Raw genomic sequence first — 144,179 nt, forward strand, 5'->3', positions numbered from 1 at the left:
GAACTGGTTGAGTTCCTGCCCTGACTTCCCTTTGATGATGGATTGCAATGTGTAACCATAAACTAAAACAAACCCTGTCCTCGCCAAGTTGCTTTTGGTCACGGTGTTTTATCACAGCGATAGAGACCTTAACTAAGGCAGTCGCCGCTCAGAAGGTCCCTACCCACCTGTCTGTGTCAGCGTACACCAAATGTCACTGGAGATACATAGACAAGAACTGTTTCTGGGTGGTTTAAAGTGGGGGACAGGAAATGGAGTGGTGTGTCAGTTCAGTAATTGGAAGTGCCAAATACTAAGGGTATAAAGATGACAGGATTATGTCTTCAAAAGGCAGGAATAAAGGAGCTTGGTGTTAGACTGCATCTCCTGGCTGGAAGGCTGCCTGTGAATAGGCAAGAAAGAATGCGCTCCAATCTTATTTTGTCAACATCTGTATGGACTTATTTTTTTTTAAGAATCAAATATCCCTGAAGGGCTACAAAATTTATAGATGGCTTAAATCTCATCTTTGTAAATATCATTACACGAATATAGTGATAACCTGAATGCAGTTTCTCCGGTAAGTAAAGATCCCAAAGAGTGGGCACATGTGTATATCAAAAGGGGGTTTTGAGGGGGGCAAAAAGGCATCTCTTCCCAGCTGCCACTTGGGTATCCATCTTTCTATCAATTGTACACTGCAGCTCCTTTGTCATGGCTTCTGGCCCATGGATACTCATCTTGCTGGAGAAGAGCCGCAAGTTAAAACAGAGCCAAGTACTCTAGCAAGGGAAAGGTTGCCAGAACAATGCAGGGAATTAAAAACTCAGGACAAACCTGAGCAAGAGAGGCTTCCAGAGAGTCAAGCATGCAGCTATATAGCTATTGCCCATGCATTAAAGAATCGGCATCTGGTCTATGGAGGAGTGCCATGGAGCCAGGTGAAATCAATCTTAGGCTTCCTCGGTCATTATGTAAATGAGATAGGTAATCAAGCATGACTAGCTAAAGCCGGCTCACAGTAGACAAGATGTTACGTCACTTTATTTTAACTGTATGATTTATCAGAACAATTATTCACATACAAAGTACCATTGAGCTCAACTGCAGGTATAGGCAGTGACAAGTATCGAATTCTTAGAAGAATGATTGACTCGCACAGTCGGTCCAGACACATTACCCGAGGAAAGTTCATAAATAGAAAAGGTGACTTTCACGTTGCTGCTTCTCGCGCAGGTATGTACAGGTATGGGTGTCTTCTGCAGCTCTTTCTGTTCTCGGTGGATTCGGTTTCTCGCCCTCATAGAGACAGTTCCTTCTTTTTACAGAGCAGATGGTTATTTTCTGCCGTCCACCTGACAGCGCTCTGTAAATTAGAACTATTCTTCATACTCACGAAGCAGTAATATCGGCACTGAAATAAATCTGCGCTACAGCTCCTTATGTATTCTGGTATGTTCCACCACCATCAAAGACCTTTTGATGGCCATCATTTTTCCTGCAACAACAGCCAAGCCCAACGATTGGGTTTCAGCAGAGCACACCCATGTCACAGTTTGCTCTATTAACCCTTGGCTTCAAGTCCTGATGATGTAATGAGGGCGGGGTGTGCTGGCAATCAGAACACTTCCTTATCACAATTTACAGCCCTGTAGGAAAAAAAAATCATGCCGCTGGCGATCCAACTCTCACATACCTCTTCCTAAATGTTCACAGTGCAGTATTTTTGTGGCCTAACGACAATTTTCTTACATCATTAAAAATAAACATTTCTATAAAAATATAATACTTTCAATGTTTACACGGATAAAACCACCAAGAGTAACCTAAGCCACATGCACCAGACAGTAGTAAAGCACAAAATTCCACAGAGCACGTGTCAACAGTCCTGTCCAGAGGAGCTAGTCATGCAAGGTTTTCAAGTGGCTTTTTGTCTGTTTTGAAAATATGCTTTTGCTTAACCTACAATGCGCCCTAGCGCAAAATGAGACTCCTCAAAAGTGTTGCCGCCAATTGGTTTAGGTGAGAAGCCTCCACCTGAGAAAGAGTAAATATTTCCAGCCCACTGATCCTTTCTTTGCTCTGGAAATAGTGAACTGGAAATATGTGAACTTTTCAGTTTTCTTGTCCTTTTAAAAACACACCGAGGGGCCTTTCCAAAGGTTTATCACCACAAGTTGCTTATTTTTCAGAGCTGTCATTTAAAAAACAGATTAAAAAAACAACTATGTGTCCACATTCATGAGATCAGAACAAAATCTCTCTCAGTCGAACTTTTGTTTGCTGAGACAGGGTTTTACAACTCTCACCCATGCTGGCCTGTCAATCCACATGTGGCCAAGGCTGGTTTTGAACTTGTGGTACTCTGTCTGCCTCAGTTTCCCCAATGCTGGGATTACAGGTGTGAGCCACTACTCCTAGCTAAACATATGAGATTTAAATGACAATATTTTACTGTAACAAAGTTTTGTTTTTGAAAAATCTCCCCATGGCCATCTATGTACAATCCATAAAATCCCTGATACTTTATGAACACATCTCATTTCATGCTATCTCGACAATAAGTATATTATTGTCTGTGGATGTTCCTGCAACCAAAGGAATGTGCATATGAAAGTTTAAAAGGGAATGTTCACTTGATGGGTGGACAACATCAAAAATGGAAAATCTCCATGACCACAACACAACAAAATATGTTTAAAAACATTGAGATCCCAACAAGCAGCCTGCTGGAGCCACCACATCTGTCATGCACGAGGCTCCCTCTTCTGGGTTTTCTATGAGAAGTCTTCAAAGTCCACTGTATCACTTCCTTACCAAAAATAAGACTTTATGAAACCTCAACCCAGAACTGAGGTTTTGAACTCCGGTGAGACAGGAGTGTTGTGGTAGCTGTAGTTGCCTTTGGTCCTCAGCCAGCGGGGACCATGCTTCCTTTTCTGATGCACTGTCAGATGAGAAATTCCTCAGAATCCAGGAACTTCAATAGTAAATCAATATTTCATAGTGGTGCAGTTTTGGCAAAAGCAAAACAGAAACAAAACAGTAACAACAAAACCATCGGGTGGCCTTTCGAAGGCCAGGCAGTGAGAACTGGTGGGGAAGGTCTAGAGCACTGTTTGTTGGATGGGGGTTGGTGGACTCCTGTCCATCATGTGTCCACCTCACCATCAGTGTTGTCTTGGGACGACAACAGAGAAGGATACGGAGCAACACATTTTACATTCACATAAGTAGTGTTCACATGGACGTAGTGCTCCCCGATGAACGTGGAGAAGATTGAGGATATCCTGGAGACCAGTTCAGAAAAAGATGGGCGCATTTCGGCTTTGGGGTGCCAGCATTTTAGCATCACCTCATACCTGTTTCAGAAAGAAATGCCGTGAGAGACACAATTTCAAGTACATCCGTAAAAGTCACGAATTTCAGACACAATGGAGGACCCCGCCGAGATTCTTACTTACAAGGCATCTGGGCAGTATTCCGGCTGCAAGAGTCTTCTGCCTTGTAACAAGTAGATGGTGATATCAAATGTGTTCACATCTGGATAGGGAGGAGCTCCTCGCGTCATGAGCTCCCAGAGAAGCACACCAAAGGACCACTAATAAAACAAGACCAAGAGAAGCTGGGTGAGAGGAGTGTAACCACACAGCTATGGAGGGAAAAGCAGTAGGGCTCCATAAACAATCCTGGCTTGACATATTTAACGCCATTGCTATTTACCGCAAAAATTTCCCTAAAGACAACTAGTAAGTGCTGTGCATTTCATGGCCTCTTTAAACCAGAATGAGATGAGATAAACATTACAAGTAATGAAGAGTCTCCAGAAAAAAAAAATATGTGAAGTCTACACAATGATTAAGATTTAATCTGTGAGCCGGGCGGTGGTGGTGCACGCCTTTAATCCCAGCACTTGGGAGACAGAGGCAGGCGGATCTCTGTGAGTTCGAGAAAGCAAAAAAAAAAAAAAAAAAAAAAGATTTAATCTGTGGGTAGTGGAGTATATTTTTGAGTTCTTTCTTGTAGGGTTAAAGTATCAACATGTTCCTACCTTCTCCTTCAATAGTTTTCTCAGAACTTTGGATTTTTATAAATAAAGGTGGCCTTCTAGAAATTAAAAAAATGGATAAATATTTTGTTTATGTATGCTTGCACGCCTGTGTGAGCTAATGTGTACCATATGGATGCAGATGCCCATAGAGGCCAGAGGGTATCAGATCCCCTGGAACTATTATAGGTGGTTGTGAGCTGCCTGATGTGGGTGTTTGGAACAGAGCCTAAGTCCTCTGCAAGAGGAGTCAGTGCTCCTAACTGCTGCTGAGCCATCCCCAGTTTTAGTGATCCAAGCCTCTTCTGGCCTCTGTGGACACCAGGCATGCATATGGTATACAGGCACACACGTAGGCAAAACACCAAACTCAAAGACAATTAAAGAGACAGGAACTGTAACTGAATCTAAGGACAGCGTTCTTATCTTTAGTACCACAAAATGATGGGCAGGCATGGAAGTCTCTCTGCAATCCCAAAGCCTGGGAGGTGGAGACAGGGGATCCCTGGGACAAACTAGCTAGTTAGACTAGCTAAACAGAGTGCTCAAGGCTCTGCAAGAGGCTCTGCTTCAGTAAATCCAAGGGAGAAAGACTGAAGAAAACAAGTGTCAACATCAGGCCTCCATAAGCAGCTCTCTTGTGCACATGCATGTACATACACACACACGAACACACAAACACACACACATATGTGAGAATACATGTTCAAATAGGCACACACATCAAACACATACACACACACACCCCAAAGGGAAAATGTAACCATATCTAAATGTTAATGTTAAAAGAAAAGGTCTAAATTAGTGTAAGCAAAAATCCGTATTAGAAGCATAACTAATCAAATTGCTAGGCAACAAAGTTCGCTACTGAAAACTAATTTCAATGAACCTGAAAATGCTAAAGTGCCAGATAATGCAAAACAGTTACATCAGTGTTTTATGGGGAGACCAGAGATACAAGGCGGGGTTAAGGGAATTCTAAAAATTTTCTAACATATCTGAATTCACACCAGCATAAACATTTAAAGAGTTCTCAACTCTCGCGTCTTGCTGTGTCTATTGAACTTCACAGGCATGCAGAAAGCACAGGTCATGCATGTCACCCCCCTCCTCCAGACATGGACTGAATGTGTTAAGGAGAAAAGTCAGTGTGTGCAAGTCACCTTGTGAAGAGGACTCGGAATACCAGTTCTTGGTAGGCAATGCTTTCAGGCCACTCCTATACGAAAGAGTCAATGGGCAGGGCATGAGCCTGGTGTGTGTGTGTGTGCATGTGTGTGTATGTGTGTGTGTTAGAGAAAGAGAATCATACCAGAAAGAAGGAGTTTAGAACTGAAAATAGCTCCGAATACTTAGCAAAGAGAATAATGCATGGCTTTGAATCCAGAGACAGAAGGAAAGTGGCCACCTCCAAGGGCAGTTCTCCAATGTTGGAGCTGCCAATGCAGTCACATTAATGGCTCTTTACCTTTGCCCAAGTACAAGAGCCACCCATCCTGCTTTCAAGTGGTGTATTTATTTTTATTTGTGTGTGTTGATGACTCTTGTATATGCTTTGCATGTTTATGCTCCTTTGGAGGTTAGAAGACAGTGTTGGATTCTCTGGAGCTGGATTACAGGCAGTTGTGAGCTACCCAGTGTGGATACTGGGAACTGAACTTGGGTCTTCTGGAAGGGTGGTAGGTGTTCTTTATAACTGAGTCATCTCTCTAGTCGCTACTCCTTTTTTTCTTAAACTAAAAGTGTGTGTGTTTTGTGTGCGTGTGTGTACAAGTGCATACATGCCATAGCAAGCATATGGCAGTCAGAGAATAACTCTCAGGAATCAGGTCTCAACTACAACCTTGTGAGATCAGGATGGGGAGCAGACTGAGGTCATCAGGCCTGTGTGCAAGCACCTCTACCTACCAAACTACTTTGCCAGCCCTTAAGGGCTCCCCTGTCCCTCTTTCGTAGGAATGGGGATACTGTCTCACATTGTAGCCCAATTTGGTTTTGAATTGGCAGTAGTCTTCCCACCTCTGCTTCCTGATAGCTGGGTTATAAATATGAGCCATCCTATCTGATTCAAGAATCATTAAGGTCATTGGATGCTTTGATCAAAGCAGAGAATACAACCCACCCCCAGGAGGGAGCTAGGTAATTTCACTGTCAACTCAATCTCTCGAGATCAAAGTTTTCGTGCAAATCTTATTCTTGCAAGTTATGATGTCAATGCTTAAGCTCTAGACTTTGAGTTAAAATTTAAGTTCACGGAAGAGGAACCTGTTGACCTTTGATCTTGTACAAGGAGGTGACTGTCCAAGCTACTAGATAGGTTCCGGACTGACAAACAGTGTTCACAGTATTGCGCAATCAGAACATGACTGTAATATAGACTGATGATAGAAAAGTCAAAGGGCACCCACATATATATGGGAAGAGTGAAAGAAAACGGGTCCCATGGAACTGGCAAAATTTGTCTCCGGGGTTCATGACATCAGACTTCTGGATGGGGTGATGCAGCAGCAAGAGTATATGCATGAAGCTGGGCATGGTGGCAGACACCTACGATCCAGGATGCGGGAAGCTGGGGCAGAAGAATAATGGGTTCAAGGCCAGTGTTAACTGCTAGAGACCCTGTTTCAAGCTCCTATCTCCCTCCAACCCCCCTCCCCCCAGATATTTGTTTTATTAAATTTCTATACTGGAAGTCACAGTTCTAGATCTGTGGAGAAGGAGATGTGAGTGATGGTTAAAATAGGATAGGAAGGTTTTCAATGATGAAAATGGGCTAAACTGAAACTGAGGTGACAAGACTGATCTGTGTGCCTGGAGACTGTGGCCACAAAAATGCTTAAGGCTAAAGGAGAATCTAGGCGTTGGTGCCGTAGCTCAGTTGGCAGAGCCCTTTCCTAGCATGCATGAAGCCCCGGGTTCCACTCCCAGCATATATGAAACCAGGCATGGTGGAGTAGGCCTATAATTCTAGCACCCAGGGGTGGAAGCAAGAGAATCAGAAGTTCAAGGTCTTCTTCAGCTCTATGTGAGTTTGGGACCAGCCTGGGATACATGAATGAGATCCTGTCCAAGGGTGGGATTGGGGCTGGAGAAGCTGGCTCAAAAATCCTCAAATAGAGGATTCTGAATAAGAACAGGGAAGGGTACTTTAGGATAAGAGTCATGGAAGCCTGCGGAGCTTGACTCCAAAGTCGATGGCGCATAGTGTCATATAGTGTAGCATGTGTTAGCATCACTTCCTCCCCAAATTATTACTTTATTTAATTCTTAGAATGGGTTAACAATGGCAATAACCTCGAAGTGTAAATAACTCTATAGTTGTTGTAAGGACAAGGAAATCAGAGTTGTAAGAGGCCATGAGACCCAGGACCCATAATGGAGAGGGAGTAGAATGGAGAAGAGAGACCCTTGAGCAAAATATACCTTAGGCAAGGGCATCACAAGGGAGTTGGAGGATGCAAGGGACAGGAGTTAGAGGGTCAGACCTTACATAAAAGCACTGTACTAGACTACAAAAACAAAACAAAACAAAACAAAACAAAACTTGTCTGATGGCACACTTGTACCCGGAACACACACATGACTCAAACTACTCAAAATAAAAGGGGTAAGGCTTGATTAGACATGTCACCAAAAAAGATATAAGGATGACGCCAAGTACACAAACACGCTCAATACTGATATTCATCAGGGAAATTCAGATAAAAAGGAAACACAACCTTACTAGATTGACTTAACCTCCCCAAATCTGACAATTGCCAAGTGCAGGAAGGTGAGGATGCTGAATGGCTGGAACCCACTGGGATCACCAGTGGGAAAATGAAATCAAGCAGCCGCTCTCTAAAACATTTGGCATTTGGCACTTTCTTACAAATTTGAATATGTAAGAGTGCTAAATATCTAAAACAAACAAATATACTCACACAAAACTTTTAAGCAAATGCATTGACAATTATAATTATGTGCCAGCAACGGCCTAAACATAGAATCCTTCAGATGGTGAGTGAACAGATTAAACTTAGTATATCTATACCATAATCCACTACTCAGAAGGACAAACTACTTTCTATAGAATATAGTATGAAAAAAAGAGAAATATAATAGAATCACTAGATGGTAAGAAATCCCCACTTCTGGGTATATTTCTAACACAACTTAAAAGATAAAACAATTGGTTTATTGCAGTTTGTTGCAGCATGACTCACAGTAGTCAAGAGGGGTAAGAAACCTAAGTGTCTACTAATAGACGATTCTATTATATGCACCATAGAATTTCACTCAGTTTGAGAAAAGAAAAGAAGCCTTTGTCATATGCTATAGCGTGGCTAAACCTTGAGAACATCACATTAAGTGTAACAAGCCATCAATAAAAGGCCAAATGTTTTATAACTTTGATTCTATGAGGTATTTTGTTTTAAAGACAAAGGTAGAAGGGTAACCAGGAGCTGGAAGAAAATGAAAAGGAAAATTTTTGTTCAATTAACATCCTTTCAGTTTTGATGGGAGAACAAAGTTCTTGGGATCTGTCATATCAAAGATGTCACAGTTAACACTACTGCAGTAGATGCTTAAATGTGGATAAAATGGTAAATTTCATGTGTTATCAATCCAGTAAAAAATAAACTTGAATGTTGATCTGACCCATCAAAACTACCAATAGAATAATATGTATGTTCTCAATGCCTTGTTCTGAGTGAAGTTGGCATTTTCAGAAGGCTACTGCTTATGATTCTGTATACATAACACTCCAGGAAAAATACTGTAGAGACAAGTTAGTGATTCCCAGGTCCTGGGAGAGGCCAACTATAAAATGGCACAAGAACATTTGTAGGTGACAGACTGTTCTCTACCCAGATTGTGTTGGCAGTGGTGACACAATTATCTCCATTTCTCAAACCTGAAGACCTAAGAAGGGCCACAGAAAAGAATGTATGGCAGGTACTTACAAAATGGTAATATCGTTGATAGAAACTGAGTTGAGGATTTGCTAGAGGAGGATGAGGAAATAATTTAATCTTGAGTATAAGAAAGTCCTGATGCTGATGATGACCTCCAGGCAGGGTCGAAGGTGACTACTGATAGAAAATCTCAACTCTGAGGGCATTTGATTCCCGAGACGATCCTGAGGGAAAGCTACATACAGGAGGAGCGTGAAGGAAGACAGGAAGTAAGAATAAAGACAGTAAGAAATAAAGATGCTACAACCAAGAAGCGAGAAGAAAACCAGGAGGTGCAGTGTCTAGAAACCAAGGGAAGTGGATACTCCGAGGAAGGGCTGGGTGACCCTGGGTAATGCCTTCTGAGAAACCATCAGAATGAGAGCTGAGAAAGGCCTGCGGCCTGATCAAGTGAGAACACGGACTTTAGTGACGTGTTTGCGCAAAATGAGAGTCATTGGATGGTGCAGGCTGGGCTTGAGTAATCTCATGGGAACTCACTTCGAGCTCACTCGAATGCTCATTAGATTTGGTGAGGCCAAATTCTACCTGGGCATCGGCTAAAAACAGAGCCTGTCGATTCACAGGCAAGCATTTGCTTCTCGGACTCCACATACGTTCAACTTACTTCATGCTTTTGGAAACGTCCACGTCAACATTCCAAAGTATCTGTTGCCTTTGAGGTGAAACCCTACTCAGATTATTCTATGCAATCAGCATTGGTTTGTCAAAGCCGCATTGCATGTGGCCTGCATGTCACAGTATCATGGTGTCTTTCAGGAAGAGGAGGAGAAACCGTGTTAATACGGTGGCCTGCATGTTATAGTATCATGGTGTCTTCCAGGAAGAGGAGGAGAAACCGTGTTAATACGGTGGCCTACATGTCACAATATTATAGTGTCTTTCAGGGAGACGGGGAGAAACTGCGCTGCTACCTCCACAGTTTCTTTTAAAGTTTTAGTTTTTTGTGGTCTTTGGGAAAGGCCTTTTCTTGATGATGTCTACTTTATAGATTTTAGAATTCACTGATTATCAGGATTTAGTCAATGATACTGGGAAAATTCAGCTAGGTTATAGATACCATTGCCATTCAGTTTTAGCTCAATTAACCCCAGAAAGTTCCCTCATGCTCATTTGTAATCAGCCTCCATTCCCATTTTCAGCCACAGGCAACCAATGATTCCTCTGTTTATATTTCTACTGCTTTCTAGAAATGTCCCACAAATGAAATCACTGAACATTTTATCTGTCGAGTCTGCGTTCTTTCACTAGACATAATTTTGGGAGTTTGATCTGCACGGCAGCATGTCAGTCATTCCTGTATACTGCCAAATGGCGTTGCATTATATAGGCATATCACTCTGTGTGTGTGTGTCGGGGGGGTTCATATGTGGGTATGTGTGTACGTATGTGAGCCCATGTGCATATGTGTGGAGCATGGAGGCCAAGGGCTATGTTGGGTATTTTCCTTCACTGTTCTACACCTTATTTTTATTTTACATGTATGGGTATTTTGCCCGCATTTATGCATATCAAGTCTGTATTCCTGGTGCCCACAGAGGCCAGAAGAAGGTGGTGGACCACCTGAAACTAGATTGACAGAAGGTTGTTAGCTGTTACATGGATAAACTGGCTAAGCCACCTATCTGAGCCCCATCACCTTCAGATTTTTGAGACAGGGATTTTCACTGAACCTGGAGCACACCAACCTGAGTAGACTAGACTGACGGCAAGTCCCCGGGATCTTCTCCATCTCTGGCTCCTCAGGGCTAGAACTGCACGTGTGTACTGCCTTGCCCAGCTTTTATGTGGGTGTTAGGAACTACACAGGTTCTCAAGCTCGCACAGCAAGGGCTTTACTGTCTGGGGCATCTCCCCAGCACAAAATCCATCGCATTTCACTTAGCCATCCTTCAGGTGGTGAATATTAGGAATGTTTCTAATTTGAAGCTATTATGAATAATACTACTGTAGCCATTCATACATAAATCTCTGTGTGGGCATGTTCTCTCTTCACGTGCTTATTTGCTAGTTAGTCACACATGTGTATTTGGTGTAATGCCCATTCAGATACTGTGTCTATTTTTAAAACTGTGTTCTTTCATCTTGTCTCCTTGCTATTGACTTGTTAACACTGGCTCTCTCTTCTGTAGGCTTACTGGCAGTCAAGTCTGAATGAATGACATGTTCTCTAAGGATAGCTAAGCTCTCTCTTCAGGCATTCACCCTCCACCTTTGTTCCAGCCTCTTTAGCATTTATTTCTTTACAGTCTTTCAGTGTCAAAATCTCAGGCGTTAACCTCTACCATGCGCTACCACATTTTCCTCCTCTACAGATATTGTGTTGCCAGAATTCTCTTTACACTGCCATGACTTGGGACATACTTATTGATAACGAACTGTAAGTCACCTCATGTTACTGTCAATGCTTCCTCTGTCTTATAGGATCAGAAACTAGATGACCACTGAGTCCACCCCCTCCTCTAGCTGACAATGCAGTGAGCTATTTCTCACTAGTACCTCAGTCCCTGTCTCCTGTCATCTGTCAGCAGCTACCAACCTTCTCTTTTGAAGGTCACATCCTGTGGGAACATTTCCCGGATGTCTTGTGTATTGGCAGCACAGATTTATCGTTGTATCCTTAAGGGTAAGACTTCAGATGTTTTTCTGCCTAAACATGACACTCGTCCTGACTTGCTGCGTGTAAGTAGAACAGCAAGCACACTCTGGGTTTCACGCAGCACTCACGCTCTGTACGTGCCCTAGACGTTCAAGCCACTCAGGTCCAAAGAGGCCAAGGCCAAGGCCCTTTTGCTCCAGAGAGAAGCAGTGAACTCGCTCCCCAGCCCCACATCCCTTTTGATGTTTTCTCTTCCTCTGGCTTCCGTGTTAGTCTCTCCTTTGGGGTCTTCAGCTTCTCTGCCTCCTCCTCACTTTTGTGTGTAGATTCTTTCAAATAATTTCTTTTGGACTCTCATAAAAATATTACTAGTCTAGATTTCTGTGTGTGATGATGTTTGGAGATGGGACCTCTGAGAGGTTATTAGGGTCTATGCACATAGCTCAATGTGGTGCAACACTCTACAAATATTTTCGAATAAACAAGATAATTTATGAATAAGTTTGGTACTTACTGGACGGTCAACTCCAGTTCTACAAATGAAGATACCCTGCAAGTAGTGGTGTTGAATTTTTATTGTTGTTGTTTTTTTGTTCTTGTTTATTTTTTGAGACAGGGTTTCTCTGTGTAACAGGTGTGGCTATCCTGGAACTCACTTTGTGGACCAGGCTGACCTTGAATTCATAGAGATCTACCTGTCTCTGCTTCCTGAGTGATGGAATTAAAGGTGTATGCCAACACTGCCTGGAGAATTTGTAAAAAATTATGTTACCACAGAACTATGGGAATGAAAGTCAAGGAAGAGAAATTTAGGGATGGCGAATACATTACCACGTCTGATTTGGTGGTAAACTTCTGCGTTTGCAGGCTCTCTAAGGCCATCCACTTCACTGGCAGCTTGGCCCCTGTCTTATTGTGGACGCTGTAGTACTCTTTGTCATACACGTCTCTGGCAAGACCGAAGTCGGCAACCTTGACGGTGAACTTTTCATCCAACCTACAGGAGAAAAATCAATTACGAACTGAAGTAGAATAATTTACAACAGTGCTGAATGTCTATAGATTCAAGGTGGCTTTGGTATTAGAGATCCACAATTTCCTCTGGCCTACTGACTAACACTAAATTACGGTGGATTTCCTCAACAAGAATGCTTGATTGACATTTACCATACAGATTCCACCGGCCAGAGAGACATCATGAATGACATGGCATTTTGCTCTAATGTAGGTCTGGAGAAGAGGGAAAACTGCCTTCCACCTAGCTTTTCATGGTTGCAAAATAACTTGGGCATCAGGCTACCCAATGCAGTCCCCTGCATCACTAGTCTTCCCTGGTCATCTTGCCGACAATACGTTCCTTGGAATGAACAGGCCGTGGTACTGCTGCTTGGCCCTCTTTTGTTCTCAAACATGCTAGCGAGCACATACAACTCCTATGTGCCATCAGTGAGGCAATGCGACGGAAGGCTAAGCACCTAAGAAAGCTGTCATGTTAAAAAACAAAAAACGTCTTCTGCTCTGTGCAGCCCTTGTTTAATGCAGTTCTATGACATTACCCTGACCAAAATCTAGGTAGAAAATTAATAGCATAGCTTTCTCATTCACACATACCAGGAGCCATGAATCAGCGCTCTGCAAGGCAAAGCAGAGATCCAATTATAAACTGTTGACTGTTGTTGTTACACAGCCAGGCAGCCAGACACAAATAAAAGTTCTTTGTGTATTCGTTTCCAAATACCATCTTTGGTAAGGCGTCTGCAGGCTGGCTGCAAGTCTGCTGCTGGGAGCTGCACTGCCTTGGTATTCCTGTTACCAGTTTTCCCTTTTCGCTGTCTAAGGCTGGAGATCAAATTCCCTCTCCCCATCGCTAACACAGTGTGAAACCACAACAGTGGAGACTGCGGTGGGAAGAGCCCAGGAAGGCTGAAGGAAGGAGCAGCTGCTGGAGAGCCCCCGTGGAGCAACCTTTTAAATGCTTTGTCTGATAAAACTAAAAACCCCTCCCACATCCCCAGCAGGGGCTTACACATCTACTCAAAATCGGCAAGGATATTCAGACTTTGCTTCAGAGAGAAAAGGAACTTCCTTACTAGTACTGAGTAGTGAGAAACAAACACTTCTTTTGTACTTTGTGCATGGTGATATTTTTCATACTTACATGCAGTTTCTTGCAGCTAAGTCTCTGTGGACAAACTTTTTGCTGGCAAGATATTTCATGCCTTTGGCTACTTGGAGACCAAATCCTATAAGATCTTTGACAGTTGGGTTCTGCAATCAAAGAGAGTTGGGAAAGCATAAACTAAGCACTCGATGTCCTAACAGTGTTCTGAGAATACTGTAATGTTTATATGACTTATCTTGTCTCAAATAATAACTCATGCTCCATGGAGGGCCATAACTATTTGTTAACTTGTACTGTATACAAAGCGTGAGACTAGATTTTTTTAAATAAAAATATTTTGTTATGTCATACACACTGCTGTTTGGGAGGTGTTACAGGTTCTGCTTTCCAGGTGGGAAAATGCAGATGTTTCAAAATGTAGGTTTTATTATTCAGCTCGTGTGATGAGACAAATTGGTCAGGAGGCAGCTCCTGTTGAAATGATAGTTTGCTTCTCAGCTTCCAAAAGGCCGTCTCTGCTTCAGCAGCCAGCATGGAGCTTGTGAACATAAGATTCCAACAGGAACCCAGACTGAAGGGCTGCAGTCCCTGTTATACATACAGCCCGAAGTCAGGCCACATCTTGTGGCTTAGACATCTCCATAAGACATATGTGTGAGGTACCAGTAACCACTCTCTGGGTTTTGAGAGGCCAGCTCCTATTCTGGAATGCACAGTAGGGCATGTCTCCCACACCCTGGAAGAACAGTGCTGCCGAGATGGTAGCTCGTCTAAACTGTCAGCCTCATCAGAGAGAGGAGAGTTCAAGTGAGACCTTTGCAATGTCCGTTTCACTACCTGCAAAGAATTGGCAGTCTGGGATGTTCTATTCTTTTGGATGAACAGAAAGTATTTCTTTATAGTCCCAGGGCTTATTTAGCTTAATGTTTATAAAGACATTTTTGATGAAGAGCAAAGCTACTTGGTTGACTCCCACAGGGACCTGGGCAGCAAGGCCAAGCCTGAGGCTATGATGTCAGCTCAGTTCTAGGAGCTCTTTAGTCCATGCTCCTCATCCCGGACCCCAAAGCTTGCGCATCGTTACAGCTCAGTTAAAGGGTCATAAAGAAAATTCACAGCCACATGAGCCTTGGTCCTCTTTTGCAACTTTGAGCTCATTTATTCAAGTAACATTTATTAAGAGCCTATGTGCTGAGCCCTGGAGCCACAGGAGTGAGCAAAATACACAAAACTCCTACCCCGTGAACTAGTGTATATGTAAACATACATATTTATGCTGATGATTTGTTTATTGTCTAGTTCAACACTATTCAATATAATATAAGTATGATACAACTATACTTTAAATAAAAATAGATGAAACATACCACAATATATTTTAACCCAAATTTTCTAAAATATTATTTCAATATGTGATCAATATAAGGATTATTAATGACATACTCCTCCTTCTAAGGCAGCATGGAGCTATGTAGCCTAGGCTGCATTGGCAAGCAACTTTTTATGAGACTCAAACGCTTGTGTTGGGGCTGAGATGAGGGTTCAGTGGGTAAAGTGCTTGCTTCATTAGCAGGAGAACCTGAGTTCAGATCCCAGCACCTATGTGAAAGCCAGGGATACAAAAGCCAGGTATCATGGTGCACCTGTAACCCAGAGCAGGGAGCAGAGACAGGCAGGTCCTAGGGGCTCACTGGCATGCTGATTTAGACAAAATGGTGAACTCTAGGTTTGTTGAGAGACCCTTGACTTAAAACCTAAGGTAGAGAAAGAATTGAGGGAGACACGCAATGCCAGTCTTTGGCCTGTTTATGTGTCTCCATAGCTGCATGTGCACACACCCAAACACACCAAATAAACAAAGAAACATGTGGACGAACAAACAAATGGGCTGGAAAGAGGGCTCAGTGGTGAGCATTTGCCGCTCTTGCAGAGGACCTGGATTTGTTTCTCAGCAGGCACATGGTGGCTCATAACTGTCTGTAATGATAGTTCCAGGAGATATGATGTCCTCTTAGGGTACTAGATATCAGGGATACATATTGTGCACATACATATAGGTAAACACATGCATAAAATAAAAATAAAATCTTAAAAAAGGAAGGCAAGCCAAGTGTGGTGTCATGTGACCTGCAATGTAGGCACTCAAGAGGCTGAGGGAGGTGGACTGCAGAGAATTTGAGACTAGCCTGGGCTACAGAGTAAGTACCATGTTAGCCAGAAGTATAGCAAATCCTATCTCATCTGCCAAAATTGAAACAAACATGTTTAAGGAGTGGCTGGCTGACAGCTGATTTGTGGATTTATAAGCTTAGCAGAGTACTTACGTGAGTCTCGTTCCGAATGAAATTTCGAAGATCTCCGTGTTTCATATATGGTAGAACCACCAGGGGGGACCCTTCACTCCGGAGGCAGATCCCCAAGAGCGAGAGAACATTGGGGTGACTGAAATCTTTCATGATGATTCCCTCAGTCAGAAACTGGGAGACTTCACCTATATCTGTGATTCCTGTGGAATGCAGTGTTGAGACATTAGCTTCCCTACAGGACAACAAATCCCTTTTCAACTTTAGATAGCAAGCACAAGGAAATGTGAGGACAAGCTGGTAACACCTTGTCCAGATGCTTCAACCTTAGGGTGCTCTTTCTACAACATGTCTGAGTGAACGGGGTCCTGGGCAGAAAGCTTTTTTTTCCTTTTTCTTTTCTACTTTCCTTACCCATTATGAAGGTTGCATCTGAGAATTCTACAACTATGAACTGATTAATAACAGAACGGCATAATGTCATCTTTGAAACATTTTATTTTATTATTATGTGTGTGTATGTGTGTGTGTATGTGTGAGAGAGAGACAGAGACAGAGAGACAGAGACAGAGAGACAGAGACAGAGGGAACAGTGCCCTCAGAGGCCAGAAACAGGTATTGGATCCCTTGTCCCTTGGGAGTTAGAGTTAGAGATGACTGTGAATCACCCATGGTGAATTGGTGAATGCAAGGAACAAAGCCTGAGTCCTCTAGAAGAACAGGAAATTCTCTTAACTGCTAAGCTATTTCTCTAGCCCTTCACAACACTTTTAAAATGAGCTTTATAGGCATTGGAGCCTTCAGAAATGGAGATCTGAGTGTCAAGGGGCATCATTCCTTTTATTCTTGGATTTGATGAAAATTGGGAGTTGTGAAAAACATGAGTGGACTGAAAGTCCATGACATAATGGATGATAAGGGAAGTTAGCCAAGCTTATCTGCAAGGTTATTCCTCTCTGTTACCTGTCCCTTCTGCCTGGGTGTAAGGAGGACCCCTGCTAGAATGAGGGTCTTATGAATGGTGATCAGGCAATATAGGTCAGGGAAAAATTTGTGACCACTCAGCTCAAAAACAGGAAGGAAGGGAAGGCTCCAAATACTATTTCAAGGTATTATGCCTGGGTTTTGAGAAGAGGGATTTTAGTTTCTATGCTGTCTTAGTGGAAAGAAGTTCTAACTTTTAAGGCTCGCTTTGAGGAAAAAGGAGACCTGGGGTCAAGAGGCCAGAGAAGGTTAGGGAGAGGTCTGTCAAATGCTCCTTAGCTCAAGAACTCAGAGAACCAAAGCCCTATATCGTAGGATATCGTTTCCTGAGCCTACACAGCATCACACTGCACAGTGTTAGCAAGGTACTGCTGGCAGCCTCTTTTGTAAAACAGAGTCCAGGGAACAACTGGTCTCATGCAGGAGCGTAGAATGTCTTATACAGACACAAAACAAAGATGCCACGACTCCATCTGGATGGCATCTGGGGCATAGGCTGTCGAGTTCTTTGTCTCTGGTTCCATAATCTTTGGCTTCATGGGCCATGTGGTGTCTGCTTCAAACACTTAACTCTACTGTTGAACCATGAAAGTAGTTATAGACAGCAAACGCCTGGGTCTCAGTAAACTTTACCCATGAAAGCAGCTTCGTGGCCATAGTTCAATGATTACTGATCTATTGAGGATCAATCACCACAAGGCATATGTAAGTAGCTGCCCCCCTTTATGTACTGAGGATTGAACTGAGCCCTGCATATGTAGGTACCCCACCACTGAGCTATGTATTTTCTAACTAAGTGGTCTGTGTGTGTTTGTGTGCCTACAGGGTATTCATGTGTGTGTGTGTGTACCCAAGAATGACATCCATTGTCCTGCTGCACTGCTCTTGGCACCATTCTTAAGACAGATTCCCCAGGGTCCCTCACTGAATCTGGATGGCCATCAAGCCCTAGTGATCCATTCCTGTCTCTGCTCCCCGTCGTACTGGGGTTACAAGCATATACGGCCAATCTCCACTTTTTATGTGATCTGAACAGTGGCCCTTATGCTTAAGAAACAGTTGTTACTCACTGAGCTCTCTTCCCAGTCACTGTTACCCACTGAGCTCTCTCCCCAGTCACTGTTACCTACTGAGCTCTCTTCCCAGCCTCTAGTCAGTTTTTAGCACAGTACTTTCTAATCAGTTCTAGAAAGACCTACCAAGGGAATGAGAGCTCACAAATGAAGAGTTAACAGCATTAACATAAATCTCAAGAGTCTCTCTTTGGTGTTCATGACAATGTTGGCAGCCTTTTAGAAACATAATGCATTCTGAGACCCGGAAAAGATGATGGAAGTCTATGTGGACTGACAAAAGCAGTCATCGCATAGCGATGACAGAAAGACTTCCTGGGGTTAGGACTGTTCTCAGTGAAAATGGCAGCACTTCTTTCCTCTGAGATCAGTTTATTGGTCAGTATACGTCATCTACCACAGTCTGCGACTAGATTCCACGCAGACTGTCCCTTTAGTTACCTTGGGATCAGATAGCCAACAAAATGAACTGTACAGAATGATGCTCACCATGGAGATTAGGTTCACAATGAAAAGGGCAGCAGTGATTCTGGTATGAGAGTACCTCGCAGGGAACCTATCATTTATACATTTCAAGATTATTAGTTCTAACACAAACCTGTAATACAGTTGGCTAACAGTTTTCAGGTTGCTTATAATTCTAAAACAGAAAATCACAGAGGAGAAAAGCAAGCATGTGAGGTTTGTCGACAAGAATGGAGCCAGGAGTCCCCTCATAGGTTGTACAACCTAGCAAGTTTGGGCTGCAATGATGTCTCTGCATCAGTAAAGACCAAGTTGATGTTTAAAAGCATGCCCGGGCGGTGGTGGCGCATGCCTTTAATCCCAGCACTTGGGAGGCAGAGGCAGGCGGATCTCTGTGAGTTTGAGACCAGCCTGGTCTACAGAGCTAGTTCCAGGACAGGCTCCAAAGCCACAGAGAAACCCTGTCTTGAAAAACCAAAAAAAAAAAAAAAAAAAAAAAAGAAAGTGTGCACTCCACCTTAAGAGTTTTCTCAGTAACAGGCAAAATTTTTAAGAAATACTGCATCCTGAACAGAGGGCATGCTGCATTTCCCTAGGAAATTTATTTCTGTGGAACACCTCATTCCCAAACACGTGGATAAATGAGGAATTACCATACTTATGATTTTTCGATTTCTACTATTTCAGCTTTTAACCTTTTTTTTTTTTTTAATGGAAGTTGTTGTTAAAAAGTAATTATGGCAGTGTCTCTGGGCAAAATGAGTCATTACTATGGTATGTGCCAACGTGCTTCCAATAGTTTCCACAAATGTCATTTGCAAAACAAATATAAGTCTAACATGGCTAAGTGGTACTCAGTCCATCCGAGAGACCCACTGCTCCTCCTCCCTTACTTGTAGTTGTCCGTGGGGTATTTTCAGAGGGACTATCTCAGTAAGTGTTTAGACTAAACAAATTTCCAGGATTAATTCCACAATTTCAGCAGTAGATGATTTTTTTTTCCACAAGGGAAAGTGTAAATCAACACTTGATTATACGCTGTCAGTTTGTAAACCACAAATGCGCCCGTCACTATTAACTGGAACTTACTATTCAAGGATTTCACAGCACAGTGAATTTTCTTGCCATCATTGTCCAACAGCGTCCCATGATAAACACAGCCGAAATGCCCTATTAAAAAAGAGAACGTGGTTAGATACTGGCGTATATGATAATTATTTATTAGGACCTTAATCTCCTTCCTCTGTAAGACAAAAGAAGTAACATTTCTGATGACACTTTTATTAACAATATCACTCTGTGCAGTACATGTGTTTGGATATAAATATAGATGCAATACATTTCTTTCCATGGGATAAGCAATATGATTATTTAATATGTGGCAATATGTTTTTTTAAAGGGTAATCTATTAAAACATTGAATCATTGAGGTATCACCGAACACAATAATAGCTTCTGCATGAAAAAAACTTATTATTTTTAAAGACCAAATACTATTTAAGAAAACATGTAAATAATTTTATCCATTTGAATATACATAAATAAGGCCTTTACATTCTAGTAAATGATTATAAATTAGGTATTATAGAGCAAGGATTTCCCCTGTTAGTCACTGGTTAATAAGTAAGTCGGGCTGGCAGGAATCAAGAGGCAGCTGCCTAGGTGAAGTAGATCCCCTCTGAGTCACCGCATGCCCTTCCCTCTGACTTTACCAACTCACTTCCCCGATAGTAGCCTTTCAACAGCGGCAGTAATTTTTCCCAGAGGTGTCAAATGCCTGATAGCTGTGTAAGCCGTTCAGTTAATTCATGGAGTCATGCAAGCTGTCCTGAGTGCTCAGTATGTGAGTATCAGGCATGGGGTTACCCGCTTATGACACTAAGATGAATATGATCAGCCCATGCTCACGAGTGTTCACAATTTTTCTTGAAAAACATATAATAAATAAGCAGTAGTTAATATTGATGGCTTCTTAATGGCTACGACTTCAGAGAAATAATGACCATGTTAACACTGTCCTTGATAAGGAATGTTCTGATTTTACAATGCCTGGAGCGAGAAGACAATTAGTGAAGCTGTATACTCCAGCACAGGCACACTTACTGGATTTACAGGCTAGCAATAAAACGCAGATGCACACTTGTGCACAGAGGCCACTTTTCAGGGCGAAGCAACTCACTCACAGCTCAGCTCTGGAGTATGAGAGGATGCTGTGGAGGACCAGCGTTCACACATGGCCAGTAGCCCTGTCAGTCCAAAGCATTTAGAATAAAAGGGACCAGGAGTCAGTACTCGCTGCTGGTTGGTTTCTTGTTCTTGACCAATATTTCCTCCAATATTGTTTGTGCTTGCAGTTATTGATGCTCTGGCTAGCTTATTGCAAATAGTCATTTTCTGTGTGAAGAAAATTGGAGTGTACTGTGGAGATAATATATGTTGCCTCGGATCAGGTCAGGGCTATAAATTCCCTGCCATCTGACGCTGTCCAGCAGTGCACAGGCTACTCTACACTAGGACTTCGTAGACATTGCTACTGCTCTCACAGAAAAGGCGGGAGGGACAAAGGAGTGAAGAAATTGGCCTGATTTTTATGAGTAGGTGAATGGCACTTTCCAAGCAACTGTAGTTAGTGTGAGAAAGATGAGGGAGAAATGGGGTTATTTACTCCCATGTTGGGGATGTTATCCAGTAGTTTCCGTGCACAGGAAAGTCTCCAAGGACGAGCTGTAAGTCTGCATTTCTGCAGGACAAAACTTGAACACCTCATTATCAGTGCTCTGTCAGAAGCCCTTGGCATTGCCTAAGTTCCTAATCTGCAAACCAGGAGATAAAAGACTTAGTGGAAAATTGTATTTAACAGAGAGCTGAGTGGAAACACTTACCCCTTCCTATGACTTCATTGAAATGCACAATCAGGCTACTGGGCCCAATCACTACATGCTGAACTGCCTGGACCAGCTCTGGATTTAGAGCGCTGAGGTCAATGTGGACAGTATTTTGTAGTAATGGGCTGGATATATCAGAATCTCCGCTCGTGAGGATGGGGGACAGATCCGCCAGAGGATACTGTACTTGTCTGCACGCTCCATTCTGAGAGGAGTTGGGAAGCTGGTCTGTAAGATAAAGCACATAGACACAGCTGTGAAACCTCACCCCCTGCAGCAGGCATCAGGGGTGGCAAAGGGGATCACTAAAGTAGTGAAATGTGGATTTTAACATTGAAGAAATCACTGAGTTCAGTGAGGCCAGGAGCACCCTTTACAAAAGAAGGTCTTGAGAAAAAATGGTAATGAATTAGGAAAAGGTTATATATGCATAGATATTTGTATAGAAACACAGTTTATAAAGTGCTTAGAAATGCTCTTTTTGTAAAGCTTGTTGGTCCTGTTGGTTTCCTTGGATATTTCTTGTTTGATTAATAACAAAAAGTCATGCTTGAAGTTCATTTCTAAATGTAGTCCACTTTTAAAAATTAGAAGCAGTGTGGAGAAGTGATGGCTTCTAGGGAAAAGAGTAAGTTTTCCTTAAGGGTGAAGGCCCCAGTGAATACCATGCTTGACTATACGGCCCCACCCCCAGGAGTATATTGGCAGCACGTATTGGACTATATTAGTTATTAAAAAAAAGAGGAAATAAAATATGTGTGGGGGTAGGGAAGCAGGGGGAGGAGTGAGGGTGAAAGTAATCAAAACATATTGTATGAAATTCTCAAAGAATTAATAAAAATATTATATTAAAAAGAGAAAGAACCAGAAGTAGCAAAAGTGGTTAAGCAATTGCCCACTGATAAAGAAAACGAAAAAAAAAATGCTCTCTGAGATGACCACTTATATGGAAATTATTAATATTATAGAGACCTATATGAATTCCTAGACAAGGAAATATGTGTAGCAAAATACATACAATCAGTACAAGCTGAATGCCCATTTCAAAAATACTTGGAATCAGAAATTGTTCAGAAATTGAATTTTCTTAGATTTTGCATGGACTTTATTGGTTGGTCATCCCTGATCAATCTGAAATTTGTAATGGAAAATATAAAACTTTTAAACCTGATACTTCTTCAAAGCATCCTAAGTACTAAGGACTGGGGAGATGGTTCAGTAGGTAGGAACACTTGCTTTACACGCAGGAGGATGTCAGTTCAAATATCCCCAGTTCCCACATAAGCAAAATAGCATTGGGGAGCCAAGGCAGATGGATCCTAAGAGCTTCCAGTCAGGCTCGCAAATAAGGTGAATCAGGAACAGTGACAGACCTTGTCCTAAAGGAATAAGGCCAAGAGCTATAGAGAAGGCACATGCCATCTTACTCTGGCCTCCACATGTAGACACATGGACTTGCACCCACAGACTCATGTGTCAGCAACACACACACACAGCTCTTATAGAGTTTTAAAGTGACTTTTGATTTAAAAATTTTGGGTTATGCCATTTCAACATGTATCTATAATTGTATATTGCTGGAAATACAGAAAGCTACATTCTCAGAACCAAGAGCCTTGCACAGTAGTGGTAAGTTCTCAGCTGTGGTAGTGGTCACAGAGTGTTACGGCTACTAAGAGCAGACAGTTCGGACTGTGTTAGTGTGCTATATCACTGTTCATTTGAGGAGATTTGAGCATGGCTGTTTCCCATTAGCCCATCTTTACAACCAAAGCACTGTGAGAACTTTAAGTAAGGTTTCTTTTGCTAAGGAATGGCGCTTTCATGCCAAAGTCAAGGGGCTGTGGCACTGAGTGCTCTTAATCCCAAATGAGACAGAAGCCACTTGCTGCTTTGCCCTTCCCATCACCCACATCAGTGGTAGGACACTAGGATCACAGCATCTGGCCGGCAGGGTGGGTATGCTTGGGCTTGTGTGTGCATGCATGCGTGCATGTGTGTTTGCGTGTGCGAGATGAAGGGAAGGTTAGGTGAGCGGTTCTCCATCACACGATATTGTTTGCTTGCAAACAAACAAGAGAATCAGAACACGGCAAAGCTGATGATGTCCTGTCTAACCTCACTTACGCATGTTTAGTGTTTTCCTTAGTATATCTTTCTGTTAATAATACTTACTTAGCCAGGCAGTAAGTCTCAAAACTGCCTCCAGAAATGTTTCAGAGGGGCCTTTAGAGTCATAATAATCAGTATTACAAATCAAAAAAAGAATGCAACCTCAGTGGAAGGCTCTAGACCATTTAAGAGGCTCCTCCAAAGCTGGTTGGGTAAATAAAAAAAGGAAGACTCCATTTCTTGGCTGCTCCTTCAATGGCAAGGAATCAGGTTCTCCAACCTTCCCTAGCCATCACACATGCAAATGGGGCTTCTCTAACCCAGCTCCTTCCTTCTCACTTTCCAGACCTTTGCACCCAGAGAGCAGAGCTGTAAGTTCCCAAGGGCCTAGGGAACAAAGGTCCTCCTGAAGGGAAGTTCTACAGATGGAGCGGAGCCTTTGTTAAATTCAAGTACACAGAGACGCCAATATAGAGCATCCATGTAGACTCAGACTTCTGGGTCTCCATGGCAAAAACTGTTCTCACCAGCTACAGAAAGAAAGGTCTGCACTTGCTATGGGACAGGTTTGGATCTCCAGGCCCTCCTGATCTTCCATTTGGGTATCCCTCTTTTCCCATTTAACTATTCCTGTCTCCAAGAAGCAGATTCAAAGCAAACAGGAGTTTGTTTTCTTAGCCATGTGACAAACGTTTGGCAAGTGAGGAATGTAGACGATTAAGAAATCTTACATATATTACACATACAGGCATGAACACATGCACGCACACACACATGCACACAGAATAATAACAACAACAATAATAATTTTAAAAGTGAGAAAGCAAGCTGGTTGAGGAAATAAATGTAATTGCTTATAAGCCTAGTGAGCTAAATTTGATACCTGGAAACCACGTAAAGGTGGCGGGAGAGAACCATCGTCACAGAACTTTCCTCTGGCCATACACATACAGATGTGTGTATAAACACACACACCACACAATTTAAAGATGAAGAAAACCATATGTGTGTGCTTGTGTGTGTATACACACTGTGCATGTGTGTGGAGGTCAGAGGTCAGTATTGGGTGTCTTCCTCAATCACTTCCACCTTATTTCCCTAACTGAATTTGCAGCTGCTCAGCCAAGGGACTCTTAGGATTGGCGCCCGACAGGTCCAGGCCATGTGACTTTTACGTGAGCTCTGTAGATACAAACTCAGGAGCTCAGGTCCTCTTTCTGGGGATGTAAACTTTCCATAGGCAGTCCTCTCCCCCACTGAGAATAGCTTTTTAAGAAGCAATTAGTTGCAAACCTCAAAATCCCAGGTTAGAGCTATAAAACATGGATATGAAAAACTAATTATATCTAAATTTTAAAAGCATGCACTAAGCTTGATTTCTTTCCAACAGTGACTAGAGTCACTTGGGGCATTCAAAAATCTCCAGAGAACCAACGTAAGTCTCAGGAAGGGCAGCAAGCGGTGAGAACCTTCGAATACTGCCTGTCTCACTGCTGGTGCCTTTGCCTGATGAGCAGCTTCTGACTCCTCGGTATCCACAACTGTCTGTGACTCACTTTATTTACCCCGTGGTAAATATTCAACAGGGAAATGCTTGCACTTGACTCATGTCCTGGAACTTCTAAAGATAATGGCCCTGATACAATATGGACATTTGGCTTTGTGCAAGACGAGTTTAAATAAAACAATGTGAAATGCCCTGGCCAACCTGCCCATTCTTTGGACTGCTGTTTTGCAAAGCAGATGATGTTGATGAATAGCACCACTGGAGGTTTTTCTTGGATACGACTCAAAATATATTTGGGTCATAGATGGCTGTGGGTAAAAGCCATGCTCACTGAAAAAGCTTCAAAAGGCTACTAATGGTATAATTCAAAAGTTTTTTTTCTCCCAAATATAGCATTTTAAATTTATATTTAAATAGAAGTATTTTATAACTATACTCTTCCTGAATGGTTAAAGAGAGCGTCTAGATTCTTTAAGCATTGCCCTGAGATAAGTGACTTTGCTCAAATGATTCTAATGTGAATCCAGCTGTGTGTGATCAGAAAGCTTGCAGATGCTAAAATTCCAATATGATACCTGCATGAGTTTGATTTTAAAGTGGAGGCCACGCAATTCTGCATCAAGTTAAGTTTTTTTTTTTTTTTGGCAAAGATCAACCTTTTTTTTTCCCTACTTGTATAAAATTATGAGCAAAAAGCAAAAAGCAAGAACAATGGCATAGTTCAAAGAGGTCTATGTATAGGTATTTCTCAGGATAGTAAATCGAATTATACCTTCTGGAAAAGTAGCTCTGTAGTCCACAGACTCATTTGAAACCATCTCTGTAGTTGGACTTACACTTCGGGCACTTACAAGCCTATCCAAATGAGGAGTGTGTACTCTTGCGTCATAGCGAACTAATTCACTGCCCAGATCTTAAAACAGAGAGAAAGAGAAAACTTGTTAAAGACTTGGTTATCACAGGTCTCCGTGCCCAGAAGTCACAGGCTACATGAATGTTTATTATACAACCCATATGTCCTCATGGCAATATTGAATATAATCACTGTACTTCTACAGCAGTTTCTTAGACAATACCAAAATATGCACCTTTAATATGCTTTCTCTTTCTCAGCCACAGAAAGAGCCCGAGTAATAATAGAAGGATTAGTGATATTGAGACCACACCGACAATCAATCCTGAGAAATTCTGATCTGGTTGAACGATCACTTTTCCAAGGACAGTTGAAGAGATTGCTTGCTTCCACTAGAAAAAATAAGAAGGGAAAGTAAGAATTTGGCCAAGACTGATACAAAATATACTATCTATGTGGAACCAAAGTTCCTCTGTGTTCCCATTAGCACCTCGTGGTCATCATTCTAGAAGTTGCATTATGACATTCAGAACAAGATATTCCTCAAATTTGCTCCAGTGTTCAGGTAATTAGGAAATACTGATTAACTGAAGCACAGCTATGATACTTAGATAAATAATAATAGTCTTTGATCTTGAGGAACTAAAAAATATACGAAGGGAAATGGATAGGTAGTTATTCTAACGATACCATAGAAGTATGAACCAATAAAAAGTAATTATGTCCCATTTGTGGAGGGTGGAGTGCATAGCAGAAAAGATTTCTCATAGGAAGGAAAATCATATTCTAATAGGATAATAAAGCCTCGTGTTATCTTTATTTCACTTTGATAATAATCTCGTCGTCATTTCTTCCAGCCCCAGGGCTTTGTGATTTTTTTAAGATTAAAGGTCATTTTGAAATTTCTCCTCTAATTTCTACATTCAGTCTCAGATTTTGTAATTCTTTTGTACATTTCCATTTCCTAACATCTTGAGAAGACTTCAGGAGCCCCTGAAAACTACTTTTTCTTGGGCAAGCAATATCTGATATACATAAGACATCAATCAGACATAAAATGGAATGAACTACAAAACACTTGCCAAGTAAAATGAGCCAGATGCCAAAATACAAATATGGTACGATTTGACTTGAATGAAATACCTAGATCAGCAAATTCATAGAGAACAAAAGATTAGAGGTGACATGGGCTGTTGGAGATTAGGGTATGGCATTCTTGTTCACTGGATACGCAGCATCTGCTTGGGAAGGTTTTTGAGTTATACAACACTGATCGTTACTCCTATGACAAATACAATTCATGTCTCTGAATTGTACATTTAAAATTAATAAAAAGGGAAATTTTATGATATATGCGTGTTACCACTATTTAAAGAAATCAACAATCACGCCATATCTAGTCTATTGAATTGTATACTTCAAGTGGCGAATTGTATGGTATGTAAGCTATATCAAAATAGAATATTAAAAATAATGAAGGCATATTCTTTTTTTTTTTTTTTTTTTTTTTGGTTTTTCGAGACAGGGTTTCTCTGTGGTTTTGGAGCCTGTCCTGGAACTAGCTCTTGTAGACCAGGCTGGACTTGAACTCACAGAGATTCGCCTGCCTCTGCCTCCCAAGTGCTGGGATTAAAGGCGTGCGCCTACCAATGCCCGGCTTTTTTTTTTGGTTTTTTGAGACAGGGTTTCTCTGTGGTATTGGAGCCTGTCCTGGAACTAGCTCTTGTAGACCAGGCTGGTCTCGAACTCACAGAGATCCGCCTGCTTCTGCCTCCCAAGTGCTGGGATTAAAGGCGTGCGTCACCACTGCCCGGCCTGAAGGCATATTCTTGTTCTGTGTTGTCTGATTTAGCCATGTACGTGGAAGAAGATAGTATTCAACAATTGAGTTTCCACCTTCCTCTGCCAAGCAGACATAGCTCTATCTCCTTTTATGTACAGAGTTCCATGTGTTGGTACCACTGACACGGGAAGGCCTCTTGACTGGGTGAAGACAGGAAAAAGGGGCTCTCTTGCGTTTGTCCTTGTGCCTTCTGAGAATGACAGCACATGTTGGCAAGAGTATGCGATGGCGGAGAAGTAGTGTTGGTAAGATGGCTTCTGAGACTACACTTCTAATCCAGGGGAAAGAGACAGTGTAACAAAAAAAAAAAAAAAAAAAAAAAAACCTCAACATTTCTCAAATCACAGCTAGGAACTGAGGCTGAGCTGATGAGCCAAAGTCAACACACAAATGAGCCTTAATGATTTATTTTAAGCCTCCTGGTGACATAATTACACCGGCATCCTTATTTACATCATGAAAGGCATGCAGGAACCCCACCTCTATATTTAGCTCGCTGTTCAGTTTCAGCAGGTCATTGGGGACTGTACATAAAACAGCTTCGGAGTGCCAGTGTATGCTCTCACAGCTCCGATTTCCAACTCTCAGCACTTCACCTTTGACTGCTTCAGGGTCAATATCATTTCCCTGAAAGGGAAAGAGAAAACAAAACGAAAAGGTCATTAACACTCCACAGGTCAGCAGGAACGCTGGTAAGTTTAGAAGGCACACAAGAACACAGCGAACGTAGCGGATGTTTTCCAAGACGTCTGATTTTTACGGTACTCATTTTAAGGGGGCGTTGAGCCGGCTGAAAGGGAGTGTGAGCATTTCAGGACACAAACAAGGCAGGGATGAGAAGATGCGCTATCCCAACAGACTGAATTTAGAGAACAGGAAAGGGGATCTTATGTCCTTATTTTGAAAACTGTCTTCAGGCCCAGTATGGGTGTTTGAAGAAAAGAAAGCCATTTTGAGTTTAGTGGCTAAGCCTGTTGAATTGCTTAACACTGCCTTTTGTAATGATTCACTTTTAGAATCACATGGAATGCTTTGAAAAATACCAATGCCAAGGTCTCATCTCCAGAGAGCTAATATAATGCCCCATCGATACATTCCTTTAGCTGTTTGGCTGGGAAATTCCTTTTCATTCTTCTTGCCTGGTTGAACGCTGTACATAAGTAAATTTATTTCAAAGAAATTCCCTGAAGATGCAATCATTACGACTTGAGAGCACAATTACATTATTTTGAACAATTATATAGTTACTCGAGGACTTTTAAACATTACCCAATTTGACATAGTTAACTTGAGTTAGCATCAGGAATGTTTAAAACATCAACATTTTGTTCAAGAGACCAATCATTAGCCTCAGGAAAGAAGTGCAAACATAAATACAATTTTTCATACCAAGACTTAATGAATAGTTATTTATTAAACAGGTTGTTACTTGGAGGAGAGAGCTATCAAAACCTATTACTATTTTTCTTATGGACAAAGAACAGCTCCTAATAGAGACAGCTCAGCCCTGCAACTTTGTTTTACATACTGAGTGTGTCCACCAACTGCTTCCCTTACAGTACCTCATGGATTTTAAGGTGGGAAGGTCAGATATCTTTCTAGAAAGAGGAATACCTGAAAGAAGGTGCTTCTTTATATTCCAAGAACCCGTGGAAGAAATGAATGCAGACAAACCTTATCCTTATCATATTTCCAGAGGCGCTAGGAGCAATCTATTGATCTAGGTCAGCCACACAGGGTAATTCAACAGAGAAGCACATAAATCTCACGGGTCACTTTGGGGCTTGAAATGACAACTTGTTGGTTAGGTCTAGGAAGGGCGCAGGCCTTACTCACAGATTGGAGGGAATTCAGAGAATGACAGAGAGAAGAGATTAAAGAGCTGGAGGGCTTGATTTATGGGAGAAGCACTCACATGTGCCTTGTGGGCTTAGGTAATAGCTAAGGGTGGGGGAAGGGAGGCCTGCAACGCATGCCCCCTCCAGAACTCATTTTTTCAGGCTTAGGATCTCCTAGGATCTTACAACAGAAGAATAAAGAGCCGAAAGACTGAATCCTTCTTGATTCATAACCATCAAGGAGCTCGCGATGAGTACTGACTTAGAGAATGTGTTACCACCAGCGTTGTATATGAAAGCTGCTTCTAAAGTTGAAAACATAGATACAGTAAGAGCCGTCCCAGCAGCCGTGACAATAAAAGAGGAACTGATATCAAAGCAGGAAGAATAAAAATAGATGCAGCTTAATTTTTGTATTTAAAGTAAGTGTAGCTTTATTAAGCCAGGGAAGAGAGGTTTAAAACTTTCATTATTGATATCGACTAGTTATTAAGTAGAAGAATACACGCGAAAAATCAGCTCAGTTCGGCAGGCATTCAAGCGAGAGTGAATGAGTGAGAATGGCATGAGTGAGAACTTCAATTCCGTAGACACAAAGAGCAGCTCAAATGCCAACGATCTCATTCTAGCCTGTAAAGACTCCGGGTATTTTGTCATTGCTGATTTATATGAGGGAAGCTAAGCTTTAAGAAGGGTCTGAGCCACAAAGCTAAGCAAATTCTATCTGACACAAAATCTACTTACCACCCAATGAGTGTTAGCGCCAGGTCCAGTTACTGCAAATCGATAGGAGCTTCTGCCTGCCACTGAGATGCTAAAACAAAAGCCAGTGACTGCCCATTTGTCCCCAGTGGTGACATCTTGTTTGTGCTATAACAAATAAAGCTTGTCTGTGGATCAGAGTGTGAGGTGCCACTAGTTAGCCATAGAGGCCAGGCGGTGGCAGCACACACACCTTTAATCGCAGTATTTGGGAGTCACACACCTTTATTCCTAGGACTGGGGAGGTGGCGACAGGGAGGGATATGGCTGGGTGGAGAGAGGAATATAAGGCAGGAGGAGACAGGAGATTAGGGCATTCAGAGGACTTAAAGAGACTGGATACTCTCTTTGGTCTGATCTTTCCATAGAGGTAAGAACTAGTGACTGACGGCTCTGCTTCTCCAAAGACCAGCTAGAAATCGCGCTACAATCCCCTTACCCCCATTCAGGTTTTGGGATGCCACTCATTCATGACGGTGACAGAACAGAATAGAAAGAAGTAAAGGTGGGTAGTATTTATTAAAGCACCACTCTAGTTGACAAGATCTGGCAAGTGTTTGTAGTCAGGCAGCCACAGGAGAGTTCACCAATGACAGCGTGAGGTACAGGCTGCTAGCTAGACAGAAGCCGTGCAGTGAGGGTGTTAGCAACAGACAACCAGAGACCTGGTGGCTGCTGTGGTGGCATTACACTTCACTTAGAGAATCTGAGCCCTTCTCTATAGAATTCAGGCCAAAATTCTGTCTCAGAAAGCGTCAAACCAACCCCACAGGATATCTGCAGGGAACCGGGGGAATAGCGTCTAGGAAATGCTAGAAAATCTGGATGGACCAAAATTCAACTAATTTCATCACTAAAGGGAGTCTTTATTTAGAGACCCTTCCTGAGATAGTGTGTTAACACAAGCACCTCCTATGTGCCTGAGGTACCTTTCCCCCCATAGAAAGCCTATCAATGTGTGCATCTCGGGGAAATACTGCTTGAGAATAAAGTATGAACACCATAAACATGAGTACCTCTGGATGCTGGGCCAAATGACGAGAAGAAAGGAGGGAAATCTGACCTCATGCTAGCACAATGGGATTGGCCTGCAGTATGCTACCGAGAGAAGGGAATAGGCCAACCTTTAGCTGGCTGGGGCACCAGGCTGATTGGATTGGTCCCGAGTGGTACTCCTTTCTATATGTCCTTAGTGCCCAGACAGTGATGTCTGGTTCCTTACCTGTGACCCCCATACTTGTTCTCATGTTCACGGTATCAGTTCAAGTCTCTAAATCTTGCTGTGGCTCATCTTGAACTACTTTTTTTTTTTTTTTTTTTTTTAATGAGGTTCTTGCTCTCCTCTCTCTTTGAACTGAGTTTTCAGAAATGACTTTTGAAGCATGCCTATCGCTACATGCACCTAGAGCACAGCTCTAGGGTAACACAAACCCCCAGGACAGCCAGAAGTAGTCCTGTTCCAGCATTGAATAGGGCACTTCTTTCTATAGAATCTATTCATTGCAAAAACTTATATAAAAAAACCAGGGGAAAACATAATGATTCTTTATTCAAATTTTAGATATTTGAAGAAAGTTTAGAGCAGGGCTAGAGAGATGGCTCAGTGGGTAAGAGCACTTATTCTTCTTCCAGAGAACCTGAGCCCAGTTTTCAACACCTACATGACTTATAACATGGCCTATAATTCTAGCTCCTGGGATCTGCTGTCTTCTTGACTCCACAGGTACTCACACTCATTCTGTAAACACACACACACACCACACAAACACACAGTTAAAATAAAACTTAAAAATGTTTAGAGTGAAATAGACAAGATCCCCTGATAAAATCGGGATTATGGGGGTGGGGAAAGAAGGGAGGGCAGAAGGAGAAGAGGAGGAGAGAAGGGGAGCTGGGAAGAGATGTTGAGGGAATGGGATAATTGAGATGGAGGAAGAACAGAGATGAGAGAGTAAGGAAAGAGATATTTTGACTGAGGGAGCCATTATGGACTAGCACGAAACCTGGCTCTAGAAAATTCCCAGGAATCCACAAGGATGACCCCAGCTAAGATCTTAAGCAGTAGAGGAGAGGGTGACCGAACTGGCCTTGCCCTGTAGGCAGATTGATGAATGTATAAATGCCACCATAGAACTTTCATCCAGCAAATGATGGAAACAGAGACAGAGAGCCACATCAGAGCACTGTGCTGAGCTCCCAAAGTCCAGTTGAAGAGTGGGAGGAGTGAGAATATGAGCAAAGAAGACAAGATCATGATGAGGACACCCACTGAAACAGTCTACCTGAGCTAATGTGAGCTCACCAACTCCAGCCGGACAGGGAAGGAACCAACATAGGACCAAAGTAGACCCTCTGAATGTGAGTGACAGATGTATGGCTGGGGCAGACTGCAGGGTCACTGTCGGCAACACCAGGATTTATCCTTCGGCTTGTACTGGCTTTTTGGGAACCCATTCTCTTTGGAGGAATACCTTGCTCAGCCTAGATATAGTATGGAGGGCCTTGGACGTTCCCCAAAGCAATGTGCCTTACCCTCTCTAAGGAGGGGATGGGGGTGAGTTGGGGTGGGGAAGAAGGTGAAGGGGAGGGAGTGGGAACTGGGATTGCTATGTAAAATGAAAAAAGAAAGTTTGTTTTCTCTCTTAAAAAATAAATTTTTTAATAAAAATGTTTAGAGCTATTTCACTCAAATAAGGGTGTAGAATCTATTGTCACATGATAGAAAATTTCACTATTTTGAAAAATATTTTTATATTCATTAAATGAAAGAGAAACACTAACTCAGTGATTTGCATGGAATATGGACTCAGGAGAGTTGAGTTTGAGTTTCAGTCTTGCTGTTAGCTCTCTGGGGGACACCAAGACAATTAAGTCAATATTCCTGAACCTGCTGGCTGATTTATTTATTAATGGGGACAATACTCACTGACCTCCTAACCTCCAAGGGCCACATAAGATTTAAATGAAATAACATACACAAAAATCCTTCTGTTGACTGTAAAGTCCTTCTTAAACACGAGCACTATGGTTGGCAGTACCCCAATGTGCACTCACAAAGAGACTGTTTGTGACACTCACAGACGTCCTGGTGGACTTGAACTACCTCAAACATCTATAGGTTCCTGATCTATTACTAGGAGAGACCAATAATTCGTCTTATTGGGTTCTTTTGCACTGAATGTGCTTATCCCCTTTGTATAGTTACCAGGCCAAATAAGTCACTGAGGCAGAGCTCCCCTCTGGGATTGAAAACTATCACGACCCGTTCAAAACCAAGGATTCTTATCGGTATATCTGGTTGAGGAATGTGAGCTCCTCTTGGCAGTAAACAACAAATTTCATTGTATAATTCCCCATAGATCTTGCTTTCCCTTTTTTCCCCTGGCCTAGAACCCTTATCTTCCTATCTCAGTTACCCACAATGGGGTTTCAGTCATACAGTCAGGTGCCACTGCCCCTAACTATCAATCACTTCTCCTCCTCCCCCTCCTCATGCCCCCCTCCTTCTTCTCTTTCTCTTCCTCCTTCTCTTCTTTCTTCATCCTCCTTCTCCACCCCTCCCTGCCTCCCCTCTCCTCCTCTTCTTCCTTTTTCTTCTTGGTTTTGTGCATGTGTGTGTTTTTTAGCGTGGGTATTTTGAGTGCAGGTACTGGCATTGTCCAGAGAGTGAACAGGATCCTCTGGAACTAGAGTTGCAGGTAATTGTGAGGCCTCTGGCGTGGGTGCTGGGAACCAATCCTGAACTCAGGTCTTCTTTAAGAGGAGTAGATAGTCCTAACCACTGAACCACTTTTCCAGCTTCCACTTTTTTCTTTTACTAGTGTTGATAATTGAGTCAGCTGAGCACCCTACAGCCAAACCACATTTTAGCACCACATCACTTTCATTAACGGGAGACAAATGCACTGTGCACTCATGTCTTCAATGGCAGTAAAACAAGTACAAGAAAGCGTTTTAACAAAGACACTCCACTTGGGGTCCAAGAGAGGCAGAGAGTTCAAAGTGATCTATTTTAGAAACCGATAAAGGATTAAACTGCTGCCACAGCAAATAGGTTCACACACCTTAGATTTCCTCCTGTACGCACAGAAAATGAAGTATGGGAAAAGAGCAGATCGTGTCACTAAAACAATCGCCCCAAGCTGCGCTGTCACCACGGGAACACAGCGCTGGGACATGGCAAGTGCTATAGACTTGTTAGAGAAAATGAGTGAACTTTACATAGTCAAGAAAAGGGACTGCTTTGTGCAGGTCTCCGGGGACGTTGGGCCATGTTGGAAACACCGTTGACAGACTTAGGATGACGTCAAGCCATGCTTTTCTTGGTCCAACAACTTCATGGGGCATTGAATCACTGCTGTTTAATTTATAGAAAAAGAAGTTTTCTCTTCCACCAAACACTGGATTTGAAAGGGTAGATAAAGAACCCCTTGTATCTAATCTGTCCATCATAGACACTGGAATAGGAATATGGGGGGGGGGCTTAAGACTATTTACACACAAACCTTTGTTTTCATCAAGAAAAGCCAAATGGAATCTTTCAAACAGCAAACACAGTAATTGTTGAAAGCGAAACGTCACACTAGATTAGTTTTATTGAGGAAAAAAAAAGAGGAAGTGATAAAAAGCTCTTTCTCTTTTTTCTAAAACTAATTAAAGCAGCAGATGAAAGAACTTCGGTGTGGCAAACACACTGTTCAGTGAAGCAGGTTTTTCCATTTAATTTCATGCTGGGTTTCCTTAATTATTGTACAAAATGCAACAGAGAGGTTAGCGATTGTGTGAGTGTGCACTTGCGCGTGAGTTAGTTCAGAGATAAAAATCTCCCCGAGAGAGCAGAACTATTTCAGCGGAAATGTCACTCGCTTGGAGATGACCCGTGCTGCCACATCACACCTGAGTAAGGGCTACTCTGCCGCTTGCGTTGCTCATATTCACACTCAAATGCTCTCTGAAGACAAACATTTCCAGTGTCTCAGACAACGGGCTGCGAAGGATGAATATTTTGCTAATTAGGTGGACTATGGAAAATTCAAATCTTGATCATTTTGCTAGTTTTCTTTTTATCCGATGTAAAATTAACTGAAACGAGGCCAGAGAGCTGATTCGAGTCCTCCTTCTGTAATCTGCTTATTCCATTACTTCTCAAACCCTAGCCTGCCTTTAGTGATATTTGTCTACAGCAGGCTGTCTGGACAAGGTGCTCTGTTATTATGTTTTCAGGAGCTAATGTATTCCCAAGGTGGTAGGAATCCAGATCCATTTATAAAACAGCTTATGTTTGACCACATCTATGAAATGGTCCTGTGGGTAAAGGTAAGTTAACTCTCCAAAGTCAATGTAGAAAGCTGGAGGCTGTGCCATGCATCTGTTATCACGGTTCTCCTAAGTGCTAGGAGGCAGAGACAAGAGATTGCTCAGAAAGTACAGGTTGCCGGGCAGTGGTGGCACACACCTTTGGTTCCAGCACTTCGGAGGCAGAAGCAGGTGGATCTCTATGAGTGTGAGGCCAGCCTGGTCTACAGAGTGAGTACCAGGACAGCCAGGACTGTTTCACAGAGAAACCCTGACTCAAAAACTTAAAAAAAAAAAAATCTTAAAAAATGGGGCTAAAACCCATAAGGGGGAGAACTCATTATTGTGCTAAACAGGTTGTAGCCCTCAGACTTTATTAGGTGACTGTCTTTGTATGTTGGATAACGATTCACAGAGAAACTCAGAACCGGTCTCAAATGGAACATGTATATCACCCTCTCCTCTCTAAGCTTCATGGACTACATCTCAGAAAAAGGGGTAGAAAGAACGCCATAGTCAGAGTTGGGGAGGAGTGACTTCTGACATGGGAGGACTCTTCATTCATGGGCTCACAGTTGCTTGAACAAAACCTGCCCATGAGCCTGCACCCCTAACTAGGAGCCATTGACAGCTGTTGGCATTTTGGAGATAGATAATTTAAGAGTGTGGTCCTGGTAGGTCAACCACAAGTACATTTCAGTGGATGTCCCCACGTCTGTGAATATATGAGATTGGATTTGCTAGGCTCTTAAAAAAAAGAGGATATGAAATTAAGAGGGGGAGGGCAGGTATCTGGGGGGAGTTAAAAGGAAGAGCTGGGGGAGTGAATATGGTAAACATACACCATATGTTTACAAAATTACCAGAGAGTTACTAAAATATCATACCCACACATATAAGGAGAGAGAGAATGCCATAGAAACAAGGTACGAGGAGAAAAGGGGAAAAAAACTCTGAAAAGTTGGCCTCTGATCTTCAAATATTTGCTATGGCATGTATGCCTACACATACACACACAGAGAGAGAGAGAGAGGGAGGGAGGGAGGGAGGGAGAGAGAGAGAGAGAGAGAGAGAGAGAGAGAGAGAGAGAGAGAGAGAACTTCACAAACTACATACTATAAGGAAATACAAAGCTGCAACTAATGCATTTCCATCAAGGCCCTCACTGTTTATCTTCCGGTAAGCACATTTAGGTGAACCACACAAGGGAACGTAAAACATCATCAGGATAGCATCATGGGGAGCCTGTTTGACAGATTTATGCTCAGCATTTGTTACTTTTCAATATATACACAAGGAAGGGGTCTTAAATGCTTCATTAAAAAGCAATGCATAATTACACTCATCTTTTAGTCTTATGCCAAAAAGATTTGTTTTCAGTGCTTTGATATTTGTTGGTATAGAATAAGATATAATGCCCCAATACAATGGCTCTATTGACACGGCTATGAAGTCAACAATGTGATTCAAGTTCATTTAAGAAGGTATTTTAAACAATTCTTACCTTAATTTCTAGTACATTTTCATTGCCCATTGAGATCACCACTGGCCTTTCAAAAGGCTTAAACACAGGATTATGCACAAAAGCGAGATCAAAGTGCTTGGAAAGGACCCCGTCCAACAGGAAAAAGGCTTTGGTCTTCAGGGGGAGTTGCAGGTCCAGCTGCTGCAGGGAAGGAGTGGTGCAGCAGATGATCTCCGAGTTAGAGCGATGCTGGCATGCCTACAGGAAGACAGTTTCCCACCATCAGAGGACACAGGCAGCATCGACACGATCCTGCTATCGCGTAACTTCGGAATCCACCCAAACCACATTGATTGTCAAAAACGTTCTCCATTTAACTTCCTAACATCGAAGGACACATTTCAGGAAACATGATAGGTGTAAAATGCTCCAAACAACTGTTTTTTGTTTTTTTTGGAACCCAGAGCGTGCCAGGCAGAAGCTATGGTGATGTAGCTGCAGCTGGCCTTCCCTCTATCACGTAACTGCTTAGGACAAGGCGGACTGCTGGGGGAACTGCCTCCGCATTTTGTAAAGCAGCTATGGCGAACAAGGGCTGGACTTTGAGAACTTAGAAGTGTTTGGTTCCGAGCTCACTTCTAGGTTATGAGAAGAGGGGTGAAGGCATCACTCAGAAACTGTTTCCCCATTTAGGAACTATGACCAAAGTTTTCTTCACAGTGTGGGAAGCTTCACGGTAAAGGGCTTTGTACACTGCCTAGTTCCACGTGGTTAACATCACAGCTGACCATGTTCATGGACCCTCATTAGTGTGTTAACCGGTAAAACACTCCACAAAGTCAGTCTCCTGCGATGTTCCTGCTATTCCTACAGGGAGATGGCATGCTGTGCCATTTTTAGGTAAAGACACTGAGCTCAGGAAAACATACTTCAGTCCGGTCACACATCTGAGGGGTGGAGTGCCAGCAACCAAGGCCATTGGCATCAGCGGTCACTATCATCACCACCGAGCCTTGCGTCTTTGTCACTCTGGAGCCTCTCTAAATAATTCTGTCCATGTTACAATGGCTCTGCTGCTATGATTTTATACCCTTTCATCTCTCATGTCCAATCTTCCTCTTTGAAATTCTGATTTATGGAATTTTGGAAAATGCAGTTTCCTCCTGATTGTACTTAGACGAAAGCCAGTCACACAAAGTGGCGTATTTAAAGCCAAAGGGTTGTGTTTCTCCCCCAAGGAAAAGACAAACAGGCAACAACATCCCTTAGATTTCCTTTTCTTTGACAAGTAGAGTTGGAGATAAAACAATTGCTTATGCCCACAATAGCAAAAGACCTCAGGATATACATAAAAAGCACAGAATTTGCTGTGTGATGTTTTCTCCTTAATAATTTAAAACTTACTCAGTATTTAAAACTCTATGTTGGAATCAGATAAGACGGAGAGATAAAAATAAATAAAATAGATTGCACTATCTAATTTTATATAAAATAAAATGCCATAGTTTTAAGAGCTATTTATTCATATCATCTTATAAAATGGAAATGAAATATTTCACTGCTACCATATTAATTCTCTGTATAATAACAAGAACCTAAAAAAATTAATCTGCAGTATTCTAATACACAGCATGCATTAACAAATTAATCTACGTTTTTGTTACATTAATTATTTCTATATTTTAATGCTGTGAGTTTTCTGGAGTTAAAAATTATTCTGGCTAGATATAGATCTACATCAGACATCACCATTAAGTTTTTATTTGCTAAATAATAAATGAGTTCAATTCATCATAGTCAACTTTCTACTCTATAAGCCACAGGGAACTGAGAAGGAGCATACACCTCTCCATAAGGCACTGTTTAGAAATGACCATAAAGGAAGGGATCATGAAAGAGCAAACAGTAGAACATCCCTTAGATAGTTCACTACAATCCAGTACTAACATGCAGAGCTATTGTACGCTGTGTTTCTGACTTAAACAATAGTAGTTTGTATTATTTCCACATATAAGACATATAAGACTTGTATGTCTGAGTCTTCCTTGGTGGTATGCCTATCGTAGCAGACACCTGGAGGGTTTCAAGCAAACATTTAATTATAAATAAATAGCCGAAGCTCAGAATTGTTCTGTGGATCATCTTTGGGTAAGGAGATGAAAGCAATCTCCCCCATTATTTTAATAATGGAGGCTTGCTCTTCAGTAAATGAATCATTGATCAGAGCCAACTTTTAAAAGTCACATGCCAACACCAAAGGGGGTAACTGTTATTTTTATTTGGTTAAAGTAAAATTGTATCTTGGCTGTGGAGAATGGATGTCTCCTAAATTAATATCAGTGGTATTCTAATGTTGTTTGTGGCCATGTGTGGGGATCGGCTTCCAGGTCCTTCACTTCATGCTGTGACTCCCTGGAGTACCATCTCTAGGAAATATGATAAGAATCTAATAACACACGTTAGAGGTGAGGCAGTGTGGAGTGATTGAGAGGGTCAAGGGAAATCTCCTTTGGGATGATCTTATTGTTTGGTGACTTAGCTTGCTATTTTTAGTCCCAAATTGCTTTTCGTAATTAAGGAACAGAGTAGCTTTAGTTTTTAAGAAATATTGGATGGAGAAATTTCAAAGAAAGGGCTATAATTCAATCTATCACTTGCCTAATTGATGGAGCCTTTTCTCCAAGTAGAGTGCATATGTCCAGCGAGAGTGTGACATTTCATCGCAGAAAAACTGCAACAAAATATCGACCTTTCTGAGGTCTATATTAAAGCTACGGCTGTTTCTTTTTGTTTGCTTGTTTTTCTTTTTGAAACAGGTTTTATTTAGCCCTAGTCTGGTCTTGAACTTGCTATACGGCTGAGGCCAACCTTAGGCTTCCGGTCCTCCTGGATCTATCTTCAGGATGCTGTGATTATAGACACATACCACCATGGCAGGCCTTATGTGACCTACTGAAATGGATCCATCACCTTTAATTAAATTATGGTTGGCTTTACAAATAAAAGGAGATGTAGAGAAGTGAAAAACACCACCAACACCTAGGATTAATATATTTTAATGCTTTCTTGTTACTTGATAAAAGTACTTTATTAGCACGCTGTGGGTGCCATAGAGACAAAGGCAGTGGAACAGAGATGCAAGGAAATAGGTTAGCCTGAAACGCAGAGTGGTGGGGCAGATGTTGTGATTTTATTTATCTATTTTTTTATCAAGAGGTGTATAATAATTTAAAATTTCCTAACTTCAGTAGTCTAAATCATGTCTTTGATTATATATGTTACAAGAAATACATAGATCTGTAATATATGTGTACATGTAATGCTTTTCTATGTATAATTCTGTGTATGATATAAACTTATTTTGCTTATTGGCATCATGTAGTATGTATTTAACGAAAATAACATATTAGAATGACTAAAGCAGAGTATTTGCACTTCTCACTCTTAAAAATGTCTAATGTCACATCTTTCACTTGAAAAACGTATCAAAAGCTGTGTTAGGTTTCCATTGTGGGGAGCCTTTCACAGCTCCATGAACCAAAACCAACTTGAGGAGAGGCTTGTTTCCTCTTACAACCCTCGGATCACATTCCATCTGAGGGTAGTCAGGACAGGAACTCAAGGAGGGGGTATGGAAGCAGGAACTGAAGGAAAGACGGTGGAAGAATTCTGCATACGGACTTATTCTCCCTCTGTAGGTGGTCCTATCTTTCCTAGGACCATCTATAGAGGGCGGGCACCACTCATACTGGGCTGGCCCCTCCAGCATCAATGAGTAATCAAGACAACGCCCCCCCACCCCACCCCCCCGACTTGCCTGCAGGCCAAGCTGATGGAGGAGGTCTCTCAACTGTGGTTCCTGCTTCACAGATAAACCCGGTTTGTGACAAGCTTGTGTTTGTACCAACAATTTCAAAAGCTACTGCCTCAAACTGAAGTTCTTCATTGCTATATAAATGAGTTTGTGCGCATGCACAGTGCGCTCGTGTGTGTGTGTGTGTGTGTGTGTTCATGTGCAAATGTGAATGTATGAATGTGATTGCAATGTCAGCTCAAGATTCTATTGTTGAATAAAAAGTGCCATTTGACCACGGCTGCAAAGATTCCTAGCGAAGCCTGTGCACTGGAAGCCTGGTGGTGGAGGCACGGCTCCGAGCAGCCACTCCAAGGACTTACCACGGTGTAGTTCATTCCCACTTCACGCACATTTATGACCAGCTTTGGGATGCTGACTGAGTTCAGGTTTTTTCCAATCCCTGTTATTGTGCTTCCACCACTGGCAAAATAGAAGAAAAAACAGGAATATTCAGAGGTTCTCCACAAAGTCCTTAGAGGTTTATACTCAATGATAATGAGTAATAAGGTTTTATGCTCAACGATAATGTTAGAGGGCTAGCCAGAGTTGAACGGGAGCTCAGGGTAACACTTCCTTAGAAGTGTGAGAACATTTTAGAGAAAATTTTGTAAGCTGTAGAAATGTCTGCATTTTTCCTGACTAAATGTGGAAAAGAAATGGGTTTTACACTCTGAAAGGTACAAAGGAAAACGTCCGCGATCATTGTTGTGCGACAGTAGAATGAGCAGAAACGAGAATGGCTGAACTCAGTCCAACAAGATACACAGAGTGTGGTGCAGGGGGAAAGTGTGTGTAAAGGAATCCCAACGTGTGAGGAGAGGCAAGGGAGAGGTGGCTCTGCTGTCAGGAACTGCACTCAGCCGAGAGTAGACACAGACGCACACACGCACTATATGACACAGGTGTGTATACACTACGGCACTGGCTTGAACCATTCTTGTATAACTGGATTGGAAGACTGTTTCTGGGCATGAGGTGCCATCGATAAAGTCAAGCTGTCCCCGAATCCCAAACTTAATTTCCCACTGAATCGGAAAGGTGCCTTCAAAAGAAACACCACTGCATTTAAGTGAGGGATAAAAGCATGAGGCTGCTTGGTTGTTTCCGCAGCCAAATCACCCGTCTGTTCTCGCTCTTCTTCTCCCCATTGGCAGCTTTCACTTACCTAATGAAAGATTTGGTCGGGTAGATTTCAGAGACCATGGGGTCCTCCCGGTAACTGAAGCTGCTTGTCTCTCGGTTAGCTAAATCAATTTTCAATTTCACGGGAAACTCGGCGGAGATGGTTTGGGCTGGGGTGTAGCATTCAAGAATACTATCTGATACACTGAACAGAATCAAACAAACAAAAGAACAGAAAGGAGGGAAGAAAAACAGACATTAGTTATTAGTGATGTACATAATCCAAAATTATATCTGAGGTGGTCTAGGAGGAAAGCTCTTCCTTGTGTAGGTTGTTTACGTTCAACTGGATCCCTTGTTGAAAGGCCATCCGTGACTTCAAACAATTGGCGGTTCAGGCAACCTTCAAAGTACATTTGGTACTGGAACAAACTTAGCTGCTTCAACTCTAAGACGAGAAACATAACCACCTTCCAAATCTAACCTCACCCATTTCTTCCCCCCACACATCTTCTTTAGCCTTGAATCTTGATAGAAATGCTTATTTTGATGTAATGCCAATAACCAGAGCCTCAAGTTCACTCTGTAGCTGGGATAAGACTCAGTGCAGCGAAAGAGTGGCTAGCAAGACAAAACCCAGAAGGGGGATAAAGCAATAAAAAGGAAGGGTAGAAAAACCAGCAAAGGGGACGAATGGCTGTGGGAAGCAGGGAACCGTCAGCAGGAGAGGAAGTCATAAATAAACATCTTTACTATGCTTTGTTTGCACAGACACAAGAAAGCTTGATGTGATGCGTCAGGTACAGACATTAATACGACAAAAAAGCTCCAATACCTTTTCAAAGTACATGTTTTCCCACCAATCGAAATGTGTCTAGAATTCCCGCTGTTTAGATACTTTCCAGTTAACGTGAGCAAAGTCCCTCCAGCCTTAGGACCAAAACTTGGAGAGATGCTTGTTATTACAGGATCCTGAGTAGGGAGCAAAACAAAAATGTAGCTGGTAAATTCCATCATTTAAGTAGATGAAATAAAGATCAAACGTCCTCGGTCATGAACAAAGTAATGCCTGGACTTACTACATAGGAAAACGTGCTGTATTGTGTTGCCCCTCGACTGTTGGAGATGATTACAGACACATTGAAGTGCTCACTCATCGCAGGACCAACTGTGCACTTCAACCTAAGGAAAAAAAAAGCAAGACTTAATATGTTTCAAATGCACATGCATTTTCTGATTTTCTGGTTTGGCTGCTGGTTGTGATTGTGAGCTCATGACCGCAAACGGCCAGCTCGGTTTCATGGAATCATTAGGTCAAAAATCACATAATTCTATTTTTTGAGTGATCACGCCAAACTTTATATAAACCGTAATAGGAAACTTCAGACCTCACCATGGCAGACTTCACCAGCTAAGAAGTGCACGATAATCTAAGATTGTAAAACTACATGGTTGGCACATGTGAGCTAATGATTGCCATCTCAACAGCATATGAAGCACTGTGCCATCGATGAACAAGCCAACTCTCTCCATCAACTTATGCCAGCAGCTATATTTCTGTGACTGTAGTTGTGTGTGACAAGTCTATTTAAATCACAGAGAGGAACAAAACTATGGCAGTTTTTCCATAGAATTATTAATATTACTGTGCCATGTTGGAAGCATAAGTATTCATGTGGAAGTCAGAGGTTAACCTTGAGTGTTATATCTTAGAGGCCACCTACCTGGTTTTGAGATGGGCTCTCTCACAGGGACTGGGCCATCCCCAATTAAGCTAGACTGGCTGGCCAGCAAGCCCCAGAGATCTTCCTGTCACTGCCTCTGGATTACCAGTGAGCACCATCATGCCCAGTCTTTTATTGGGTACTGTGTTTTGAATCTGGGTCCTTGTACTTGCCTGGCAAGCACTTTGACAACTGCAACATCTCTTTAGAAGCCAACAGAGCCAATTCTTCATCAGTAATCTTATATAGTTTAATATATAATACATATAATATAAAGCTGAATATAATTTGTTTCACTAAGCAACTCCTAAAAAAGAATGCATTGTGTTTCTTCTTTATAGATCTTAATTCATCTTGCAATAATGAGTTTTTGAGAAAAAAGGATGTTTCTAGGGTGAATTTGCTTTTGTCTTCGGGCTAGCAAGCTTGACATTAATTGGTTTTAGTTTCATTAAAATGTATATGTTAAGGTCTTTTATGACACTGGAATGAAATCTATTAGATACATTCACTCTCCTGAACAGGTTCAACCAGAAAGATTCAACTGTTAATACTTCAGTTGTTGCTACTACAATGTAACAAGTAATTCCCGCATTACCCACTCACTGTAGAATTTAGAGACTGGAGGAGGGATACTTAGAATAGACAGAGCAGAACAAACATAGGCCTTGATCAGAGTGCTGACCTTGCCAGTCTATCGGCTCTGATCCCTTAGTTTGGCTAGGCTGTATCCCAGCTTTCTGTGCTTTAGGTAAGAATGGAACTGACACCTCTCAGTGTTTAGGGAGATGCCCGGATGACAGAGTGCCAATGACTATTACCTGAATATAAATTTAAGTTCACCAAGAAAGAGTCTCAAAAGTATGATGGATGGCGTCACCCTAGCTGCGAGGAACAGCTGGCAGCTCGTGATAAGAGAACAGATGCCACTCTTTACTGATGTCCACAGGAGGCTTTGGAGTCTGAAGAGGCAGGTCACTATTTCAAGTGATGCAGATAGTTTCTGCAGAGCTTTCATTTTAGTAGTTTCAAAGCTCCTGGAATCCCGGCTAGTAGGGCATTTCAGTAGATAAGGTCAGCCTCGTGGCCTGACCTTACCATACAACCTTAGCCCTGGGAACTACAATAGAAGGAGGTGACCAAATTCCTCGAGCCGTCTCCTGACTTCCACACGCGATGCTCCGTGGGCGACAGTAGGCATAGACTTTCGTCACCACACAAAACCAGTGAAAATACAAGTTTTAAACTCCAACTGTGCATAAAATTAAATCAAGCAAACAAGCCAAACAACAACCAGTGGCTACTGAATCCATCTTTTCTTTACCGAGGCCACGTCACCCTTTTCTTTCCCCGAGTCTCTCCAATGCAGAGACCGGTCAAGACCCTTATTAATTCATGATGATCACGTCGAGCATTTTTTCTTTTTTAGAAACTGTAATTAGAAGCCCACGCCTGTCTTCCAAGCCCGGCCCAGCAAAGCCCCTGCGTTCCTTACGTATTTGCTGTGCTCTCAGTTAGGGCCAAGGTACAGCTCTCATTGCCAAGCAGAACTTTGGTTTTCTTTAAATCAAATTTATTATTCTTCTTGAATCCAAAGTCCCAGCCACATATGGTCAGCATTGTTCCTCCTTCAAGGGGTGCGCTAGTGGGGAAGACCTACAAGGATAAAGTAGAACTTAAAAGGAAAATACAGCATAATGTGATTTTTTTATATTGTGGAAACGAACAAAACTATGTATTATATTTTAATAATTATTTTATTTTGAGAAATTTATGTGCATATGTTTCTGTGTGTGAGTTTGTGCCTGTGAGCACATTGACTATGAAGGTCAGAAGAGGACATTTGATCGCCTAGTCCAGGAATTACAGCTGGTTGGGAGTCACCAAACATGGGTGCTGGGAAGTAAGCTCAGGTCCTCTGGTAGGCATCTCTCCAGCTCCCTGGATCTGCTTTATACGTACCCATTTGTATTTCTTACATAAGATTTTCGGTAGCTTTTAAATGTGTATTTGATACATAACATACATAAAATTATGTAATATTTAATACAAACAACACATTTCCATTGGGGATAAAATCAAAACTAAGAGATCCACAAATCAGAATTGTAGCAATCTTTCTAATTCTCTTTGACATTATTTTACCTCATTTTAAAGATATTTTTCCTCATATGCGATGTTCAGTGAATAGGAGGCTCACCTTTGGTGTGTTAAAAGTGCATTCTGGAGGCACTGAAAATACGGTGGCAGCCATGATAAACCACAACATGAGGCTTCTATGCCGTCTGGAAGACAACAGTTCCTAGACTAAAACTATTTAGGCAAAACACACTTCCAAGTTAAAAATAAGCTTCTCGTGGGGAGCTGTGTGACAATTGAGAAAGGAAATGCTCTTTTGGGGGGACACATTGTAAATTGTGCTGTGAAGTACAATGGTGGGAAAATGGAGGGTGAAGAGGAGAGACTCCGACCCCGCCTAGGCCTGCACCAAAGCCTGTCCGGCACCAGCTTACAGTTAGGAAGAACACACAGAAGAACTCAAATTTGCAAACATTCGCATCCCCCCTCAGTAAATAATTACAAACCAATGTCTTAACTCACCCTTGTTACAAAACCCTCCTAAAGTCTTAGCTTAATGCTTTTTTTTTTTTTTTTTTTTTTTTGGTTTTTCGAGACAGGGTTTCTCTGTAGGTTTGGAACCTGTCCTGGAACTAGCTCTGTAGACCAGGCTGGCCTCGAACTCACAGAGATCCGCCTGCCTCTGCCTCCCGAGTGCGAGGAATAAAGCTGTGCGCCACCATCGCCCGGCTTTAGCTTAATGCTTTTATGTTCGCCATTTTTTTTTGCCATAAAAATCCATTACATAGCTGTGTCTTTCTTGAAAATTCACCTCATCTCTGTCTAACCCAATGAGAACTGCTGGGGGGAAAATCTGTTTATTATGATATTAGAAATCCAGCAGACGAGAAGCATTGGCACCCAGGACCCTTTTCAGGTCAAGACTGCCACACGGCCGCTGCTCCTTCTAACGAGGTTTTCCCCATCCAACACAGTAGCTCAAGCTCCTTCTGCCTTCAGCCCTTGCCCTGCTCCACGTCCAAACTGAAGCGTGTCACTCAGCACACACCATCGCTCCCTACGAAGAGGCAGAGACTTGGCCCTCATTGAGAAAAAGCAAAGAGTTGTTCAGCAGCAGCACTGTACAGAGACAACAGTGACAAGAAGTCCCGTCCGAGAGGACGGCTCTGTGTTAGCATTCCCTGAGCCGAACACGGTCCCAGCGGCTTATGGAGGAACTGCCGCTCTTCCAGCGGAAAAGGAAGGAAGTTGTCGTAGACCACACACCCTTGCACAGCCCCAACAATGGGCTGGCAAACTCTGAGTTATCCTGAAGTGCAGAGAAACTCTCCGGGCAGGAAAGGAGTGTCTTGCAGAGAGCCCCAGAAGCCAGAACTCCCACCTGCCTGGTTTTCACAGGTGAAAGATCCCATCACTGCTGAGAGCTTTCCAACAAGACTTTCGGATTGTTAGTGCACTCCACTAAGATAAAATATGAGAAAGCATTCAAAAAATGGAGATTAAGTTTTACTACTGAAAACACTTTCTGGTTTAGCAGGAAAAACAAAGCCACAGATATGCCGATGGCAACACACTGCTGCCTGGTCTGCTGTTGCTCCGTATCTGTGACTCTGATCATTGATATAGTTCTGTTGTGTCTCAGAGATCATCTTCAGTCCCATAAGGCATGACAACCCCCTTCCCCACCCAATACCCTCAGGATGTATTGGGAAAATGCCCCTCATTTTCTGAACATTCCTCTTTGCTCTCAAAGATCAGATGGCACATTTGAAACAATGGATTGGGGTTATAATCCTGAGATCACTCATATCTAAGAGTACAAAGACTCTCAGCCATTGAACACTGTGTACCTTTAGAAGCAGGTTGATGTATATGTATCAGAATGTGAAATTCTATACATCAGCTGGATTTGTGCATATAGAGTTGAGGGCAGCAAAGCAAAGGGACAATCTGTCTTGTTTTTTGCAGCAAGAACATCAAATGTCACGGTCTAGTACAGCATGAAATCTTTCTAACGGCGATGGGTGGGGGCAGGGTGGGCTGGGCTGGGGGGATTTATAGACTCAGCTGTGCTGCTTTCCTCTTACTGTACGGCCCAGGCCTCATCAGCGTGTGCACGATACTCTGCAAGCTTCTACATTTACTTTGCTTTTACTTCTAAGTTTTGTTTTGGGGGTTGGGTTGCAAGGGCAGAGGGCAGAAACAAGGGGACAGGGAGAGGACTGGGATCAGGGTGAATAATGTAAAATCCACAAAGAATCGATAAAAAGTTCCAAAAAAATCAACTGTAGAGCACTGGACTTCCAAAATAAGAGGGAGGAGGAAGGTTTGTATGAGAGACTACATGGTTCTAGAAAGCTCTAAGCTATTTACTCTGTTTTCGGCTTTTTTTTTTTTAAAAAAAACAAGCCTTTCATGGTTAGTAACGAGAAGCACAATGGTCAAGAAAGAATGTTTTTCCTGGTCAGGTTATCAGTCTGCCTTCTTAAATACTAATGCAGATAGTTTTGAAAAGCTGTTGGGACTTGACTGACACACACACACGTGCACACACACACACGTGCACACACACATCACACATACCACACACACATACCACAGATATATCACACATATACACACACAGACACACACATACACACACATCACACACACGTGCACGCATGCTCAAAACATCACACATACCACAGACATATCACACATATACACACATATGACACACACAGACACACACAGACACACAGACACACACACACACATTCAAGTTGTCATAGACTGTGAAGAAACTCCCAAGCCTGTTTGGAAAAGTATACAGTTTCATGTGAGTGTTTAAAGAAGACTGAAGGACACAGCAAGGATTCAGAGTTGCTATTCCCTGCTTTCAGTGCATCCTCTGGCTGGTCAAGAATTGATAATTGTATCGCACCTAGCATAAAACGGTTTTATTGAAAAGCCAGCTAACCACTGCAAATCTCACTCCAAACCGTAGCTAAATGGAAACAGCCATGCACTCCGGCAGGGTTTCCACTCCGCTACTTTGTTTACTTGGAGCAAACCAGGTGACCCAGCGCTTTAACTTGAATCTTTCACAAGAGGCTTTTACTAAAGTCCAACTGGTCTACATGCAGACAGAAAAAGCCAATACTGGGTCTTTGCTGAGAAAATATTTTCAAGCAAAATATACATAGGCCAAGAGGCAAAAAAAAACAAAACAAAAAAAAAAAAAAACTAGCTCTGATTTTCAAACCAATCCTTATGGAAATAAAACAACACTTAGCTATGCAGTGCCAATGCTGCAAGGCACTGTACTGCAACAGCTGCAGCACCAAGCCTGCTGTCCTTGCCAGGAACTAAGATCTCCAAGAGCAGGGTGCACTTGTCTCCTTTTGAACTATATGTCCCAGCACACGATCAGGAAGTATTTTCAAAGTGAATTAAAAGAATGAGATGGCTTATAGAAGTGCGGATGTCAGTACCGCTATTCCTAGAGTCATCATTTCTCGTTCAAGTACATTGAGACAAGATTTAAGCCACCCACAGGTGGAAAGGGAACTGACCTCTGTGTGTAAGGATCGTCAGTCTGCGTGGCTCAACTCAGGGGCCCCCACGTATGCCACGGACCTAAGACCTCTCTCTGGGGAGTTGGAGGCTTCTGCTTGGGCACCTGGCCTAGAGCAGGCAATGAAGAATGAGTGTGGGTGATTCAGGAGGGAACAGATCTGAACTGGGGAGCAGTGCTGCTCACTCTCACCCCGCTGTGCATCACACATGGACCTAAGGGAGAGCAGCCACCCTAGAGAGGACCTCGGGAGCACTTCAGATGCAGAGTGAGGGGGTGTCCCAACTCCACCTTAGGGACAAAGCTAAGATAGAGAGGGCTGGTGACCCCTCACTTTAACGAATACATTGATTTTTGCATTCTTTTTTGTTTTTTGGAATTTGTGTTTACCAATTCTCATGAAAATCTTCATGAGAGCTGACAGATGTTCCTACCTTATAAACTGCAGGCAGACAGACCTCTTGAGTCCAGGTGCCGCTGGGGCATTCATCAGAACGCACACATTGATCGTGGCACCAGCCACACTGAACAAAGGAAGGGGCGGAGAGACACTGACTGCAAGACTGGAAATGTCCACAGCCCAGGCCATTCAGGGGGATCTTGGAGATCTGCAAAGAAAAGGAACAGAAGGAGTTTCTAGAAGGGTTTCAGTTTGCTCAAGTAAGAGCTGCGTGTGTAAAAGTTTCATATAAATATCACCTGAGGGCTGGAGAGATGGTTCAGTGGTTAAGAGCTCTGGTTGCTCTTCCAGAGGACCCTGGTTCAATTCCCAGCACCCACATGGCAGCACACAGCTGTCTAACTCCAGTTCCAGGGAAGGACACCCTCACGCAGAAAAGAAAAAAAAAAGCCGGGCGGTGGTGGGGCACACCTTTAATCGCAGTACTCAGGAGGCAGAGGTAGGCAGATCTCTGTGAGTTCAAGGCCAGCCTGTTCTACAGAGCAAGATACAAGACAGGCTCCAAAGTTACAAAGAAACCCTATTTCGAAAAACCAAAACAAACAAACAAACAAAAAACACACAAAAAAGGAGAAAGGCAAAAATATCACCTGATAGCATCTAATTAGGATAGCATCTATGTGAAAACCCCACAACAATGGTTTTAAGTGATCTAAAAATTCAAACTCCTCCTTTTACTATTGGCACATACTTGATAAAAGGTTAAGGCTGTTTGCTGGATATGCTGTGCACCTGAGATACTTGTTGCTTGGAAGGCCGAGACAGGGCTATGAGTTCCAGGATCTTGACAGCGTAGCCTGAACTAACTCACTAACAACCCAAACACAACTTCAAGAAACATCATTACTGTCTAGTCCATGAGCACTGTTCTATAACGCTAAACATTCTACAGCGTTTAGAGACGAGGCTCTGTTTGAGATGATTTTAAAATAACGAGAGACCAATTGAAGCTGCAGGGGAAGCATTTGAAACCCTGGAAAGTTCTAAGCACGGTCACACACCATTCTGGTATCAAGGCACACATCTCTCTCTTAGAGAACAGGGATTTCTGGCTGGAGTTAAATTCCTGTGTGTCGCCAGAATTTATCTGCCTGCTCTTGGGTTAGGACTATAATTTGCATTCTGTGAGTTGTGTTTTTTTTTTTTTTTGTCACTGATAAATAGGACTGAAGAAGAGCACACTCTAAAGAAGATGCCCTCAGGCCTCACCTCCCTTGGAGAATAGATAACTCTACTTCAGGCAGTCTCTGGAAGGCTCAAGAAAGAACTAGACTGAGGAGATATGAATCTAAGACTGAGAGAGAGGTTATTAAAACAACAGCACACAGTATCTATTTAAAAAGAACCAAACCCATGGAAATTCCAATGGAAACAGACCTTACCTTCTTCCCTGTGACAACCAGTGTGTAGCCATTTTGGTCTGATGGCTGTACAACAATAACTTCTGGAGACACAGGCTGGGAATCCAGGAGGAAGTTCACGTGAGGGGTGGCAGGTACGGTCCGAGAAAGCACAACCTGAGAAAAGAAAGCACACTCATTCCAAGGAACTAACTTTAAACATAGAACAGCTAAGTGCATTAGTGTTCCAACTAAAGACCCGCGGTTCCCCGTTAGAAATCAATACCACGTCTTTTCACCAATTCTTCTTGAAGCCAATTCTTCTGATTTCTCATGTTTTGCCCATGCTCTCAGCAGTTTCTAGGGAAAGATCTTGCAAACAATCAGCCAGGACTTTCAAATCAATCCCCACAAGTGTGCGGGCAGCTGAAAGAAACGAAACTCTCCCCAGAAGGAAGCCACCACATAGGCTACATCACCAATGGATTGTTCTCTAATCTGTCCTTTCAACCTTCCCCATGGGGCAGTTTCCCTTGACATCATGCTAAGAACAGAAGGCACGGAGTCCGGAAACCCGGGGCCGATTCCAGTTTCGTTGCTCTTAAGCTGTATTTATTGATCTTATGAGGTCAGAATAGACCCTGGCTGTTGGAATTGAATTTTTTTTTTTAAATAAAACTGTCTCGTGATATGAGATTACTTTTGTTACAAATAAACTTCTACATTTTGTCCTGTCTGTAAAAATAAGGCCTGGTGGCTTTAACAATGTCTGAATGATGTGTACAGAAAAACGGTGCTAGTCTCGCTTTTAGGTATTTATCATTAGGAATATTCCCCAGCGATACGATTTCCCTCCTTCCTGTTTCCAGACCCCAGTGATAATGGAAGTTCAGAGACAGATCGGCAGGGGATATAGTATCAGGACGGCTCTTCGCTGAGCGCAGCTCTTAGGATGGCTTGCGCATGCTCAGAGAGACTCTTGTCGCCAATGTGCGCGCAGGGGGGTGTGGGAGAGGAGGCTGGTGTGAACTGGGCTCTATCTCACTTTAACACTACCCTACATTTCCAAGAAACTTTTACAAGCTGCATTTTCAAAGTGTACTGGTTTGTCATATGAAATCCTAGGACAGCTATGGGCACCCCGAAGTTAGAATGAAAAGCCAACCAACCAACCAAACAACAAAAATACTCCCTCAACCATAATTTTTAATTCACAAAACAGAAGTGCAGATTAGAGTAGTGATTACGGGCTTGGCACTCAAAAACATACAAAATACACTTATTTTGAAGAAAAATGGCCATTTTTTTCTTCTTTAACACAATGAAAAGGCCAAGTAGCCTGAAACAATGTGGGATGATTTCCAAGTGTTTAATTTGTTCTCATGGGGTGAACTGTTAATAGCAAAACTAACTAAATGCACATTGAGCCATAAAAATTTAACATCGTGACATTTTTGTCCTACTCCAAACACTCAACACATTGAAAACACCTCCATTAAACTGTGCAGTTATATTTGCCCAGAAATTTAATGATGACTCAAGGGTCATGTGATCATGACCTCAAAGGTCATGAGGTCAGGATGGAAATTACTGTTATTTCCTACATTTAGAACTCAATAGACATTTGTGACCTCTGTGGGCAAAGCAAAGGGGAGTTTAACTTACAGTCCTTTACCTGCACCCCTGGGCTGCTCACCTGTCAGATGCTGAGGATCTCAACCCACTAGACCACGTCACCCGAATTTCAGCTCTTCAATTTTGCAATTTTAAACCCCTTGGGTGCTTAGCTCCTCCCATTCTCTATAGTTCTTCAACCCATTATTTCCTCTTTGAATACAAAGGTTTTTATTTTTTTTTATCTGCTCTTAACATGCACAAGTCCAAAACCAACACAAACATCAGCTCCTTAACACTCGGTCTTCTGTGATTTTCACTTCTTTGATGACTATGGATCAACTCTTGGCTATTTGCATTTTTCACCTCTCTTCCCAGTTTCCTCTGTGCACCTCAGACTTTACTATACAACCACAACGATCATCTCCCGGGACCCTTTCTAAAAGATGTCTTGCATTTTCTTCATAGTGCTGTCACGTGGTATGTCAGAACTGAAGTTGCAGAGCCGTATGGTAATTCTATATATAACCTTGCTCTGTTTAGAAATTCCTGTGTCTATAATAAGCAATCCCTTCTTAATTCCTAGATGGTTATCTCGACTTTATCACATATCTGATTATATGCATCTTCCCTTTCTTTTCATAGAGATGCTCTGCTCTCTGCATTCCTGGGCTTGGGTTGATGGATTTGTTGTTGCCTTCTCTCTCTGATTTTTCAGCTGGAGACATTGTACACACGGCGCTGTCATTGTATGTAACCACGTCAGACACGATGCTAAATGCTTCTTAAGAGATCAGAGTGGCCTTTCACAAGTATTCTGGATGATAAGGTACTGTTTTTGTGCTTTCAATAAAATTCAAGGGAGAATTTAGCTAGACTGTGTAAGAGTCAGGTTTCCCAGAGGCTTTACCTAATGCCAGAATCCGTGTGCTTGACCCCTCCTTAAAAACCCAACTGTTTGGTTCTAGGAGTCCAGGAGTAAGTACCAATCTGAAGCTTTGAGTCAGAACTCCCAAAGAGCACTGGGGAGTTGAACCTAGAACAGTCTTCACAGAGCGAGCTTGCCTGTTGTTCCTTGTTTCAGGAACCTTGGCTGCCTGAGCCAAGTGTGCCTAAGAAGGTTTCTCTGTTTTGAGTAGCACTGATAGCTCACATGACACTGAACTAGCCTAGCCAGCAAAGTTCAGGGACTAGACCGGGTGCTGTCTGCAGCAGGAGAAGGCGGGAAGGCCACGAGAAGAAGGGGTGAATCTTTGCCTTTGCAGTGATGAGCAGAGACCTTATCACACATGCAAATACCTTTCCCGTTCATCATTAGTCTTTTCTCTGCAGGAACACCCACTGTATGGAAATGCCAAGAATGCTTTTTCTATCATTAATCCCTCCCTCTCTCTCATTGCCAGAATCCTAAATAATTGAGTAACCACTAAAATCCTCAAAACACCCCTGAAGCAATGCTTGCAAGAATTAGGAGTTGCTTTTTGTTGTCATGGAGATATTTCTAGGGACAGATCAGAATTTGGCATGTAAGTTTAATTCTTATGATAAGTCACTTGGCAATCTGAGAACAATTAGTATGAAATAGAAGACTGGCAATTATCTTTTGAATTTCTACTGTGTCTATGATTAATGCTTAGCATTTAGACCACAAAACCTTTTTCTTTAATGATCCTGAAAATATAGCCCTAATGCATTGTTGGGGGGGGGGGTTAAGGGAAGAATTCGAATTTACTTGCTCATTGCAGTTATTAGACCACATAAACTTTCTCAATAAAATATCTGAGAGAGGACGTGAGAAAATACTACACGAGCAAATAAATAACACAGTATGGTTTCTCCCGGAAAATTTGTAAATGTGAACAAAATAATTTTATGTGAGATACTATAATTCATAAAAACCGAATTTCCTTACCATACACATAGACTTATTTTCAATTAGACAACTTTACAATTTAATTTTGTTCAAAAACAGATGAACACAATTTAACATAAAATCCATCTATGTGGCTATTTACTTCCTCAAATGTTTCTGCTGCTCTTTTTTAAAGTAGACAATTCAAAAGTTTCATGTGAGAAGGGGAAGAGGAGGAGGAGGAAAAAGAGGAGGAAGAAGAGGGAGTGTGGTGGTCGTAGGATCAGTAGGAATTTCAGTGGTCACTCAAGTTTCTCCAAGAATACGAAAGGGTAGGACATGCCCTCAATGCCCAGCATCCCTGATTAAATGCCTTCTTTGGCTGTCCTCTGAAGACACACAGGGGCCTTCCAGGTCCTTCAAGGAACCCACCCTCACCCGGGCTGTTCTGATCTAACCACGCCACCTCCTCTGTCTGACACTTTTCCTCATGTGATCCTCCACAGATGTCTGGGGAGCGCACTGCATCCCACCTTTCTCCAGGGAGAATTCATCCCTCTTCCTTCCATCTCTGAAACTTCCAGCCTGCCTTAGAAAGGCATAGCTTTTAGAGTCTATGCAAATATTTGTAATCATTACTGCAGTCAACTTTGAAATACTTTCAGTAGATACTTTCAGTAGCTCAAAAAGCACCAATATACCTTAACAATCATTGTCCAACCTCCCCAGCCTCTGATAACTACTATTCTACTCGTTCTCTCTAATTTTTCCTTTTCTAGACAAAACATATAAAAGGAATCTGACATTATCTGGCCTTTGTGTTGGCATTTTCCACTTAGTATATGTTTTTAAGGATCATCAATGCTCCTTCTGTTGTCAAACAGTATTCTGCTCTTTATTTAGATCACATTCTATGTATCACACCACGGGCATTTGGGTGGCTCATACACTTTGCCTCTGAATAATGCTATCAGGGATAGATGTGAGTTTCCTGTGTGAACATATACTTTCATTTCTCCTGTGTGCTGAGTCTAGGATAAGGATTTGTAAAACCTTCTGGTAGCCCCATTTTTAACTTTTCAGAAGAAATGCTAAGCTTCTTCCCGTAGTGTCTGTACTACTCCACGTTCCCACAAGTTAGTGCTACCACGTGCATTTCCTTTTCTCTTTTCTTCTACACTTTTATGAGACAGGGTCTTTCTACATAGCCATGACTGTCCTGGCCCTCATTATGTAGATCAGGCTGGTCTTGAATTCACAGAGGCCTCTGCCTCCCAAATGCTGGTGTTCTGGGTTAAAGGTGTGTGCCACCATATCTGGCCCTATTTTCCGTTTTCTTAATTATGGCCATTTTAGTGGGTGTGTAGTGGTACTTTATTGTAGTTTGAGTTTATGTTTCTATGTTTATTACCAAGTGCTTTTTTTTTTTTGTCCAGTGGAAAGTTTTTGCCATCCCTGCTCAGCACCCATAGTCATGGCTGTGAAGAAGGTTTCTTCACAGTCAGAGTGAGCGTCTATGGTGCAGGGTAGATGTTCCCTGGAGAAGCAGAGTGGAAGAGGCAGCTGGGGAAGGGTGTGGGGCAGCGGAGGTGGAGGGGCAGTGGGGTTAGATCGATATGGGTGAGGGTGGGTTCCATGAAGAACAGGGAGCCACTTTTGCTGTCATGCCTGCCTCGCTGTGATGGACTGCGTCCTCAGGAGCAAAGAAACCCCTCCCCTTCACATTGGTTCTGTCAGCATTTTGTTACAGTGACGAGACAAGTCACTAAAGCAACTTTCGGGTTAGTATTGCAGACACATTGCATTGATTTTAAGAGACTGTGCATGAACCCAGCTTAATTTTTAGCTATGGTCATGACCTTGAAATTCTTATTTACCGTAAGTTCCTGCTTATCACAAAGAGACTTCTGAACTCACTATATATAATTTCTTCAGAATCAACCGACTACCGCTAATAATATTCTTTCAGGCTATATCTAGGTGAAGGCTGTGCGTTTCATTTTAAATGATGTTTTTAGTGATGCCTCTGTCTGAAAATGTTGTAAGAGATGAGTAAACTAACAATCCCTACAGAGAAATGATGTGTGAGTTTAATTTTCATTCAGAAGCATCTCCATCTAATGCTCACATTGCTGAACCTGTATGTGTCTGTATATTAGAAAATACTAGTAATTCTAAACACAACACATGTCCTTGCCTTCCAATGGGAAGCACTGATGTGGCACAGTAGAGTGGTGGCGTAGAAGCCACAAGCAATCTGACGACAGAAGGTCGGTAGATGAACTGATCTTACGGAAAGGGAGCAATTTTTCTTAACTTCGCTGATTACCGACATAATCTTTTAAGTAATGGTCATAAAGAATGATCATGACCGAAAGACATCTTTCCTCTTTAAGTTTCTTGCTAGACCCAACTAGTCCAGATACGACCAGAAGAGAAAAAAGGTGGTGGGTGTTACTAACACTGGAAGTAACAGAACAGGAAAAGGGAGGGTGCTGAAGAAAGACCAGGGTGCTACCAAGGAACTTAACGGTAGCTGTGATTGTACCCAGGCAGCGGGCACTGTTAGCAGACACAGTGCGGTTGCCCAGGAAATGCTTGTGGAGCTGAATTTGAAACAAGTCTTAGGAAGGCCTCCAGCCCCTCCCCCATCTCTGATTCACTCACTCTCCCCAGCCTGACAGTCACGCACAAATATTTTAATAGCAATGCTTTGCATTTAGAGATTAAAGGCCTTATACAAGTGCTGTTAAAAAAAAAATCAAGCAGGCATTGTTTAGATGTAGATTCGATGAGGAGCTCAGAAGGGGAGACGTGGGCAATCCCTGTGATTAGTCCTGTGATCTTCATGGGAATGCATCCTTCTCCCACATGGTCCTGCACACTGGGCTAGGTTTCCCTGCAAGGGTGCACATCCTCACTGTTTACTTCTGCTGTCTCCAATGCTACTTGGTGTTTTACTTCAAAGCATCCCAAGAGAGTGATCATACAAATCAGAACCGTTTTTGAATTCTATTATTACCATACTTCCACTGAACTCGACCCAGATCCATGTACAAGACAGTAGATTTAGGTTTAGTCGCACCTGCACGAGATAAGTTACACTCGTTTAAAAGTTAGCAACACATCAGAAATGTCCTCTCTGCCACGCACAGACTATTGTTAGCTAAACAATATAATTCTTCCTAATCAAGTAGCCACTGTGAAATACCTGATTCACTTTGCACCCAACAGCTGGGGCCGTGGCGTGGGTTCCCAGCCTGAGCCCAACACCAACACAATAGGAAGGGCAGAAACAGCTGCAAACTCTTGGGATAAAAAAATTTGCTCAGCGGCTCTGCCATTAGGCTCGAGGGTAGGAAGGAAGTAAAATCATTTCTCTGTGTTTTTCATGTGTGGCAGCTGCCTTGGGTGGGAAAAAAAATATGTTGATTCTGTTTTGTAACAGAAACGCTATAGTATTTACTAAAACGGTGAGTTGCAGAAACTTAGCCTGGCCATGGATTTTGAGTTTTAGTTCAGTCAAAACATTTCACAGAATCTGGTAGGGAGTCACTCTGGCAATGCCAGCTGAAGGTCTCCTAAAAATCTTCCCTGCTCCCCCCTTCCCTCTTCCCTCCACTGTACCTGATGTAAACAAACTGGACCTCAGTGTGGTTGGCTGCCTGATTCAGTTAACTGTCAAATGTTTTAGGTTTATTTATATAAAAGTCGATGGAACATAAGTCTCACTGAAATACATTCCCCCGTGGTTCTAGAGGCCCCTTATCTGTATGCACTATTGCTGCCAGGCAAGCTTTTAATCTCCTCAATTAAAATTGTCTTTCCTCAAAAGCAGGTTTCAGCTTTCCTTTGCTTCATGCATTTGTCCAGTAGAGAAGAATTAGTCGGTTCTTAATACATGTTTGTTACTTTACCTTTTTTATCTTTGTGCCATTAATTACAGAAGATAGCTTTTTACTCCCATATACAGTAAGGGACAAGAATAAAGTATCACCTACAGCATTTTAGTTATAATGAGTATATGATTTTATATATACATGATATATTCCTTGTATGGTATGAACTTTTTAAATTAAACTTACTGAAAAGTGGGGTTTCATTATAATTTTGACATGTGAGAATAGACTATGACCCTTTTGATGTTTAAGAAACTACTCCTTGGCCGGGCGGTGGTGGCACACGCCTTTAATCCTCTCACTCGGAGGCAGAGGCAGGCGGATCTCTGTGAGTTCGAGGCCAGCCTGGTCTACAAGAGCTAGTTCCGGGACAGGAACCAAAGCTACAGAGAAACCCTGTCTCGAATAACCAAAAAAAGAAAAAAGACAAAGAAACTACTCCTTTATGGACAAAACAGATTATATTTAGGAATATATATATATATATATATATATATATATATATACACACACACAAACACATATATGTATCTATGTAAATAAGTATGTATATACAATGTAATTGCATGAAATAACTGACAAAATAGGGTTCATGAATTTGAAGTAGAGCAAGAGGGTGTATAGGAGGGTTTGGAGGGAAGGAAGGAAGGGAGAAATGTAATTACAAAAATGAAAAATCTCTCAAATCTAAAGTGACTGTAAAAAGTGTATTAGTGATATGTGGACTGGTAAGATAGTGGTCAACTTAGAAAAAAAGACAAGCAGAAATGAAGACAAGGGGGAAGCAAGCCATCGCCTCGAGCACATCCGGAATCCCATCAGTTTCCAATTCTCCTCCAGATCCTTTGGAATATCATAGCAATTATCAGTATGAATGAAGCATGCATTCAAACACAAGCAATGTGATCCCATTTCAAACATAGCAGGTGAGAGCCATATAGGAACGTTACAGTGCGTAAGTACGTGGAAGGAACATGTGTCCCACCTTCACAGCGAAGAACAGAATGAAGTGACCCAGACTGGGGATCAGGTAGATTGCACACTAGATAGGGGGAGGGGGAGGGGAGGCCGGGTCAGCAGTGAGGGAGTAGCAGCAGGGGACACAATGTACAAACACTCACATCACAGGATCTTTGTCAACACGGTGACACTGCAACTTTAAAAAAGTCCCGTTACGCTCTAGAGCATCCGAGAAATGATTTGCACCTCTTAAATTGTAGCCATGACCAACATCCCGATTACTCTAAAGACACGGAGAACTTTCAAAACTTTGCTTTGTAAAATAATATGGATCCACGATGCGTAGATGGGTACGTCCGAGGAAAATCTCATCACCCTCAGTGTTTTACTAGAAACCATCCTCTGATCAGGATATTAACTACATCAGGCAACTAAAATATAAGCATCTTGCCTTATAAGACATTCTTAATATTCACAGAAATTCCACAGATGTCAATGTCCTTCTGCATTAATTGAGAATCTGCTCACGAACTCATGGTGAAAGCACCAATAACTATTAAAGCGATAAAATACGTCTAACATGAGGGGTTGTTAATTTCTGCAAAGTGCTGTGATTCTTGTAGCTAGGAAACACTAATTCCATCAAGTCTAAAATGTGAACCTTTATCGTATGGAAAGAGTGCTGCTGGCCATTAGAAGCGTTTCTTAATAAAGACTGCGCTTAAACAAATTAAGTATCTGATCTTCTCTGTGTGGGGCTCCACCATTATGCAGAACGAGGAGAGATTTTGATGATAACACCCCTTCCTGAGTCTTGCCAGTGTCTCTCGGGGTGTGAATGTCTCTCCTCAGGGACACACACGGCTCACACAATAGCGCTCCTTTGATCCACAGTTTCCCCTGAGAGAGAAAAACACTGCCTGGAAAAGCTTCATTGTTTCATTTTTACTTTCCAATCATGTGACAGAAGTTATGAATGGAAAAAAAAAAAAGGCCGTTCCAGACAAGCAAACTAAAGCAGCCACATTCAAGTTGAAAGGTTCAGAAACTTGACCAAAACAATCTACCTGCTTCATTAAAAGGAGGCCACGCTTCAGCGTCGGCCTTTTAGGTTCGTCTCTACTGCGACTGTGGTTTTCACTGTCTAGCCTGTTTGTCAATACCTGACAGTAAAAACAGAAACAAACGAATTACACGAAACCAGCTACTCCAAGAAAGCACCCACCTGCATGAAGCGACCTTCCGATGTCCCGAGATTGGCAATGGTGAGGTCGCCTTTGATGAAGGTGGATATAGACGTCAAGAGCACCTGCTTGAACTGGCCCATGAATAAATCGACGCGCTGCAAAGCTGTGGTGAACTCCGTCCGATACTCGTCACTGCGCACCTCACAGCCTGATGAATTCCTCAGCAGGGTCTGGAAGAAAATACGGCCATAAAGTTAAGGTGAATCTAGGGAACACAAACTGGCGAGAAACCTTATTAAAGAGCTTGCTCAGAATATCAAGGATAGCTGTGCAAACAGACAAACAGACCTAACTATGCACGAATGCTGTAGTGACCGAAACGGCTTTAGTTTTACTAGGTACTGTTGTGTGTACAGACTCTGAAAAATGGGAAGCAAAGAGTGATATCTCAATTTTACACTGTAGTTCAAATGGGCACTCATGAAGGCAGAACCTAGGTGCTGTTGAAAGAAAAGCAAAACTTCAGATATTTCATTTCTGGACTTCCTGGCAGCAAGTCCGGTGAAATGAATTTCAGGAATATTAATACTATTAATAATGATATATTAACTGTTAACGGTAATACTATGAAATATCTTAAAACTCATGTATATGTTTTTGTTTTGGGGCCAGAGAAGTGGAGGAAAGTAGTGGTGATAGAGTTCATGGGGAGGCAACTGCACCTAAGACAACCACAGCCATCAAGGTCCTGAATGCAAGCATTCTATACAATTTCTACAATCTTCCCATATTCAGAAATTGAGGTAATCTCCGTTTTACTCTATCTGTAAAATAGAGATTGCTACAGAGAATTGTCCCCGTCACATAGAATTGTCGTGAAAATTAACTAGCTCACTGAGTCTCGGAGAAGAGAACCAGTCAGCCGAACTCCTGCCACCTTTGGGAGAAAGGCTGAAAAAGAGCGGCCGTCAAGTACCTCAGTGAGCAGTTTCCTGAGAGACAAGTACCAATTTGGTGATGTTCCAATTCAACTGGAAGGGTTCGAAAAATTCCGTTCATTGATGCAGGGCAATGCCAAGCAATGCCATGATCCCTGACACTACATACGCATTCAGACCTTTGGTTTTTCTTTTGCCTGTCAAATGTAAGCATTTGAGTTTCCTGTGCAGGACCATTCACGCCGGGACATCCATGGCACACTACCCAAGACTGTATTCTAAGCTCATGCCTGGACCACATACTTATCATACCGGAACTGTGTGTCTCCTGTGGTATCTGTTTTATTGATTCAACATTTGTATCTCCACTCACATGTCTGAGAGATATTTCCCACTTCCTGACCTTATGCTATTACATACCTCCCAGAATGACTCTTCTGTCCCTTCAGATGTTCAATTCAGACACCTAAATGTCTTCGAGATTCCTCCTTTTCTTTCATCCTGCCCACGTAAACCACCTTCAATCCCCACCAATTTCACTTTCCAGCTGCCCTACCCAGGTAATCTACCTTCCGTTACCAGCTCTTTCATTTTCTACCTGTCCCAGCTGCTTTCTGTCGCTCTGATAAGACGCTGACCAGAGGTGACTCCGGGTGGAACGGGTTGTTTGGTTTACATGTCCAAACCGCTGTCCATCGTTGAGGGCAGGAACTCAAGCAGAGGCAGGAACCACAGAGAAAAGCTGCTTACTGGCTTGCTTCCAGGGTCACATTCGGTAGCTTGCTTGTTCCTCCCAGGACTAACTGCACAGATGACTCTACCATTGTGGACTGGGCCTTCCCACATCAATCAACAGTCAAGAAAATGCCACACAGAACTGCCTGCAGGCCAATTCTGATGGGGGCATTTCCTCACTTCAGGTTTCCCTGATCCCGAGTGACTCTAGTTTGTGCTGGTCTTTTGTAAACAGACTATCCCAAGACCTAGCCCTGGTCTTTCTGCCTCCAGCACGACGCTCTTTGTCCTAGACACTGTCAGGTTAGCTGGTAATACTGCTGTAGACCTTTTTTCTTGTCTTGTCTCTTAATGATTCAACACCTCTTCCCTTTTCCTTTCTATGTGGAACACTTAATGCATATCTTTGCTCGTAGGAACGTCATTTTTTAACATGGCCTGCTAATTCATAACATGCGGTTTCTACCCAGCTTCTGCAGGTCTGTGTTCTCTGTGTCTCAGTGTGCATATCTACTTTCATCTGCCCACGGGTTCCAGACATCGTCCCGTTAATGACCCTGACTTCTACGGTGTCCTTTTTTCAGGGCGCTGGTTCTCGGCTCCTTCAATACTACATTGCGAGTGGTAGACCATGGAAAGCAGAGAGCTAATAAATAATAACAGAATGACTGAAGAAACAAAGGAGAAGGGCGTGAGTGTGGGGCACTGAGCTAGTATTTTTTTAAGCTATCTTTTGCAGGAATAGGGCAGTGAGGATTTCATGAGGAGCAAGGAATACTTAAGTCCTCATTGTCCTGATGACAACTGGGAACTGATAAATCTGGGCAAGATGCAGGGGGTGTGAGGATATACTAAGAAAAATGAAGTAATCCGTAGATGAAAAGAAATGGAAGTTCATTCTTAGACATCTTTATACTCAGCTACAGGTCTAAGAAAAGGATTTGAAAGCCATAAATCCTCTATTATTATAATTTATTACAATCATTTTATTACAATTTATTATAATAATCATAAGCTTCTCATTTTTTGTGGTTCTTGTGACTGACCCAGGGCTTTGCACATACCGGGAAAGCGGTTATTGCCCAGTCACAGTCCCTGCCCTCCAACTCACTGTTTAAGAACTACAAAAATTCAGTTTTATTTCTGTATAATGATTCCATTCTGTAACAGTGACCACCCATCACATGGCAATGTAAAGTTCCTATATTTTCTTGCATCTGTGGTTAAAAGCCATCTAGCATATTCTATTCTGTGCGCCGACAATTTCTTCATTTTAAATGGCAATCAATTAGCAAAACCGAGAGAGTCTCAGAGAGACTAAATCTATTGTATCTTATAATTAAGCAAATGCTTCCGATCCGGACACTTATTTTGATGTATTAATGAGCAGTTGCTCACTATTTAATTAGATGCTCTTCTTCGCTAGAGTACTATAGATTATTCTGAGACGTAGCAGGTAACTGGGATGTACCGGCCACTCAATAGAGATCGATTCATTGATAATTGAGTTTCTACCGATGATCACATTTGTAGAGACAGCCATAGCCAAGGGAGGCTGCTTAAAGCGGCAGTGAATGGTTTAAACTCTTAGGCCGTCTATTAGAAGAGGGACTGTTTCAGGGCCAGGTTTCTGGGGCTGTCTTATTCTTTCTCTTAGGCTCTACTTTCTCTTCTACATCTTGGAACTTGAAAATCTCAAACTTGACATAGGGAAGAGTTACTTAACGTGTTTTTTGGGATATAAACACAATGCATAGTGTGTAGAGTCATCGTGGATCATAAACTATTGTCAGCTTTCTGTCATCAAGAGCCAGGAGCTCTCATTATCCGTTGTCCCCAGTGCCCTCCGGCCTGCCTAGGCGATAAGCCTTGGTATCTGTATCTGCAAAACCACCAGAGATAAGGCCCTTCTCTGAAGCAGCTGGCTTTAAGGTACACCTTGCTGGGTGGGGTGAACAGGGCACAGGGACAGGTGATCTCTGGGAGTTCCCTGGAACGTTTGCAGGCTTAAAAGAGCCTGCTGACTTTTTCTTCAGTGGAACGAGGGTGCTGCAACTCGGACTTCAGTCCCTATATGCCTGTTTCCACAGATGTAAAGGTTAAATGTAAATCTGCATCAACATTGCAGTAGGATCCATGTTGTGAACTTCGAGGCCCTTCCTTCGGGAAACCAGTCTCTGAATCTCCTGCCTTTAAGGATTAGCAACATGGAGTTATGTCTCTATCTCTCCCCAGTAAAAGTGCTCTGTGGAGACGTTGCACAATGTTAGGACAGGATCTACAGGACGCCTTGATCTCAAAAGATTGTGCAATTTGGAGCTAAGAAACAAACAGGGGAAGAACATTCTACTTTCAGAATGCATGGATCCATGTTTACTTCCTTTTCATCTCTTCCCATAGCAGAAAGCTAAAGGTAATAAGAACACTGGTTTCCAGAAAGAAGTATTGTTCCAACATTCACTGCAAGAGACAGGTCTTTTTTCTTATCTCTCTTCCTGCTGAGAGCTTTGGGCAACCCAGAGATTGGGGCAGGCCTGCAGAAGTGCATGCTGTCTAAGCCTTTGCAATGGAAGTTTAATAATGAGCCTTGGTTTAAGCTCTGCATATTGCAAAACAACATACAAAGAGAGTTAACTCTCAGTCTGACCTCAGCATATACACTCATAGGATTGTGCATCACACACACACACACACACACATGCATGCATGTGAGCACATGCACACACATACAAACTTGTTGTAAACTCCCTTCCTAGCCCCTGTCTTACATCTCATCCTAGAGATTACAGCAATTACTCTGTACTCTACCTTAATTAATTCAGTGTTTTGTTTTATTTGTGTGTGTGTTTATTATCATGAGTACTTGCTAGGTTTTTTTTTTTTTTTTACCTGACTCAGACATACTTTTTTTTTCTTTTTTATAAAAAGAAAATTGAAGTTCTAGAAACCTCAATAGGTTTGATTCAAAATGTTTCCCCCAATTAACACTGTGATATATGCAGCGAGTATGCAATTATCTTTAATTCGGTGTAATTAAGGATGTGATATATTTAAAATAGTGATTCTTTTAATTGATCGATAGGACAGATTTAGCTCCTCTATAGATAATTTAAATCAGTCATGTAGATATTTATTTTTAAATGTAGCCTTGTAAAATCATTCCAGCTTACTCATACCAGTGTGTATATCCCTGACCATAGCAAGCTAGTTAACAGAAGACTTTAATATAAAGGTTATGCATAGTCATATTTTGCATAAGTTCTAGTAATAGCTTTGTGGGAGACTCAACTTTCAAAATGCAAAGTGTCCTTTCTTAGATTTTTCCTCCAGTTGGCTAAACACTCAACTGTGCTAGCGTCAGGAGCTCTGCTCAGTTTTCTACCCTGAATGCCACTCCTGTGGGGATGCAGTAGGGCTGCTGCCGGCAGATGCTCTGGGGGGTGATTTCAGTGTCTGGCTATGCTTCTTGCAGATGAAGTTTAACTCCCCGGTCACTTGAACTTCTCAGTGATCAACACTGAAGCCAGGGCTTCCCGTACAGTGCAGAAGAATGGCTCCCAGGAAGGTAGTCTCTAATGCCCGACGTTGGTGTTGTCTGAACCCTGTCCTGTGCTAAGAAGAGAACTCAAACCTGCTGTTCTCAGGGCACAGCATGAAAGGAAGATGTTTTCCCACTAGTTCTGCTTCCACTGACTTCCCTAGATGAAGACATCTCGAAATGTGGCTTCACTGGCCCTGGGATCATGTCCGCCTGAAGCCTAGTCTAGCTGCGAGTGTAGCAGAAGAACCAAGCCGGGCACAGAGTCGAAGGCAAGCTGGCCAAAGGACACCCTTTCAGTCTGGCCGGTCACCAGCATGGCCAGCCACCAACACAGCACACACAGGCCTCTGGTTGGCCTGCTGCTGGCTCAGCACTGATGAGTCACCAGGTGACAATGCCGCAGCCAGAGTCTCACTTGCCGAGCGTTGCCGAGCAGTGATGACCTAATTCAACACACGTACTGGATTTGTACCCCTCAGGGCCAGCACGGCTCCACATCTGCCTGCAGGCTATATGTGAATAGGCCTGACGCAAACCCATCATTTTTTCTTCCCCATTTGGGAGAGCAGCTTTTCTCCGCTTGAGTGTTGGAATTCCAAAAATCATTTCACCCAGCCCTTGCCACCTCCGCTGCTGAATATTGAACCCAAAAGCCTACAAACGCCAAGCACATATTTTCCTGCTAAGCCACACCCCAGTCATAGTTTTATCAAGAAAGTATTGCGTTTTTACTATAGTTACCTGCTCAAGACTAAATCCGTCAAGATTCCAGTATGGAGAGGGGAGGGGTTCATAAAGCCTGCCCTTAGCTGAATCCTTTTATTTTGAAGGAGACTAGAAGGAGACTGTATTCATGCCTTCATGGATGACCCACACCCATTCCATATAAAGCCTAAATAGACTCAATGGGTTAGATATAAAAATAAAAGAACATGAAGCTGAAAGGGAGATAAGCTGGGGGAGGGGAACCTAGAGTGTGGGGGCAGGGGCTGGGTTTGATAGGATGCACTGCATGTATTTATGAAGTTTTAAAAAAATCTGTAAAAAACATAATAAATAAGTTAGGCTTTGAAAATCATAGAATCCTTGTGACATATTTTACTTTTCGCGTACATACGTAACTCTTTAAAAATGGAAAATATCCATTCTTAACTTGACACATGAGCCAAAATGTCTTCCCAACCCATCTTCTGAAAGTACCATGCTCATAGGGAGACAAGAGACTGACACATGAAAACAGCTAACTCGTCATGCACAGCGAAGAACTCAGCAGACATGCAGATGAAAATTGCCCTGGCTCGAGGGCTGTAAGGGTAGAGAGGAGTGCGAGTGAGATCGTGTGGGCTTCCACAGCTGTGCAACCCCGTAGCAGAGATGGATGGCGAGGAGGTCTGGACAGAAGTTGGACTACAGGAGGAGAAAATTCTTGGAACAGATTATATTTTATGTGCATGTGTGTATGATTTTTCCATTTGCATGTGTACAAATGCTTGCATTCACACATAAATATAAATCTACTCTTGGGGTTAGAACACTCAAGTTTCTCCAATGGCATGGTCTTTGGAATTGGACAGGCTAAAACTTTTGCTTCTTTATCATTTCCTAAGGTGAACCAGATATAAAACAGGCTGGGCCCATGTGGTTTTGGTTAGCAGTCTTCATGGTGAGCTTCAGTCTCAGCAAGGAGTGGCAGGGATTCATAAACCCGTTCCAAGGATGGCAGATTTGGATGCTGTGAGGAGCCTTTTCTGTCCTTCTCTATTTAGCTAAGAGAAACCAAACTGTAATGCATTCATTTCACAGAGAAATTAGAAGAGCAGAAGTCACAAAGCCACCGCTATACTATATTAACCAATCAAAGGGGAGGCTCCCTTTTGGCAAGCAGTACTAATGACTGTCTTAGCAGAAGACCAGAGGAGCCGAGAGATGGGTGAAATGGAAGGGCTCAGTCATTCCCTGGTGTACTGCTGAAGCCCATGACTACACTCTAGGCCGCCATTAATCCGCCTGCCAATAGCTCTTATCCCTCTTTTCCATCTTAGCACTAAGGAGTGAGACCCATTTCATGTTTTCTCATCTGGTTTTAGATGTGAACTACTTATCAGAGACTTCCTGAGTGGGCTAAGTATTCAAAGTCCTGAGCCCAAAGCCAAATCTCTCATTTCAGTTGGCCTATCTCGTTCAGGAGAGTGTTTCTCTGCTTAGCATGTACTTCGTGCCAAGTGGTGCCAAGTGAGGGGAATCGTGTGGCCATAAAAGGTGGTACTGATGAAGACATTTATTCTTTTTTATTTATCCATGCATCATTTTAAATGTGAAGCCGTGACTGGGACCTAGGAGTGAAAACCTGTGGGTTCCAAAGGCAAATGTCAAGGGCGGGTACCACTATGACTCTTACTGCTCAAGACTCTTACTGGACTCCAACGTTCCTCTCCCCAGCAGTATCACTCGGTTCCGGGAATGTTCCAGAAGGTTCGAAGGAAAGATGTCCTCCCTCCGAAGCCTCCTACTTCTTTTAACTCTGTTTCTGATTTCAGTTAACTACCAAGTCCAGTAACTTCTGTCTGGCCACCTTCCTCATCTTTCTCTTCATCTCCTTTCATTTTTCCTGTTTTTGAGTCTTCATTTTCCCAAAGTGTATCGAGATCACAGTGCACATGTGTTTATTAATGTAAAGAGGGAACATAGGCTAGAAGAAACAGAACTTTTTCGTTTCTCCTCCCTGTTAACTCTGCAAAAACCACTACTCTATAAATTAGGTTTTTGAGATTGGAAGGGAAGAAGGAAAGGTAGTTTACGGGAAATGGTGCTTTTACTAATAAACATTTTAATAGCCAATTTGAAACACAGAACTGTGTTATAGTCATTTGTTTGATAAGTATGTGTTTTGTTCAAGTGATTTTATTAAGTACCAGATATACGGAGCTATGATCCACTCCATATCAAGGGATAACAATATGAGTGGAAAACATACTTACATACAAGTAGTAAGAGGTGTGTTTGAAATGGGTAATGGATGCCTCCATGACACTCAGAAAATTTCAGACTACAGAGGAGAGAAGGAACGGGAGGGATGCTAGAGAACAGGAGTGTTAAAAAGAAATGGAGAAGCGGTGTGAATCTGACAAGCGAGTGCTGAAGGAAACCTGAGACTGCTCGCCGAGCAGGTGGTAGAAGGCTGGGTTATGCGGGGACCGACAGACCCTACGGGCTACAGCTTTGATAGGCTGGGTGTAGGACAGAGTTCAGCAATGATCTTGAGCCAGTTTGTACCAGCTCACGGAGCCAGTTACGCAATTTTCCTCCTAGTTGTACTCAATGGCCAAATCAGTTTCCGTGATAACTTGGCATAGGTGGGATGGGATACTGAAATGCCAGAAACAGGCCAGCAGTGAAAGTCGGGGGCATCTACTATCTCCTATCAAGAGTTCGTTCTTGGCATATTACTACATGTGAGGGAAACCAGGATCCAAGCAAGGGATTTCTTGAACATCATCCCAATGAGTGTGGACTTTACCCTGCGCCATGGAGGACTTCCGGATTGTTTCTAGGGTCTCAACTATAAAAACAGGCCGATTTCTAGAAAGATTACCACATCACTCTGGAGACAGATTCAGTAGAGATGAGGACAGATCCAGGGTGATCTAATTTTATCTTATTGGCATCATTTTTTAACACACAACAACAACAACAAATCTGATAGAAGCAATAACGTTTTCTATTTCTGCTTTATGAATGCATAGAAAGAGAGAAAATAAGAGACTGTCCATGAAGAAGGCTGAGGCAGGTCAAATGATTCTTTGGGCATATTGAATCTCTTGATTAAATAAATAGGTGTTGTTTGCATACACACTAGCAGCTGGATAAGGCGCTTAAAAAATCCTTAAGCAAGGCTGGACTGCGGGGGAATGTCAACATGGATTAATGAATGAGAGAGGTTGTGTAAACGATTACTTAATCCCAGGGGAGGGTTTCCTGAGCCACTGAGGAACTGGGCTGAGGTTGACAGACAAGAACAAGGTTAGGAGGAAACAGAACATTAAGCAAACAATAGTTCGATTCCTTTTGTGATCTGCCTGCAGCTCAGAGTATGAAACAAAGCCCCACTAAAGCAAGACAGGTAAAAGCAGCCACCCTGCCATCATGATTAAAGTAATTATCCACCCAATAACTAGAAAGGAGATCTTAGTTTCTAGTCCCAGACAAAACAGAAAATGTGGCTGTTTCTTAACTAGTTCTCGAACGTCTAATATATAGAGCATTAAATCATGTTCTGGGGGCTATAACAGAGGCTTCTTGGGGCCAAAAATTCAGGGAAAGCCTTAATTAAAAGCAACACTTGTTTATGGAACTGTAGGCATTCACTTTCCCAGTACTCCCCAATGCTTCTCTCCGTGGACTGATGAACTCTCAGAACGATTGTTGTACCGCCCCCCCCGCCCCCCCGCCCCCCCCGCCCTCCCCGCCCCCCCCGCCCCCCGCCCCCCCCCCCCCCGCCACTGAATCTTGCTGCCCGACAGTAACGGCCTTCACCATCGCTGCCCTAGAGCCTATGAAAGCTAGAAGGTTGGGTTTTACCTTTTTCAACAAGGCACTTTCTTTTCAGTAGGGGGGGAAATTTTCTCATGCGACACCACCTGTAAGGCTGGAATATATTTAAGTTCTTTGTGTATCTGTCGCCAACTGAAAACTTAAACTTTCGACCTTTAACACCAATTGCAAATTTCACCTCCTACTTTTAAACTACAGCTTAGATGTCATGTTTTCTAATCCCAATGGATGTCCCTACCGTCGGGACAATAATAGGGTTGAAATTGTATGTTATATGCCTAACTCTACCTGGAGTAACCACTTTCATAGCAATTATACTTAAAAAAGTCTGAGCTTAGTCGAGAGTAGGAAACGGAGCTAATTTTCCCCCCACACTGTCTCCAGATAAATCCAATGTAATTGCTTTTTGTCAAAGTAAAATTATTTCTCAATCACTCTTACTAATATAGCTACTGCTTCTTGTTTGCCATGATGGTGGAGCCAGAAATTGGTTTCTTCTTAATAAATTATCAGTTGTATTCCATCCCATGGCAAACTCCCCATAGTAATTCAAGTTGCTAAGTACCGGGATTACCTAATGTGACCCGAGGTTCACCTCTCTTATTGCGCTTTAGGACATTTCTAGACGCTTAGACTGTCTCGTATTGTTGAAAATATGAAGAAAACAGTTTCACTTTCCTATTATCCTATTCCAAAGTGTGTGTATTTCTTGCATCCACTTGCTCTCATAAACAGTCTGTTACACTCAAGATTCTGGTCACTTTACTGGAAAACAGAAGTCCTCTGCCTGTAATTACCAGCTGCAGGAAGGGACAAGCCAGTGACCTCCCTGACTTGTAGGCACAGGACCAAGCTCTGAAGATTAAGTGCCTCCTATTCCCTTGGTAAACACCAGTTCTTTGTTGGCCGAACAAAAGCGAACAAACAAGCACAGAAAAAAGGTGAGTGCTTCTTTGGATCCCTCAGACATATTTTTACACCTGCACTGCGCGGCTTGTGCAGATGATGAAAACAACATTGTTTGTGTTTTATTCTTAAAAATACTTGGGGAAAATTTGCCCAAGATCTTATACGCCTATGATTCCTATGTTCTTTCTTTACTGTTTAAATATATAGATTCATTTCTGGAGACTTCTCAGATCAAATCAACACTATTTGTTGTCTACGATCTATGATGCAGATGCTCGGTAGTAACGCATGGCAAAAGCCTCTCTTCTGAGACCTTACCTCATTTGCATGATTAAATACACACAAGCAGATGAAGACGATTAACGTGGAAGAGAAAGGTTTGATGTGTGTGCAGCAAAGATGAAGGAATTGACAACACAAAGATGGTCCTGGTCTGAAAGCACACAAGGGGACATTCGGGAGGTGCTCCTGAGTTGGGCATGGGTCCTGGGAGGACATCCAGGAGGTGCTCATAAGTTGGGCATGGGTCCTGGGAGGACATCCAGGAGGTGCTCATGAGACGAGCATGGGTCCTGGGAGAACTTGGCTCCCATTTGGCCTCTCAGCCACATGATCCTTGTGAGCAGGAAACACTAAAAATGGGATATAATTATGAAGGGTACACTCTGCTGACTCAGAAGGACAATGTGACTCGGGCCACCTCACCACCACATTGCCTCAGATTCCATTAATGTGCATAACGCTGAGGGCTTCAAAGGGACTTATTTTCGTGTTCTCTGAGTTGCATGCTTCTTCATCACAGGACTCATGAGTAACGGGAGAGCCCTTTTCATGGGCAGAAGAAATAGCTCCAGAAATACAGTGTTGACACCAAAGAGAGGCAGGGGACCAAGGAAGAAAAAATCCAGCCCAACAGGAAACCTATCTACTTCCAAAGAAGCTGATGGGGTGCTAGGCTAGGAGAGGCAGTGGGCGAGCACAGCCGACACCATAGCTGTAGCTCCCAGCCATGCACACATGACCTACTTCATGCTAAGCTTTATTAAAACACATCGACAATTTTGTATAACAGGATGCATTTTACCTACTTCATGCTAAGCTTTATTAAAATGCATCGACAATTTTGTATAACAGGATGTATTTTAAAAAGTTAAACTCTCAACAGGGCATTGCACCTTCTAATATTTTTGTGAAGTACAAAATAATGTGCTTTCATGGTCCCAACCCATTTTAAAAAGTTAAAATTAAATGTGGCAGTTTATGGTTCAGACACAAGGCTATGAAATGGGTCACGATTATTAGTGTTTTAGACACTTGGTATATGTTTGCCCAAAACTAAACATGTTAAAGATATAATGCTTTATCTATAGTCTAAAGCTTCATGTAAAAGTTAACTTTTATCACGCTAGAGCAGTCTTTTAAGATTAAACCATAAAAAATATTGCCTTTCATTTATATTCACAAATTATGTCGTATTTCATGAATTACAGGATGCCTTGTCTACAGAGTGACTTGGACATTTGCTGTCCTCTCCCCTAATCCATTGCTGCATGAGGAAAGGGTCAGGTACAGTTAGCTTCCTGCTGCCCTCCTATCAAGAGTGAGCACTCAGTGAGTAACTATTGGGCTTCCTACTGAATCCTGGTCACACAAAAATCCTTTTCCTCTGACTCTTGCTGAAAATAGTGCTCACAAGTATGTGCCCATCTTATGCCCTAAATAAAACAGTTCAACTCCAGCACTTAGCTTAAACTAATGAGACGAAAGAACAAGCTTGCAATGTAATTAGCTGAAAATAAATGGAAAATATTGCACATTTTGTTGTCAAGGTAATTTTTAGAGACATTTATTTTTTGCTATTGACTCCTGCTGCATTAGTGCTTGTAACCTGTTTAGTGCATTAGCGCTGAACACTATTGATTCACTCAGAGCTGGTGGGCCAGTTCAGTCCCGCTTTGTCCCCAAATCCTGAGTGCCTCTTCACCTTCAGTGCGAGCAGGCTGCCCGTGAGATGCTAAGTGCTAATCAGATATTTCAAATGTAAACTATCAGCAGGAAATTTAGCCTTCAGATGTATACTTTTCTGGTATGCAGACCTACATTCTAGGCCACCATGAATCATCTCTGTGTTCTGTCCTGACAGCACGACAAACTGAATTTCCATAAAGTCGGCCTTACAACAGAATGCTTTCCAAGCCCCAAATGACCTTAATTCACCCCTTTTACCTAGAGTGCAGTCTGAAGTGTCACCTGCCATTTAATGGTCTCTGACTGATGAACGTTTCGACAATGTGTCCAAATAGGATAAGGGAAGTGCAACAGTGCATCTTTTTTATTTTATACTTATATGACCTGTAAACCATCTTTGAACCTGGAGAACGATTAAAACGAACTCTTATTCTATGTTAGCATGTGCTAGTTAGACCTTCCCTTTTCCTTTTATTTCTGGAAGATGGGCCAATCTTCCTGAAGTGCTGTGTGCACACACTTCATCTGCTATTACATTAGCCTAGGTCCCAGGTAAGTGCAGAAATTGCTTCCCCAAGGTAAAGCCTGGCTTATAGAATAGGAACTCAATACCGCTCAGCCAGTGAGTCATAAGTGAACGAGCCCTCCTGGAACGTTTTAGCTTGAGGAAAAATATATAATTAGCAGACTGGAATGTATCCAGAATCCTAGAATCAATTACTACATCTATACAAAAAAAAAAAAAAAAAAAAAAGTCAAGGGAAGAGAGTTTTATTGACTCCAAAAGTAGTCAAGCCTTTGGTTTCTTTTCTCTAATACTTTTGAGTTCTCCATGGGCCCTGGGAATGTGACTTATAGCACAAACATGGGCACTTGGTCACTCTGTGTCCACTTTATCAGTATTTGTGCCAGTGCACAGATAAGTACCAGCAGAAATTCCTGGTAAGTCCTCTCTAAATTCTGGCAGATCCTTGTTTTTCTTGTTTGAATGAGAAGATAAGGAAACAGGGAGGGATGGCCACTTAAAAGACCAAAGTCCTCTCGGAGAAAGGGTGCAACACCCAAAATTTGAAATACTACAGTAAATTTAAAAAATGTTATTACTCAATAGGTTATTATCCTTATCAACATAGGGGTTCCTCATGCTTCCAGTAATCTCTTACTAAGGAATGTGGGACTGGAATCATCACATATCTGTTCCTTGGCTTCAGAATTTTACCTTTTTCAAAAATCACCTTTAAAATCCATTTCTTCTCCTGTTAGACTTATTATCCAATAAGTAATACAGAAATTTCCTCAAATGAATCACCACATAGAAATCAGCAACTTAACATAGTCATGCCCTGCTTTAAACGAACGTATGAACAGGAAGCACCCTTAAAATGCAGGGACGCGGTCAACCTCAGCTACCTGACACATGGGAGATGCTGTTACTCACATCCTGAGTAAGTACCCTCCCCCAGGTAAAGGCTAACTGCATTGCTCGCCAGAGTTCCAGCTTGAACTGTGTCTTTTTGCTTTTGGTTTATGAAGGCATTATACAGTGACATTTTAGAGTCTTTTTGGGGATGGGTTGAGGGATAGACATGTGATGGTTTAAGGGGCTTAGCAGGGATGAGGCAAAGGCAGGAGGCACTAATGGCTCATTTGCTACTTTATAAAAACACCCCTGGGGTGTGCCCAATGAACTCAGAGAATATTATGAAATTTTGGAAAGAAATTCATTTTAAGTTTCTTTTAGATTAAAAAAAAATTGCACCGTGCTATTTTGTATGCCATAGACAGCAAGGAGAATTCAAACAAGGCAGGAAGCAGCAACTTGCCCAGTCTGGAAGAGAACAGAGGCAACAGCTATGGAAAAGAAGCAAGTGAAAATTAATACAGTTTTAGTTAATTTTTTTTAAAGTAAAATACATCGAATCCTTATACCTTAAGAGTTTTCTTTCTTAAAAGATTTGCTTTGGAGCAATGTTTAGTATTAAAAAATGAAGACTCTTCAGTAACAGTGCACAGAGGGTAAAGTTCCCTCATTCCTGGACACAGGAAGTACGAAAACAGCTTTGGAATGTGACTTTACATGTTTCACTCCTAATATGAAATGCATTCTCTTGAGAGCACTACACTGTCTAAATGAGCCATGGCAAACTGATCGGATGACTTGGATGTTAGTTCTGATGCTGACTCCACAGCTACAATTTGAATAGTGTGGGAGATTACAGATACATGGCCCATAGAGAGTTATAAATCTCTGTTTATTTTATTAAATATTACAAGACATGCCCTGAGGAGGACAGATCAATAATGGACCTTGTGGTTTCCTGATGGAATGCTGCAATTATTTTCTTCCATTACAACTTAAATGTAACTCAATTTTACCCATCTATCATCTTTATGATAGTGATAAGAAACATCCCCGAATGTTTGCTTTTCTGCTCATGCCTAATTCCTTGTTTGCATCTTGTTTCGCTATTCCTTCTTATTGAAAACCATTGCGATCCCTTTCCTTTCTCCCTCTGACTACTTGGAGTGGTGACCCTGTAACTCTGGCACTCAAGAATGGAGATGGAAAATTACTACCTTTAGCTTCCTTTATTTTGGGAAGCAGTTGGCTACTCTTTGAATTGGAGTACAAGTGATATTTGAGAAACAAGGAAGCACAATAAAAACAACCTATTGGCTGACTTTTTCTGGAGCCGTATTGCCCAATACTTTTTTTCAAAAAAAAAAAATATATATATATATATATTTACTTTTTAAAATTCATTTTACACACCAACCACAGTTCCCCCTTTCTCCCCTCCTCCTGCTGCGCCCCACTTCCCCCCAACTCATCCCATCACTCTTCAGAAAGGATAAAGCCCCCCATGGGAAGTCAACAAGGCCTGGTACATTCAGTTGAGGCAGGACCAAGGCCCTCCCCTCTGCATCAAGGCCGAGCAAGGCATCCCACCACATGGTGTAGGCTTCAAAAAGCCAGCAAAGGCACCAGGGATAGTATCCTGGTTCCACTGCCAGGGTCCCACAAACAGACAAGTTCTTAATGCAGAATTTGACTTTAAATATATGGGCAAGATATCTTACTGTACCAAGGCCAGTTTAAACTTTAAGTCATAGAACAATTTTCCTAAGGGTCATGCAATTGGACTCCATTGTTGTCCTCACTACACGGTAATTAAGTAGTGTGAAGTAGTGTGGAGTTTGGTCACTCATAACATATAGAGAGAAGGGAAGCCTCTCATGAGACACAGAACCGCAATATACCCTGTTTAAAAAGAAACTGATCATTTGAATTCATCTCTCTTTATATAAGCACTTTATAGTAAAGCTGTCATTTAATATGAGCACAGGACCAAGCCAGGACTGTTGGATATTGCTGTGCCTGCCCATATGATAGGTTCCACGTGAGGTCAGACCATCTAGAGAATGTAAAGAAAGTTCTCAAGGGCACCAGGTAGGAAATCGTGAGTTGCAGGCCCGAACCTGGACCTAAGGCTCCTTCCACTAGCTTATACTGATTCCCAAGGAGCTAATTTTCTAGTCATCTCATTGTGCCAGGTGGATGACGGAATCACTGCACGTTTTTGTGAACACCTGCAAAAAAGGTTGTGCTACCTACATGTTGCGGATGGAACCCAGATTGCAAGAAGTTAAGCAGCAGAGCGGAAGCCACACATGTGTTCTGTACCCAGGCCTTTCACCCAGGACTGTCTGGTACCGAACCTCACTTGCTACCCCCCACAGCGGACCCACTATCCATTATTAAGATGACCAAGATGCCACTGAGCACATCACCCACATCCAGGACAGATACCCATGCCCAGCAGTAGTTGGCGAGTACAAAACAGAATCTATGCTATATTTGTTTGTTTGTTTTTATGTGTGATTTTATTTTGCTCTGGTATCTTTTAATCTTACTGTTTTTTATTTTTGCATCTTGCTTTTCCTTGTTTATAACTTGAGGAAGAGAGAACTGGGGCAGAGAGCATGAGGTTGGGTGGGTAGGGAACTGGGGAGAATCTGGAATGATTTGGGAAAAAGGAAATAATATGATCAAATATATTGTATGAAAACAATTTTAATTAAAAACACTAAAAAAAAAAAGATGACCAAGATGTTGGGGAAATATTTACTACAAGTTAACTTTTTCAGATGTTTACACAATATAGGGAAACTTTGGTAATGGACTCTAAAGAGTGCAAGGCATTAACGGAATTTTATATAAAGAAACTTTCCTATCTCAACATGCATTAAAAATCTTTTCTAAAATGTAGCAATTACAAGTCTCCAAGTGAAATCCATAGCATCCTCACAGAATGAGATTGCTGCTGATTGTGGGATTTTTAGATGGGTCTCCTGCTCCCATTGACTTGCCTTTGCAGCAATTGTCTCAGTAAGTTCACTAAACTATTTTTTCCTGGACTTGCAAAGTTAATGAATTCCTTATGTATGATTGGTGGAGAGTCTAGTAATTTGAAGTGGATTAAGGGATTTATAATGCTATTTATCTCCAAATAGGAGGAAGAGGGTTTTTTTTTTCCTCCTAAAGTTGAGTCATTACAAAGTTTCCATATTATAGGGGCATTTTCTCAATGATTATAGTTTGCTCAATAATAGCTAAGAGAATATGCATTAGCCTAAGACAACATGAATCCATACTAAATTGAGATGTTTATAAAGATTCACCAATGAATGGGTTAAAAATAAAAAGGCAAGAAAGATATTTCAAATTAATTTGAACTTACTGTAGATGAGCAAACTAATAGAATTCACAGTTAGATGTCATTATAAATAAGCCCTTTATTGTCCGTTGTTGAATTTATTGATATATTTAATAAGAAAACTTAATATTTGGTATTTTAAATGTTTCTAAACTTTTCACAGGATGTCTCTAAATTTTTAAGTCAAAGAAAATTTAGACCTGAAAATGACGTTAATAAAAAATAAACCCTTTAAAAGCCACATTCAAACTAAACAACAACAAAAAAAGCACAAATCAAGACGATAGTCTTAGCCCCGGCTGTCTTTGAACTCATACTGTAGACCAGGCTGGCCCTGAATTCAGAAATCCGCCTCTGGAGTGCTGGGATTATAGGTGTGCACCACTGCTGTCTGGCCTAAGATTATATTCTTATAGGAGGTCTATTATAGCCAGCAGCACTAGTATTCCATGGATGGGCACCCGCGGCTTGAGATAAGCTCCCAGAAACTGAATTATATATAGAAACTAGCTCAGAAGTACAAATATGGCATGGGTGAAAATGGTGTGTTCTCGCTCTCAGAATTGTCGGGTGACTCAAAGGGGCTTTCCTGTGGCTGATGCGAGAAGATGCCTGTTAAGACCGTGACTAGATACATTCATGACATGTGAGGGGAGCGGGAGCTGCATAACATCATCAATAAGAAGTTAAGCCTGAAACACCCTCTGTATCCCCCAAACAGATAACAGTCTTTCCAGGTACCTAGTGCTTATCCTGCAGTAGAGATATGTTTTATATACGGTGGGGAGATAGGAGGGTAAAACAACCCCTCTGACGGATCTTAGCACACAAACTGAGGACTGGACAGGAACCTAAGTAGAAAGGTACGACCATAGCATTCTTCAGCTTGTCCAATGAACACTTAAGTCTGTACATGCAATATTAGAGATATTAATATCAAAACTCCTCAATGTGTGTCGAGTCATGAAACTTCATGCTAAAATAAAGACTCAAGTCCAAGATGTCACTAGAAGGGTCACCTGATATCTGACCAAGTTAATCCAGTCTGGACAAAGCAGACTCGTCTTATTTCTTAAAGACTCCCTAACTGCTCAGGTCCTGTAAATCTTCTTCATGTTGCTGCCCTCATTTGAGGACAAAGCTGGGATATGACTGCATGTTGGTCACTGGAACCCTTTCTGTGGACCAGGTATGTGGGAACAGTGAGTAGCCTCGGTTTCAGAAGAATTTAAGCCGCTAGTAAGCGGAGAAGATGAACAGGGAAATAAAGAATGGAGCTTCGCCGGTATTTGTCTTTATGGAATTTGGCCAGCACAAAACTTGGCTTCCCTTACAAGGAGACTGTTGGCAAGTTACATCTCGTTTCCCACAAGAATTTTTGAGATGGGGGTGATAATGGTTTCAGGTGTGGCTTTTGGGGCATTTTTCCTGCGTGATAAAACTAGCCTGCATTTTATTGGATAATCTTGCCTCTTTGTTCCCTCTGGAAAACTAAAAAATGTCAAAGCAGGTAAGATAAAGTTCAGGAGGTTTTGAGACTTTTGAAAATGAGTAAGAACATTTACAACTGGGAGGCTGAAATGCACAAAAGAAAACAACGAGATAAGATACCAGTATGCCCCTGCAAAGTCGACTGTCTTTTTTAACTTTTCCAGGACAAAATCCAAGCATCAAGCCCAGCAGCCCTGGAAGCCCTCGAGGAAGTCCCATAGGCTCTTTAAAGTCATGATGCTCAGCTAGCTTGCTGGATGCAGGGAAAGTGTGCGCTCTAAGATGCCCTGAATATCACACTTGCACTTGGGAATCCCAGGTTTCTGAAAGCCCTCCGGCTTTCTTCTCTTCTTTTGCAGTATTTTCCATTGAGGAAAAGGGCAGCCTGATGAAGATCTCCATTGTTTCTTACAGAGTTGACAATGTTTATTAAACACGTGAGGGGGCAGTATGCCTTAGTTGGGACTGGCATGGCGTGTTATATGCATTATCAGACTTTGGAGGGGAAAGGAGGGATGTTTTGTCTTTGTTTCAGAAAAGAATGTATTTTCTGCGTTCCATAAAACAGGTAAGTAATTTTGCACATAGGTAAGTAGTCCAGGTGTCCCATCAAGAGCCAACCAGATGTCGTGAATGCATATGCCCCGGTTGTGCTGCGGTAGAATTATATGTTTTCTCTTATCCAGTACATTTATGTTTCTCCTAGTTGTAGTTAGAACCTCTATTTCTTAGAGTGAAAACTGTTCAGACAAGATACACGTTTCCAAATCCCAAATGTCTTTATACAGGATTCAATGGGACACTATCTGTTTAGTTATGGTCACTGGGGGTCACTGGGTTAGGAGGCACAACCATGCTATATATGCAAATCTAGGCTGAACACAACTTCCAAGGAGGCAATGGACTCCCTAGGTCGGTGCTCGCCCTCTGTCACTGGATCAAATGACTAGCAGAAAAAATTCTACTTTATTTAATTAAAACGCCAATGATTTTCCTATGGTCTCCTGTGAAAGCACCATTTTTAGCAATAATCAATCCCAAACAAAAAGTGCTATGCAGGAATGCACACTAAGTGTTAAAACTATTTTTTTCTTTTAGTTATAGTATCGCACTCCCCCCGCCCCCCCGTGTGTGCGTGCATGCGTGTGCGCGCTCATGCACATATGTGCATGAGCTGGCTCGCATGCATGCATTCTTGGATGCATTTCTTGTGTGGGTACATGGAGACCAGAAGGGAAACTTGGGTGACACTCCTCAGTACTTGTTTGTTTTTGATTTACTTACTTGAAACAAGGTCTTTCTTTTTTTTTTTGGTTTTTTGAGACAGGGTTTCTCTGTGGCTTTGGAGCCTGTCCTGGAACTAGCTCTTGTAGACCAGGCTGGTCTCGAACTCACAGAGATCCGCCTGCCTCTGCCTCCCGAGTGCTGGGATTAAAGGCGTGCGCCACCACCGCCCGGCGAAACAAGGTCTTTCTTATTGATCTAGAGAGTGCCAATTAGGTTAAACTGACCAGCCAGTGAGCCCAAGGCATTTCTATTATTAGTACTGGGACTACAAGCATGGACCACCACACCTGTTTTCTTCACATGGGTTCTTGTAATGGATCTCCACTCCCCATGCTTACACAACAAATGTTTCACTGACCAAACTACCTCCCCAGCCCCACATAAATTTCATAAGACACTATTTTAATCAGTAATGAAGATCAATTTCCTAAGAAAGAATTTGTAAATATTTTGGATACAAACCATTGGCTAACCACAGAGATGCCTTGGTATCCCCCTCCCCGTTTTTAGATTGGCGTTTAGATTCTGCTTTATACCTCATTTTAAGACTTACCCTGTTGAAACAGTGCTCATGGTTGGGTCCATAAAAATGCTGGAGACATCTCACATTGTTTTTGTTGACAATCTTGTTGAAGAATTCATTGACATATTTGATGGGGAACGCACAGACGGCCGATCGATTCATGGGTTCAGCAGAATCTGGCTTGCTTTGTGCGAACACGCCGTAGAGAATGTCATCATTCGGGCTGGCACCTATCTGCTTGGCAAGATTGGCCCCTGGCTTCCCGACATAGGCGGCTTGGAGGATGTTGAACACCTCCTCCCTTGTGGATCTCTTTCTTCTTTTCTCCGTGAGAATACACTCCAGAGGCATTTCCATGTAGGAGTGCAACCCCGAGTCTACAGAGCAGAACCTGATTATCCTCGTGTGAAAAGTCTGAGCGTCTAGGGTTTCCTTTTGGACAGTCAGAAAGTAAATAAAATGTTTGCTTTCAAAGGCATGTATGTACTTTATGGGGTAGGACTCCCGGAATTCAGGTAAGACATCAATATAGGACTGATCTGTCAAAAACTTAAAACCATCCTGGGTTTCCTTCAGCCGTCTCACTGATATCGAATGCAATGAACGATCAGGAAGGTAGGTAGAGTTGATCGTATTCCCCACGAAGAAATTGATGAACCTGTCCTTTTCAGACAGGAGGACTTTGGCTCCCAGGGCACTCACTACGCAGTCAGGACACTGACCTGACTCTTCATCCACATCTGGAGAGAACATGCAGTGAACCTCGGACTGTATGTCAGCCGGGTTGTCAGGAGGCAGGACATGCCGCTGGCAGGTACCTCTGCTGACGCTGCCACAGCTGATGAGCTGATCGTCATAGTACGTGTCAACGAGCAAAGCCATGTTGACGTTGTCTTTCCAGATGCCTCCTGAGGAATTGGCTCTGCTGCCACAGTCCTGACATGGAAAACAATCTGGGTGTTCCAACACGGGCCCCGTCTGGTACCGCGATACCTTCTGAAGGTCTTGGTCATTTAGAACGTAAATGTAGTTTGTGGCTCCGAGGTAAATATGGTGCCCGTGCAGAACGACATTCTGGATGGGGGTTTCTGAGGTGAAATTGGGAAGCTGATACTTCATGTTCATGTTCATCCCGGACTTCACGAGGGCCTCCTTGCACTCCCCATGGCTCCTCTGCACCAAGGTCAACAGCAGCACCAGAATGGTAGGTGATAGCACGGTGGGAGCCTTCATTGTGAGAAGCGGATCTGCCAAGACACGTTCAAGCAAGAGCTGCTTAGTCGTCATTAGAAACAAAGAAGAAAAATGGAAGCCCTGTTCCAGCTTCGCTGGCAGAAATAACATTTCCTCATTGGAATTTTTACATAGAATGAAAACAAAAACCGCTAGCTAGCTTCTCATAGAGATGCATTGTAGGACTGGACATGACTCCACATAGTTTAATTTTAGAAGTCATGCCACGAGCGAGTAGTTTTCAAGGGCCATTATGGGATGCGAACAATGTTCTGTGTTGAGGCCCATGTGGCAACCGAGAGCCGTTCAGCAGCTGAATAAGGAACGCAGCGCATTCTTTCTTAACCCCTTGCTGGTTGCTTAATGTGGTTTCATATCTGTGGCTAATGACTAGGTTGACACTTAAACTTTCTTGGTTAGTCAAGGAAAGGAACTGTGGTTCAGATTCATTTATTCTAGAAATCACAGGAGGCGTTGTTTCCTCGGGAGCATGTAGAATTACTAGGCTAAATTTAGCTTCCTTGTGGAAGAAACCAATCATAAATCCTAGAAGCAAGCGGTCACATGCTGTTTATAGGATTTTGTGTGTGCGGAAAAGGTATGGGTATAATTGGCTATGGCTAACCTATTGTTTCAGACAGACAAATACTTGATGCAAGATCACTAGGAACAGCTGACTGAAATGTGTGAAGTCAAATTTAATCTTCAGAACTAAAGTTTTAGAACTATTTCCCAGCGGAAAAAACAACCATATTGTTCATTATCAAGTCAAAAAAAGCTCTTTAGTCCCAAGAACATTATTTCACCATTCCTTGGTATACACATGGACCAGTGTTTCTCCCAGGAAGCATGACTGGCTTGTTATTCAGGCTAAAGATGTGCAAACTCTGCTAATAATAGCTAAGGGCAGTGGTAGGCTATTGTTTTGCAAAGAGAGTACTTAGGATGAAAGCAACTAATTACCTAACACTTGTGTTTTCTGACAGGACTGAAGGGGGTTTAAAACCACATTTGGCATTACAAAGTCTAACCTTGGATCTATGAAACTACATCCAATATCACCAGGCAACTAATATGTGATTGGCTCTGTATTTACACTAAGGAAAATGGAAAATGGGACATGGTTCCTGCCTTTCAGTGCACCTAAAAACCTGGCTAATAATTAACACAGAGAGACTGATGACTAAACTACCTGTCATTACAGCACAACCCCCAAGCTACAAGCATCAAGAAAAGAAGAGATGGCTTCTGTATGGGATCATAATATGAGACGTAGCACACACTCCTTATGTTAGGAGGTCCATTAGGAGGACAGCCTCTGTCTGACTCATTCATTATTGTATTCCAAGAAATGGATGCTGGGGAGCCTGGAACACAGCTGGCATTCCACAAATATATACTGAACCTATGTGTAAATAAAAGATAAGCAGCAGGTTCAGAAACAAGAACCTGGGTCCTAACGTTTTGACTTTGGTTCTAGTAAGTTTCTAAAAATTGAGAGCTTTAAAGAGATGGTTGACCAGTAACTATGGTGGCCTAGAAAGAAGCAAAGGAGGGTAATCAGCAAGATGGTGGCCCCAGGAACAGAAGGAGGCAGTGAGAGGCACCATTCAGTAAGTAAGATTTGCCACCTGGCTGGGCACAAGAAAGGGGAGGTGGAGATGATAGGGAGTTATCTGGGCCGAGGCAGAATGAGCTACACAGCAGGCAGCAATAGGAAGCTGGCTGAGAGATATGGTTTTGAAGCCTGCTAAGTATAATTAAGTGATGGGAACCGAGTAAAGGTTCTACTGTAGGAATGCCTGGAAGGGCTCACATCATTTATCAGGAAGCAGATGCTTGGAATACGTGACGAATGGAATTTCTGAGCAGACGGAACATCTACGCCAAGGAACAGAGGTGAATAATGAAAGCTTCAGAGGAAAGCTGCCCTTATAGATGAGAGCATGACTGGCTTAGGGGAGACACATCTGCTTCCGGTGACACAGCAGTAGCCGGCGGAATGAGGAAGAAATGCAAATTCAAAACTCGGGGTACTTGGTACTTCATTTAGCACAAGAGAATATGCATAGGTATAGGCATAGAAGTGAGAGTTCAGACCTAGGTTGGTGTGCTTGTGGTAGGACTAGAAGGAAAAGAGGTGGCCAGTGAATTATATCGGGGCAAAGACCTACATGAAAAGAACTGAGCAGAGTCAAGAAGGCATTGAGGCATCAGGAGCCAGCACTGTTTCAGTGTTGCGGAGGCCAGGCAAGGGTCGCAAGAAGACCATAGTCTATATATCGGTATAGTTGTTGACCTTCAAAAGAGTGGTCTCAATAGATTTAACAGTAGTTTTCAATACTGTTAAGGTGTAAGGGAATATGTGTTTTGAGGAAGGAGATTATTCATTTAAGCAAGAACTAGCAGAAGGCAACAGCAGTTGCTTGGAGTTCATTGTTAAATTAGAAAGATGTATGCTTATTTGCAAGACTTTCACCTCTACTAACACTGATTTGGTACCTACGAAGACTCAGTGCCCTTCTCTGGAAAGCTCATGGTTCCTTGGTAGAGGCAACGAGTGTGAGTAGAAAGGAAACCAGACAACAAATGAGGCTAGAATCAGTCCTCAAGGGGAGAGTGAATGAAGATTCCTCACAACCAGTTTTGTGCAAAGCAGAGACTCAGTGGAGAGCACATGGCATGGGCAGGACAGTGGCAAGTACTAGACTCTGAGAAGGGGTGTGTGTGTGTGACAGGCACAAGTGAGAGACAAAGCTGGTGATGCAATATTCCAAAGAGGTATTTCTAAGATTCCCGGAACATAAGAGAGGTCATGTTCTCCGATACAACCAGAGAGGAGAAGTCACATGACAGTACAGGAACAGCGAGAGGTTCAGAACATGATACCTCTGTGTTCTAAAAGTAAATCAGAGTGCACGGACATGTGCTTCAAGAATGGATAGAGAGGAGGGACTAGGGACTTCAGCTGGATGAAGAGCCTGTAAATGTAGATCAGTAAGAAATTAACAAAAGAACAGCTCTAAGGGTTCCTTTGAGCCCCAGCGCTCCTTTAAGGTAAGATACAATCAACATTCTCTGACAACCTCTTCACATTCAGGAAAGAGAAGAAACCTGGTGTAGACAGTTAAAAAAAAACACTTGTCTTTGGGGTTCACATGAAGGGAGCTGGTTGAGGATACAGGCTTTGAGGTGATGTGCAGCAAAGCCAGAGTATCACTGATGTACCAGAGAGCAAAGCAAAGCTTCAATAAGATAAATGACTGGGAGAGGTATAAGCCACAGAATCATAAAAGCAACAATAACATGCATTGTGTGCTTACCACGTGCGGGGCATTCTGTTAAACCGTCTCATTTCTCTTCAGAAACATCCTGTGAAGAAGGAAGTATGGTTAGCCTCCTCCTCTGGATGAGCATGTCTGTCAGGAGTCACCCAGTGTGACACCCAATTCCACGCCTAGCAGAGAGAGGCCACCCTCGGATGCTTCCTCAACACTGAAGCAGCGTCCAGAACAGAGGGGTCAGAGTGGAGCAGGAGTTTATCAGCATCATGTTTCCGACCCCGGCCCTTCCCTGTCTAGCCATGTGACTTAAGGCCATCCATCTACCTCTGTGGCCACTGTCCACTACCCTCATGTGATTGTTCTTAAGTATCAACAAGAGGGGAGATTTTGAGGATATATGACCATTTTAAAGTATATGTAGAAAGACTAGGAATTGAACTTACTATTTAACATATCCTTCTCAGTTGTTTTGAAATATACTAGAACATTTTGGGGGCCAATGAAAGGAAGAAGAATGAATGAATAGAAAGGATTAGGGATAAATTGTCTCACCAGTCCAGAGTATATTATATGAAACTTTAAATGTTTTCTCAACATGACATATATCAGTATGTCTTCCAAGAATGGGAAGACTGTTTATGTATTTTCTCCAAAAAGTATAATGTGAGGGAAATAAATGAATGCATTTTTCCAAAAGGAAGTTTAAACAACATTAGAATTCATTTGCATCCAAGTTGATGCCCATTAAAGCAGCACTGAGTGTGCCTGGCTTCTAATTTTTCTCTTGTAAAAGAAACTTCAAAATGATCTTTATTTTATTTTATACAATCTGAGGGATTACTTAATGTTTTAGAAATAAGAATCGTGTTCTAAGGTTGATACATATGTCACTCACTCTGCTACTGCTGAACTAGCGAGAACTCAGCAAATGTACAAGGAAGCTTTTCGTTATCTCACTGGATGGGACAGCAAAGCAAAAGAAAGCCAGAAGAGAAGGATGTAATTAATCATTGAATATATTCCATTTTCTTAACTATCCAGTTAAGTAAGACTAGTCTCTGTATGTTGATGAGACCAGAGTGCCAAGTGCAGACTCTGGTGCCAAAAGTACAACCACATACTCTGGCCAGGTGCATTGTGGGACTCAGCCCACTTGTGAGGATGGCTCTGTGAATTTGATGATAGATGCAGGTTAGCGCAGTGCCTAGCCCCCGATAGGTCAACGATTGTCCTATATTATCACTGTTTGTTCAAAGTCCCAGAAAACATAGATGGGCATCTATAATGTGCAAGATACCAAGAAGAGGGCTGATGATTCAAAGATGATTAAATTACTTTCCAATTGTCAGGGGGAACAGAAACTAGAAGGGGAGGCAGGCAATCACACAATAGTTTTTAAACTCAAGGCAAGAAGTTCAAAGAAGAGAAACGTAGCCTGGCTATGGAGTAAAATGGGCGTGGCGATCAATTATCTTTTCCTCCTTAGGAATTCATAATTTTGAGAAGCAGAACCCAGCTAGAGTTGTGGCAACAAAGCTAAGCTATATGACCCAAAACAAGTCACTCAGTTTCTTCCGCTTCAGCAGCTTCCTAATTTGTCAAATGAATTTTGAGTAGTAGCATGCTAGGGTCCCCTGCTACTGGCTTAGGACACCTATTTTGTGTGTCTCTTCTCAGTTTCTATTTCAGTGACCTTATCTTGACAACCAAAATCAGCATGATGAGAATGCTACATCATAGGAATTGGCAAATACCCCAAACTAGAGCTCTGTCCTCCCACATAGGGAAGGTTATTAAATATTTATTGACATTCCTGAACTCAACTACTGAACTCCAAAGTATGTTCTGAGTGTAACAATTTTGATCTCAGAGACATTTTTGCTACAATCACCTGTCATGCCGGTGCCACCAACTTGCATATATTACTCTTGCTTCCTCGCTCTGTGCCAGACCTGGCTATGCCTGAAATTGTAGTGTTTATAATGGTAGTGACTCCAGACACGCTCACTTCCCATCTATTTTTGTCTTGACACATTTATTCCCGTGATGTCTCTGAATGAGACTTTCAACACAGAATGTCTTTTCACCACTTCTGCCCCATTTTTTCTTTTGAAATACTGCTAGTCATTTCACTTTTTTTTTAATTAGATGGAACATATAAAGATGATTCAAACAGACTGACTAATTCATTCTCCTGAGGTCTGGCACACAGCAGATGGCACTGAATCACCTATAAAGCATTCGTTAGATCTTTGCCGTTGGTAGCAAGGATACTCTCACTAAACAAGCATTTCCTGTAAATGAGCACCTCAGTGCCATCTTGATCATAAACCTGGGGCATTTATGAGTCCTTACATTAGAGACAGCCTGTTAACTATGAGTGTAGACTCCACCCAACCTCCCAAGTTGCCATTCAACTTTTCTCTGCCACTTCTGGGCTTCGAGTTTTCTCATGAAAATACCTTGCATTGGTCATGTCATCCCTCCCAAACCTAGCAATGGGGTGGGTTCTCAGGCTTTTGTTAAGTAGCATCTGTGCCATTCAGCCACTGTACCAGCAAGAAAAGCATAATGTTGTCCTCAAAGATTGATTCCTCGGGGACAATCACAGCAGGCACAATGAGACACTTCTTAAAGAGGAAGACTTTGTAAACTTTGGCACAATTAACTTTGCTTTAGGAACTGATTCTTCTCAAAAGTCCCAGTGATGTAGAGCTATGTTGAAAACACTTTCCAGTTTGTGAGATACACTCAGTTATACCATCTTTTCTTGTTGTAATCATAAGGTAAATATTATTCTCATTTTGTTTCAGATGACATATATGTTTAAATAGAATAAAATGTTAGTTAAATGCACACACACACAAAAAACAAGGTCTCAAAAAAACCTCAAGTTCTCCTTAGTATTTCTAATTTTTAAAATATATGATGCTTATTTGAAATGTTTCTCTTTAGTTGCATTTCTAGGGCGAAGACTTCATTCAGAAGATGCAGGAACACTTATTTGCACCTGCTTAGCACCCATTATTTCTTCCCCGGAAGCTCTTTTGAGAACTCTCTCTACCCTGTCTACTGAGACTGCCTATCAATCATATTGCCCAAGTCTCACTGCAGGGAGAGTATGCACACCAGACTGGCTTTTTGAGGAACTCTACTCCTCTGAGCCAGTGCTCAGTCAGGGTGCACATGTGACCAAAGCAAGGACAACCATATGGATGCTGGCAGAGAATGGCTCATGTTCAGAGATTCTAGACATACAGATGATACCACCTGCGGCTTTCTGAGGGCCATCTTTGCTACCATGTGGGCCAAGCCAGCCAGAGTTGAAGTTGATGCTGTGGGCAGAAGAGCTCAGACTTGGAGAGAGGGAGGTTCTCACTGTCATTTGGCAATCTGAATCCTGCCATAGTTTAAGCTTATAGAAGCCAACAAAATTGCTTCCTTCCTTCTTCCTTTTTGTCAGCCATTTCATAATGATTCCTTTACTCCATGCAAACCACAAGCAAATAATATCCAGGAAAAAATATGAACTTGTGAGTTCATAACACAGGTCAAACGCAAAAAAAAAAAATCCAACTTTACAGGAAATTGAAAAGATCAGACATGCTCAGTATGGTACATAAAATATTCAAATAAAGTAGAACAAAATAGTTTCTTTTTGTTTTTCAACAATTACTTGTAAATATTTCACTTGACACCTGGGAATATATTCATTAACTGAGATTCTTGAGGTGGTTTACTGTTTTATTTCTTTCTCCTATTGAATATTTCTGAAGTCAATTATAACATTTAGCATGAACTCAAGATGAAAATAATGTACCTAAGTGGTGAGTTAAAATAAAAATTTATAAAAGATTTCAACAATATATTTGAGTGTAAAAGGGAATTTATAATTCTGGAAAATGGCTGAGATGCCATATTGAGGAAGCTAAACCAAAAAACCAGTCACTGCCACATATAAGGGGACTTGAAAGAATGATATTCTAAGGAAAATTCTTAGATCTCTCTAAATTACACCCTTTCCATTAACTTTAAAAGCAGGAAAGGTAGGACTATACCTTTAAGATGGTCCCGCAGGTAAAGTACTTGACATGCGGGCATATGATGACCCTAGGGGAGTCCATGGAACTCTCTCATGAAGTGAGAGGTAACGTGCATGAGCCTCTACTGCAGGACAGGAGGTGGAACCTGGAGACTATTCTGAAGTGGGATACACAGCGATGAACAACAGAGACCCTCTTCAAAGAAGAGCGAAGATTAGCATCAATTCCAGGGTTGGTTGCCAACCTCTGTGTGATCATCATGCATGAGCCTGCTTCACCAGATAAGAAAAGGTAGGACCATAATAATCAAGTCACTGCAACAAGATTCCAATAAGAAGTTTCCGACGACATTTCTAGTGCTGGATTTGTAAAGAGCCACAGTACACAGTGTTACACAATATGGAACAGATCTTTGAGAGCATTCGTTACATGATGAACAGACGTCTGGATACTGAGAACTTGTGTTGACTTGAAGACAATGGGATAAACTCTATACCTTAAGCCTGTAGCCTGAATTAAAACATAAATGAAAGCACAGGACTGTTAAGAAAGCAAAGTTTACCTGTGAGTTCAAGGTCAACCTGATCTACAATAATTAGTTCCAGGACAGGCTCCCAAAGTACAGAGAAATCCTATCTCAACAAACAAACCAACATACAAAAAACAAAACAAACAAAAAACAAAAGAGAAAGAAAAAAAGAAAGCAAAATTTACAATTATTTTTCTGGATTTTTTCTCTATGCCTCCATATTAATCATGGTCTACATAATAATAAAGACAATATACCACATCAAAATCTTTTTCAATGCAGTTAGATTCTTCCTCCCCCCACCCCACCTACCCTTTTCTTTCCTCCCTTCTCCTCTCCCTTTTACTTTTCATCTTCTCCACACAAGAGGTCAAACCCAAGGCCTTTATCATGCTAGGCAACTGATCTACCAGAGAGCTACATCCCAAGTCCAAGAGCCTCTCACAGCTCTTACAACAGAGATTTCCAACGGTGTGATGAAGGGACAGAAGGAAGCATCCAGATTCTTCAGCCCATCTAACTGCTCTTTTGTATGACCATATTTAAATAATCCAGAATTCCCACAAGACAGTCTTCTTTTTAACATATACAGATTAATTGGTTCCATAGTACCTTTCTGGCACTCTAATACCACATAGAACTTTCTGGAAAAGAGGCGGGATGTGGTGGAGGGAGTGGGAGGAGGCTTAGGCCATAGGTTGATATGGATGTGCTTTACCCCTTCATAGAGACTGGCCCTAGGGTCAGACTCTTGTTTCTACCTTGTGGGCTGGCCATGAAGGTCTTAACTTATGGGATACACTGGCATTCATTTATGCAGCACACGCTGACATTGAATAAATGCAATACCCCTGCTTATTATCCTGAACCATGCGTTAGCCAGTTCAGCTTGCTCTCCACAGAAATGAGGAAGTTGGCCAGTGCTCTGGGAAAGAGCACTCCGAACACCTGCCTAGTGTTTCATTCCTTTATTTCTCTCTACACTTTAAATAGAGCTATTTGTTATTTCCCCACCCTTGGCCATCTTGTGGTTTTCCTCTAACTCACTTTCAAGTTCTTGAAACCCTTAAAGTTCTTACAAGACAGAGGCCACAGTAAGGGTCAAACAGGAACCATTAGTTTAAAGAGTAAGCCCATATCCCCACAGAGATTTAGGAAGTGAAGGTGTAGGAGACCCAGTTAACTTTGAATCTCAAATACAAGGTTCTTTTTTTAGTGTAAGTATGTTCCAGGAATGCATTCAAATGACAATCCTAGTCGTAAGCGGAAAGAGAAAAATAAGGGAGGGACCACCTTCTGGAAAAAACAGAACTTGGAATGAATAGACTTGGATGGAATCTATTTATCTTGGGAGTCAAACTAGTTTCTGTCTTGTGCTTGCCTGTTTTCTTATTTTCCTTATTTCCTCCTTATTTATTTATTTATATTGGGATTTGAACCAAATGCCTTAGTAGGCAAGTGCTCTACTATGTAGCTACACCCCTAGCACTTTATTTGCTAAAACAGTCTTGCTGAACTTTCTCTGTGGTCCAGGCATACCTTAAATTTAGGATCTTTCTATTCCAGCTTCCTTAGTAGTGAGGAGTAAGGCATACACCACCGGGCTTGATTCAATGTTTTTTATGATTTGTTTCCCAAACACACACACACACACACACACACACACATCTATCATCTATCTATCTATCTGTCTATCTATCTATCTATCTATCTATCTATCTATCTATCTATCTATCTATCTATCATCTATCTATATCTATCTATCATCTCTATCTATCTATCTATCTATCTATCTATCTATCTATCTATCTATCTATCTATCTATCTAATTTGCAAACTGTGCAAAATTTCTTATTTTTATTTTGGTTTTGTTCTTGTTATATATCTAAAACATTGTTTTAAATGTGATTTGTAGGGCAACTGAGTTCATCAAGTGATTTTAAATACATATGAAGGTGTAACTGTCAAAGGGCATAAACATTTTTTTCTAGAAAAAGTTATAATGAAGATAGCAACTTGCACATTACATGAAATTTCATAAAAGATCTAGATCTACATATTTATTAAAGATTCAGATACAGATGGCTATAGAAGAACATGCTAAACTTAGAACTACAATAATGTACATGTGTTAGGATGAATGGACTAGGGGAGGCTCTAAGCACTTGCTTGGCATCACACAAACGTTTCTTTAAAGACATATAGTGCTTTTGTTCTCGTTCTTATGTGGTTATCTCAGTCTTTCTCCTGATCATCATATTAGAAGTTGAATATGACAGACATTTAGCCTAACAAAAAGCGAATTGTGCATTTTCCACATTCAATATATGATTAAGATCTTTGTTCAAGCCTGATACGGCAAGAGTAAAGATTAAGAGAACAGAATGCATTCCAGCCTCAAGATTTTTGTCTCATAAATTCATAAACTGTTAGCAAACATCTTTGTTCTTTTAAGAATGGCTGAAAACATCGAACTGGGAAAAAAGAATAAATGGACATTTGTTTTACTATTGTGCATGTTGCAAAAATAAAATACCATTCAAGAGCATTCATTGAACTGTCAGAGTCCTGATTGATAGACAGGCATTTACCCCATTAATAAATGGTAGCTCATACAAGAACATTTTGCTATCCTTGGAAATGGGGAGGTTGAACTTCCCCATTGTTAAGACCATACTAAAAGGCTTGAAATCAGAAGCAGATTTTTATTCAGCCTAATAGATGAATGAATGGGAGTTTGTGTAGACTCTCTACCAGATTTTGTTCAATTAAGCCAGGAACACTGAATAAAATGAATTCACAGATTACATCTTTCTACAAGCAAATTAAAATAAACCAAGCTTAGCAACCCTTTCCTGCTCCATTCATCCGCAGAGTTTGGAAAGCACGAACCTGACGGGGCAGTCAGAACGGGAGCCGAGAGGGAGACACATCCAGAGGAAAGGAAGCTGCTACATTGCTCACTGGTGAATCAGACATCCCCTCCTGTCTGCGGGTGGAGGTGGAAAATGTCCTGGGCACAAGGCATGTTCTGGTTCCAAATGGGGGATCCGTGCTCAGGAGTGGGTTAATCCATTTCTTTCCTCTCTCCCTTTCCTCCCTTCATTATCTTTGCAATGAGACAAGGTCTTGTACGTTGTTCAGGCTGGTCTCAAAGGGTCTTCTTTTTGTCTCTGCTTCCTAGTGCTAGGGTTAAAGGCAGGTTACACTACTGACTGGTCCATTTCCTCTGGGTTGGCACAAGGCAAAAATTAAACAGCTGCTCAGGGAAACAGGCAGTGAGTAGGTCCATTTTTATCACGGTGGCTGTGCCTTAAGGAAAGAAACCACTATCTAGCAAGAAAGGGGACACAAGGTGTCACACCGGGTGGACATTTCTTTCTAGGACTCTTTTCACTTGGTCCTCAACTCCGTTTGGCTCACGTCTGAGAACCTCTAGGAAGCTGACACTAGCAAACCACCTCTGAAACTGAATGAGTGATGTCTCTCTTTTGAAGCTGAATTATAACAAAATTTCTTCACTAGGCAAAGTAGAACTTGCGGTACTACTGTGAATGAATGGAATTACCAGACTTGGCTATTATTTTCTACAGGTGAGGATTTTCATGGGTGAAAATAGTGCAATTATGTTGGAAGAAAAATCAAAAGCATACAAACATGTTGTGATCAATATATCATCAGAACATAAAGAACTAAGCACATTTTCTACAAAATAAAAATTAAATACTTTTAAGCGAACAGAGAATGGCAAGCGAGTCAAACCCTATGAAAATAGAACAGGGAAGAACGGTAAGTATAGGACCCCATTTCTACCATTTAGTAAACACCCTGGATGCTTGAAAAAAAATCAATAAACCTAAAGGTTAGGACAACATAAAAACAACTGTGCTCAGCATTGCATTTATATAACTGATCAATTGAAGAGAAAACAGCTCAGGACTGTGTGTGCGTGTGTGTGTGCATGTGTGTGTGCACTCACACAGGCTCCTGCTTCTGTGTAAGATGTATGTTTGAGGAAGAGGAAGTGTAAGAAGAGGGAATGGTCTTTTTATTTTATTATTTATTTATTTATTTTGGATTTTCGAGACAGGGTTTCTCCGTAGCTTTTGGTTCCTGTCCTCGAACTAGCTTTTTTTTTTTTTTGGTTTTTCGAGACAGGGTTTCTCTGTAGCTTTGGAGCCTGTCCTGGAACCCCCTTTGTAGACAAGGCTGGCCTCGAACTCACAGAGATCCTCCTGCCTCTGCCTCCCAAGTGCTGGGATTAAAGGCGTGGGCCACCACCGCCCTGCGGGAATGGTCTTTTTAAATGACCCTTTTCACTTAAAGAATCACTACCCCGAGGCCTAGGTGCCTATTCCCCACCTACTCCTAGCAGTGCTGTCATGGGGGAACACAAAGAGAAGGGATGCTAAAGACATCCCAGAAAACAGGGATGGCTTAAGCTAGGTCTTAGGACAGCTAAGCTAGATGCAGACACTTTGAGGACAAGGTACATAGCTTTTCTAAATACAGTTGTAGAGAGGCTGGGTGGGAGGGTCTCATATGGTTAAAACCATCAAATCACATTCACAGAAAGCCTTGTGCATTCTGTTGAAGGCTCTGCATTCTATGTGTTGTTGGGAGCCAATGGATATGGAAGTTAGTAGATACATCCCACCATGGGGTGAGCAGACAGAAGTGGGAAGGAGACAAAGGCTGTAAAACAGTGCAGAGGGTCATTCAACCGTCTAGGCACAGTGTTGTGGGATATTTGTACACTGTGTGAAGATGTATTTGCTGTGATTGGTGTAATAAAAAGTTGAACGACCAATAGCTAGGCAGGAGGGAGGGAAGAAGGGAGGGAGGGAGGGAGGGAGAGAGAGAGAGAGAGAGAGAGGAAGAAGAAGGAGGAGGAAGAGGAAGAAGAAGAAGGAGTAGGAGGAGAAAGAGGAAGAAGAAGAAGAAGAAGAAGAAGAAGAAGAAGAAGAAGAAGAAGAAGAAGAAGAAGAAGAAGAAGAAGAAGTCTGGAGAGAGACACTGAGCTGAGACACTAGGAGACAGGAAGGAAACAGGATGGGCGGTACATGACAGAACATAGACTATTAAAAATAGGTTAATTTAAGTTATAAGAGCTAGTTAAAAACAAGTATAAGCTAAGGTCAAGCTTTTATAAATGAATAAATCTCTGTGTCGTTATTTGCAGGCTGGTGGTGCTGATGAGAAAGCTTGCTTCAGCACAAGGATGAGGATCAAGGAGAAAAAAGTGGGGACTCCCTAGATCAGTATCGTTTTACCTTCATCAGCAGAGAGTATAAAAATCCATCTCTCTGCATTAGTTCTGTCTATCAACAACTACTCAACCTGAATTCAGCACATGTTCATCAGGCCCTACTATGCTTGAAATACATCAGGAAGCAAACATTCCAGATCTTGTAGGAAGCACTTACTAGCAGGGGCATTCAGGCGGCAATACATAAGCAAGCAAGATGTAGAGGGTATTAGAAGTTGACAGCATCTGGAGATCTGAACTGTCTCAAGGGAAGGTACAGGGAGAAATCTGTGGCTTTGAAAATCTGTGGAGGTGACTTTTGAGAAAAAGGTCGAGGGAGGGAGAACTCAGACAAATGGCATGTGGAAAGAGATTTCTGAGCAGGGGTAAGAAGAATGGAATCCCTTTGAATGTGTGAAGGAAGACCGTGGCAGGGGTTAGCATGGCCTAAGGGGGAGGCAATGGAGCCAGCGGCAGATTGCTGAAGCGATCCCACCAAATGGACTGGCCCAGGCTACAAGGAAATGAGGAGTTTCCTTTGGGCTGAAACAGCTGAATTGTGGTTGTAGTTTGATGACGGAGAGGATGGAATTAAAATATCAGGTGTGTGTCTTAAAAGAGAAATAAAACTAAAGGTTTTATAATAAGGAAACTGGTCTTCCCAATTGAAGATATGGTGATGTGAAGGGTTAGCACAACCAGTAGGGTTTATGACCAGGAGTTTTGAAGACCACGGGATGTGAAGAAACCAGTTTGGTTGTGTTCACTGTTGACGTACTACTTATACAGTCAAGAGTTGTTGGGCATGTGGTGAAATATTTGGGTCTTAGAATGAATAAAGTCTAGGGCAAAGACTTAAATTAAGAAGCAATCGGCGTATAGATGGTGTGGAAAGATAGGAAGTTGGGTGAGATCACCACGATGGCTAATCTTCAGGGTCCATTTGACTGGGTTTGGAATCACCTAGGAGATGCACCTCTGGATATGTCTGGGAGCATGTTTCCAAAAAGATCTACCTCAAATGTGTTACAGATTAAACAGAAAGGGGAGAAAGCAAGTTGTGCACTGGCATTCAAGGCTTTTTGCTTCTTGATTATGGACACAATGTGACAATCGATCAGTATCATGTTCTACAGTATCAGTACCATGCTTTCTTTGCCATGGTGGGCTATTTTGTTGCAGACCACCAACCACCATCCAAAATAATCCCCTTCTCCTGAGAGAACCAGGCAGGTTTCAGCAGAACTGCAGCCATAGCACAATGACCTGAGAGGACTTTGAGCCCAACACTCCCTTCAGTTGCTTCTTGTTATGCATTTTGTTACAACAACAAATAAAGAATTAATACAACCTAAAAGGAAAAGAAAAGCAAGGACAAGAAGTGTAGAAGCGAAGGCTGGGGCCAACAACGCTAACAGGCTGGAAGAGCAGGAGGAGTAAGTGGAGCCAAAAGAACAGATGGAGATCCCTGTGGAACCTGTACTCGCTCTCTGGACACCTGCTCTCCCACCGGCATCTTATCTGTGCCTCACATCTCCCACATTCCCACGTCATCGTATTGGACTCCCGTTTGCAGGAATGGCAGACATGCCTGTGTCATTGCTCAATGTCACCTCTTACCTGCATTGCTACAGTTTTCTACCTGGTTTCCCCTCTCCACCCTTGTCTTCATGATATGCTCTCCAAAGTACAAGAGACATTTTTTTTTCCTGAATGGAAAATCTGATTATGCTGTTTCTGAACCGAACAAAGAGTCACCACCTTAGGAAATCTTGAAAGGCACACATGACCTCTCCAGACTTACTACTGCAGTTGATGGACTAACCATTCGATTCCGAGTTTTTAAAGCAAGCTATGTACTCTCTCACTTTAAGTGTTGGCGTATGTGGGTTTTCTTTATGGAGCAGTCTTTAGTTGCTTCACCTGGATAACTCTCAGTCTTGCCTTAGGAGATTCGTCTGGAAAATCTTGATGCCTCTCTCGTCTTCCAGAGGGAAACAGAGACTCTCTCAGGTGCCTTCCTCTCATCTTGCCCCATCACACTGCATTGCAATGTGTGTTTCCTACTAGCCCGGGAGCTTGGCTGTCAACTACTAAATTATTGTCATTACATGGCACTTACTAAACACATATGTCAAAAAAAAATGACAATTAAGTTAATATCTGAAAGAATGATCCCAAACAAAGAGTTCATAAAGTGATGACAGGACTAGGAAGATACTAAGAAGAGAGAGAACACTTATGTGCTAATGATTCAGCATAGTTGTTGATCATAAGAGAGATTGAGACTTCAAGATAGTTTAATTACTACCTCAAAGACACCTGCTGATCATTCAGGTGGAAGTATCTTCCAACCTGAGGATGGTAGTCTAAAGAAAAGACGGAGTCAAAGACAGAAATTTGTGTTCCATTGGTTCATCTGAACTTCAAAAGCTGTCGTCTTCACTGTTGGAAAGCAATGCATGGATAAATACCATAATCTAAAAAACCAAGAACGTAAAGTCCTCTAACGTTCAGTCATCTTTTGAGTACCTGCACACCTAAAAAGTTGTGAGTTCTGGAGCATTTTTTATTTTGGATATTTATTACGGCCTATGCTTTCTATTCTAGAATCTGTGTGATGGAAAAAAATGATGAAAAAAAACTCTAAAATTTGAAACTTTTCTGACCCCAGCATTTTGGATAGGGGTCAGCACTGCCTTAATTGCAAAGGTATAAAGAAAAGTTGTGAACAAAGGAAACATGGAGGCACAAGAGGCTGAGTTTGGATGGGTTTTGCCAAGAAGGGGGGAAGAAATCAGACACACATCGTGGATCAGAGTGTATTCCACAAGGGAGACAGTGGGAATAAAACAAATGTCCATTATCTTTGGCAACAAGGAGACTTTCTTGGCATATGGAGGTGACTACTTGAATCAAATGAGTTAGGCAATTAATAGGAAAAAAGAAAGCAGAGAAAACAGGTTAGGCATACATTTTTAAGAACTCTTACTGAAAAGATAAGACAAATCCGAGCAACGTCCCAGGCAACTGTGTATTTAAGATCCTATCAGCACGCCTTGCATCTGTGTTTTCCTTCTTGAAGAGGCAGCTGGTTGCTTAAGGGCTGAATGAAAAAAAAGGTTAAGGAGACTTTAAAGATGGAGGGGAGGAGCCAAAACGAGGGCAGGGCAGGCAGAACAAGGTGATCAAAGATGAGGGAGAGACGGAGATCAGGATCACAGGTTGGAAAGACCACTTCACTCTCTGAGACATACCCAAGGAGGTCATAATGAGTGACATGGAGACCAAATGGGCTTCTGCTACTCTCTATGTCTGAAAGGAGACCTTACATCGAGAATAAAGAAAGCCAAAGGCAGCTGAGAGCTTGAGAAAATGGTGAGAGTTTGAGTCTTTGCAGTGGGCCTGGGGAAAGAAGGAATAGAGATCTGTAGGGAAAGGACTCACTGTGGACGGGTCAAAGATGGAAGGACCAAGAACGAAACCATGACTCATGATTCTCCCATCTTAAAGCACATAGTGCCTGTTCCCATTGAGCTTCTACAGAGAGAGCAGGCTGAGTTGAGGAGCAGATGGCTACACGATTATGACCTCTGCAGCAAATTCCTCATAATGTTTACATAATTCATCAGATCTACGGGCCTTTATTAAGAGGAAATGCCAGGCTCTGATTATTATTATTTCAGAATGAGATTTATTGAAATCTGGAAGAAATAACTTCTGGGGAAAGAAAACACATCAAAACAGATACTCTTCTCTCTTCAATAAAGCCAATGACATAAAGATGTTAAAGAAATGAATCAGATATAATGATCATCTAACTCTGAAAAGTAAAACCCTTTTAGGAACTGTAAGGGAGCTTTGGTCCCGAATTCCAGTCTAGTTATTCACTAAGAATGTTTAATAGTAGTTGGAAAGTAATTAATCTCTTATAGCACAGATCCAAGGGCTGTCACCTTTCAGTGCCATTAGCAAAACTGTCTGGGATTTTATCTGTACTTTTCTGGTGACTTAAAGAGCATTTTTAAAAAGCTCCATAAAGACCTGAAGAGTGCTTAAAAGTCAATGGGCCTTGACACACAGATTGCAAGGAACAATCTATGTGCTAATCAGACTGAAAGAAAATCGACAAGTTTCTTAATTTTGACATAACAGAGAAGCAGTTTTAAGAAGTCCAAAATACATATTCATTTCTGCTTGAAGTTCTTTCCCCGTCAACCAACAATAGCTAACGAATGTTTAAACCTAAAGACTCTTCTAGCTCTTAAATGATATGTGCTTGTTTACTGTCCTTGTGTTAGCCAGATTGTGTGTAAACCACAGGCTCTCTTGGGACTTTGTGGCCTCCACTTGGAGGTGGAAAGAGAGGGTCATGCCCAAACGTGAAGCCAGGTCAGGTGATAGCTGCCTAGTTTACGATCTCAGATGAACAAAAATACGGGAAGTAAAGACAAAAAGACAGGAAGTAATGTATTTTCCTCAAATCTTTAGATCAAGGTCTAAGTTTATTCAAAATATTAACTTTTAATTCCAGATTCACTCTTCTAGCATGGATTCCATTGTAGTGAACATCCCAAGAAAGGCTTCAAGATACATCCTCACGGGAAGCTAATTCACACCCACAACACAGATTTTTCAGTGGAAAATGATTACTGATACAGTTCTTAAGACTATAGCATTTGTTCACAGTAATAATTCTTATATGGTAGTGATTATGTATGATAGGAAATTTTTCTATGAAAATGGAACAAAAAACTTACAAACTTGTTGGGTTTAATGGCACAACTGTCTCTGCAAAGATCACTTGACACAGTGTACGAGAGCTGGCTGCAGAGTGCTTAGAACACGCCACTGATAATAAAAGCTGTGTTTCTGTCTTACATTCCTGCGATTCCCACTAGTAGACAAAGACAGGATAAACTTAGAGGCCAGTTTACATCTGGATAGTTATATTAGTAAGCTTTGCAATGAAATATGGGAGGCAGCCGGCTTTACAGAGCAAGGTTTACTCGGCTCATAGCCTTGGAGCCTCATGGGCAGGAATTCATGGTGTGCAGCAGATGGCAATGGCCAGGGTATATTAAGCTGCGTGCTCACATCTGGAGCTAGGAATCAGAGGGCTAGTGGTGTCCTATAAGGCTCCAGGGTGTAACACATTTCCTCCTGCTAGCCACCTTTTAAAGATCTCCGCCATCTCCACTTGCTTACACCTTATTCGTGGGCTTCTTTGGTGACACAGCCATATTCAAACAACAATACTGATGATAGTCTACCTTTTGTAATAAGTAAAGCATGTGTGATGGAAGAGAAGGGGAGCTTAGGCTTTACCCACAGCCTAACTAGTGTGTGTGTGTGTGTGTGTGTGTGTGTGTGTGTATGTGCAAGAGAGAGAGACACAGAGAGAGAGGCTTCCATTGTTGATTTCCCACTTTGAGCCTCCTCTTTCCTATTTAGAATGAAGGCAACAATCCAACAGTGGACTACGGAACCTTACAAAGTTTTCGGAAGAAGGAATACAAATGGTTGTGAAATATTTTGATAAGTCCTCATTATCTTTAGCCATCTCTAAGGCATGCACATTAAATGTTCTTTGAGATTTCATCTTACCCCAGTCAGACAGGCTAAGATTAAGGAAACTAAAGACAATGCGTGCTGGCAAGACTGTGGGAAAGGAGAACGCTCACTCGCTGCTGTGAGAGGGAAAACTGATGGAGCAGCTGTGGACCTTAGTGCAGCAGCAGCTCCGCTGTTTCACCCGGCTGTACCACTTCCAGGCGTCTATCAAAAGGGCCTTACTTCCTGCTGCAGAGATACCTGCTCATTCGTGGCTGCGGTCGCTTTACTCAGAGTGTCTGGAACATGACAACAGCCGACATGTCTATCAGATGATGATGGAGTGATGAAACGTGATGCCTGTATTAAAATGGAATTTTCGGGGGAGGGGGAGGGAAATGGGAGGCGGTGGTGGGGAGGAGGCAGAAATCTTTAATAAATAAATAAATAAATTTATTAAAAAAAATAAAATGGAATTTCCTTTAGCTAGGAATAAAAATGAAATGATGAAATTTTGCAGGTAAAACGCATGGATCTAGAAAACAGAATACGGAATAAGGTAACCCAGAAAGACAAATGCTGCATGTTCTCACCGATACGTGGACTCTAGTGTCAAATCTTTAGATTTCTGTGTTGAATTTGGAGTACCTATCTAACAAGAAAACAAGAAAGGGGCTGTCGATGGGAAGGGCAAAGAGAGATCCCAAGGGAGGAGGGCTAACAGAACAGAGACGATATGGAGGGGAAAGGGTTAACAATGGGAAGGGAGTTTTAAGTGGACAGAGGGGTGGGAGGGTAGAGCAGGAGAGGGCAGTGGGGTGGGACAAATAACACTGGGGATGTTTGACACAGCCACGTACAAATCTATTTTATAAGCTTCATAGTACATGTATGCATTCATATAACAAGGTTGTGGGAGCTACACAGCAGATCATGCTCATCCCGGAAGACGTATTTTGTCAAGTAGAAATCCCAGTGCTAGGTACGAGATACCTCCCCATGTGCTGTTGGTCAGAGAAGTCCCCAAGACCCCAAAATAATTTACATTATTGCCATTACTTTTGGTTGGGGGAGAAAAACATCATCAGAGTTCCCCATCTGTGAACCCTGTGGCCCACAACAGTGACCAGCAAGATAGAGTCATGAGGGCAATGCATGTTCCGGGAGTAAAGAACTGCTTTCTGATTGCATTGAAGGCTCACTCTAGAGGAGGAAACACATGCCTGCTAACTGCAGATCCGGCCAAGAACCCGTGGCTGTGGACCCTTCACCCTGTGAAGCCTCAACCACTGAACAAACTGCTATCATGTTTAATAAATGGTCGTAGTATCAAATTTCCCTCTAAATTGACATCTCTCTACCTATGGATTAGTTGAGTGGATGGTGGCTGATAACACAACACAATCATCCAAAGTGCCTAAGAAGTGCCCAGCCACAAATGGGACATCGCCACAACACCCCTACCCTAAGGCTCAGGAACCACAGTAGAAGACACAGGTGAAATATTCTAAGAGCCAGAGGTGGGGAGCACCAGAACAAAACAGTCTCCTCTGGACATGAGAGGACACTAGACTCAGGAGCTCAGAACAGTTTGGGGTACCTGCACAAAACCTGCAGAAGACCAAGCCAATTGTTCTAGATGGAGAAGGAGGGGTCTATGTGTTCCCATTCCTAGCGGGAAGGGCTATGACCAGTTCACAAGCTCTGGGGGAGGAAGAGTGAGTTTTCTTTAAGGGTCTGGCTTCTAGTAGGCTGATACCACACGTCAGAATTGGTGGGCTGTTAGATTTTTTTTTTTAAAAGAAAGGACATGAAGTAGGGTATGAAGAGGTGGAAGTGGATCTGTAAGGCGTTAAAGGGGAAGAATTGGGGCTGAACGTGATTAAAATACACTGAAATTATCAAGAATAAAAATACGCTTGCAGGAAAGGCAAGCGAGCAGGCAGCTGGGTCCTCACTGGACACTGACTTACAGTGCACCTTGCCCCTTCAAGTGTTTTCCTACCGTTCACCTCTGTTTTCTCACTGACCCAATACCCATCAGAACCTCCAGTAGTATTGATTTTCCGTGTCTGTGGCATAAAAGTTACCACAAAAAATATCCTGAACTGAACAATTTTACATATTCTGCCCAAGGAACTTCCTTCATTTATCAAGCTATAAGACTTTTTAACTGGAATTTTAAAACGCTTGCAACACAGTTGTGTGAAACAAAAAGAAAAGCAAAATGCATCGTTTTTAATTAATGATTAAGCCAAGTGCAAAAACATCAGAATATTCTAAGCTATATAAATAAGTTGCTCATTCTACAGAGTTATCTGTAATGAAATGTCAGAACAAGCCTTACTGATGGCGTTTGGATGCAGTGACCCTTCAGGGTCAACGGAACGAAATCTATAATTGTAATAACAAAATTTCCCCCTTTTCCCATCTCCCCCAACATAAGAAATGACCAAACGCGGCTACTTCGCATGCTGCATATGAGGAAGGGTTTCTGAGGATAAGATTCGATGGGCAATTAGAAACCTAAGTCTGGCTGGGTGATGGTGGCGCACGCCTTTAATCCCAGCACTCGGGAGGCAGAGGCAGGCGGATCTCTGTGAGTTTGAGACCAGCCTGGTCTACAAGAGCTAGTTCCAGGACAGGCTCCAAAACCACAGAGAAACCCTGTCTCGAAAAACCAAAAAAAAAAAAAAAAAAAAAAAAAAAAAAAAAAAAGAAACCTAAGTCTGGCATCAAAACCGACCGACCACATGGCCTGTTCCAGTTCTGCGCCTCCCCTCTCTGCAAAGCAACCATGCATTCTATCCATTTGCATTTCAACTGCATGGAAAACTGCATGCTTGTGTTGAGTCCAGCTGGGAAGTAGAATCAGCAGATATCACACACAAACAGGAAATCTAGCTACAGCAAGAAGGTGTTTTTCTCCACACAATGGAGTTCAATGTTATTTGGAGTAAAACCCAAGGGCACCATTACCATTGGGCACCACTCATACCCTTGTACATGATAGTAGTTTATACCTATAGTGTAATGTTTCCTAAGCCTATTTGAACTCGCTGCTCTTCCTAGGCATACGTATACCTTCCCCTTTCTGGGCATAGCTTTCAATCAGCAAGTGTGTCAAGGTGGGTGGAAGGAAGACAGGAATAGTAAAAGAGGGAAAATCAATTTTCAGAAAGCATATGGTAACAACAGAATATTTAATCAAATTAGCCTAGAAATGCCTTCCTATTTTCAGAACTCTTTGCAAGGCAGTTGCTTCACAGTACAAAATGAATTTCAATAAATGTCATATATTTAGTTAGATGGCTTATATTTGAAAGTTGCCGAAACAGGTCAACACACTCAGAATAGATCTTGTTCTAAGACATGACAGATGAATATTGATATTGAATATAAAGATTGGCTTAGGTAAAAGCTTCCGGGCTGAAGAAAGTCATTCACTTAACATTCAAGTAAGTATTTGCTGGATACCTACTATGTGACAAAAGAGAAAGAGATGAATATTTGGTATATAAATAAGATGTTAGCACAATGAGGGGTGTCAAAAATATTTCTTCGGTACCAAGAGTTTTCACATTGTGTTAGTGCCCGTTCACTGAGCTCTGTTGATAGTTTACACCTATTCCAGATTTTTAAAAGATGCCATTTACTCACTCTTAGCAAACACCAACATCATATTTTCCCCGAAAATCAGTGGGTTCTTCCATGGTTTCAAAGATTTCGTAGACATCAAAGAGCTCCGAGGGACATTCAGTTTATGGGTAATGGTTTAAGGTTTAGTGAATCAAAAACACATGGATTAAATTTCCCTTAAAAGACCCGTAGGTTTAAAACTCAAAGAGAGAAAATGCTCTGGCCTCAAGCTAAGCCAAGACTTAGTTTTTAAAGTCAGTTTGAGTTGTCTTATGGACCCAACACTTGGCTGGGCTTTTCTTTCCCACATAAGCAGGCCTCGGAGGAGGAGATAGAGCATTCCCAACTCGGTTACAGACATTTACACTCTCTCTCTCTCTCTCTCTCTCTCTCTCTCTCTCTCTCTCTCTCTCTCTCTCTCCTCCCTCTCTCTCTCTCAGAGTTTGGACAACTACCTTATGTCAACGATCAGCAATTGGAGGCATTTCTGGATCTCCAAGTGATTCTGTTGTAATATACAACTTCAAAATTGGACCTCAGATCGTAGGTGCTATCTCTCAGATTTCCTACCTGAAGGCAACACCTCATCATTTCAAAACAGGAAAAGGTCTGCAATCTTAATATATGCATTGCTTTATGGTGCATGATTATGTTTGTGTTTAAAATAGTAGGAAAACATACAGTACATAATCTTCCTTTTGTACACAATAGCTTTCCGGAAGGCCGCTAGCATGGGCACTTTAGCTAGTTTCTAGGATTAGGGAAAACATGTCCATACATAACCTGGGAGCCTTTCTTCCTTCGGAAAACTAGACTGCAACACGGAGCTGATTGCTTTGAAAGGGCACGCAAAGCCAGCAAAGCCAGCAAGGCGGTGCACGTTTTGAGTTTCAATAGTAGGGAAAGAAAAAACAAAGGGGGAAGGCTCAATCAGATCCAAAATAAAGAGCCAATATTCCAAGAAGAGAGCCTAGTCTGAAGGGGAGAACTTGGAAATGAAGTTCACACACAAACTTAAGATGGATTCAGCGAGAGCCTAGTCTGAAGGGGAGAACTTGGAAATGAAGTTCACATACAAACTTAGGATGGATTCAGCGAGAGCCTAGTCTGAAGGGGAGAACTTGGAAATGAAGTTCACACACAAACTTAGGATGGATTCAGCTTTCAGAAAATGAGGACCTCAGTGTAAGAATGAAATAACTAGATTATCCTGCTACTTAGAGACGTCCATAGCCTGGTGCAAAGCATGCAGAGTGGCCGGTTTAGAGAAGCACGTTCTAAGTGATGGGTGATAAAATAGCCTTGTCTTTTTTGACTTAACTTTCTAGAGTAGATTGTTTTTGAGAATTCTAGAAAAACTAAGTGCTTTGTTTAGAAGGTCGTCTAAGACACTCTGGCTGTGGGTGCTGCTCCACTGGACAGTACCCTAAGGAGCCACACCACTGGGCACAAACTGTCAAGGCCACATGGGACCAAATCTAGCCTGCAGACTTTGTGTCCCTCTTGGATGTATAGTGCTTTAAGTATACCAAGTTAACATTTTAAAACAGGGATCTGTATGGATTCTCTCAAAAATTTACAAGATAGCTATCACGTTGGTTCATGACAGGCAGAAAGGCCACACAACAACTCCAGTGTTGGATACGAAGTGATGACTGTCCCCTCTCTGGTGGAACGTCTGTCAGCACCTGGGAAAAGTGGTTAGCTTCATTCATTGAAGACACTTGTTTGCAAATATTTCTATAGGGCGCATGCAGAACAGGAGAGGAGGAGGAGGGTGATCAGCATGTTGTCTTCGCACAGAAGGCAGAAGGACACAGAGAGAGGAGGAGACACAAGTGCCCAGCACACATACTCTACACCCTAGCAATTGCCTCACTGCTGGCACCCACCTGACACCCTGGAGAGGACCTACGGATGACTATGTGGGTTTTATTGCCCACAAATTCCACTGAGCCAGACGCAGGGCAGAAGGTAAGAAACCTATATAGCCTAACGGGCCAAGAGCTCTGCTGTTGAACCTGAGGAGTGTAGGGAGCTGCCATGAATTTGTTTTCATGTTACAAACAAAAGGTCCGGGACACCTTTGTGCCTTTGCCTTTGAGACTGGAGCTACCCACAGAGGCTTTTTAATTTTATTTTTTAAAGAACACCCCACCTTGTAAATGAGAGACTCTGTGGCCAGCTGTGCAGTGCAAAATTTCAAAAAAACACAAGAACACAAGGATACTATGGAGGGGGACTCTCGGCGTTCACACACTATCTCCTTAAGGTTTCGGCTAAAGTCATCCTTGATGAGAGGTCCTTCCCTCATCTCGTTGCTGGGTTTCAATCCCCATTCCCATCCTCCTTACCTTCAACAGTGCCCATTCTCCTCATCACTAGCATACAACAAACATTTTATTTTCAATTTCTTTTTTGCCTCCCTCAACAGAACAGGGTGTCATGGGGTCACAGTTTTGGAGGGTTTCTTCCCCTACAGAAACCTCACACACTAGAACAATGCCTAGTAGATGCTCAATGAAGTATACTAAACCCCCAGACACATTGTTAAGAGACAAGGAGCTTGGCTTTCCTGAGCACCTGTGGCTCTCTGACCACATCCCACAACTGGTTTTCCTCATCGCATAAGTAGTACACCGTTAGGTTTTCACCCTTATGATATCATCTATATGAACCATAGCTTTTCCCACACTACTCTATGGCCCTGCGGCTCTGCAATTTGACGCAAAACCGGAGATCTGCATAGACATTCTTGCACACATCTACACAAGCACAGAAAGAATACATATGCCGAGGTCTGTGATTACAAAGTTGACTGTCGCCCATTTCACAGCCTCACACCTCCTGTTACATACGCCACACGTGCGATTCTTCTCTCTCAATTATGTTTTATAGCTTATAAAAACTTTCTTCATTTTGTCCCTTGAAAAAGCAATTTAACACAGCTGAAGAAATATCTGAGAATGGACTTTCTGATGGACTGGCAGGTTACAAAGCCACTCACAGCTCTTAATCTGATAATGGGCAGAAGACCCCACACATATAAAGAAAGGCTTTCTATTTTTTTTTTTAACTTAAGAGAAAAGTAAAAAGGAAATTGAGAGGCAAAGGGGGAGGCGGGGAGAAGGGGAGTGGGGACTGGGTATATTACCAGAGCATAGAAATATTACACTCATCTTGGTCTCTAACCAGTGGAAAGTCTTGCAGGAGCTAAACCTCTGCTGCTGGCTGGCAATGGGCTGAGCAGCTGGCTCAAGCCAGCCCTAGTCTATAATGTGGGACAGTGAAGGCCTTAAGATGAGCTGTGCCCAGTGTGGAGAATATGAAGAAGGAGCAAGCAGAAGCAGCTTAGACATCTGAAGTCCTTTATGTTTCAGTCTTCAGCGAGTGAGATGACTGAATGTCTTTTTCATGTAACGTTCCCTTAGTAATTAGGGATTCTAGCTTCACTTTGTATGTGTGATATCTGGCTACGCCATTAGACTGTAAATTTCTCAAGGGCAGATCCATTTTTATTTCCCTCCTCCACTTTTGGATATTCTCCTAGAACCAGCACAGATACTGATCACAGTAAGCTTCTTTGCTCGTTTTGGGGAGAAAAATCTGAGTTCGGTAGTGAGTCAGTAACTGTGAGGAACTCATAACCAACATGATCCCAAACAGACACTAGTCACGGTGTCTACTGCATATTACTGAGAGCTGGCTGTTGTTTTGCACTAAGAAAACCCATGAAACTCTGTTCTGAGGGCCCAGCATCAGACAACAGTTGCAACATAACCAGGCAGGAAAGGACTTCCTGCACTTGAGAGTCTGCATTCACTTTGTCCCTGAAGGGAGAATGATAAGGACTCTAGGTATCCCAGGCACAAACACAGTAGACCAAAGGGTATCAAAGGGGCACTAGAGGAATAGCTCCGCATTTAAGGGCAGTGACTGTTCCATCAGAGGACGCTGACAGTTATCTGTAACTTCACTTCCAGGAGATCTGATGCTCTCTTCTGGCCTCCATGGGTGCCAGGCACATACACGGTGCAGAGATACGCACACAGGCAAAACACCTGTACACATTTTCCCCTGCAGTGGTAGGGAAAAGAAGGAGAGATGGCTCTGGTGACGATCACCAAGCCGAATGCCAGTGAAGAAGAAACCAGAAAACTGTGTGAAATTGGGGGCGAAGCCAAGGGATAGAGATGAAAAGCGAAGGGGGACAAGATTAGAGGGAGTCTGGATGCGTGGTTAGCCAAGCCTGGCCATGAGGGTGAACCAGAGAGTGACACTTAGACAGCCACACAGTGCCAGCCCCCGAGTTCTTCTCTTTGTTCCGAGGAAACCACATCTGAGAAAACCTGTACCTGCGGTTATTACAAAGACTTGGGAAAAAACCCGACTAACTCTACTGTAAACTATTTATTTCTATCAACAGTGCTGCAAATTGACCTTTAAAGTGTAATTCCTAAGTGCAGTCCTCATTAAAACATTTTTTTAAAAAAGTTCAGGACAAACATGGGGAATTTGTTTACATGGTCTTAGAAATCATAAATTGTAGGTATTTACCTTGTTGAGAAAATTATTTTCCTCTCATTATAGACTTAAAAGTGACACGATGTTAAACTTTCATATTAACGGCCTGTCGCCAGTTTTACTTTTCTATTTGACAGATAAAGCTTGCCCTAGGTTCTCAGAGTCTGTAGTGCATCCCTAGTGTAAACTCCCTGCTGCACATGATCAAGAACAAAGCAGTATGGGTAAAGGCAGCAGTTGCCTGATCATCCTCCACACGCTCTAAATTCATCTTGTTTACAGCGGAATATGGCTAAGTTAATAACTATTGACGAGCGCCCTGCTGAGTCTGGAAACTGACCGCAAGATTTAAAGCACCTATTACACTTTGTAGGAACACATTTTTTCAGTGCTATAAAACTTCTTATTGAAGATGGACATATCACTCGTGTTGTTTATCTGTTCGAATGAGGTAAACACTGGCTATATCACAATCTGCAGTGGCAGAGACCACAGCACCTCATTTCTGTTCCACAATGGAAGTTTCCCCTTGAGAACAAAGCCGAGTCGGCTTCCAGATGGAGAGGAAAGCTATATACCTGCAAATAATCTGAGCAGCATTAACAGTGTCCCTATAAAAGCACAATTTATATCCCAGTAGCAAAGGAAAACACCATGTACATCATTTTCAGATCATCTTCATGCAGAAAAAATTCATTAGTCAGCTCTAATAGTTGAGCTGTAAAGGAAAATAATGTTCTTCTGAATCCATTTGCATGGCAATGTGTGTGTGGCTGGCTGCTGGAAGCGACAGAATAAACCTCCACCCAATGCTACAAAATGCGAACAGTCTTCTTAAAATGCCGCCTATATTCTCTCCAGTTACAGCTTTTACAATCTCCTCATATTCATGGACCGTTTTAACTTTGCAATTAGAGACTCCTGATTCTTTCGCCTAAGAAAGTTGACAATATTTCATTCTGCCCGCGAGCTGCTTTGAACACAGCCTGTGATAAGGCAAAAACCCACGGACAAGCACTCATGCGTGAACCCCTGAAACCCTTGCCAACTGCGAAATTAGCAAATGGCTCTTCTAAAACATAAAAGATAGGAAATGAGAAACCACAGTTTGGAGTAAATTCTGCATTGTACTTTCATTGGTGTTTTAATAATTATACCGGTACTAGCCAGACCGCCTGACCTCTGGTTATAATGTATTTCACCTCCACAGAGTCCCAGCAAAAAGATCAAGTAGGATCAAAAATGATGGATCACACACTCTGCGTGTTTGCCAGGAATAAAAAATTCAACCCATCCCAGAAACACCTGCCCTTTGGAAAGACGCACCCCCCACCCCCGCCCCACATAAGGCAGATAAAGCAGGGCTTGGGAACAAGGAAATAGCTGAGCTCAAACCTTGCAGGCTACATCACCCTGGACAGGGTGACCGGATCCCTTTTGTAAGGGCTGAGTCAGATCACGACGGTAAAACTTGCAGAGCCACAGCAGTCCATGAGCACCCACTGCTCTCAGCGCCCTGAGTCACACAGGTGGCCGTCAACAACACTATCCTAAGGTGACAATCTCAATTCTAGTTTGCACCTTCCCCGACCCCATCCCTTCAGTTTCCCAAGCCCCCGAGCTCGCACCCACCTCGTTGGTCTTGCCCTGCGAAGCGGCAACCAGTTCCCTTTAGTGGAACAAAGAAAGCGGAGGTGCTGGGAGAGGGTGGGTGCGGGATTGACGCGGCTGGAGTTTGTACCTTGCGGTGCCCGGGAGCGCGAAGTCAGCCGGCCGGGACCACCCGCGCGCTCCGCCCTTCTCTGGCGAGTCAGCGGTCGCCCCGCATCTGGCTCGGCACCAGGTCACCCGGGATCGGGAGCTGTGGGCGGCGAGGCTGTCCCGGTCACCTGCGGCCCGGGCCGAACCCCGCCGAGCGCCCTCGGACTGCTCCGCCCCTTCCCACACGCGCCCTGCCCGGCCCGTGAGTCAGCCGGGCATTGGCGGCGCCCCGGCGCGTCCGGGCGGGAGTCGATGAGACCCAGGCACCCGCCCCAGCACGTGTCCGTTCGTCCCTGTCGCTCTCGGTTTGTCCCACCGGTCCCTCGAGGGGCCGAGGTGGGAACTGGCACCACCCTCCGGGTGGGTGGGGGACACCGTCTCCGCCCTTCCCGCCGCCCGTGCGCCTGGCCTTGAGGGGGAGGGGGATCGCGCCTTCTCAAGCCCCGCCCCACCTCCGCCCTCGACAAGGTAAAACTTTCTAGGTGACAAAGTTTCCCTCTCCCTGGCTACTTGTTTTCTCCTCCTTCCCCGGCTCCAGAGTCTGAAGCAAGCACAGCGGGAGATCAGCGGCCCCGAGTCTCCCCCTCCTGGTGCTCCCGCAGCGAGTGTCACCCGCACTGAGCGCACGCACCCCAGGCGCACCCGGGCGATGCAGCCTCTCCCACGCCCGCCCGCGGTGGCGGCCCCGCGCTCACCCGCGAGACAGAAATCTGGGCTGAAACAAGGGGCTCATTGTCACAGACGCTGGTGGGAGTGCATGGGCGGATTGTCCCAGTGATTCCATTTTGCAACCATTATCCCCTACTATAATATAACTCTAGCTTTCTAGAGGAAGAACCCCAGGAGTTTAACCCAGCAGAGGCTTCCGTTTAACTTTCACTTTTTCTCATAGCCGGACATAGGTTGATTAAATAGACAAATAACAATTAACAAAACCCACACGAAAGTTCAAGTTTCAAATGTTAAAAACTCAGATTGTTGAGAAGGGTTTGGGGGCAATAGTTAACTTATGAGGATTCACAATTACCTACCAGAATAGAGTAAGGCGAAAGGATCTATCCAGTGCCTTTTAGGACACCAGTTCTTTCCAACTGTTCTTAGATCTGGTTTGACAATGGAAACAGTAGGGATTCGCTAGTCACCGCGAGTCACTCCACTGACAGGTGGCACCTACTACACACAGAACGAAGACTAGGAAAGTAACACGTCCTTGTCTCATACATTTCTTATTGCTGCACTATGAGCCCCGCATGTTAGCAGACAGTAGACAGAGCTATTTCAGTCCCCAGAGCTGTTTACCTCACCACTCTTCAGTTTGATGGAAAAGGAAAATTCCTATTACATTTTTGGAGCCCTGAACGGAATCATTTTGCAGATGAATAAAACAGTTCATACAAGTTCCTCGCAAGGCGACATAGCTTAAGAAACTCAGAGTTAGAACAGAACTCAGTTCTCGAATCTCCTTCAAGGGTCTACAGCGGCTCCAGTCAGGCAAGCTTGATTCAACACGGCCCTTCCAAATATCAAGTATCATTAATGCAGGCTGGAGCTCACTCTAAAACTCCGGTGTTCCAGGTTATAGGACACTGGACTTGTAATATGGCGACCTGATTAGCTTCAAAGTGTATAACATTCCACAAAAGAAAGTGCATAGATGACTTTTACACACACACACACGTGCACACACACATGCACACACGTGCGCGCGCACACACACACACACACATGCACACAAAACCACAGTTGTCTAAAAGAATGATTAGAGTGCTGTTTCTATTTCCTGGTTTCCATAGCAATATGTTAACTGGATTTTTTACATCACATGTAGTTGCCTTAACAGGTTTTCCGAGTTTGAGGGCTATGATAAAAATAGAAAAACAGAACAACAACAACAAAAACAATTAAAGTTGTATAAAGACCCAGAAAAGGCAGGACAAACAAACTGAAAAGTAGATTATACATGCAAGCAATATATTATGCTTTTAAGAATTGGATTTTCATTTTTTTCTACTCAAGAGCAAATTCAAAAACTGAACTGAAATTATTATTTTGATATACTAACCATAAACCAGGACATAATAATTTGTAAAGGGAGCTAAGAATAAAGCGACTAAAAGAATGACCGTGAGCATTGTGTAACTTACACACTGCCTGGACTGGCCTATTAGGAAGATTATTTCCCATCTTTAGAACGATGGAAGCAGATACTTTCTAAAGATTACAGAACTTTTGAAGCAAACTAATTGTTCCTTGACTTTCTTAGCGTCTGTGGCACGGGTGACACACTGCATGATGAAGTTCTACTGGTATTTTCCTAACCACACCAAACCACTGTGGCCAATACTGTTGACTGGCTAAGCCAGCACCTGTTCCCAAGCACATTTCCCTTCCCTGCATTGGATCCGCAGGCTTGAAAAAAAAAATTCCCAGGATCCTTTGCAGCCAGATGTGGATGGAAGCTATCTGTCACTCTGGCCATGAAATACAAGAGAAATCGGATGCTACCTTTGGAAAGGGGGTTAATGTCTTCCGTAAAGGGAAGGAATGAACCGGGTCCGCCTCCTCTTCTCCTTGCTTTCTTGAGTTCGAAAATGACATCTACAAGAGAGTGAGTCATTCTGTCACCAGGAAAGAAGTTGGTGCTGGCACTGACGTAAGCATGCTTGCTCCCGGATTTCGTGCGTGTGGGAAAAGCCCTTCGTCCAGACACAAACAACCAGGGTTTCTGTCACCTTCAGTCTTCAAAGAACTCAAAATGGATACACCCTTGAAATGGGGGACGAGGTGTTCCTAAGCTATCTGCACAGTAGTCGGGGTCAGGAATTCGGTCCCTTCTCTGCTGCTAGCTAACTCTCAATGAAAAAAGCGTTCTTATGAGGATTAAACGTGGAGCCAGACATAAAGCGTGTGCCCCAACGTCTGGCAAAACGTAAGTAGACAAAAGAACTGAACTACCCTTGTCTGTGTGTTTTTAGACACTACACAGAGCCAAGCTGGTAAATTGTTATATATTAATCTTGAATTGGGCCTATTGGTGGCTTTGGTCAAGGGAGATGGTAAAGCCACCTCTTGCTCTAAATGTGCTACACCCTTCCTGTCCTGTTTTCACTAATCAAAATTTGGATCTTAAGATACCATGAAGCTCATTGTTACATGGTGTGCCTTTTGAAATAGAAGTGGAGGTAATTCCTTCGAACAAGGACTTACTGCTCGCGAGTTATGAGCAGGGCTCACAGACACATGTGGGCTTATAAAAAGTTACTGCAGTTTTGTTTTGCAAGGCAAATCACAGGAGGAAAACCACGAGTTCTCCCGTCTGTCACCAACCTACCACCATCTCCTGTATTGCATCCCGAGTTCTGCTCTTGACTGCATGCTCTGCTGTTGGCAGTGGTAGCTAAGTGTCCCTGCATTCCCGCTCCTTAGGCTCTACACCTCCCTGCCCTGCCATTTCTGCTGCTGCGTCTAAAAAAATGCACACACCAAAACCAATAGAAGATTTAGATGACAGCCTATTTGTGTCATTTCTGAGAGCAAATAAGATTCAAGAATGTAGAGTTTCTATTTCCCTGTGGGACACATACATTGCACATCAGAATCATTAAAGTTCTGAAAATTCGCATGTGAGAAAAGAGAACAAAACAAAGAGAAAATCCTTCTTAGCTTCACTTCCCCCATCACGTTCCAAACTTAGCTCACTGCGAATTGCTTCCTCTGCTCTTAATATCCTCCGAGGCAATCTCCTATGGAATTAGTTCACTAGATAACGTATTTTGGGAAACCTGACTTTAAGGAAAAGGCAATGCCAGGTAAGCAGAGGGAGGGCTATGCCTTCGACTGTGGATGGCAGTGAGATATGAAACGCTTTGGAGTGGCCACCATCTACCGATGCCTGCATCTCTAAAAATCCTCCCTGCTTAGTCATCTAAGGAAATGACCGAGTCTCTTCAATATTGAGGACAAATAGACTGCTTGGTGACAAGCAGCAAGTGTCTCAGTTTTAAGCAGAAAACGGAGCAAACTGTAGGTAGGAAAGCTCAAAGTGAGAATTTCCAACCAACAGGGTGCACACATTTTGTTATTGGCTTGATTTATTCATTTTAACATAAAGACGCTGCCTCTGTCAAGCAAGGATTTCATTTCCTAATAGTCCTCAATGTGTCTGTCATATACTTGGGTTTTTTTCTGATGTCTTCATAAACTCCAGACCATGCATCATCCTTGCCTTACACGTAGGAAATCAAGCCTCAGAGAGCTCCTGTAGCCCAACCACAGTTACACAATTGGCCCAAGGCTGCTGTTTTCATGACTGTGCTTCCCACTGTAATGAATAGAAACTGTGAGGGTGCCGGTGAATAATGCAGCCATTTTACTCCTAGCCGCAGAGCCTACTGTTTCTTCTTAATTTCCTTTCTTCTCTGGCCACGAAGTCAGCTGCAACTCAGGACAAGACCAACCCTCTTCCACTTGCCTGATCCTACCGGGCTGAGGTTAGGGTGAAGACCAAAGGTGCTGGTTCCTCCATGCTGTCCGTCTGAACAACACTTCACAGACTGGACCAAAGGTCCTGGGCAGTCAGGACGGGGGCAGGGATGACTTGAATGTGAGAAAGAGGACTGTTTTTCTCCTGTGCCTTTGTTCCTATCAATTTTGAGCTCTCCATTGGAGGCTGTATTAGCACACTTTCTATTGCTGTGTCAAAACATCTGAGGTTTCCTACCTTATAAAGATGAGAGCTAAAACTTTAAGACTAGGAGGTCTCAACTTTGGACATCTTGACAAAGCCCCTTAGACTGTGTGTCACAACCTGGCAGAGAAATTCACAGGGATCAGACATCATGCAAAAGGTGCATTGAATACATGGTATGGCCTGGTTATAACAGCCCACTTTCAAGAGAATTAGGTATTGATTCCTGTAAATTAGGTATTAATCCCTTCTGGAACTAGTGGTTCAGTAACTAAGCACTGGAGTGAAGCTATATTTCCCAAAGGTTGCACAGTGTAGCACAGCCACAACCCTGAGACCAGGTTTCTAGTTCATGGATCTCTTAAGTGACAAACCACACCTGAACTACAGCAAGGACACAGGAATGGGAGAGGGAAGGAAGCACCACATGGCAGAGTTGGGAGTCCTGACTAGGGGGTCTTTGGCCAGTCTGTCCTTGAGAAGATCAGAAATGAATGCCAAGACTTGGAAACAGCCCTGGAAAGAGGCTCCAATAATCCTTTCTCCTGTCAAAACCTCCCACTTCAAAGCCATAGTCACTTCTTTTCTTTCCTTTTTCTCTTCTACTTTGTGGTAAATTGTTGAAGGTGTTTTTGGAAAGGACTGTTTTCATTTCTATCCAGTGCAGCCCTACAGGGTGTTCATTTCCTAATTAGTCCACGTGACCCATCAGTTGATTTAAAACTCTGCACTCCTGCCCGGTAGGTACTATAAATTTGACCAAGAACCTATAACTGTGAGCTCATAGTCCTTGGGGAAGAACTTACTACTACTATTTTGCTAAATAGACAGAATATCAAACTGCTTTCTAAATACTAATTAATCCATATGCCCAAGGAGAAGTACAGGTCTCAGACCTCATCATAGAAGCTCTCTCTTTTTATATTTTCTTTCTTTGTTTCTTTCTTTGTTTCTTTCTTTGTTTCTTTCTTTGTTTCTTTGTTTCTTTCTTTCTTTGTTTCTTTCTTTGTTTCTTTCTTTCTTTCTTTCTTTCTTTCTTTCTTTCTTTCTTTCTTTCTTTCTTTCTTTCTTTCTTGTTTCTTTCTTTCACAGTGGATGATGGTTAAAACAGAGACTCATAATTGGTCAAAGAGAAGAGAATAACTTCCCATGGAACATTCAGCCACAAATTCCACATTCCACATCCCCCTTACCCTCCTCAGGAAGCACCACGGAAGACAGATGTAGAAGGACTGTAAGAGCCTGAGGTTAGGAAGGCATGGTGCAAAACCATGTCCATTGGACATGATACGGCTGCAGTACTCATGAGCTCTTTGCAGCTGAGGTTACTTGCACAAGACCTACATAAGATCAAGCCAGTCAACATTCCAGTTCAGTATGGGAGGACTCCTGACATCCCATCCCTAGGTGAGAAGTTATTGGTGGCTGCTGGAGTGAGGGGGAGGATATGGACAGTCAGTTTTCCTTAGTAATGTAGCTCCTGGTTGTCAATGTTCTAGTCAGTGGCCTTACACCCATGCACATATAGGCAGCACTACCCAGACTTCATGGGTATTTTACTAAGAAAATGAAAAAAACGTGAAATTGGGATAGCAATATGGGAGGATTGGGGGGAGTAGGAGTTGGGGAGTAGGGGTGGATATTAAAATGTATTGCACGTGCAGATTCTCAGACATTTTCAAAAATAAATGATCTTTTAGAACTTCAGTACTTACATAAAGGGTTTAGTTAAGAAAATAATGTATCAATAAAAATAAATATGGAGTGAAGAGCTTTCTGTGCAGTTGTGAGGACCTGAGTTTAGACCCATGGAGAAGGCTGGGTGTGGCAGAATATATTCAACTTATATTCCTACCACTTGGAAATTGGAGAGCTAATTCCTGGCTGCTCAACCTAACCAAATAAGTGAGCTTGAAATTCAGTGGGACCCTTTGCCTCAAAAAATAAGGTGTAAAAATAATTGAGACAGAATTCTGGCATCAACCTCTGCCCTCTATACACAGTGTGCCCACCCTCCACACAAATAGATATTTCCTTTGTGGATCAGCATTTATTTATAGTTAGTCTTTTTAAAATATGTCTCTGTGTGTCTTTGCATAATTACTGCAGTTCTGGATTCTATTGCTAACATGAATGTTTGGGCAGTTAAATCCCCAAGGACCAGCTTCTTCAACTATAAACATGGTACTGAATCCTGATGAAAATGATACTTCAAATATTCAGTTCCAATCCAAACTTTATAGAAGTCACTTCATATGGAGCAAAGAGATCAATTCCTGTATGAATTCTGTTGAGGAGAATGAGGACATCTATGAGAAATAAAGTGCTTCAATACATGGTTCTTATTAACTACTGTCCAGTCCAAATATGATAAAATTCCATTTTCCTTCCAATATAAATAATTAAATAATCAACTTAGGGATCGAATATTTTTGATGAGTCCAAAAGTAAATTAGGCAATTCAAAAATGGCTACAAAGCTGAACAGTTTAAGGGGAATTATGTAAGTCTTATGGAATTGAAAAATGATAGAATGTTTGAAGGGTTTGGTTAGAATTACTGAAACTAATGCACATGATTGATATGTTCTGAAATATAATAAACATGGTTGTGTCGAAAGGCTTTCCAACACTTTTACATTGGCAAGAGTTTGGCCTTTTGTTTAACAACCTTAGAGTGTAAACATAATTACCATTAATGTATACTCAAACACACAAGAGAAATGGCAGTACCTCCGGATTAACCTTGGGTCGTCAATGATGAATTAAAGAAATAAGTACACAAGCAAGGGTCAGGAGCAGAAAGTTGGCAGTGACACAGTATGTCGCGTTCACTGGCCTATTGTAAACATCCTTGCCTTTCCAACCAAATCCAGCAGAACCCAACCAAGCTACACAAGGGAGGCAACTGCAAGCTAACCTCTAGATGAAACCGTCAGCTGCGATTAGAATCATCTGCAAACTTTTAAGCGTATGCTGAGGGAACTTTCAAGGAGTGTGTAACCTGAATTAGCAAAGACATCTCGTTAACGCTTTCCCTACATGTCGGGTCCATCTGCTTTGGTCTGAACTCCCCACGCGAGAGCTGTTATCAAGGACTGTCGGCTTTTTTACTGCTCCTGGCAACAAATGGATTTGTCAACCTAAAGCTAAGAAAAACACATTTTCTTTGCTGTTACACATCCTCAAAACTTTTTGTAAACACTTATTTGTGAGTGTGTGCCACTGTTTGTATAAAGGTCAGAATACAGATGGCAGGAGTTCGCTCCTTCCACTGGTTCTGAGGATTGAACTTGGGTCATTGGGCTTGGCAACAGGTGTCTTTATCTACAGCGTCATCTTGAGAGCCATATTGTTCTATATTTTGATGACAGACCAAAAGTGCAAACAACACCAGTGAAATTGATATTTAGGAGTAATCTTATTAGCTTGATCAGTGAAATCATGTGATTTATATTGACTTTCAATATTTGTTCATTTGCTTTTATTGAATTATCTCCAATCAATCAACGTTTATAAGACAAACGTATATTTTATGGGAGTCACAGTCTGTATTGAGGCAGCTGTAAATGTGGAATAACATACTTATACCTATCAAATCTTGAACTAGATCAAGTAGGTTTTCATCCAGATGTTTATGGAGCTCTGCCCATGTGCCAGGGAAATTTGTTAGTGCCTGGGGATAGGGAGATGAATCAGTTGAGGTCCTTCACATAGGGAACCTAACAGTCTGGCATGAAGACAGACATGTAAATCAGTACACGTGACGCCACTTGGCAGGCATTCCTTACTTTTAGGAGAACTTTGTGACCACGTGCCCTGGGAGACACTGTAAGGAAGCCCATGCACATATTCTGTGGAGAATGAGCAGTATTTAGTCAGGTGACTGTATTCACAAGAGGAAGTAGATGAGGGAGTTAAATCTTAGAAGAGAGGGTAAGCAATGTACCTTTGCTGATTTTATAGTCTCCACCAATTGTTTATATGACATTTACATTACATTAGGTATTACAAGAAATCTGAGGTGAATTAAAGTGTTCACCTTGCTAGGTTATCTGTAAATACCATTCGCTTTCTAACAAAGAAGGGGCTTGAGTAGCTATGATTTTGAATGAAAGGTGCAGGAACCGGTTCTCCCGTGGTAGTCAGGGCTTTGGTGTGGGAATGCTACCTTTCAGGGGAGCACTCCATTTTGATGGAACATTTGGAATACGGTAAGATTGAGACAGTTTCCAAGAGACAAGTATTATCTAATTTTAATGTAAATGAGCAATGATGAATGTGTGCTCTAAGATAGTGAGTACTCAGATACTGGGATGGGAGGAAAGCTGGCTAGATGCTTAGGGTGTGGGATATGTAGAACCATATAAAAGTGCCAGAAACTGAGCAGAAAGGCTCTGTCCCTCCATATCAAAATATTGTATTGTAAGCTATGGATAGATAAGATTTTATGCATCAATTATACTTTTAAAATTTGAGGACAAATGTTAATTTTTCTAAGTTGTTTTTTGTCTTTAAGTGGCATACACGCGTGCATTCATTGGGACTTTCCTCAGTTTGAGGCACTGACATAATGGACTATGGGAAGTCCCAGCATTAAATCAGCCAGTGTAACTTCTATATACTAGGTTATATTCAGACCTGAGGCTGTCAGACAGTCTATTTTCATGTAGTTCCAGATTGGAGTTGATCAAAAGGGAAGATGCATGCTTCTGGGAGGTGGGAGAGAAGCAACCGTCATCTTTCCTGAAGATGCCTGTCACCTCTATGTGGTCAGGGACAAGCAGCATGATGCCAACAGATTCCAGTTTATCTTTGCTCTGTCCTCGTGGTGGTTATGACCCTGCAAAGCGCCTCTAGCTATGTCAGATGCTGTGTTGAGAACTCACAGAGATGGTGACCACGATGAGCAACTCTCTTTCAGATACTCTGAGGTCCCATCACACAGCTCGGAGGGCAAGCTCTCAGGACCTCTGCAGGTCTTAATTCTTTGCGTCTCTGCATTACTTCTTCTTCTCCATTTGGAAGGTCCAAACCTTCCATGCTTTTCCCACAATGGTGTAGGAAATTCAGTTACCATAATGACTTTTGTTTATTTACACTGATTTAATTGTTTAGTGTGAGCTTTTGTGCATGCACACATGCAAGTGTGTGCCAGTGTACATATGTGAAAGTCATGAGATGGCTTGGGAGAAGGGTTCTCCCCTTCTCGCATGTGAGTCCCAGGGATTGAACTCAGATCATAGGGCTGGGCAGCAGGATCCTTTAGCCACGGAGCCATTTCCCCAGCCCATTCTGTCTTCTGTATTACTCGTGGTGGTTTGCTCCCATGCCTGAAAGCTTTTTAAAGCTGTAACTTAGGTTCATAACCTGCCATAGTTTACATTCACAACCCTAGAGCTTGATACTGTTTAGATCTTGAGTCAGATCATAGGACTCTGACAGTGACTACCAGAAGAGTGATAATCTCAGTGTGTTCACACTAAGATGACAGTGTCAGGCTGCTTGAGAAAAGTCAAGGAAATTCAACATTAAGTTCTTATGTCATTAAAAAATGATTTTATAGTGTGTGTTTATATGAACATTCTGATGTAATCTAGGGTTCCAAAACTTTCAAGGCCATAGAGAACATGTCATAAAAATATCTTTGATGCCTTAGAGAAGGGCAGTGGGAAATGGCAGAGCAGGCTGATGTAGGGGAAGAAATTTTTTTCCTGTGGGAACATGGAGCTGTTAAGTGTGGGTGCTAGCTTCAGTTCTGATGACGTTCCTCATACACAGATTAACACAGAGCGAACAGGAGATACTGCCCAGACTCTAGAGTCAGTAGAAAGGGTGTTTCATAGAACGGCTTGACATAGTACCACAAAGCCCCATGTGGGAAAGTTTTGTTTCCCAGGGTGTAATGCTATTGATAGGAGATGGAAGCCTTCAGAGATGGAGCCTAGGGCAGGTCCTAGGTCACTTTGGGTATGTCTTTGAGACAGACGGTGGGGTCCTAGGATCCTCATTGTTTCTCTCTTATCATCTGTGACAGTTTGAATGAAATGACCCACATAGGTGTACAGGGAGTGGCATTAGAAGGAGGTGTGGTCTTGCTGGAATGAGTGTGTTACTGGGGGTGGACTTTGAGGTTTCAGATTCATAAGCTAGGCCCAATGTCATGCTGCCTGCAGATTTGGATGTAGAGCTCTTGGCTTCTTCTCCAACACCACGTCAGCTTGCATGCTGCCATGCTTCCTACCATGTCGATAATGGACTGAACCTCTGCCATGCTCTCTCCCATGTCGATAATGGACTAAGCTAATCATGTAAGCCAGCCACAATTAAATACTTTCCTTCATAAGAGTTGCGGTGGTCATTGTGTCTCTTCACAGCAGTAAAACTCTATGAGACTGCTTCTGAACCACATGGTGAGTTGAGCAACTTTGCTCTGCTTCGAAGTCCCCATTATAATGTACTATCCCCAAAACAGTGGGGCCCATGTTCTTGGACTGAAATGTCTAAAACTATGAACCAAAATAAACATGTCTCTTCATAAGTTGAACTTTGCTTAGGCATCCGTTGCAAAAATGGATAGCTACCATATTCAGCTTGTACTGGCCCTGCCTTGGGGAGAGGGTGAAGTTTAAGTCCAAGACTGGTGACAGAAAAATCATCAGATTTGTGAGAACTGCAAAGTGAAGGTGGTCCTTGTTCTTGGTTTTTGACTTCTTCAAAGGAAACTGTGGGTTCTCTTCCCTCAGGAAGGGAGGCTGTGTGCCAGCCGTACTACAGTAGTATCTGTCTTGCTTGTTACCTTCTCTGGGAAAGATTTTTCTTATTAAATTCACATTGTAATTTCTGGGCAGTCATCAAAATCCAAACCTTGTATTGAAAAGCTTCTTTGCCTGGTCCTCTCCCTGGGCAGGCTGGCAGGTGGCTTCATCTATTTTTCATTGGCATTTCATATTCCTAATTTAGTGTATCTCACACTGTATTACAATTAGCTGTGGTTTTTTTTTCTGACAACATAACCCAATGATATATTAATTTGTGCAGTGTTCTATGACTTCTACTTTATGGATCATAGAGTGCTAAGCCAAAGAAAACGAGAGAAACTGTCAGTGTGCTTAAGGGCAAATAGATCCTATATCTTTTAAGAGTGTTGTATATCCAATGTGTAGACTTGCTGCAAATACAGGTAGACCCAGCGCTATATTTGCTTGGTTAGGAAGGAACCAGAAATAGCACTGTCCATAAGAATTCTTAAGATCCTTCATCTTTATGTACATACAAGATTGTGAAATTCATTAACAGTTCTGGAAATCGGGTTGTGCCCCCTTCAGATACTCTGGTAGTCATAACCAGAGTTAGAGGTCACGTTCTGAGAGCAGAGCAACATGTGCAGAGTATGGAGGTCTGTCCAGCTTCCAGCTAGTTCATGTCCTGAGGGAGTCTTAGGAAAATGGCCTTTATGGGCCTGATGACCCCCTGACCTGCAGTGGGTAATTAATAATCTTCCCCTTCTCCTGGGAGACAAATGGGATTAACAAACTGTGACAGTGTCTATTATTCTTAAGGAAGTCACACTGAGATTGGTATCTCATTTCCAAAGGACATGTACACATTACACAAAGGGAGAGACATACAATGTGTGCAGAATTCTTGTGATAAATTTGTCTTTGCTAAGATAACATGAGTGCTAGATATGGCTTGTTGGCTAGGCAAAAAGTTGTTTGTGCTTACTGCCCCATATGAGATGAGAAACTGAGATTCGTTGAGTCCATTAAACTTGCCAAAGTGAGGTATGTTACAGAAAACAGATTTCATGGGTCTTAAGCAAAAGGGCTGTGCCTGATGTCACCCTAATATTCACATGCAGCTCCCCTTGGAAGCATCTGTTGATCATTCTCATGGCACTTAGCTTAAGTGTGGGAAGAAGAGCTCTGGCTCTTCTGAGACCAAGCTGGCCACTGTTAGGGCTCTTGGCTGCTCAAGCAGATAGGACTTCACATCTGCCTGTTTGACTCAGGACTCTGTAGTTTCTTTCCCATGACTACCAACAGAAATGAAATAAAACCCGAGCTAGGAAGGATGCCTACTTTTGGCAAAATTCTAAAACATATAACAAGGCCTCCATTGTTGAAAGGACAGCTTAATCCTTGTACAGGGGTGTTCATTTATAATTCTACACAGTCATGTGGGGTGAATCAGATTTCAAAGGTCAGGGCTAATGTAATTCTAATAGACGTTCACCCATAGGACTTTGGGACCTGATTGTGGGTCCAGAGCGGCCCTTAAAGCTCAAGATAGTTCACACAGAAAATTCACTTAGTTATCCATGATGACGAAAGCAACCTAGAGATCCTAAATTCAGGTTGAGTAGAGAGCAGAAAGGTCATGATGAATAAGGAGAACTTTGTGCCAGGGTTGGGGGATGAGAGAAATGTGCAAATCCAGAGGTAAAAGGTGGGAAGACTGAGGGCTGGAGAGAAGGCTCAGTTAAAAACACTTCAACACTTTAACAGTTTCAAATAGTAACCCACCTCATCTAATTTGTGCTGAGCATACGCTAATGAGAGTGGGACAATCTCCTGGAGTATGGTCAGCCTATCAGGGACCATATCTTTCAAGAAAACTCTCCATCCCATCAGAAGTCATGAACTTTCAGTAGTTCCTCATCAAGAGATGGGGGCTTGTGAGCCCTTCTGCCTTTGTTGACTGGCTTGATGATTTTGTGCAGGTCTTGTGAAGGCAACCACACACAGCTGCTGTGAGATTGTGAGCAAAGTGGTCTGGTCATATCCAGAACATGGCTTCTCTCCAGTCCTCCCTGACCTCTGGCTCTTACAATCTTTCCACCATCTCTTCCAGGATGGTCCTTAAGCCTTGGGGGAAATGGTGTGGCATATTATGGATGTCTCATTTGTGAGTAAGTACTCCACAAACATGTATTTAATGTTCTTTGATCAGTTGTGAGATCTTATGCTAGTCACTGTTTATTGCACAATGAAACCTCTCTGATGAGGTCTGCGAGCTGTGCTACGCTCTGGGAACAGAAGTTAGAAAAGAGTTTGATGCTGTATGCATTTAACAGAGGAAGAGTAGTAGCAGTTTATCACTGGGGCCTCTCTATGGGTTCTTGGCTAAATTTACAGCACCATACATATTTCTCCCAGTGAAGTGAATCTTAAATCCCATAAAAAGACTCGATTACCCACAAACACTCATGCCACTATTGCACACATAGGCATATCATTCTATGCTTGTCATTATTATAACTTTCGGGGTTCCCAGTTGTGTAAGAATGTGATTTTGTTCTCCCCCAGCAGCCTGCACAGTGCCTTCTGGTAATACAGAAATTGGTTAGTATGAGGGAAGCTGTATTATTTTGGGAGTCTCTGTGACACAATCAACTAACAAGTAGAGGGGAGGCATCCCATCCCTGGCACTGGGATTTTTATTTGGCATCTTACGGTTTCTTGGAGGAATATCATACCCACGTAGAATAACTCCAATTTAATTCTCTATATGAACACACACACACACGAATCTTAAATAGTAGGTTGGCAAGATTCTAAATGGGTTTTCCAAACATCCTTAGCATTTAGTTGTACCTCTCTAGCCCCTTCTTTCACCCTACCCTTGAATCTCTCTTCCAAGTACCACCCTCCCCACCATTCTCTCTTTGTCCTTCATGCTACCTGTGTTTGACAGTCTCCCTCCCCTTAAGATTTTCTTCCTCCTCCCCACCAATGGTCCCTTTCTAGTCTCCTGGATTCTACAGGTCCTCTAGCTTAAACACACACATAAAACTAAATGTTTGATGCTGCACTCCACATATGAGTGAGGCTGTGTGATTTCTGTCTCCCTGGATCTGAGTTTCCTCACATAGTACAATGTTTTCCCTTTCTACTCCCTGACCTAAAGTGGCAGGATTTTATTTTCTTTACAGTGGATTAAATTCCATTGTGCACCAGTATCACCTCTTCATTATCCATCTCTCAGATGATGGACAGAGAATAGAGCAGCAATGAACATGGATGAGCATGTGTCTCTGTAGTACAAAATAGCCGTTTGGGTATATGCCCAGGAATGGTATAGCAGGGTCGTATGGTAGATCTATTTCTAGTTTTGAGTGGGGGGGGGGATTGTTTTACATAGTGGCTGCACCAGTTTTCACTCCCACCAACAGTGCATGAGGAATCCCCATTCCCCATATCTTTACCAATATTCATTCTTTTTTTTTTTTTACTTTATTAATCTTAGCCACTATGGCTAGGATAAGATGAAATCTTAAACTAGTTTTAATTTGCATTTCCCTGATGTTTAAGCTAGTGAACACCCTTAAAAGTATTTCTTGACCATTTGTATTTCTTCTTCTGAGAAGGACTTCATGCCCTTACTCACGGAGCCATCTCTCTGGCAGGGTATTTTGACAGCAAATTATAGTGTTAACTTTGTCTGCAGCTCAAGAGAAACAATTTGAAGAAATCATTTTGAGTCACAACTTCAGAGCTTTTAGCCCATCATGTTCAGAAAGGCATCTTGGAGCTACACAGTTCATGTCATGGAAGCCAGAAAGACATTTTTTTCCTTTGCTTGTGCCCACAGGCTTTCTGTTTTCCCCATCTACTTGTTGTGTCCTATGTAGAAACAGAGCATTCTCTCTTGCTTTCAGGTTATGCACTCTTTAACATCAAGACCTAGCTATTGCCCAGATGTCTACTTCTTACTACTCTTCAGAACATTGTCAATTTTACATAACAAATCTATAGGCGAAAGTCCATAGTTTTCTTTAGAAAACCCTGTTTCATATATAGGAGAGCATGTATATGGGTCTTTCTTTTTAACAAGAGCTTCAGTACTGACAGATGAAATTCTTGAATGAAAGAGTTCCATGCACAGGAGGTAGCACTGTCTCCCAAACTGTCCTGGTGACTGTTTCTTTCTCTTCTTTGAGAAAAGACTTCACACAGTTTTTAGGTTCTGATTAAAAAAAAATATTTTAAGGGTTAGTCATTAAAGGCAAAATTTTCCTTCCAAAAACCACCTCTCTACTTACTGCAGTCAAACAACGTAATCTATACACTTAGGCTTTTAGCCTCGAGATGATCTTGATGGGTCACTAGCTTTAAAGGCTTGCTGGTGTTTCGGACATGTCAATCCATAAGAAAGGATTCACCAGGAAGACGGGAATCACAGCCCCTCATTCTACTAACTAGCCTAGTTGGGATAAGTGTGCTAGGAGACACGTTCAACATTTATCCTGTTCTTGTGATATGAAAGACCAGCACCTCTGAAGGAATGTTAAGACATTGCCCTTTTTTGAGAGTCAGGAAAAAAGTCTACTGAAAAAGGCTTGTGAAAGGTTCCCCAGGAGACTGTGTTAAGGTCCTATTCCATACCTCCTGCTGGTTATTGCCAGGTTTCCTGGACTAGGCACTTGCTCATTTCTATGAATGTAACTTGCTTTTCCTACCAAGCCTGAGTGTTAAACTGAGGCAGAGACTTCAGTCTATTAGATATAGACCAAATTATTAGAAATAAGCACAGTATATAAATGTTCACTTAGTGCTGAAATAGCATTATATGCCCCATGAGGGCCCATAGTTATAACTCTTTTATATTAAAAAAAATCCTTTAAACACATGGAGTGTATACAAAACCTTGGGATTTTATTTTTTATTTTATTTTTTTTAAATATTTATTTATTTATTATGTATACAATATTCTGTCAGTGTATGTGCCTGCAGGCCAGAAGAGGGCACCAGACCTCATTACAGATGGTTGTGAGCCACCATGTGGTTGCCGGGAATTGAACTCAGGATCTTTGGAAGAGCAGGCAGTGCTCTTAACCGCTGAGCCATCTCTCCAGCCCCAACCTTGGGATTTTAAATATTGTCAAGAAATGTCATACTAAAGGCAGAAAATGCATAAATACTCACATATTCCACTATTATTTATTATTATTTATTGAACACAAATCTCTAAAGTTCAGAAAATATATAATGCATATTCATACATGGGTTTATTATTTCATTCAAATAAATCAGATATCCTCTATCCCTTCCCGACACATTTGGACTGGATAACTTATTTAACAATGCCTTTTCCAATTTAATCTGGAGACAAATTGTAAGCTTAGTGCTAAAAAATCTCCTTGATGAAAATCTTTCCAACGTTATTATTATCCTTTGATTTATATACAGATTACATGTCACTTTCTTTTAAGCTGAAGTGGCATTTCAAAATAAAGGTTTCCATTTTCTCTTTGTTTTAGTGATATGGTTTGCTTATATTGGGCATAGAATAATACTAGCCGAGGGGTAACCACGAAGGCGATTATCAGATTGACATTGAACTTCATGCTTGTTTGGTATCCTTTCATGGCGGAAACCAAGTCAGCTCATATTGCTTGACTGTAATGTTCATCTGGCTTCCTGCCATGTAAATGGATGTATTAATATACCGTTCTCAAGTGTGTTGTGAAGTTTAGTTAATTAATGCTTATAAAAGCTCTTTGAGATTGTCTACTGAAAGATATGGCAGGAGTTAAAATTGTGTAAAAAGCACACATTGAGGGCCCTCTAGAAATTGTTGCTTAGGAGAGCTGAGATGCCTATTAGCTGTGTCTGAGAGAGTCGATGGCTTCTGCTCTCCTTAGTTCATTGATATATTTTATGGCCGGCGAATAAAGATGACTTAAAGGTGCATCATCTCTTTTCATAGTGCAGAAGCCTTTATGAAATTGTGGTCGGAGAGGTTTACATAAAGCATTTGTCTGCTGTTCATCCAGGCAGAACATTCAAATTGCGGATCTCATAAAAAGTAAAATATTAGTTGGGAGATTAATTCTTGCTCCTGACTGAGTACACTTTGTGGCAGGCACACTATTTATCTATCCATTTTTCTCTTAAAGCAACGGGATGCCTTTTTTCCATTTCCTGAGCACATGGCCATCTAGAATGAAGCTCTACCGTACATGTCTTTCTGTAGCTAAGTGTGGTCTACAGCAACTCAGTTCTGGCTGATACGGTGTGAACACAATTGAACTTAGAGGGAGGCTGTATACCCCTTCTTTATTTCTGCTTAGAGTGTAGGTGCAATCATAATGTAATGTAAGCTGCATTATGTAGGTGAGCAATAAAAACAACCTAAAGGTGAAGGAGAAGCAAGACAAGCATCCTACAGCTCACACATTGAGCCATTGTGTCAGCATGCATGGTCTCACTAGGAATGTGTTTTAAAGCCTCTTATTTTGAGACTTGGCTATAAACAGTCCTCTCTACATTAACTTACACCTGCTTCCACAGGAAAGAGGCAATGATATGATGAATGAATCTTACATAAATTAGCTGCTCCTGGACCAGGGATCCTTTGAAAACCCACTATAACTTATTTATTTGCTAAGCACATTAAAACCTTTTAATCTGAGAGTGTGATTAATCTCCCTAAGATGGATATGGAAATTCTCTTTAGTTGTCCCTTTAAAGACCTGACAGACCTTTGCTTGTAATAACCTTTTCCTCTGAAAACCTTCAAAATTTGAAAATATTAAAACTGAAAATAACTATTTAAATTAAAATGATTAAATTCTAGTATATTAGACAAATCATAACTGACTCTTGTTTCATACCCTGCTTTAACTCACTCAGGCTGTCTATACTGTTTCCTGATAGTAGTTCATTCTCTCAATGGCAAAATTAAACAGAGCTGACTGTATTTTGATTCAGACTTTAAAGTCATCTCTGTTTTGCATTCCTTAAGCATACACAAATTATTTGGAACTCAGAAAGGTACTACTCCTGTAGTAACTGCTTTTTAGGTTTGGTTGTTATTTGATTCTGAAATATTTTTCTTATATGTTAATTGGGGAATAAATCCTGCATAAATTTTTTCAAATATTAGGGTTTATGGATCTCTGACTAAAGCTAGGAATACTACAAATATGGATGGTTTGGGATTATTATATTAAATGAGGAAATATGACACATTCATGATGGTGTTTATATTTAATCACATTTATAAAACAGAGTCTTAGGTAACAGGGACTGGCCTGAGAATGATCTTGAACTCCTGAATCTCCTACATCCGTCGTTAAGAGTTCTGCAATTGCAGGTATGCACTATGAAGTTTAAAAAGTACTGGGGACCAAATCCAGGACTTCTTGTATGATAAACAAGCACTCTACCGGCTGAACTACATCCTTAGTCATTGTTACAATGTTTGATTGTGAGAAAGCCATCTTGGTTTTACACTGCATGACATAATTAATTTCTTCTATTGAAAGCAATTGTTTTTGTTATCTATCGCTGTGATGCAAACCACCTCAGCTATTAGAACAACTATTTATTCTGCTCACAAGTCTGAAGTTTGATCATTATTCAGAGGGAGCAACTCATAGGGCATATGCTCTGCTTCATAAGGCGAGTGGGACAATGAAGCCAAGGCCAGAGGTTCTACTTCTGAAGCAGCTCATAACGTGAGTGACAGTTGGTGTCAGCTTTGTTCTGAGATGTAGGAAAATGCTGAAAGTTGGGGCTTTGGTCACTTTCCGGTATGCTTTGATTCTGGAATGTACCCCATAAGCATATGTATTGAACTCAATTGGTGATGCTATCTTGGGGTATTTCTGAAAACTCTAAAAGGTAGGTTCTGATGGGAGGAAGTAGGCCGCCGATAGTTCTGTTCTGCCAGCTGCCCGCACCCACAATGCAGTGAAATATTTCCAATCAGGAGCCTAGTAGTTCTCTTGATCATTCCCCTTACTTACTAGTTGAATTTCTTTCCAACATGGTAGCTAATTTCCAAGAGTGTGCATTAGAAAGGACACAAAAAGAAAGCTGTCAGTTTCTTGACCTGGCTTTGAGAACTGGAAAAGCAATATTTCTAGAAGGTTCTATTAGTCAAGCATTCACAATGACAAAAGACAAAAAAGACATAAAATTCACCTCTTGGTTGAATCAGTGTAAAACATTTGAGACCATCTTTACTTCAGTACTAAATACTTTCCAACTAATATTTTTTGTTATTGTTATCATTGTGTATGTAATACATATGAGTGGACTTATTTATATGTCCATCTGAAAGCCAGAGGTCTATGTTAGGTATATTTCCCTATTGTTCCTAACCTTATTTTTCAATCAAGGTTTCTCACAGCGCCTGGAACTCACTGAATTGGCCAGCCAGCAAGCACCAAGAATGCATTTATCTCTACCTCCTCCAGTACCACTCCATCTGGCTGTTATGTGGGTGCCGAGAATCTGAACTCAGACCTTCATGTTTGTGCCTGAATCAACAAAGTCACCTCTCAAGCACCTTCAACAAATATTCAAATACAACAATGGAAAAAATGTAGTTGAATGATGTGGGATGTCCTTCTGTATATGTGTTTCTTTTGATGGTTGATGAATAAAGCTGCTTTGGTCAATGGTTTAGCAGGGGAAAGCCAGGCAGAAAATCTGAACAGGGATATATATATATATATATATATATATATATATATATATATATATATAGAGAGAGAGAGAGAGAGAGAGTAGGCAGAGTCAAAGAGACACTATATAGCTGCCCAAGAAGCAAGATGTAAGGTAACAAGTCATGAGCCTCTTGGTAAAGTATAAAATAACAGAAATGGGTTAATTTAACATACAAGAGCTAGCTATGAGTATGCCCGGGTCATTGGCCAAGCAGTGTTGTAATTAATAGAGTTTCTGTGTGATTTTTCAGGTCTGGGTGGCTGGAAAATGACAGCACAGCCTCTGTCTACAGTTGAGAAAATAAGTAGAAACCGTTACCTCTTGTAAAAAAAAAAAGTGATAGAATATTATTATCTTCCCAGAGGAAGTAAAAAAAATTGGATCAATGAGTAGTTTATCCAGGGGTTCCCTATCCTTGTAGCACAAATGTAATTTCAGCCCTTGAAAGTGGCTACGGGACAACAAAATGTCAAGGTCATCCTTGGCAACACAGTGAGTTCAAGGATGGTTTACATGAGACATTATCTCAAACGACAACAGAATAGCAAAACCAAACATCTAATGTCAGAAAGCCTGTATTTTAGTAGTTTGAGGGTTTTTGGGCTCACAGTCCAGTGTAAAAGAATTTTTATTGACAGTGTATGCCAGATACTGATGGCTCTCTACTTGGTATTGATTCCACTCTCTCTTCCTTCCTCAGAGACTCTGAATTTATCCATATCAGCAATATTCCCATGTAAAAATGCTAAAAGTCCCTTGATTCCTTTGTCCAGGGTAACAGTTCTGGCCAATACATTACTTTTTAAACTTTCTTTTTATTTATTCTTTGTTTTCCACATTGTGAAACTCGATACTATTCATTTCCCTGTCCCTTCATACTTGTGCTCTGCCTTTGCAAACTCCCCACAAGAACAACAAAATTTAATAGGAAAAAGGGGAAACTCAACTTCATCATGGAAGCTGTGGTGTGACACAGTGAGTCACACAGCAAGCCCTTTTATCCATACATTCTTCTTTCAAGTGTTCATTGCAGACAGTCACTAGTCTGGTTCAAGCCCTCTGGCGTCTGCTACACTGTTGATGCTGGAGCCCCACTGGGGCTCCTCTTGGATATCCTGTTGTTGCTCTGTGTCATGGAGATCCTGCAGCTTTGAATCTGCAGGACTGGCCCTTCACATGCTCCAGCAGATCACAGATGAGCTGGTTATCGGGGTGGGCCAACATACAGCCCTGGTCAGTCTGGGTAGTGCCGCGTTGGTCATTCCACCAGTTGCCCTGCTTTCCTGCCCTCAGTCTTGGTTCTTCTGCACATAAGGTCAGGGCCAGCTCTACTGTATTGCCTAGGAAAGGCACAGGGACCACTTTTCCAAGTGCTGTAGCTAGTAAGGGGGAGGGTCAGCTCCCTTGCCTGTCATAGGTGGTGAGGGCTGAGGAGGCAGGACATTTCTCCTCTGCCCACATCACTGCAAGACAGGTGAGTAGTGGGGAACAGCTTTCCCATGCTCACAACTTTGGAATTGGCTCTCCCATACCTCTATCAACAGAATTGACTCTACTGTGCTGCCCAAGTGAGGTGCAGGGATTGCTTTCCTGAGTGCTGCAACTGGTGAGGACAGGAGCAGCTCTCTCGCTCTTTCGATGGTCAATGCATATGAACAGGACTCTTTGGATCTATAATTTTAGGAAGATGTTTCCAGAGGGCTTTCTTTCCCCCTTTGTTGCACAGATTATGATGATACTCTCTGTGGTGGAGCAGCTTTTGTCAGAAGTGAGTACAAGGAGAAAGGATTCATGTCAAAGAGGAGAAGGGGAAGATTATTTTCCCAATCATACAATGTCACCATGCCAGCCTTACCCTACCCACCATGGACTTCCTAAAACATGATACCAATAATCCTCTATGTAGTAAAACCAAAGAAATTTGTTTTATGTCCCATAAAGTCTAATTTAGTTCTTAACTGAATTAGTACAGTAGAAAAGTCAACAATAGGTATAATCACTAGAGATTACGAAGTGTCGTAGCATTTAAAAAAGCTTTAGCAGATTTTCCCTATGCTCACTGTATTCCTTAAAAAACTGGTGAGGGGTGGTGGCAGCAATTCTTTTCTTATATTTATCAGGCCAAATTTTGGCATGTTCAAAAGTTCTTGGTGTCAGCAAAGCAAAACAAAAAACAAAAGCAAAGCAAAAGGCCCCACAATTTTTCTGTTTCTTTTTGTTTATTAAATTTATTATTATTATTTTATTTATTCATTTCACATACCAACCACAACCCTACTGTCCTTCTGATCCCCCACCTCTCTTCTCTTCCCCCAATCCACTATTCCTCTATCTCCATGTCTCCATTGAGAAAGGGTAAGACCTCTCATGAAAATCACCAAAGCCTGGCATATCAAGTTGAGGCAGTACCAAGCTCCTCCCACTTGAACCAAGATTGTGCAAGGTGTCCCATCATAGGGAATAGGTTCCCCAGAGCCAGCTCATGCATCAGGAACAGGTCCTGGTGTCACTGCTAGCGGCCCCACAAAAGACCAAGCTACACAACTGGCACCCAGATGGAGAGGGTCTGGGTCAGTTCCATGCTGACTCTCTAGCAGTCAGTCCAGAGTCTGTGAGCTCCCACAAGTTCAGGCCAGCTGTCTCTGCCCAACAAACTTCTTACTGTTATTTGAAGCATATTGAGCTCTGCTCTGTCATGCTCAGCACAACCCACTCCGTTCAGCATTCCTTCTAACACAACACTTTACTTGGTTTACTGGGGAAACAGAAAGTAGGCCAGTTCATTGACAAAGTGCTTGCAATAAATCAGAGATGTAACCATTGTTATAACATATGTGTCATAGTTTGAGCTAAGAATTTTCTAACACATAATTTAAATTAGTTAAAAGACTATACCAAAAGAGTAGGTGAACCCATCATATCTACTCTAAGTATAGGCTTGGCTATTTTATTAGAGACCACATAACAATGGCTTACGCATGATGGGGAGTTTGTTGTTTTCTTTAGTGGGAGTCAGAGTTGGGAAGTGGTCAGGGTTGATGTGAGGTGATTGGTTACAGCTAGGTAGCTGTGTTTACTAAGAAATACAGTATCCTTCTGTGCCATTGCTAGGTCATTGCACAGACTGGAATTCTGTCTTTAACCTCCTATCATGGCCAAAGCTGGGTGATTTCCATTATGTGTCTATGCTAGACTCCAGAAATGTGAAATTATCAAAGGCTAATAACTTCTTATGAGGATGTGATCCAGAAGTTTTTCATATCCTCTTGGTTCAGACCCCACTGGCTATGTTAATAAGCCATATGAGCTAAATGGGCAGTTATAAACTGGCTCTAGGTGGGATCAAGTGTGCCAAACTGATGTTAAGGAGTCTGTATCATTCAAAAGAAGAAGAAACTGGATACTGGGTGACAAATGGCTACCTCTTTAATGAGTGTCTTGTCTATCTTCAGAGAATAAACCATCCTTCATGCTAGGAAGCTTAATTTTTTTTAGATTTATGTATTTATTTTATATACAGTGTTGTCTGCATGTATGCCTGCAGGCCGGAAAAGAGCACCAGATCTCATTACGGATGGTTGTGAAGCACCATGTGATTGCTGGGAATTGAACTCAGGACCTCTGGCAGAGCAGTCAGTGCTCTTAACCTGTGAGTCATCTCTCCAGTCCTGGATTCTTAGATTTTGGAAAAAGGATGTCAGAGCAGACGTTTGTTCCTGTGGCATTGAAGTATATGGGTCAGCTCTCAGAAGCAAGGTCTGTAGCTCTGCAGTTCTTTACACCAGATGGATGCGACCTCCTGACTTCTTTTCTTTTTTCCTCTGGTTCTCCTGCTATCTTATCCTCTCATGTTTATTTTTAATATATGTGTTCATGTTCATGTATTGAATTACCTCTGTGTGTGTGTGTGTCCTGAAAGATAATGAATGGTAGCTATCATCCTTAGCAATTCATTCCTTTGAGATAAGCTCCCTCCCAGACCTGGGGACAACCAATTATGCTAGTCTGGCTGGCCGGTGGGCTCTCGGGATCCAGCTTGTCTCTGTCTCCCCAAAGCTGGAATTCCAATCACTTGCATCGTACCTGGCATTTATGGATTCTAGGGATTGAAGTCTGATCCTTCTGCTTGCAAGACAGGTGCTTTACCAATAGAGCCATCCCTGAATCCCTGTCATCTCATCTTATTGCCATCTTGACTGATAGTCCTTAGATTTTGATAGGCATATGGAAATACCCAAAGCGACCATGTGATTAAACTGTACCAAAGATCAGGGTTTATAGGAGGGGACAAGGGATCCCTTCTCACTGGCATAAGCTCCCTGGCATCTCCAGTCTCATGTCAACTCTTCACCCACTCACAACCAAGTTATCCCTTGGTCTTCCAGCTTGTTTTTCTCTATTCAGCCAAACCACTCTCTTGTTCTTCTTAAGCTTTTGCAGCCCCACCAGACCCATAGAGAGTTTAGCTTCTATCCTAAGTTGTTTACCTCCTAGAGGAGGCTCTATTGCCAACTGCTGAAATAATAAATGTCCTCACCTCATTAGAAAATGAAATCAACTCTTGAATTTGTTGTAAAAATGTTGAGGACACTGCCAATGACATCACTCAGTTTCCTCTCTAGAAAGCTTCACACCAGAAAGTTCTTTCAGATTTCAGTGCCAGGAAAAACTTTGCTTCTCCTGCAACAAGCTTCCTCTCTTCTGATAACAAGAGCTTTACAATTTTTCATGCTTTCTGAAGCATGAAACCCAAAGTCAGTTTTGCAGCTCTGTCATTGCAATTATGGTAAACACACAGCTACTGGATTTAGTATTATTGCTCCATTTGTTTTGGTCATTTTTTATATCTATAATATTGACACAGATTTTTATTATAAGTTATTTAAAATCTTCTTGTTAAAAAGAGGGAAGGTAGCATGATGCATGCTATCTTGCAATCAACGATGCATGCTATCTTGCAATCAACGATTCATGCCTGTATTTCCAGCTACTTGGGAAGATGGTTGCTTGAGCCCAGGCATTCTAGGCCAGCCTATCTCAAGGCTGGAATTTGGGTAATTCATGTAATTTAACTTTTCCCTTTCTCTGCTGCTGAGCTCATACTAAAAGCCTTGCCCTTGCTGGACTACTTTGTGCTACTAAGCAATACCTTCAACCCACCATATAAGTTTTCTAACAGCATGGGTTAATGATGAGTGTTTGAAAACTATGTGAGCAGTCTAAAGTTCCCAGAGGTCCTAAAAAGGCAGATAACTTCTGGCTAACACTCTCACTAGTGTTTTTCTGGGGAATATCTCTATCCTGGAGTTTAGAAGGAGAGTGAGACTGGAAATGTGAAATGGATTAGTCAAGGCAAGACTGAGAATGAACCTTCTGGCAATGATCAGAACTAAGAAATAACAGAAATTTGGGTGTGGACTCAACACACACATGATGTGGGATTCCCCTCTGTATGCTGTGAATATCTTTGGTTAATAACGGAACTGCTTTGGGCCTATAGCAGAGCTATAGGGGAACAGAGCTAGGCAAGGAAAACTAAACTGAATGCTGGGAGAAAGAACGACTCAGTCAGAGAGAAGCCATGTAGTCCTGCTAGAGACAAACACCGGAACTTTAGCGGGTAAGCCACAGCCATGTGGCAATACACAGATTAACAGAAATGGGTTAAATTAATATGTAAGTGTTAGCCAATAAGAAGCTAATGGGCCAAGTAGTGATTTGATTAATACAGTTTCTGTGTGATTATTTCGGGGTTAAGTGGCTGGGAACTAACTAGCAGCCTCCTCCAACACACACACACACACACACACACACACACACACACACACACACACTCACACACACTGTGGTGGAGCCTAGCAGTCAGGGCCAGGATGTTTTCAGATGGCAGGCAGGGATTAGAAACAAACAGTGCACAGCAAGACAGACTTTAGTGATGCTACTGGTCAAACTTGGGCTAACAATAAAGGCTTACTCAAGGACAATTGGAAATTGAGGCGCGATCATCTATCTAGGATAGGCCAATGTTTTATGTGTGCTTTCTGCAACTCTGTAGACTTCCAAGAAATTAGTGGCTTGTAGTCCACTTAAAGATAAGATGTAAAGATAAGATGAACAGCATTTCTTTCCTCTAGGTAGGTAAAGGTAAAGGATTCCAATACCTTCTGGAAAAATCCTTAGTAATTTCCTCTAACTTAAAATATTCCTTCCAAAATTAAGGGTTCAGAGCGGCTCATGAGATTCAGGAATTAAATAAGCCTCGCAAGTCTGGGAAATCTAAAAGTTACAAAATTCATAACGACTGCTCCGTCAGGTTATAGAAGGAACAAACACTGCAGAGAGGTGACTGACTTGCTGAAATGCCAAGAGGAGACTCTCTGACCCCCCCACCCCCCCCACCCCCGGGGCCGTGCCTCCTACACAATGTTCAGAGAGCTCTGGGGATTCAGCTTCCATAAGCTTGTATTGCGTGAACTTTGCAGCGAAGCAGCTGCATTTGTTGTCCCAGCTTTAAGTTAACACAATTAAAACTTATTAGTTCCCAAAGCAGGGCTTTGGCAAGATCACGACTGTCGGCTGTCACGTGCTCCTCCTCTGGGGTGGTTAGGCGAGTTTGTGTTGCGTCTTTCCAGGAAAAGGCTCACACAGCACGGGTAAAGGAGATGACAATGTGAAGCTAGCGAAGACAGGAACTCTTCCGAGACTTCCTTCTTTGAAGGGAAACCTTGGGATTTGTATTTCACTTCTGCTTTTTCTGAGGCGCAGATACCTTTCTGAAGACCCACACGTGGTCCCAAGCAACTGCTCAGTTCTTTGTTGGTGGATGCAGGCTAACTTAAGGTGAGACTGATGAAGAACTGCTATTCCTCTTGGTTTATGCTTCCAGCCGTCTCCATCTGTCCCTTGCAACTGTTGCTAGGAAATAACTTGCAAGAATAAGTAAACAGGAGGCAAGCCACTGTTTTAGAAGATAGGCTGATCGCATATAGTATAGTGAGTCCGTTTTTAATTCTCGTCAGAACTAAAAGGTATGGGACTCCCTCACACCTTAGGAGACAAAGGGACTGTTTACCATTGATACAGTGTCTCCTTGTATTAAAACATCATTCTTCACAATAGCCACAAACAGTATAAAATATTTCAGAGTAGCTTTAACCAAACAAGTGGAAGACCTGCATGTGAAGAGCTTTAAATCTTTGAAGAAAGAAATTGAAGAAGATACCAGCAAGTAGAATGATCTCCCATGTTCTTGGGTAGGCAGAATTAACATAGTAAAAATGGCAGACTTACCAAAAACAATCTACAGATTCAATGCAATGCCTATCAAAATTCCAGCAAAATTCTTCTCAGACCTCGAAAGAATGATACTCAATTTCATATGGAAAAGCAAAAATCCCAGGATATCCAAACAATTCTGTATAATAAAAGAACTTCTGGAGGCATCACAACTCTACTACAGAGCTACAGTACTGAAAACAGCCTGGTATTGGCATAAAAACAGACAGAAGGATCAATGGAACTGAATAGAAGACCCTGATATTAATCCATACACCTCAAATGCCTGATTTTTGACAAAGAATCAAAAATATCAAATGGAAAAAAGAAAGCATATTTAATAAATGGTGCTGGCAAAACTGGATATCAATATGTAGAAGAATGAAAACAGATCCATATCTATCACCATGCACAAAACTCAACTTGAAATGCCCTCAATTAAAGTCAGCCACACTGAACCTCATAGATGAGAAAGTGGGAAGTACACTTCAATGCATTGGTGCAGGAGACCACTTCCTAAATATAACCCTAGTAGCACAGACACTGAGAGAAACAATTAATAAATGGGACCTCCTGAAATTGAAAAACTTCTGTAAAGCAAAGGACATGGTCAACAAGACAAAACGACAGCCTACAGAATGGGAAAAGATCTTCATTAACCCCACATCAGACAGGGGTCTGATCTCCAAAATATACAAAAATGCAAGAAATTGATCATCAAAAGAACAAATAATCCAATAAAAAAATGGAGTACAGACCTAAACAGAGAACTCTCAACAGAGGAATCCAAAATGGATGAAAGACACTTAAGGAAATGTTCAACATCCTTAGTTATCAGAGAAATGGAAATCAAAGCAACTCTGAGAGTTCATCTTACACCTGTAAGAATGGCTAAGATCAGAAACACTGATGTCAGCTTGTACTGGAGAGGTTGTGGGGTAAAGGGAACACTCCTGCATCGCTGGTAGGAATGCAAACTGCTACAGGCCCTTTGGATGTCAGTGTGGCGACTTCTCAGAAAATTAGGAAACAACCTATTTCAAGACCCAGTAAAACCACTTTTGGGTATATAGCCAATGGATGCTCAATCGTGCCACAAGGACATGTGCTCAACTATGTTCATAGCAGCATTGTTTGTCATAGCTAGAACTTGGAAACAACCTAAATATCCCTCGACTGAGGAATGGATAAGGAAAATGTGGTACATTTACGCAATGGAGTACTACACAGCAGAAAAAAATAACGACATCTTGAATTTTGCAGGCAAATCAATGGAACTAGAAAACATCATTTTAAGTGAGGTAATTAAGACCCAGAAAGACAATTTTCACATGTACCCACTCATAGGTTGTTTTTAAACATAAAGTAAAGAAAACCAGCCCACAAATCACAGTCCCAGAGAACCTAGACAACAATGAGGACCTTAAGAGAGACATACATAGATCTAATGTACATGGGAAGTAGAAAAAGACAATATCTCCTGAGTAAATTAGGAGCATGGAGACCTTGGGAGAGAATTGAAGGGGAGGGGAGAGGCATGAAGGGGAGCAGAGAAAAATGTAGAGCTCAATAAAAATCAATAAAACAAACAAACAAATAAAAAAGAGGTCAAAATTATTGTCCCCCTGGGACAGATGTGGAAAAGATTCCTCAGAGAACTGAACAACTCACAGAGTTAGTTAAGTAAGGATTTGAAGCAGGCCTGTGTAGTGCCAATACCTGAGTTGTCTTACATTTTCAAATTCCTTGATTATTTTTGTGGGTTATTGACTCACAGTTGACCAGAGAGTCTCCATGAGATTATCTTTTGAAAAACTGCCATTATCACCATTGTAACAGGAATAGATACTTTGTTTAGAGATTCAGCAAACGCTGAAAAATTAAATAGTCTGCATTAGTGAGTGTTTCAAATTGTTTGGTGCCTGCACCATGAAGGCTCTTTGCCTGTATAAAAGAGAAAATAGACAAAATCCCTTTAAATGAATTTGATGTTGACAGAAAGTCACATTAAGAAATATAAAGGCTAGCTAAAGAAATGTCTTTTTATACAGTGGGAACATTCATTAGACTAAGATAAAGAATTGGATATGTGTCAAGCTGAAGGGAAGAATCATGAAATCTTGACAGCTAGTGGCCTGAATTCCTGAGACCACACAATTGCTGCAAGCAACTTAATTTAACTGTAAACAGGCACTCCCACCAACAAAACTGTGTTTATAATAATGTCTCATAACAACCTGCCCTTGAGGGAGAGGCTAAGCCAACCTCCAAACCTCCTAAGCAAATCTAATCCTAGTTTAACATTAGCAACATCCCAGCGAAGAGCAAAGCCTATCGAAATACTTCTTGCGTCTTTCTTTCTGGTCCATTAATGACAATGGTCTGCAAATATATTGTAGTTAATCTATGATACCATAAGAGTGAATTATAATAATGCTTTGCAATTCAGAGAGCCTGGGAATTGACTAGTTAGATGGCTGAATCTTAATGCGGTTAGGCCTAACAGGTGCCTCATTAATTACTCATATGTAGTACGCATTCTCCTTCCTCTTTAAAAGTGAAAGCGGCCTCTATTTTTAGCATGGAGCTTGCCTCACAGTTTAGTTGTATCAAATCCTGTCTCCACCATCTCAGAGTCTATGTAGAAATACTTAATACCACACAAATCAGCTCTAGCAAAGAGAAAAGGATTTATATTTAATATAAGAAATAGTTTAGTTTAGTTGTAATCATAGCAAATGTTCCAAGAAAATTTTGCCGAAATTTCTCTGGGTGGCATTTAAAAAGGGCTTCTTTGTTATGAAGTTATGTAGGGGATTTCTTCTTAAAATACCCCAGAAGTGAGAAAGCTAAAAAATCAATAGAATACACAAAAAAGTAAAAATTTTTCAAGACATTTGGAGGAGAGCTAGAATGTGGGGTTATTTAATTTTTCTTTCCCTCCAAAACGATCACATCAACAAGATCACATCCACAGTGAGATTTTTTTATATTCTTCTTACTTTTGTAGAGCACCAGAGAAAGTCTTTGTTTTTCAAGAGCACCTGTTCTGATGTCAGTCACAATATTCTTAAAAAGTCAACTTAAAAATTGCCTTATTGATTTTCAACACATCAGAAGACAATATTTACTGCAAGTTTTCATGAGGTGAATTCAACTTGCAGCTGGCTTTTAAAACACCTCTGGGAACCAATTTCAGAAAACTGAACAATTCCATAAAAAGATTCTGTTCCCTAATAGAGATCTTCTCTGGAGAAGCGTCAGCTTATAGAAATACTTGGATTATCACCTAGATTTTGGTTTAATGGTTCTGTTCTCTTTTATTGTAAGATAAAACATTTTGTTTCCAAGTCTTACTTAAAAATCTTTAAAAAAATATATTCAGAGTCTTTCCTGTCACAGCAAATACAAAGAGTACATTAATCTTTCTTTGGCCAATGAAAATTTCCAGGGCCGGAGAGATTGATCTTTCTGAATGTCAATAATCATTGTGCAGTCAGAGATTGCGATGAATGTGGATGACTTCAGCACATACCGAGAGAACTGATTATCTGAGTAAATCCTGACAGATGCTTCCCTTCTTGACGTGTTTCTCTTTTCTTAGCCTCAAAATAGAGTTCCAGCCAAGGTGTGGGATTGGAAATGTTTATTCAGAACTCTTGGTTGGGTTTAAGGCACAGTCTTGTTCTATTCTTAAGTGATTATTAGTGAGTTCAGGCGATAGACGGCTGGGGCCTGACCCATCATCAGCTTTTAGCAATTCTTTTCACACCGTGTTGTTATGGTTCAGGGATGGTTAGAAGGGCATCCGCCAGACGGAGAGATGGCCTGGAGTAAGAGCAGTCTGCTTAGCATCTCAACAGAGTCACAGCCCAGCCTGACTCAGAAAGCTGGGGTGGATGGTAGTCAGCTTTACTTGTCAGCCTGAGAATTTAGCATTTCCAGGGATGAGAGTTTCAGTGAAGGGCTGTCTACATTGGATTGGCTTGTGAGCATGATTGTGAGTGACAGTTGTGAGTTAGCTGATGTGGGAAGGCTCAGACCACTGCAGGTGGCATTAATCATTAGGCAGTGGAGAAAGAGACCTGTAAAAGCCCATAGAAATAAGCAAGGGACCTAGGGGTGCGCCCATTTCTCTCTGCTTTTGCCTTTGGTTGTGATGGGATTGTGACCTGGAAAGTTAGCAGAAATAACCCCTTTTCTCCCCCAAACTGTGTTTTGTTGGGGGTATTTTACAGAGTAGAAGCGTTGTGAGAGTCAAGGATCCACTAGGTAGACAGTGGGTGCTCGGATTTGGAATAAACACAGGGCTGCATCTGTTTGGAGCATCCAGCCTGAAGGAGGCAGGCTATAAAGAAGCAGTGGGGCTCGTGGTTACTGGCTACATTCAGAGTAAAGAAAGGAGCTACATAGAAACCCCAAGGAAGATATAAACTACACAGGAGAACCAAGGCAGAAACGTCTGCCAGGGTGGTAAACAGAGACGGTTGGAGAAGTATCTGTCTCTTTACAGGATATAAATACTGGAATAGATAGGAAGATTGAAGGGAGGGAAATAAAAGCCCTGGCCCTTAAAATCAAGAAGGAACATGAAACTTGTGTGGGGGAAGCCTTGGAGCCTGATTGGGGTTCCCAGTGGGACAGGGAGTGGACAGAAGGGCCATAGAGAAGAGATCCCAGAGCATTGTGAAGCAGATGCTGGGACAGCCTGGCACATTACAGGAGTCTTGTGTGGAATAGTAATACAGAAACTCTACCCTCCAGGGCAGGCCCGAAGTGGATTAGCTGAAGCAATCTGTAAGGAACTGGAAACCCAAGTTGGCATGGAGGATGTGTGTGCCCTGAGTTTACACCACTTTTGGGATGCAGGAACCCGTACTGAGAAATTAACACCAGTAACACACTGGAACTCATGAACCTCCCAGGCTTCGGGAAGAAACAAGAGTGAAACAGCTCTGAAAGGATTGTCCCACCACACAGAGTACAGTAGAGTAAAAGTCAATAAATAAACACTTAGAAAATGAAGCTCCACGTGGGAGAGAAAGCAGCTGCAATAACCAGGAGAAATTATACCCAAAGACCTAGAGATTATAGAATAATCTGAAACATGATAAGCACATTTAAATCTTAAAGAGATAACAAGAAACAATAAAAGCATAATAAAAATAAGAGTGTACTGAAAAAAGAGAAGGCATAGTCACACACATATGTCACATGTATGCAATACATGACACAGTCATATAAATATATACACACACACAATAGGTGAAGTTAAAATTCAGATGATGTTAAATAACAGATTATTTCCAGGACAAGAGAGGATAAGTGATCTGAGAACTATTGTGAAAAATTGTAATCAAAGCACAGCACTAAGGGAGCTGGCAAGATGGCTCAGGGGTGAAGGTATTTGCCCTAAGTCTGATGACCTGAGTTCTGCCTCCAGAAACCACAGAGATGAAGGAGTAAACTGATAACTATATCTTGTACTCTGACCTCTGCCACCACCGCCCCCCACACACACAAAGAGAGAGAGAGAG

The 144,179-nt window shown here is 42.0% G+C and overlaps 1 protein-coding gene across 1 annotated transcript; it reads right to left on the reverse strand.

Annotated features, from left to right (window-relative positions):
• Nucleotides 1-962: 962 nt before the first annotated feature.
• On the reverse strand, nucleotides 963-111,657 carry Met (MET proto-oncogene, receptor tyrosine kinase). The gene is made up of 21 exons (XM_057768188.1): nucleotides 111,090-111,657; nucleotides 81,435-82,651; nucleotides 60,782-60,973; nucleotides 51,274-51,408; nucleotides 49,866-50,039; nucleotides 45,289-45,449; nucleotides 43,149-43,251; nucleotides 42,905-43,041; nucleotides 42,113-42,274; nucleotides 41,268-41,367; nucleotides 37,131-37,349; nucleotides 28,212-28,358; nucleotides 26,124-26,280; nucleotides 25,808-25,948; nucleotides 21,414-21,644; nucleotides 19,621-19,701; nucleotides 16,031-16,212; nucleotides 13,743-13,852; nucleotides 12,416-12,581; nucleotides 3,444-3,580; nucleotides 963-3,341 (listed from the first exon to the last, which is right to left on the reverse strand). The coding sequence occupies exons 2-21, from the start codon at nucleotides 82,635-82,637 to the stop codon at nucleotides 3,131-3,133; spliced, it is 4,149 nt and encodes a 1,382-aa protein (XP_057624171.1). The 5' UTR covers nucleotides 82,638-82,651; nucleotides 111,090-111,657; the 3' UTR covers nucleotides 963-3,130.
• Nucleotides 111,658-144,179: the final 32,522 nt, after the last annotated feature.

The sequence above is a fragment of the Chionomys nivalis genome, chromosome 1 (assembly GCF_950005125.1).
Source record: "Chionomys nivalis chromosome 1, mChiNiv1.1, whole genome shotgun sequence".
Classification (NCBI taxonomy): domain Eukaryota; kingdom Metazoa; phylum Chordata; class Mammalia; order Rodentia; family Cricetidae; genus Chionomys; species Chionomys nivalis.

What these genes read in the sequence shown, in the direction of transcription:
- Met (XM_057768188.1), bottom strand. Translation starts at nt 82,637, where the DNA reads ATGAAGGCTCCCACCGTGCTATCACCTACCATTCTGGTGCTGCTGTTG. An exon ending in AAAATGTACTAGAAATTAAG is followed by an intron (nt 28,359 to 37,130) that starts GTAAGAATTGTT and finishes TTTCCCTTTCAG; the next exon opens with GGAAATGATATTGACCCTGA. An exon ending in AAAGAGAAAGCATATTAAAG is followed by an intron (nt 25,949 to 26,123) that starts GTGCATATTTTG and finishes CTCTGTTTTAAG; the next exon opens with ATCTGGGCAGTGAATTAGTT.